This window comes from Oryctolagus cuniculus, chromosome 1 (assembly GCF_051225735.1).
Source record: "Oryctolagus cuniculus isolate XC-2025 breed Fujian yellow rabbit chromosome 1, ASM5122573v1, whole genome shotgun sequence".
Classification (NCBI taxonomy): Eukaryota; Metazoa; Chordata; class Mammalia; order Lagomorpha; family Leporidae; genus Oryctolagus; species Oryctolagus cuniculus.
Genome location: NC_142867.1, coordinates 6,106,317 through 6,239,795, shown reverse-complemented (window position 1 = coordinate 6,239,795; position 133,479 = coordinate 6,106,317). Strand labels below are relative to the sequence as shown.

The 133,479-nt window shown below is 62.2% G+C and overlaps 6 protein-coding genes, 1 long non-coding RNA gene and 2 other non-coding genes across 22 annotated transcripts in view; 7 read left to right on the top strand and 2 right to left on the bottom strand.

Moving 5' to 3' along the window:
- The window catches only part of POLA2 (DNA polymerase alpha 2, accessory subunit), a 25,454-nt gene extending 5,222 nt beyond the window's left edge, over positions 1 to 20,232 (top strand). The window contains exons 5-18 of the mRNA XM_002723403.6: positions 1,518 to 1,624; positions 3,755 to 3,948; positions 4,475 to 4,563; positions 7,013 to 7,168; positions 7,708 to 7,770; positions 8,466 to 8,508; positions 11,823 to 11,947; positions 13,644 to 13,682; positions 14,608 to 14,681; positions 18,055 to 18,163; positions 18,378 to 18,484; positions 19,056 to 19,115; positions 19,244 to 19,370; positions 19,929 to 20,232. Coding sequence (XP_002723449.4) covers positions 1,518 to 1,624; positions 3,755 to 3,948; positions 4,475 to 4,563; positions 7,013 to 7,168; positions 7,708 to 7,770; positions 8,466 to 8,508; positions 11,823 to 11,947; positions 13,644 to 13,682; positions 14,608 to 14,681; positions 18,055 to 18,163; positions 18,378 to 18,484; positions 19,056 to 19,115; positions 19,244 to 19,370; positions 19,929 to 20,078 — 1,443 coding nt within the window. The 3' untranslated portion in view covers positions 20,079 to 20,232. The remainder of the gene's footprint in view (positions 1 to 1,517; positions 1,625 to 3,754; positions 3,949 to 4,474; positions 4,564 to 7,012; positions 7,169 to 7,707; positions 7,771 to 8,465; positions 8,509 to 11,822; positions 11,948 to 13,643; positions 13,683 to 14,607; positions 14,682 to 18,054; positions 18,164 to 18,377; positions 18,485 to 19,055; positions 19,116 to 19,243; positions 19,371 to 19,928) is intronic.
- A 12,392-nt stretch (positions 20,233 to 32,624) lies between these two features.
- CDC42EP2 (CDC42 effector protein 2) lies at positions 32,625 to 39,235 on the top strand. The gene is made up of 2 exons (XM_008251795.5): positions 32,625 to 32,743; positions 37,835 to 39,235. Exon 2 carries the CDS (start codon positions 38,080 to 38,082, stop codon positions 38,725 to 38,727), a length of 648 nt encoding a protein of 215 aa, XP_008250017.2. The 5' UTR covers positions 32,625 to 32,743; positions 37,835 to 38,079; the 3' UTR covers positions 38,728 to 39,235.
- An 8,072-nt stretch (positions 39,236 to 47,307) lies between these two features.
- Positions 47,308 to 65,175, top strand: DPF2 (double PHD fingers 2). Of its 8 annotated transcripts, XM_070068654.2 has the most exons (14): positions 47,308 to 47,374; positions 50,406 to 50,584; positions 50,991 to 51,361; positions 51,458 to 51,618; positions 52,342 to 52,449; positions 52,665 to 52,828; positions 54,022 to 54,114; positions 54,938 to 55,016; positions 55,442 to 55,483; positions 56,434 to 56,571; positions 56,686 to 56,814; positions 56,984 to 57,096; positions 59,008 to 59,089; positions 64,136 to 65,175. In XM_070068654.2, exons 4-14 carry the CDS (start codon positions 51,486 to 51,488, stop codon positions 64,210 to 64,212), a joined length of 1,158 nt encoding a protein of 385 aa, XP_069924755.1. In that variant the 5' UTR covers positions 47,308 to 47,374; positions 50,406 to 50,584; positions 50,991 to 51,361; positions 51,458 to 51,485; the 3' UTR covers positions 64,213 to 65,175. The 8 variants fall into 8 exon arrangements, with proteins under 8 accessions (XP_069924755.1, XP_017194959.1, XP_051687401.3 ...); XM_017339470.4 differs by lacking the exon at positions 50,406 to 50,584; XM_051831441.3 differs by lacking the exon at positions 50,991 to 51,361.
- A 586-nt stretch (positions 65,176 to 65,761) lies between these two features.
- LOC100355673 (uncharacterized) lies at positions 65,762 to 66,381 on the top strand. The gene is made up of 3 exons (XR_016227549.1): positions 65,762 to 65,900; positions 65,982 to 66,037; positions 66,251 to 66,381. It is a non-coding gene; the product is annotated as an uncharacterized LOC100355673 (transcript).
- Positions 66,382 to 66,633: 252 nt separating this feature from the next.
- Positions 66,634 to 69,239, top strand: TIGD3 (tigger transposable element derived 3). Of its 2 annotated transcripts, none has more exons than XR_016227355.1 (2): positions 66,634 to 66,769; positions 67,331 to 67,469. XR_016227355.1 is itself a non-coding variant. In XM_051831439.3 (2 exons), the coding sequence occupies exon 2, from the start codon at positions 67,518 to 67,520 to the stop codon at positions 68,925 to 68,927; it is 1,410 nt and encodes a 469-aa protein (XP_051687399.3). In that variant the 5' UTR covers positions 66,635 to 66,769; positions 67,503 to 67,517; the 3' UTR covers positions 68,928 to 69,239. The 2 variants fall into 2 exon arrangements, 1 of the variants encoding a protein (XP_051687399.3); XM_051831439.3 differs by lacking the exon at positions 67,331 to 67,469 and adding an exon at positions 67,503 to 69,239 and having other exon boundaries at positions 66,635 to 66,769.
- Positions 69,240 to 73,757: 4,518 nt separating this feature from the next.
- SLC25A45 (solute carrier family 25 member 45) lies at positions 73,758 to 78,558 on the bottom strand. The gene is made up of 6 exons (XM_051831432.3): positions 78,393 to 78,558; positions 77,538 to 77,581; positions 77,324 to 77,395; positions 76,877 to 77,062; positions 75,176 to 75,434; positions 73,758 to 75,085 (listed from the first exon to the last, which is right to left on the bottom strand). The coding sequence occupies exons 1-6, from the start codon at positions 78,427 to 78,429 to the stop codon at positions 74,817 to 74,819; spliced, it is 867 nt and encodes a 288-aa protein (XP_051687392.1). The 5' UTR covers positions 78,430 to 78,558; the 3' UTR covers positions 73,758 to 74,816.
- A 3,845-nt stretch (positions 78,559 to 82,403) lies between these two features.
- On the top strand, positions 82,404 to 100,564 carry FRMD8 (FERM domain containing 8). 4 transcript variants are annotated; one of them, XM_089323283.1, is made up of 12 exons: positions 82,430 to 82,561; positions 82,695 to 82,779; positions 82,863 to 82,947; positions 84,107 to 84,274; positions 88,493 to 88,594; positions 88,768 to 88,826; positions 88,931 to 89,097; positions 90,588 to 90,806; positions 92,425 to 92,548; positions 93,121 to 93,264; positions 96,994 to 97,198; positions 99,232 to 100,564. In XM_089323283.1, exons 3-12 carry the CDS (start codon positions 82,863 to 82,865, stop codon positions 99,348 to 99,350), a joined length of 1,392 nt encoding a protein of 463 aa, XP_089179409.1. In that variant the 5' UTR covers positions 82,430 to 82,561; positions 82,695 to 82,779; the 3' UTR covers positions 99,351 to 100,564. The 4 variants fall into 4 exon arrangements, with proteins under 4 accessions (XP_089179356.1, XP_017194963.3, XP_089179409.1 ...); XM_089323243.1 differs by having other exon boundaries at positions 84,104 to 84,274; XM_089323230.1 differs by lacking the exon at positions 82,695 to 82,779 and having other exon boundaries at positions 82,404 to 82,561.
- Positions 100,565 to 108,378: 7,814 nt separating this feature from the next.
- LOC127487009 (uncharacterized) lies at positions 108,379 to 112,047 on the top strand. Of its 3 annotated transcripts, none has more exons than XR_016227109.1 (2): positions 108,379 to 109,244; positions 109,377 to 112,047. It is a non-coding gene; the product is annotated as an uncharacterized LOC127487009 (transcript). The 3 variants fall into 3 exon arrangements; XR_011386383.2 differs by having other exon boundaries at positions 108,379 to 109,252; XR_011386382.2 differs by having other exon boundaries at positions 108,379 to 109,298.
- Positions 111,040 to 132,817, bottom strand: LOC149128259 (uncharacterized). The gene is made up of 2 exons (XR_016227113.1): positions 131,808 to 132,817; positions 111,040 to 131,373 (listed from the first exon to the last, which is right to left on the bottom strand). It is a non-coding gene; the product is annotated as an uncharacterized LOC149128259 (long non-coding RNA).
- Positions 132,818 to 133,479: the final 662 nt, after the last annotated feature.

Sequence of the window (133,479 nt, the reverse complement as noted above, 5' to 3'; positions counted from 1 at the left end):
TCTATCTCTTTCTCTCTCTCTATAAAACTCTTTTTATTGTTTTTATTTATTTATTTGAAAGTCATAGTTAAACTGAGAGAGAAGGAGAGGTAGAAAGAGAGAGGTCTTCCATCTACTGGTTCACTCCCCAATTGGCCACAACGGCCAGAGCTGCGCCGATCAGGAGCCAGGAGCTTCTTCCAGGTCTCCCACGTGGGTGCAGAGACCCAAGGACCTGGGCCCTCTTCCACTGCTTTCCCAGGCCATAGTGGAGAGCTGGATCAGAAGTGGAGCAGCGGGGACTTGAACTGGTGCCCATATGGGATGCTGGCCCTGTAGGCGGTGGCTTTACCCACTACACCATAGCAGCTTTACCCTAAAACTCTGACTTTCAAGTAAATAAATAAATAAATCTAAAATTAATGATGATAATGATTTGAGAAAATATCAGAAGCCTTTCTAGGGGACAGGTATTTGGCCAGGTTGTTGGGATACCCGTTCCCATGTCCTGGTTCCAGGTTCCTGCTAATGATACTCTCCTCGCCCACAAGTGATGGCTCAAGTGGGTGAGTCCCTCTACCCAGAAGGGAGACCTGGATCAGGTCCTAGAAGTAAACTAGTGAATGGGAGACCCCCTCCTCTCTCCCATCCCACTGCTTCTTCATAAATAAAATTTTAATCTTTGTATTTGACCTAATATGTAATAGTCCCTAGTAAAAATCTAAAGAATTGAGATGTAGTTTCCATTGTAGCTGTTTAATGGCAGTTTGAATCCATGCTCTGGCGTTCTAACACTGACCACCAGTCGGCAGCCACGAGCAGCCGGCCGGGAGGAGCTGGAGCGCGCCTTCAGCAGCAGCCGGGAGGAGCTCTCTCGGGCAGGCCGGCTTCCTGGCTGCAGTCCAGACGAGGGTTGTCTTTCCTGTGTTACACTCAGTTGTCCTAGACTTGAGGGGACAGCCCGTCTCTGGGCTGTGGAGTTCAGCCTCCATTCTGGTCTTATCTTTGGATCCTTATTGATGAGCCAACAGCAACAAAAAACCCGAGTGCAGAAGTGACCAGCAGTGAGGTGTTTGCTGACTGCTCTCCAAGTGTGAGCTCAGCCGTATCCTCGTGTCCTCTGCCTGGAGCCTGTCCCTTCTTGATGTTGGAAATGTGTGGTAGACTTTGCCAGAATAAGCTGGGACACGGTCCCATCCCTCTTCAGGAAAATGTGCGCACAGGTCAAAGCTAGGGGTTGCAAAACTCGAATGTTCTAAAGCAAAGAGAAGTGAGGGCGGCAAGTGAGCAGACTGCCCGCCTGGCTGTCCTTTTTGGAAAATATTATTTGTGTTTTTTCGTAATTGCCTTCAGACTGGGGACGGTGCTGATGAATGTCGGGTCATGGTTGTGGGAAGTTTCTTGGGGCTCTGCTTGGACGATGGGGCCCAAACAAGAGAGCCAGCCTTCTCGTTGGGTGCTGTGCCCTTGCGAAGGAACTGTACTTCAGTGAGCACCTTGGATCTCGAGTGACTGGGGTTTTGTTTCCTGGTTTCTAGGGCTCTCAGAAGCGAGCTATCACCACCCCGGAAACCCCCCTGACGAAAAGGACTGTGTCTGCCCGTAGCCCCCACCAGCTGCTTTCTCCGTCGAGTTTCTCTCCAAGGTACGGATCAGACTGGGGTGCCTCCAGGTGCCCCAGAGCAGCCCCCGCTGGCTGGCTGCTGCAGGCTGACCGCAGAGTAACTGATTAACTGGGCGGAGGGCACCTCTGCCGAGAGCCACCGGGAGAGCCAGTGCCCCCGGCCTCCCCGGCGCTGCCTTTGTGGCAGATTTCTGCTTCTCACAGTAATGGGGGAGACTGGCTGCCCACCCACTTCTGCAGGCGCCTTTCCTAGATCGGGAACTGGCGTCTTCTGCAGCCAACAGCCCGTCTGTCCAGGAACCTGCCAGTCTGACAAGTGGGTTTCCACCTGCTTCTCTTAGTTTGTGTTTTGCTGGGCTTGCTTTCTTCTTCTTCTTTCTTTCAACCTAATTATTTTTTCAAAAGAAAAAGCACGTGTCTTTGTTCATAGTGTCGTGTAACCTGTTGATTATTCCTCACTCAGGTCACAGCTAGTCAGTCGTCTTCACTGTGAGTCTGTGCTGAGTTAATTGGTGTTTATCCCTGCCACCACCACTGCACATAAACCCACAGAGGTCGCCAGTGACTGCAGGCTGTAAATGGCACGTCTTATGTGCGAGAACCCCATGGGCAGAGGACGCATCTGTCAGTGCTGGCCCCTCTGGGTGAGGCCCGGGAGCCACCACCTCTTTTAGACTGACGAGAGCTTGAGATTTCTCAGGCTCTATCACTTGATTTTTTTATGTTTGTATTTAGTTAACTTACTTGAAAGGCAGAGCAGCAGAGTGAGACAGCTGTTTCATCTGCTGGTTCACTCCCCAAATGCCCACAACAGCTGGGGCTGGGCCAGGCCGGAGCCGGGAGCCAGGAGCTCCACCCGGAGGGAAGCTGGGACCCAGCTGCTTGGGCCATCACCTGCTGCTTCCCAGGGTGCGCCTTGGCGGCAGTGGGATGGAAGCAGAGTGGCCGAGTCGGGGCGTGGGTGTTTCCGTGGCGGCTTGACCTGCGCCCCACACCGTCCCAGCTCTGCCCCTTCAGAAGAGCGGCCACGGGGACGAGTGCCCCTCAGATTGTGGAGGGTACTCGGGCTCCATAGCGCAGCCCAGTGCTCCGGGAGTTCTCCAGCCTTTTTGGGGAATAAGCTTTCTAGTCGTACAAGGGTGTCCTTGAAGCTGGTGTGCAGGGACGGCTCTCACAGATGAGCCAGCACCATTCTCTAAACACGCAGTGCTTTGAGGCCTGCAGGCCTGGGGACGGCGTCTGATTGCGTCCGGGGCCTGCTGTAATGGGCGCCCCTGGGAGCTTCACAGGGAAGGGCTCCGAGGGGTCGGGGGCGTGCTGCCTCGTCATTTTTCATAGACACTAATAAAGCTGACATCAGAAACGGGTTTTGTAATTCATGCAAGTTACATAAGTTATTCAGGCAGAGGCAGCGCTGGGGGTAGAGGTGATTAACTGAGCTCCTTGGGAGCTTCTCTTTGGCAAGGAGGAGCGAGGGCACCGCTTGTGCCGGGTCCCGTGTGACGCTGGTTCCTGCAGGGGTTTAGTGCCGTAAACAAAGCAGCCCTCCGGGCACAGTGCTCACAGCTGAAGGACTGAGGGGATCTGCTTCGCCTGAGCAGGTGGGCAGCCTCCCTGTGCTTGGAGGTGTCGTTTGCTAGTGGGGAAAGGAGTGAGGAGAGCTGGTCAGCAGAGCCCTGGAGAGGGGGCGCGTGGGCTCCCACCGGCTCCCCCCGCCGTCTCCAGCCCGGGGACGCTGGGGAAAGTCGACGCATCGTATTTAGCTCCGTCTGCCGTCGTTCCTGCCTGTGAGCTCCGTTCTCAGCACAGCTGGCTTGATTGCAGGCTCACGTGATCGGCTAACACGTTAGACAGTCACAGAGCCTGCTTTTTAGCCAATTCCAAGTTTGGGTTTTGGTCAGTTTTAATGCCAGGGGAGCAGCAACCTTTAAAATACATTCCTGTCTGGACTTCTCTAAGCACCTTTGGTTTTCCTCCTCGGCCCCTCATTCCTGAAATTCCTGAAAGGTCTGGCTGTTACATGGATTGGTTTATAGCACACGAGGCTGGCTCGGCTTTCCCCAGTCCCTGTTTCCAAAGGTAACCTCATTTTATTCCTCTCTCCTTTGAGATACACACACAGTGATACTGATCTGTTTTGCTTCTGATTAGTGCTACGCCCTCCCAGAAATACAACTCGAGAAGTAACCGAGGAGAAGTGGTCACCTCCTTCGGCTCGGCGCAGGGGGTGTCTTGGTCTGGGGGCGGAGGCGCCGGAAACGTCAGCCTGAAAGTCTTGGGGTATCCAGAGCCCCTCACCGGGAGCTACAAATCCATGTTTCAGAAGCTCCCAGACGTTCGAGAAGGTGAGCCTTCTTCCCTTAGAGACTCTAAAACCGCCTGGCAGGGTTTAGAAAGAGTGATAAAGCTTAGGGCTGGCTGGTAGAGCAAGTTCCAAGCTGCCTTTGAGTGTGAGTGGTGGGCTCCCTGTGAGTGGAGGGACAGGGCTGACACCATCGTCGTTCTCCCAAGTCATGTCGCTGCTGAAGAAGGGCGCGTCACCAGTCCCAGTGACGAGCGCCTGTGCCAGAAAGAAACTCCGCTGAAAGACGTTTCCGGCCTCTGCGTTGGCAGCCCTCCGGCTCGTCCTGGGCTCCCGGGATCACGGTGGTCACCTGGGGGGGGGGGGGTGTCCTGTGCCAAGTGGAGGCTGCATCCAGCACCCATGGTCAGGAGACGGGCTTGGGGGCGTTAGAGGGTCTGAGCTGCCTGACGTCCCTGGTGCCCTTCCCGCTCTGCAAGTGACGGACGTGGACGTTCTGCGATGTGCTGTGTTTCTTCCTGACAAGTGAAATGTCTTCAAACGCCTCTCTCTCACCTCTGGGGTTGCAGTTCTGACCTGTAAGATAGAAGAACTCGGCAGTGAACTCAGAGAACATTACAAGATTGAGGCTTTCACTCCCCTTCTCGTCCCAGCACAAGTAAGAGACGTTCTCACGGCCCTCAGTGGGTGCTGTCGTGTAAGTGGGTGGCGGAGCCGCCTGCCTGCTCGCCCTGGTCTGTGTTCTGGTTTGAACGCTGCTCTTGGTGGGGTTGGGGAAGTGGGTGCTTCTAAAGAAAGGCTCATGCCTGCCCTTGGCCTTGTGACCAGGATCCTGTCTGGATCGGGTGTTGTGTTTTTGTTTAAGATTTATTTATGTATTGAAAGGCACGGTTACAGAGAGGGAGAGGGAGAGACAGAAATCTTCCATCTGCTGGCCCACTCCCTAAATGGCCACAACAGCCGGAGCTGGGCTGATCTGAAGCCAGGAGCTTCTTCCTGGTCTCTCACACGGGTGCAGGGGCCCAAGGACTTGGGCCATCTGCTGCCGCTTTCCCAGGCTCATTAGCAGGAAGTGGAACAGCCGAGACTTGACCTGGCGCTCATATGAGATGCTGGCGCTGTAGGCTTTACCCACTACACCACAGCACCAGTTTCTGGATCCAGGTCATGTACATGAACAAAGATTGATGGCCTTGTTCCCCATGGTGGTGCCATAGGCCACCTCCTGGAGACCCCATAAATAGAAGCATCCGGGTTCCAGATGGCAGGATGGGGTTTTCTGAGACCCATCATTCGGGCATAGACCCACTGTCTGTCCCCTCGTTTGGTCTCTGTCCTTCCAGATCGGCAGTTGCTGATAGTGTCTTCACTTCATGCTTGTGTTTCTCTAAAATATTCTTAAATTCATTTTTAAAGATTTATTTCTGACAGGCGCCACGGCTCACTAGGCTAATCCTCTGCCTTGCGGCGCCGGCACCCCGGGTTCTAGTTCTGGACGGGGCGCCGGATTCTGTCCCGGTTGCCCCTCTTCCAGGCCAGCTCTCTGCTGTGGCCCGGGAGTGCAGTGGAGGATGGCCCAAGTGCTTGGGCCCTGCACCCCATGGGAGACCAGGAGAAGCACCTGGCTCCTGGCTTCAGATTGGAGTGGCACGCCGGCCATAGGGGCCATTTGGGGGGTGAACCAACAGAAGGAGGACCTTTCTCTCTGTCTCTCTCTCTCACTGCCTAGCTCTGCCTGTCAAAAAAAATATATATATATTTCTTTATTTGGAAATCAGAGTTACAGAGAGGGACAAAGGGAGAGAGAGAGAGATCTTCCATCTGCTGGTTCATTCCCCAGGTGGTCACAACAGCCAGGGCTGGGCCAAGCCAAAGCTAGGAGCCTGGAGCTTCAGCAGGTCTCCCATGTGGGTGACCTTGACACTGGAGCCCCAGCACTTGAACCATCTTCCACTGCTTTCCTAGGCGTGTTAGGAGGAAGCTGGATCAGAAGTGCAGCAGCTGGGACACAAACTGGTGCCCACATGGGATGCTGGTGTTGCAGGTGGTGGCTTTACCCACTGTGCCACCTGCTGGTCCTGGAATAGTCCTCGATCTAAGGGGAGATGTGTTCTAGAAGATTCTTTAAGGCACCTTTGTCACAGTTCACATCTGGAGAAGAATGACCAGATGGGGCATATGAGTAAAACCGGGTCTTCTAAGGAAATTAGGAAGCGGAGGAGGAGGCAGGGCTGCACAGTCATGTGGGAGATGGGACTTCCTCTGCTCCCGGGCTGGGGGATGACAGGAAGCAGCAGAGAAGGTTGCAGCTCAGGCATGAAGGACTTCCTGTCAAGAGGCCGTGTGGGGGCAAATGTAGCTCTGGAACCAGACTTCTGGGCTTCAGAGCCAGGCCTCACTCACGGACCTGAGTCACCGACCTCGCCGTCGCTTGCTACCTGTGAAGTAGGCGCAGTGGTACCCACCCGGTGCTTGTTGTGAGGATTAAGTGAGTAATTACGTGGAAGCTTTTAGAACGCTGTCTGGTGTCTTACAGTCACGACGTTAGCAGTTACTGAGTTGGAGGGCTGCTTGGGAGGGGGCCCGCCCCCTTGCAGGACATATTCCCAGTGGGGGGGGGGGGCTTGCTGCCCTTCAAGAGTCTTTTTTTTTTTTTTTTTTTTTTTTTTTTTTTTTGACAGAGTTATAGACAGTGAGAGACAGACAGAGAGAAAGGTCTTCCTTCCGTTGGTTCATCCCCCAAATGGCCACCACGGCCAGCACTGTGCTGATCCGAAGCCAGGAGCCAGGTGCTTCTCCTGGTCTCCCATGTGGGTGCAGGACCCAAGCACTTGGGCCATCCTCCACTGCCTTCCCGGGCCACAGCAGAGAGCTAGCCTGGAAGAGGAGCAACCGGGACTAGAACCCGGTGCCCACATGGGATGCCGGCGCCGCAGGCAGAGGGTTAGCCGCGTGAGCCACGGCGCCGGCCCCTCGAGAGTCTTGATGACGAGTGAGCTCAGGCTCAAGGGCAGCACGTGGCTGGGGTGGTTTTCTGTTCGCTCTGTTGGCTCCAGGTTGAGCTCCTGTCGCACAGACTCATTCATATGTCGCAAACTTCCTTCGAGGAACCTGTCACGCTGCTGGGACAGATTGGCTGTGACAGCAACGGGAAGCTGAACAACAAGTCGGTGATTCTTGAGGGGGACCGGGAGCATTCCTCCGGCGCTCAAATCCCAGTGGATTTATCTGAGTTAAAAGAATACTCTCTGTTTCCTGGACAGGTGAGGTTGCAGGAGCCTCCCTGAGATGCAAGCCACAGTGTGTGTGTGTGGGTGTGTGTGTGTGGGTGTGTGTGAGAGAGAGAGCGCGCGCGTGTGCCGTGGGCAGCTGCTCCTGGTCGCCGTCCCCGTGCCCTGAGGTGTGGCTGCGTAGGCCCAGGAGCCGACACCCACAGGGTTCCGATTCTCTCGAGCGTGCTCTGGCCATGACTGCCCAGGATCAGTCCTGGCTCCACCCCAGCTGTTGTGGGGCTGCGAGCCAGATTGGATACTTAATCTTCCAAACAACAGTGTCTTCATCCATAAAATGGGGATAAATAATTCTTACGTCATAGGACTGTGGTGAAAATTAGATCATGCGTGTATAGCATAATTAGTATTACTAATACAGCATCTTAATTTGTTTTCTAGAAAAGTACCCTAAGTTTACATGTACAGATGAGAGTAGCTGGACAGTTGTTTTAATTGCATCAAAATAATTTATTCCAGACCTCTCCTTTTGTTGCCTGTTTAGCAGTCCTGTTCTGTTTCCTGTCTTTCAGGTTGTGGTTATGGAAGGAACCAACATCACGGGTAGGAAACTTGTTGCCACCAAGCTCTACGAGGTACGTGGTGGCCCCCGACCCCCCTGGTTCCCTGCAGGCTCGTGTGCAGTCCTGTGTGCCCTAGAAGCTGCTCCTTTAAGAGCCTGCTTGTTTGTCGGTCCGTTCTCTGGAGCGGGACCCTGCCTGAAGGCCGGGGTGACAGCTGCCTCTGGGAAGGACCCGAGAGTAAATCCTGGAGGCTCTGCAGGCCACACGTCTGCCGTGACTGCGCCAAGGCAGCCACACGGCTGGGGGACGAGCGACGGTGGCCAGGTTCCCATAACCCTTCTGTGCAGCTGGCCGTGGCTGCGTTCAGCCCGCAGGCCTCAGTTTCCTGTTCCTGCTCTAGGCCACAGGCCTCCAGGAATGTTCATCAAAGCCAGAGAAAGTAGCAAGACGTCCTCTGCCTTTCTGCCTGGAAGCACTCGTAGCAGACACCTGTTCTCTCCCACGTGTTTCTCGGTGTTTCCTGGAGCTCACCGATGACCACTGACTGGTCGCTTCGCTGTTCTGAGCGGTAGAGAAAAATGGCAGCTCCCCTCAGCTTTGCGGGCTTTAGCTCTAAGGAGCAGGACAGAGGCTCATCCCTCCTTCCTTCTCCCCCGTCCCCACTGCCCTACCTCTGCACCCATGCTCACCAGTCAGGGGCCCACCCCTTTCCTGACCCAGGTGATGGCTGGCACGAGACCCTAGTGGAGTTTTCTCCCTGTTTTTAGGGTGTGCCGCTTCCGTTCTATGAGCCCACAGAAGAGGATGGGGGTAAGTTTTGGTCTAAAACGGGCTTTGCCAACTGTGAGGGTAGTGCGCAGAGGTTCAGGAATGCACTTCCTCCGGCTCGAGAAAGCTGTCAGAGCTCGTGAGGCGCAGCATGCACAGGTGGTCGGGGTGCAGCCGGGCGTGGGGCTCGGAGGCCTTCTGCTACAAGGCCGCAGATCTGAGCCAGGTGCTCCTCAGGGCTGCTCCAGGCTCTCACCACGTGATGCCTGGTGCTTAAAGGCTGGCGCTTAGCAGGTACTTGGAGGTTACCTTTTTTTTTTTTTTTTTTTAAGATTTATTTATTTATTTGAAACTCACAGTTACACAGAGAGAGGAGAGGCAGAGAGAGAGAGGTCTTCCATCTGCTGGTTCACTCCCCAGATGTCTGCAATAGCCAGAGCTGCGCCGATCCAAAGCCAGGAGCCAGGAGCTTCTTCCGGGTCTCCCACACAGGCGCAGGGGCCCAAGGACTTGGGCCATCTTCTACTGCTTTCCCAGGCCACAGCAGAGAGCTGGATCGGAAGAGGGGCAGCTGGGACTGGAACTGGTGCCCATATGGGATGCCGGTGCTTCAGGCCAGGGCATTAACCCCCTGCAGCACAGCGCCAGTCCCCCACAAAAGAACCTCTAAGAAAGCATAGTGTTATTTGTTAAGTAATCTGGGTGAGGAAAGGGCAAAGAGAAATTTTAACAAACTTTGCCACAAAATATTTCAGAGCATTTTAAAATGTATTAATTTATTTAGGAGAGAGTGAGAGCTCTTTCATCTGCTGGTTCACTCCTCAGATGCCTGCAGCAACCAGGTTGGGCCCGGCCAAAACCAGCTGCCCGAGAATCACTCCGTGTCTCCAGTGTGGGTGGCAAGACAAGTACTTGAGCCACCTGCTGCCGCTCAGGGCACAAAGCAGGAAGAACTGAGTTAGAAGCTGAGCTGTCGCTCAGTCCCAGAGGTTCCTGTACGAGATGCGGCTGTCCCCTGTGCCTTAACTGCCACATCCAGTGCCCACGGTCCCTGCATTTCCGTGAACGAGGCACTGGGATGCCCAGCACTGCAGCCTGCCGCCACCCCCTGTGCGCTGACAGCGCAAGGTCTCCCCAGGGACGAGGTGGAACCAGGAGTGACATGTAGCGGTTTAGGACACTGTGTATTCCCAGTAGACTTGTGTTTATGGAGGCGAGGATGGCACGGTGGAATCAGATCAGCTCAGGCAGTGAAGAGAATGAACGTGCCTGAGGGGCTGGGGGCCTTTCAGCGTTTTGTTTCATACAAGCAATTGAACAAGGCACTCGTGGAGACACAGAGTAAGGCGTGGCCATGGGGCAGACTTCACCTCGGCCCCTGCCCCACACAGGAAGCTGACGCCGCCCTGAACTTGCTGGCCTGGCTGCTGTTAGGAGAGGGGCTGGGGACAGGCCCCTGCACCCCGGCACCTGCAGCCTGTCTCTGCGCTCTGGGTGCACACCTCCTCCACGTCCTCCAGCTGCCTGGGCCATCACATAGTCCCTCCCACTGGACACACCCAGGGCCCAGTGCTCTCCTGGACCTGCCTTGCCCTTCTCCTGAAATGTCCTTTCACGGGAAGCACGCCTCATCCAGCACATACTTTCCTCACTACCACTCAGTTCACACCCTCCTGCGCTGGGGAGAATGCTCACCGTGTGCCCGGGTTACCTGGGCTACCTGGGCTTCTGCTTCCCAGCGCTGCAGTCACATCCGACTGGAGCCCAAAAATGGTCAGTGGAAACTCCAGAAGGAAATGTTTTAGTTGTGCACCATCCTGAACCGTGTGCCGTCCCCTCCCCTGCTGTCCTGTGCCCGTGTGTCCATGCTGTGCACAGCGCCCAGTCCCTTCCCCTGCTGTCCTGTGTCCATGCTGTGCACACCGCCCAGTCCCTTCCCCTGCTGTCCTGTGTCCATGCTGTGCACACCGCCCAGTCCCTTCCCCTGCTGTCCTGTGTCCATGCTGTGCACACCGCCCAGTCCCTTCCCCTGCTGTCCTGTGCCCGTGTGTCCATGCTGTGCACAGCGCCCAGTCCCTTCCCCTGCTGTCCTGTGTCTATGCTGTGCACACCGCCCAGTCCCTTCCCCTGCTGTCCTGTGTCCATGCTGTGCACACCGCCCAGTCCCTTCCCCTGCTGTCCTGTGTCCATGCTGTGCACACCCCCCAGTCCCTTCCCCTGCTGTCCTGTGTCCATGCTGTGCACACCGCCCAGTCCCTTCCCCTGCTGTCCTGTGCCCGTGTGTCCATGCTGTGCACACTGCCCAGTCCCTTCCCCTGCTGTCCTGTGTCCATGCTGTGCACACCGCCCAGTCCCTTCCCCTGCTGTCCTGTGCCCGTGTGTCCATGCTGTGCACACCGCCCAGTCCCTTCCCCTGCTGTCCTGTGTCCATGCTGTGCACACCGCCTAGTCCCTTCCCCTGCTGTCCTGTGTCCATGCTGTGCACACCGCCCAGTCCCTTCCCCTGCTGTCCTGTGCCCGTGTGTCCATGCTGTGCACACCGCCCAGTCCCTTCGCTGCTGTCCTGTGTCCATGCTGTGCACACCGCCCACCTGTTAGTTGGCAGCCGTCACGTTCTCAGGTCTCAGTATATGGTGCTCGCTCACAGGACTCACTACTCTCCGAGGCATCAGGTTTCCAGTGAGGTGAGGGCCGTGTCTGCCCGCCTGCCCGTCACTCGAGGGCGGGGTGAGGGCCTCCTCCGTGAAGACTCAGTACGTCGAGTCCTGTGCCGTCCCCCGCTGCTCTTTGTGCTCGCGACGTCCTAATAGCAGTCCTTTGTTTAAAAATTTGCATTTGTTCATTTTTCATTTTATTTGAAAGGCTGAGGACAAGAAAGATCTTCCATCCACTGGTTCACTCCGCAAGTGCCAGTAACAGCCAGGGCTGGGCCAGGCTGAAGCCAGGAACCCAGAGCTCCATGCAGGTCTTCTACCATGAGTGACAGGCACCAAGTACTTGACCGACATCTGCTGCCCCCAGAGCGCCCACTAGCAGGAGTCTGGGTTGGAAGCGGAGTAGCCAGGACTGAAACCAGACACTTGGATGTAGGATTCAGGCAGCCTGAGCAGCGACTCGTCCAGTGTGCCAAGTGCCTGCCCCATCCAGCATCAGCCCCTCCCTTCTTCCTTTCTTCCATCTTTCTGTCAGGGGGCGCCATTCGCTGGTCACTGCCCACTGTGGCTGAGCTGAGCCAGGCAGAAGCCAGGCAGCAGCTGGGAGCTCGATCCAGGTCTCTCACAGGTGGCAGGGACACAGGCACAGCCTCTGCTGTCACCACCGCCTCCCAGGATGTCTGGCAATCCTTTCTGTCGTAGATTGTGAGCAAACCATGGTCCTGGTCGCCTGCGGACCGTACACCACGTCTGACAGCATCACGTATGACCCCCTGCTCGACCTGATCACCGTCATCAACCATGACCGGCCGGACGTCTGCATCCTGGTAAGAGGCCTCTTGGGGCAGCTTTGGACAGGGAGGCCCCACAGGAACTGAGAATCAGCCCTTAGGAAGGGTCTAAGTGAAGGTCTGAATTTCTGGGAAGCACATCGTTCGGTCCTCCTTTTTGCTAAGAAGTGTTTTCTTGTGTGTGAGGCCGACAGACGCATGAACAGAGAGCACTCTCATCCACTGGCTCCCTCCCCAGATGCCTGAGATGGCCAGGGCTGGGCCGAGGCTGAAGCTGGGAGACGGGGACACATCCACGTCTCCACACAGACGGCAGGGACCCAGTTACCTGAGCCTCCACTGCTACTCCCAGGGTCTGCCAGCAGAGACCGGAGTCCAGACCAGCGCTCCAGCCTGCGATGCAGTGACCTCACCCAGCATCCTAACTGCTAGGCTACATGGCCAGCCCATCCTCCTCTTTTTTTTTTTTTTTTTTTAAGATTGATTTATTTATTTGAAAGTCAGAGTTAACACATAGAAGGAGAGGAAGAGAGAGAGGGGGGTCTTCCACCTGCTGGTTCACTCCCCAATTAGGCACAACAGCAGGAGCTGTGCCGATCTGAAGCCAGGAGCCAGGAGCTTCTTCCGGAGCTGCCACGCGGGTGAAGGGGCTCAGGACTTGGGCCATCTTCTGCTGTCCCAGGCCAGAGCAGACAGCAGGATTGGAAGTGGAGCAGCTGAGCAAACCGGCACCCATATGGGATGCCAGCACTGCAGATGGCGGCTTTACCTGCCCTACCACAGCGCCAGCCCCCCATTCTCCTTTTTAAAAATACTTTTTGGGGCCCTGCACTGTGGCGTAGTAGGTTGAGCCTCCACCTGGGGTGCTGGCATCCCATATGAGCACTGGTTTGAATCCCAGCTTCTCCAGTTCCAATCCAGCTCTCTGCTATGCCCTGGGGAAGCAGTGGAAGACAGCCCAAGTCCTTGGGCTCTTGCACCCACATGAGAGACCCAGAGGAAGTTCCTGGCTCCTGGTTTTGGATGGTCCAACTCCGGCCGTTGCGACCATTTAGGGAGTGAACGAATGGGTGGAAGATCTCTCTGTCCTCTCTGTCTGTAACTCTGCCTCTCAAATAAATAAATTAATCTTAATTATGAAAGTACTTTTTGGTTCTTTTTTTATTTTAAGTTTTATTTTTATTTATTTGAAAGAGTTACGGAGAGAGGTGGGGAGGGAGACAGAAATACATCTGCTGGTTCACTCCCCAAATGGTTGCAACGGCCAGGGTTGTGTGCCAGGAGCTTCTTCCGGGTCTCCCATATGGGTGCAGGAGCCCAAGCGCATGGGCCATCCTCCACTGCTTTCTCAGGCCATTAGCAGGGAGCTGGACCGGAAGTGGAGCAGCCAGGACTGGAACCAGCATCCACATGGCGCCTTTCTAAAGCTTAGAGTGCTACTGTCAGCATGGTAGTCAATTTCCCTTGCTGGATTTAGAAAATGAGAACAAAGGTTATGTTGGGAGGGGGTCAGTAGAGCAAGGAACAGTCCCTGGGACCACCCTGCACCCAGGGCTCAGGGGCACCCCAACCCTGCCCCATTTCCTAACTGCCCAGACTCTCCAGGCAGCAGTGGGGAGCAGGGGCCCTGGGCAGAGGAGTGCTGGGACAGGTTCTCTGGAGGTGTTTGCAGACACCTGAGCTCTGATTGGTTCTCTTGGTGCCTTTGTTTCCCCCTCTGGCTCATTCGCAGCTGGGTCCCTTCCTGGATGCCAAGCATGAACAGGTGGAGGTAAGTACCTTGGGTGGGACAAGGGTGAGGGCTGGGTGCTTGTAGCTGTACAAAGCCCAACTTTTCTTCACCTTTTTTTTTTTTTAAGGTTGGTTTATTTATTTGAAAATCAGAGTTATAGAGAGAGAGGGAGAAACAGAGATCTTCCATCCACTGGTTCACTCCCCAGAAGGCCATAATGGCCAGGGCTGGGCCAGGCCAAAGCCAGGAACCAGGAGCTCCCTCTAGGTCTCCCATGTGAGTGGCAGGTGCCCATACACTCGAGCCGTGCTCCCCTGCTTTTCCCAGGCCGGTAACAGGGAGCTGGGTCAGAAGTGGAACAACCAGGACTCAAACCAGCAGCCATGTGGGAGGCCAGCTTCCCAGGTGGCGCTTTATCCTCTGAGCCACAGCGCCGGCCCCTCTTTGCACCTTTCGGAGTTGATCCACATCTGTGATAAACCTGAATTAATCCTGTAGCTAATCAAACACATTGTAGCAGGGCATTTTTTATAAAGATCTTGACCTTGACAGGGCTGTCTGGAAGCTGGGGTGGGAAATACAAAAACACCAGTCCCTGCGTTCCTTGGTCTGTGACACCTGACACAGAGTACCAGCACAGGCGCAGGTGTCCCTGGGTCGTGGAGCTGTCCTCAGATGCGTAAACACAAAAGGCTTTCCTGGGACGTCTGTGTGGCCGGGGCCAGGGCCTCCTGTTCTGAGTTCCGGGACCTCTGACCTCCCTCGACAAGGAATCGAAGCGCCTGTTGTCTCGCTCCCAGCTGTGTTCGGGAGACGGATTCAGGCCCTCCCAGACAGGGACCACAGCTCTTAGATGCTTGCAGGTCCCTCAGTTCCTTGCCCGACAGCTGGCACCTGGCGGCCACCTAACGAAAGCGGATAAACGCCCGGCGTCCACGCCCTGAGTCCTCCTTCCCTCTTGCAGAACTGTCTCCTGACGAGTCCGTTCGAAGACGTGTTCAAGCAGTGTCTGCGTACGATCATCGAGGGGACGAGAAGGTCAGGTTCAAAGCGGTGGCCGGAGCCCTCGGCTTCCTAGGTTTTCCCGGGCGTCCCAGTGAGGACTGAAGCTATGAAAGCGATGGTGGCTCCTTCCCCTTGCGTCCTTCTGAACTGCCCGGGTCAGACAGGACCCTTGAACTGCAAGCGGGCGGCATCTCTGGGAAGCGCGGAGATAAACAGGCTTGGGAGGAGAGGACCGCGGAGGCCTCGCTCTCCTGCTGTGCTCTTCCTCTGCTCGCTCCCTTTTGTGTAGACTGGTATCAAGGGAATCTTCCCGGGAGGTTGTTGAGGTGGTCGGTGACTGACACACGCGACCCTGTTGGGAGGGTTTGGGGTGAGTCAGTGCTTCCCCGTGTTGCCTGGGGCGCTGCCCGAGGCCAGAGCAGGGGTGGCAGGAACTCTGGGTGGGTGGGAGCTCGCATCCCTGCACAGCTCAGACAGCCGGTGCAGTGAGGCATCAGGCAGCGCCCGGAGCTGTGCCGCTCACCGGAGAGGAGTCACTGTTCCAGGAAGCGGCTAAAGCTAAAAGTAGAAAGTTCAGGAAGCTGCCGCCCTCGGTTCCTGTCCCTTCTCCCCCATGTGAGGGTTTGAAAGAAGTTGGTGTAGGTGATGGATCTTCACCAGGATTTGCTTTTCTTGTAGCTGAATTGATTAAAAAAAAAAAATTAGGCTAAGCTTTTGGAAACTGGTCTGTGTGACAAAGGTAGCTTGGTTTGGTTTTGTTCTTTGTTGTTTAAATTTATTTGAAAGGCAGAGTTCAAGAGGGAGGAGATACAGAGAGAGATCTTCCATCCACTAGTTCACTCCCCAAATGACTGCAATAGCTGGGGCTGTGCCAGACCAAAGCCAGGAGCCCAGAGTTTCTTCCCGGTCTCCCATTTGGGTGCAGGCCCCAAACCCTTGGGCCATCTTCTGCAGCTTTCCCAAGAGCATAGGCAGGGAGCTGGATTGAAAGTGGAGCGGCTGGGTCTCAAACCAGCATCCATATGGGATGCCAGCATTGTGGGCAGCGGCTTAATCCACTATGCCACAACACCGGCCCCTAACAAAGGTGGTTTTTAAAACAAGATGTAGGGGCTAGCACTGTGGTGTGGTGGGGAGAGCCGCCGCCTGCAGTGCTGGCATCCTGTATGGATGCTGGTTCAAGTCCCTGCTGCTCCACTTCTGATCCAGCTCTCTGCTGTGGCCTGGGAAAGCAGTGGAGGATGGCCCAAGTGCTTGGGCCCCTGCACCCGCCTAGGAGACCCAGAAGAAGCTCCTGGCTCCTGGCTTCAGATCGGCCCACCTCCGGCCATTGCTGCCATCTGGGAAGTGAACTAATGGATGGAGGACCTCTCTCTCTCCCTCTGCCTCTGCCTCTCTATAACTCTGCCTTTCAAATAAGTAAATAAATCTTAAAAAAAAAAAACTAAGATGTGTCCACCTTCTGGCCGTTGAGCAGCCACAGTAGTTGATTGGACTAGGGACCTGGTAGAGAGCACCCTGAAGCACCCAAAGTCAGGGTGCTCGAGTTGTGCTGGTGGCGGCCAGAGGCTGGCTCTGCCTCTCCGTCCCTCCCTCTGATGAGGGTGACATAAGTGCCTGCCCTCTGCTTCCTCAGATCTGTCATGACCTGGGTCAGGGTCGTTGAATCCGAGCATGCTTACGGCTCCTCAGGAGATAACCGCCCAACAAACAGGAGCAGGCTGTGCCCCCTCTTGTCAGCTTCCGGGGCGGCAGGAACTGTAGCAGTGCCGAGCCGTGGCTGGTGCTTTTGGTTCGAGGATGGTTCTGATTTTGGTTCCTCGCCTCATGTGGTATTGACAGCAAGGACACAAACAAAGAACAGAGCGGGCATTGTTGGGCTGGGTGAGTGCCCAGCACCACCAGGCACTTTCATCCGAGGCCAGCGTGTGGCCCAGGGCAGGGCAGGCTGCCCCACCTTCCAGAAACCACAGATAAACGGCGCTCAGGTGGAGAACTCCTGGTGCAGAGCCCTGACCTGGTCTAGCAGTGGGGCTGGAGCCAGTGCGGAAGCTGGGCGGGCCCCTCCTGTCCGAGGGAGCGGCAGGGGCACCTGCCACGGTGACGGGTGCGGCTGTGCGGTGCTGAGCAGAGCCGCCTGGTGACTGAGCAGGGGCTGTCTCCTCTAACCATTGCTCTTCTGAGCCAGCAACTCTGTCCCTTGACCGCAGCACCTGCTCCCCGGTCCTTTGTGTCCATCATGGACCTTGAACCCTCGGGACCAGGAGCACAGATTGTCCCGTCCAGGCAAGCTGCCACCAGTCTCTGCACCCTGATGCTGGGCTGGGGTTGTTAGTGAGCTGCCCAGGTCAAAGGATTCGGAGCCGATATGCAAAGCACCTTTGACCTCAGGTTTCTGGTTTCCGGTTGCAGCAGCCTGGGCTCACTCCTTGAGCAGAGGTGACGAGTGTTAAGTGGGACAGCCGTCACTGGCGCCTCGTCACACGAGAAGGCGCGTGTGCCTGGGAAGCGAGAGGAGGGCTGGACCCCTCAGGGCTGCTGCTGGCTGCTAAGTGGGCCCAGGTGGCCACGTCAGCCTGTGTGGTATATGGTAGGCCTCTGTGCTGGGGGCAGCCAGGGCAGCCAAGGGAGCAGGGTTTTCCCTTCCTCTTGTGTGGCCGGGGAAGGTGACCAGTCGGCCCGAGTCAGAGCTTTCCTCGCGTGGGTGTTGCAACCCTAGAGGTTCTCCCCGCCGCCGGCAGAGCAAGCGCCTGCGGCACCTGTGCTCTCAGCGTGGCTGTGAAACGGTCCTTGCGCTTTTGCAGCGCAGTCTGGCGAGCGGCGGAGACCGAGGCGTCCGTCCCCTGCGTGCTGTGTGAGCAGAGGCGCCCCGGCTGGGAGGGGAGCCACCGTCTGCTTCCCGTCGCCCTGGAAACGCCTGTGTCATCGGCCCGTCAGGGCCTGTGTTTGCGCAGCCGGCCTCAGGATCTGAGGGGCACGCTGGTTTCTCCCGGGGAAGGGACCCCAGCCTCGCTGGTGACGCGGGTTGTGTGGCAGGGAGACTTGAACGCCTATGCCCTGCCCCTGTGGCCCCTGTGCCGATAGTGGGCGGAGTCAGAACTCCTGTCCCTGCGCCTGCTCTGCGGCTGTGATTCTTGGCCCAGTCCTTGTCTTTCTAGATTTTCTAGAACTCAGACGCTGCCCTGTGCCTGGGGGGTGCCACCTTGCAGGAGGCGGCCTGGGCGGCCAGAATCTTTTCAGCGTGGCTGAGCGGGAGCGGGACGAGCTGCGCTCGCGGGGTCCGGGAGACGCCGCTCTGCAGGGCGGAGTCCGGGCCTGAGTCTTCCCCGGGGTGGGGGGGGGGTCTTGTCTCCGCTCTCACTCAGCCCTGCGGCCTGGCCGCTCACACGCTGCCCTTGTCCTGTAGCTCCGGCTCCCACCTCGTGTTTGTGCCATCGCTCAGAGACGTGCACCATGAGCCCGTGTACCCGCAGCCACCATTCAGCTACCCTGAGCTGGCTCAGGAGGACAGAAAGGTACCTGCCCCGGCTCGGACCCCGGGCCACCAGTCGGGCAGAGGCCCTTCCCAGGTCTTGAGCTCCTTTCTCTAACAGGCCAGGGTGGTTGGAATTTACCAGGGTGGGTTTAGTTCCGTTTGGTGGTCCCGCAGCCTCAGAGACCCCCGCACTGTCCCGGGGAAGAAGTTTCCAGCTGGGCGTACAGAGGTCTGTTTGCACCCTTCTCGCTCAGCGAGTGCGGTTCGTGTCCGAGCCCTGCAGCCTGTCCATCAGCGGGGTGATCTTTGGTTTGACGTCCACGGATCTGCTGTTCCACATGGGCGCCGAGGAGATCAGCAGGTGAGAAGCGTGGCCAGGCCGGCAGGCGGGACAGCTCGCGCCCGGGATCCGGTCCTCTCCCCGGCCCGGACACCAAGGGCTGCCCGACCGTCCTGGCCAGCAAGTCCTGAGCGCCGCACGCGGCCCTCGCCCTGGTGTTCTGAGCGGCCCTCCGCCGGGGGCGCCTCTCTTCTGCTCTGTCCTGCCCTCGACTTGGAGGCACAGAAACCCCTCCACCCCTTCTTCCCTGCCGCCTTCCCTTCGCCGCCCGGTGTGTGAGCTGAGCAAGTGCCGGTGTCCCTGCGGGTTCCCTCAGGCCCCGCTGCGGGCTGCAGGGCGGCGGGGAGGGGTGGGGAGGGGCGTGACCCCCACACAAGCCCCACGAGGAGGTGCTGCAGACCCTGCGTGAGACCAGCTCGCCGGCAGCCTCCCTTGGCCTCGATTACGGGGGCTTCCTCTCTCCTTCCCCGGGGGTGCAGAGCAGCTGCCTGCGGGCAGTCTGTGGACTCCCCGAGGTGTCCCCCTGTCGCTGTGTCACAACCGTGGAGGTCCGTCTAGTGCCTCCCACTTCTCACTCGCCTTCCTCCCCCAGTTCTTCCGGAACTTCAGACAGGTTCAGCCGGATACTCAAGCACATCCTGACCCAGAGGAGGTGAGCGCTCGCTGGAACCCCTTGATCATGCGGGGGGGGGGAGGGCTCGATGGCCAGGCTGCCCGCCAGAGGGGACGGTGCCGCAGGGGTCCGCCTCGCCTGCTCCTGACCCCTCTCCCTCTTTGCAGCTACTACCCGCTGTACCCTCCCCAGGAGGGCACCGCCATCGACTATGAGAACTTCTACGCCTACGCACAGCTGCCCGTCACACCGGACGTCTTCATAGTCCCGTCAGAGCTGAGGTACTTCGTGAAGGTAGGAGTGAACTTGGGCTGTTTCTCCAGAAACACCAGAGCCGCCCAGCACTGGCCGGCCCAGGGCTGCTAATCTGGCCGCTGGCCTCTGCGACCCAGCACTGGGGCCTCGTTGCTTGTAGGGGGGTTGGCTGGACAGCGCATGCATTGGTAAACGCCCAGACAGAGGCCCCGTCCCCGCCCAGGTGGCCGGCAGGAAGGCCCTCAGCATGGTGGAGATGGGGCTGTCAGGTGACCCGGAGGGGTGGTCGTGATCGCTGGCCCTGCCCACCCCGGGAACCCACCCACACTGTCCCCCCTTCCCAAGGCGGAGCCAGGCCAACCTCGCGAGGTCACAGTTTCCCGCGTGGGAAAGCAGTGAACGGCGATGTGGGTTGTCTCGGAGCTGGGGGGCTGACTGGCGTTCCCCGGCTGCCCCCTCCACAGGAAGCCCGTGGCGGGCGGCGGGTTGGGCTGAGGTTGCCCGTGGTGGCCTCGTTCCCAGATCGCAAAGCCCTCTTTGGGGTCCGGGGCCGTCTCCCCCTGGCCCTCGGCCCACGGCCTCCTCTTTCTCTCCCAGGACATCCTCGGCTGCGTCTGCGTGAACCCCGGGCGCCTCACCAAGGGCCAGGTGGGAGGCACCTTCGGCCGCCTCTACCTCAGGAGGCCGCCCGTGGGCGGGGAGGGGCGGCAGAGTCCCTGCGCCGCCGTCCAGGTGGTCAGGATCTGAGGGGGGCTCAGGCACCTGCGCCCTGGCCAGACTCCTCCTCTGAGGGCGTGGCCGGGGCGTGGCCACGCAGGCAGGGAGGCCCGGGTTTCCGGCGAGGATCGACCACACACACAACTTCCGGGTGAATAAAAGTGAGTCCTGGTGTGTCTTCTGACTAAAGTCTCTTTCCTGATAGTGGACAAGAATGTTGCCTGCTTGACCGATGTCCAGAGAAGGCGGAGCGCTGGTCACCCTGGGTTTCTGTCCAGCCCCTCGGCCCCACCCCTCGGCCTTTGAGGCGCCCCAGGCCCACACGGCCTCTGAGCCGCGGAGGGCGCTGGACGCAGGCCATGGGGCGGGGCTGCCGAGTGGGCCGCTGGCTGCATGCCCAGCCCTCCCGCGGGCCCCTCGCATGCGCACTGTGCCAAAGCTGGACTCCCTGGTGGCGGCCACTCTGGCAAGCCCCGCCGTGTAGGCCGGGCCTTGCCTGTCCTCCAAAACGTTCAGGCAAGCTCGCGCCGTCCGGGTCCCCAGCACAGCCCGTGGCCGTGTGTGAAACAGAATGGGCTTCTGCCCTGAGCTGGCCAGGCTGTTGGGACGGGCTTGTGGGCAGTCGGTGAGCGCCGGTGGCTGGGACCTGGCTCAGATGGACAGGTGGCCGCGCAGGGCCCGCCCACCTCCCCTCTCCTCTGACCAGGGCTGGGTAAACGCCTCCCTTTAACCGAGAGCCTTGGCTTTGGTTAGTCCAGGGACAGGAATGAGACAAGGCGCAAGCTGGAGGGCTGGTTCCCCTCCTTCCCCAGCGGGGCTCCGCAGCCTCTCTGTGGTCTCTGGAGCCCAGACCCCTCTCCCACACCCGATACGGTTACCCCAGCTCAGGAATATCGCCTGTTTCTACCAAGCCGTGTATCAGCGGGAAAGCCTCCCCAGCCTTGAGAAGCCTTGCCTAGAAAGGTGGCCCCGGGCCTGGTCTGCAGCTCTGCTGGGGAGCCCTGGTGGTCCCCCCTTGGCAAGGCACAGAGCCTTCCCCCTCCAGACTCGGAGCGGCATGTGCAGGGGGGCTGGGAGGTGGTGGAGAGGAAGCGGGACCGTTGCTGGTTACCAGGGGTGGGACTGGGAGCTGACCTGGGAGGCCAGAGCCGGCAAGCCCCAGGGAGCAGGCAGGTCTGGCACCAGGCGGCTCCGTTCTGTCAGGACAGCGGTGCCGAGCGACTGCTGGCTGCTGACCCTGGGCCTGGCTGTGCTGTCACCAGTTCTGCAGCGTCTGTCTGTGGGGCTCGCTCTGGGGCACGCGGAGGCCCTGACGGCGGGTAGAGGTGGCAGCCGGCCCCATCTGCCTCCCGAGACCCTTGGGTGGCCTCTGCCCTGGAGACGAGCCGAGGGCTTGAGAAGCAGGCCAGCGCCTGGGCGGCCCTCTCCTCACCCCTGGCATGGCTGCCCTGTAGGGTTCAGGCCCTAGTGAGGGGAGGGGACGACCCTCGTGGCTCCTGTGCACGGGAACCCAGCCAGATGCCTAGAGGGATGCCCAAGGTCGGGGGGGACACCCAGGGTCGGGGGGCACCCAGGGCCGGGGGGGCTTCTGGGGTCACGACACTGACCTGACCCTCAGGCCCCCACCTGCCCTGCGCTGGACTTTGAGTCCTCCCCCTTGACCTGGGCCTCCCAGCCGGCGCAGCCCACCCCTGCTGCCCCCGTGTGGGAGTGGCCGTCTGCGCTGATTTCTCTCTGTGCTTGGCACACGTGGCAGGTTTCCTCCCCCGACCGGGCCTCCTGGCCGGGTCACCAGGGAGCCAGTCCAGCTGTGCGGGCACAGCCTCTCGCTGGGGGCGGGTTGGGGAACCTCCAACTCCTCATGAAAGGCTGGGGCTGGCTCGGGGAGGGAGGTCCGATTCTCAAAAAAAAAAAAAAAAAAAAATGCTGTTTTATTTTCATCTACTTGAAAGGCAGAGTGACAGAGACGGACAGGTCCTCCATCCGCTGGTTCCCTCCGGGCGCCTGCCACGGCCGGGCTGCAGCCAGGAGCCAGGAGCTCCACCGGGTCTCCCAGTGGGTGTCAGGGCCTCAGGTACCTGAACCGCCATCTGCTGCCTTCCCCGGTGCGTCGGCAGGGAGCCGGATCAGGCCGAGCAGCCGGGACGCGAACCAGCGCTTGAATATGAGATACAGTCCAGTGGGGTTGTGCAGACATCAACAATCGAATTCCAGAATATTCTCATCACCCCAAAAAATAGACACAAGCCCCCCCGGCATCAGCAGGCCTGTGCCCCACTCCCCAGCCGCAGGCTCCCCAAGAATGGAATCAGAGAATGTGAGGTCCTGGATGGGACCCGCGTGTGCCTCCCCAGGAACACCTGCGCTCTCCTAGTGTCTACTGGGGGCAGGAGCAGATCCCCGGAGGAAGGGGCCGGTGCTGCGCCGCCAGAGGGGGCACCCCGGGGTGGCGCTGGCACCATGGGGTGGGGGGAGGCCCGGGAGCAGTTCCAGGTTCCCGGCTCCACCCAGCCCAGGCCTGGCTGTTGAAGGTGTCTGGGGAGTGAACCAGTCCGTTGATTTGAAAGGCAGAGTTAGAGGCAGGGAGAGGGAGGGAGAGAAGTCTCCCATCTGCTGGTTCACTCCCCAGATGGCCATATGCTCAGGGTTGGACCAAGCTGGAGCCTCATGAGGGTGCAGGGCCCAAGCACTTGGGCCATCTTCCACTGCTTTCCCAGGCCACAGCACTGGCCCCATAAATCTTTTTTTTTAATAGAAAAGAGGGGCAGGTGCTGGTGCGTAGCAGGTAAAGCCGCCGCCTGCAGAGCCAGCATCCCATATGGGCGCCAGTTGGAGACCCAGCTGCTCCACTTCAATCCAGCTCCCTGCTGTGCCCTGGGAAAGCAGAAGATGACCTGAGTCCTTGGGCCCTGCACCCACATGGGAGACCTGGAGGAGGCTCCTGGATCCTGACTTTGAATCGGTCCAGCTCCAGTTGTTGGGACCATTTGGAGAGTGAACCAGCAGTTGGAAGATTGTGTGTGTGTGTGTGTGTGTGTGACTCTGCCTTTCAAATAAATAATATTTAAAAAACAAGAAAAGATTGGCCAGCGGCGCTGCAGCTCACTAGGCTAATCCTCCGCCTTGCGGCGCCGGCACACCGGGTTCTAGTCCCGGTTGGGGCACCGGATTCTGTCCCGGTTGCCCCTCTTCCAGGCCAGCTCTCTGCTGTGGCCCGGGAGTGCAGTGGAGGATGGCCCAAGTGCTTGGGCCCTGCACCCCATGGGAGACCAGGAGAAGTACCTGGCTCCTGCCATCGGATCAGCGCAGTGCGCCGGCTGCGGCGGCCATTGGAGGTGAACCAACGGAAAAGGAAAACCTTTCTCTCCCTCTCACGCTCCACTCTGCCTGTAAAAAAAAAAAAGACAAGAGGGTGGACGTGGTCAGGGAGGGTGCGTTGGGCCGGGAGTGGTGTTTGGAGCCGGATGGTGGACACCAGCACCCACCCTCCTCTCTTGGCTTCCCTCTGCCACACTCGTGCCTCGCTTCAGCCAGACGGCACATGGCATCTCCTGGCTCTGGTGACTGGGCAGGCCTGGGCAGGCCTAGGGCCATCCAAACATGGTGACCAGGGCTTGAACTAGCAGAAGACAGCTGCAAGGGCAGGGCTGCTGCAGTCTTTTTACCACCATGAGAGGAGACCCGTCTTGAGTGTGGACTGAACCCCAAGGACGCAGAGCCTGGAGATGGAGAGACGGGTCAGCACTGGGCCCCCTGTCCGAACCCCAGTGAAGCTGCGTCCTGGAGATGGAGAGACGGGTCAGCACTGGGCCCCCTGTCTGAACCCCAGTGAAGCTGCGTCCTGGAGATGGAGAGACGGGTCAGCACTGGGCCCCCCGTCTGAACCCCAGTGAAGCTGCCCTCAGGTACCCCAAGCATAGACCCTAAGTAGCCCACGCCCTTCTTTTATTAGACTAGCCTGCTTGCGACCACAACAATGAGGGCCTGATCCAGTCCAGCGGGAACCGGACGACCCAGCAGCACTGGGGAGACGCGGGCGCCGGAGAGGCTGGCCTGGGAGTCCCTGGGTTCAAAGGCCGCGGAGCTGGGAGGCCGCCAAGAGGGGCGGGGCCGGGCTCGGCCGCAGAGGGAACCTGGGCCAGCTCGCTCTCCAGGGGCAGCGGGGCGGGGCGGGGTCAGGAGTGGCGGCAGTGAGGGGCTCCTGCGGTGCGGGCCGGGGAGAGCAGAGGTCACCTGCGCTCGGGCGTGCGGGTCCCCGCGCCGCGCCCACCCTCTGTCATCCTGGGGGCCGAGCCCGTGGCTGCCCCCTGGGAAATGCCCAGGGCCTCAGGGCTGGGCCCCAGCCAGGGGCAACCTCCCCCCCAGACCCAGCCTCCTCCCTCCTGAGCACCCTGCAGCCCTGTGACCCCGTGACCGGGGCCCCTGCGCACTCTCCCGAGAGCCGCAGCACCTGCCCGCCCACTCTGCCCCCAGAGCCCCCCACGTCCGGACCCGGGAGCAGGCAAGCGGAGAACCACACGCGGCCTCCCTGGCGGCTCACTGCAGGCGGCGAGGTCTGCGCGGGGCCCTGTCCGCGGGGGCGGGGCCCGGTCCGCGGGGGCGGGGCCATGTCCGCGGGGGCGGGGCCCGGTCCTCGGGGGCGGGGCCCGGTCCTCGGGGGCGGGGCTCTCCACCCTCCCAGCGCCCCGGCGTTGCGCGGCCCCGCGGCCCCGGTTCCTGCTGCCTCTGGGGTGGGGGAGGGGTGCGGGCGGTTGTGGCGCCCTCGCAGGTCCTGCTGGAAATGTTTCGCCGTGAGCAGGGATGGCTTCAGAATAAAGTGAGAAGAGAAAAAATATAGGGGCCGGCGCTGTGGCGCAGGGGTGAAGCCGCCGTACGGGCGCCGGTTCGAGTCTCAGCTGCTCCCCTTCCGACCCAGCTCCCTGCTGACGGCTTGGGAAGCAGCGGAAGACAGATGTACTCATATGCTGTTCAATGGATATAACCTTTTAAATTATGTATTTATTAGTTATTTGAAAGGCAGAGTTAGAGAGAGAGAGAGGTCTTCCATCCGCTGGGTCACTCCCCAGATGGCCACGGCCGGGAGCCAGGGGCTTCTTGTAAGTCTCTCAGGTGGGGGCAGGGGCGCAAGGACTGCAGGCGGCAGCAGGGGCTGACCCAGGCACTCCAATGTGGGCGCCACAAGACAAGCCGCGTCTCAGCCACTGCACCCCCCCCCGCCCCTCCGTGACCACTGCGAGGGGCTTCCCGTGTGCATGCCTGTGCGAGTGGGCGTGCTGCGCGCGCGTGTGTGGCTGTGCACGTGTGTGCACGTGTGCACCGCTGCATCTTTGTGTGCTGCGCATGCGTGTGTGTGCTTGGGCATGTGCACACGTGTTGTGCGTTGTGTAATTGTGCGTGTGTGCTGTGCGTGTGTGTGGCTTTACATGTGTGTGCTGTGTGCGTGTGTGTGGCTGTGCATGCGGGTGCATGTGTGTGTTGTGCAGGTGCACCCCCTGCTCGGGTCCTGAAGGGCTCCCTGCCCTGCCCTTCCCGGGGTGGGGGGTCTCTCAGAACTCTGCTCCCCGATCGATCCCCAGCGAGCGCTCGGCACCTGCTGGGCCCTAAGCTCCGCTCTGCAGCCGACTGGACTGCAGGAAGCGGGCGTACACGGAGGGTCTGTCGGGCGCCTCCCCCGGCCACCTACACAGCAGGGACCTCACTCACAGTAGCGATCCGATCCGGTGGGATTGCCTCCCGGCGCAGGAGGCAATGAGGAGCCCACAGGCAGACTCCCCGCTCCCGCACGGCCGCCACCCCGTGCGTGAACACTGACGGACGGGACCGCACTGGGATGCGGTGGGTTAGGGTCCCGCGCACAGGGGCGGGAAGCGGGGACCCCCAGCAAGCCCTGTGATGAGGCACAGCGGTGTCCTCACTGCCAGGCCAAAGGCCACCCCCACGTCCCCAGCTTCTGTCGCGTTATCTCCAGCTCTGACTTCCACCGCCTGTCTCTCCTGGACGGGGCCCCTCCTCCAGGCTGGCCTCCTCCCAGGCCCACCTCTCTGGAGCTGCCAGCCCCACCTTCCTCAGGGCGTGGGAACGGAGCTACTCCAGCTCTGCTTCCGGAAAGACGACGGCTTCGCCACTCCCAAGAGAAAAGCAAACTGGAACCACCGGAAGGCCCTCCGTTTCCTTCTTCCCTGTCAGAGTGACGATGGTCCAATCGATGGGGAGCCGGGCCCTGGCGCCTGTGCATCCCCGGGGAAGCGCACGCGGCTGGAGCCTCCTTGGATTCACTCTGTTGCGCTCATGGCACGGGCACACCGTGCCACACAGCTGCGCCGCTCGTCCTGGGGTCGGAAGCCCACGGCCTGTGCCCGCGCTGGACAGCCATGCGGCTGTGAAACAATGCAGCTGCAGGTGACGTGCCCTGTGCACGCAGGGAGCCGCAGCCGTGTCCAAGACAGCTGACCACAGCGGGGAGGGGGGGCCCACGGCACCGGCAGCATCACTCCGGCCCCCTCCCCCGGCTGCCCCCAGGGCCTGCAGCACCTGGGGCTCTGTGTGTCTAAATATTTGCCACTTGTGCAAAGAGACGGGGTGGGGGGCTGTTAGTACGCGAGGAGCATCTCTGGAAGTGTTTGTAAGAGCTGATAAGGCTGCTGTCCGCGGGAGGGGAGCTGGGCAGGGAGCCAGGGCGGACGGGCGGGAAGGGAGCCTTCATGAAAGGATGACTTCATCAAACAGTCATTTCAGTGAGAAGAAAGACATTCTGATCCTGCCCCTGATGCCCTTCCCGCTGCACTCAGCGGCTCCCCCGCGCGCGCGCGCCTCTGATTATGGTGGTGGACCTTCAGCTCTCAGGGAAAAGTGTCAGAAACCCAACCCAGACTGGATTCGGCAACAGCTGGGATTCGGTGGCTCACGTAATGGGCACTGTTTCAGGCACGGCTGGATCCAGGAGCACAGGCACCGTCTTAGCTCTGCTTTTCCCTGGGTGGGCTTCATTCTCAGGCGGGCAGGGCCGGCCGCCAGCAGCCCTGGGACAGCGTCTTGGCATTTGTAAAGCAAACAGTTCCAGGAAGCCCCCAGGCTGGTGCCGAGCGGTGTCGGATGCTCATCTCGGAAATATCCCTCCGGCCCGGGTTGGCCAGGCACTCTCGGAGCTTGGGGACGGGGTCAGAAACACTGGAGACTGGGAAAGTGAGGGAAGGGTGCGGGGCCACCGTGGTGGTGCAGCGGGCTAAGCCGCTGGCTGCGCCTTCTGTGTCACATACGGGCGCCTGTCCCGGCTGCTGCACTCCCCAGCCAGCTCCCATGCGCCTGGGAAGGCAGCATGAGTCCCTGGGCCCCCGCCCCCATGTGGGAGATGGGATGGAGCTCCGGGCCCCTGGCTTTGGCCTGGCCCAGCCCGGCTGTTCTGCCGTTTGGGGAGTGAACCTGCAGATGGAAGACCTCCGTCTCCGTCTCTCTGTGACTCTGCCTTTCAAGTCTTTCAAAAACCAGAAGCAAGAAAGCAGAGGGGACGACGCTAGGCAGAGAGCAGCAGCCCTTGGACCAGGCCCCTCCCGTGCGCTCTCCGGAAGTTCCCCGGTCACACCACGCGTGTGCGTGTGCGTGGAGCGAGCAGTGACACACAGCAAGGCACAGCACCGAGGTGCCTGGACGGGCCGAAGGCAGCCTCTGTTGACCCCTCCCCCCGTTTTTCTCCCTGGAGCAGATGAGCAGTCGTGCAGCCGAGTGGCTCCAGAGACTTCTGGGAGGAAGCGTGGGGGCCAGGCCCTGCCAGGACAGGGTGTCACCACTCTGGAAACCCCCCAGGCCTGGGCCAGAGGCCAAAATCCAGACCTAAAGGAAAGTCCCCGCTGCCAGGCCCTGCCACCGACTCCCGAGAGGGGTCCCCGGCAGAGGAGCGGCGGGGGCGACCCCGAAGGGCGGCACTCGTCTCTGGTCCCAGCCTCCGGCCGATGGGATTTCTCTGAGCGGCTGCGCAGCGAGGCGGGCAGGACTGGACTTGGCCGGTGTCCAGAGGCAGAAGGAAGCAGAAACAATCAAGGAAAAAATCTCGGCCAGGCCCTGGAATGGGCTCAGGCCGCCAGCCCTGCGGGCTGAGCTCGGGCCAGGAGGTCGGCCGCTTCCCAGCCCCCAGCACCCCACGGGGCCCACCTCCTGAGACCCCATCTCTTCCCACTGTCCCCCAGGGGGTCACTGCCCTGCCTGGGAGACTGCTCCCGGGCCCCTGTCACCCCACCTGCCTCCCAGGGGGGCTAGGCCCCCGGTGAGGGCAGGGGGTGGCTTTCCTGAGGGGCCCTCCATTCTGGTCAGCCTTGGGGAGGGGGCTTCCGCCTCTGGCCCCCAGGACCCACTGGGGCTGTGGCCGCTGACGAGGGCGATTTCCAGGAAGAAGCGTCCGGGAGGGGAAGGAAGGGCTGAGTCAGTCCCTGTGTGGCCGCCCCCGTGGGGGGAGGCAGCTGTGGGGGCGGGGCGGGGCAGTGGCCACTGGGGACAAGCAAGTGCCCTTGGTGGCCTGCCCTGCCCCTCCAATGCCACCTGGGTGTCTGGGCGCAGGGGCCTGCAGGGGGAGCGCTCGGCCTGAGCCTCTGGGGTCAGAAATGCCGGCGCTTGGGCGCTTGGCCGTCCCGCGGCTCAGGCTGTCCCAGCCTCCCGGCCACGCCCGGCCCTGACACACAGCCTGAGAAACGGCAGAAAGCAGCCAGTTTCAGCAGACAAAATCCTTTTTTTATACGCACTTAATTGCAGGGCTCGCACGGGACATTGGGTGTGTGCACAAAGGCCCGTCCATTCAGCAGGACCTCCCCAGGGACCCCACGCCCAAGGGGCGGCCTCCACTGTGAGTGGGCGTTTGCAAAGGGCAGAACCCGGGCCAGCCACGAGTCACTCCAGAGCCTCGGGCCTGGCGCTGGGGCTCCGGATGACGGCAGGAGGGGACCCGGCAGCAACGCAGCCGGCCCTGGGCACAACTCAGTCACATCCAGGGGACTCAGGGGGCAGCTGCAGTCCTGGCTTGGTGCCCAGGCCGGACAGGGAGGAGAGCAGGGGCTTAGGCCAGGCCCCTGGGGACTCCACACCTCAGCTTTCCCTTAGGACAGTGAAACACAGAGAGAAGCGCCTGGTGGGGAGGGGAGGTTTGCTTGGCTTCGTGTTTTTGCAGGTTCACAGTCCAAGATGGATGGCCACAGTGTTTGGGCATCGGGGGAGAGCGACCCCACCGACAGGTAGGGTAGCACAGAGCAGCCCGCGGCAACAGAGCGTGCACCTACCTGTCTAGGGGGCCTCTTACAAGTCCGCATGGGGCTCAGTCCAATCCAAGGCCCCCACAGGGCTCACCTTCAGACACCATAACAGGACTAAGTTCCACCTCTCAGCACCATTTCACAGAAGACCTTGGGGACGAAGCCTTTAGGAACAAGGTACCACAGGTTTCTTCTCCGCGCGGGACCCCCAGGCCCTGATGCCATTGTCCCGTGTTACAGAGCTGTCTCAGAAAGAGAAAGCCCTTTGCCTGAGGCCACAGAGCCAGCTCCGAACCTGGTCCATGCCGCAGGGCGCTGAAGCCCCTCCTCTCCCGGGACTGTCCGGGGATGCCGTCCGGGGATGCCGGCGCTGGGTGAGAAGCCCGAGGCAGAGGAGGGCTGGGAGGCCGAGGGCTCTGCCCCTTCCGCACCGGGCGAATCAGCCCCAGCTTCCAGCTCTGCACGTTAAATGATTCGGGCCGCGGCCACTTCACCAGCCCCTCGGGGGGGATGTGCAGGAGATGGAGCCACCGTAAGGGCACAGGTGGTCTGAGCTCAGGAGATGGAGCCCTCGAAGGGCACAGGTGGTCTGAGTGCGTGGGAGCCCGGCAAAGCCAAGGTGGCAAGAAGGGGGAGGGGCATCCCGTGCCCCCCTGACTCCACTGTGCACTACTGGCTGGCGAGTTCCAGACGAATGGGGTTCTTGGCTCGTGTTTCTGGAGGAGGCCAAGAGCCCGGCACCGGCATGTGGAGAGGGCCTTGGTGCTGCCTCCACCCACGGCGGAAGGCAGAGGGCAAGCGCTCAAGCCCCAGCCCTCTTGACCCAGCCTGAATCTGATCCTGAGGCTGCAGCCCGCCAGACCCTGGGGTCCAGTGGCCAAGGTTCCTTTTGCTGGACGCGTGCAAACCCTAGCACCCACCTGCATCCCAGCTTGGCCCGGGCCCTCACCCCCTCCCTCTACTGTCCAGGCCTCAGTTTTCCTCCAGGCCACCGGGCCAGTCCTGGCTCCTGGCAGAATCCACCGCAGCCATCAAGGTTAAACCAGAGGGCTGGCGCTGTGGTGTAGCAGGTAAAACCGCTGCCTGCAATGCCGGCATCCCATATGGGTGCCCCTTCTAGTCCTGGCTGCTCCACTTCCCATCCAGCTCTCTGCTGTGGCCTGGGACAGCAGTGGAGGTGGCCCAAGTGCTTGGGCCCCTGCGCCCGTATGGGAGACCTGGAAAAAGCTCCTGGCTCCTGGCTTTGGATCAGCCCAGCTCTGGCTGGAGAGTGAACCAACGGATGGAAGACCTCTCTTTCTCATTCCTCCCCACCCCACCTCTCTCTCTGCCTCTGCCTCTCTATAACTCTGCCTTTCAAATAAATGAGTAAATCTTAAAAAAAAAAAAAAATTAAACCAGAAGCTTCCCCCATGCATTTTCCACTGCTGCTGGAGAGAATTAACCCAGACACGGTGGCTTTGAATGGCAAAACCGTCATCATACGTGCTGTGGGTTAGAAGCCCAGCGCGGCCTCACTGGGTGAGGTCAGGTCAGCAGGGCTATGCTCCTTCCGCAGGGGCACCGGTTCCCCCATCTTTCCCAGCTTCTAGGGCAGGGGCGGGGAGAGGTGAGGGGGAAGCAGTGTCCAGCCCGAGGGTCGTCTAAGGCCCCTGAAGTCATGCGGTCTGGCCCCGCCAAAGCCACCGCAGGTAGGACTCAAACTTCATTGAACACACAGCAGGTTCGTTTGCAAGGTGATGACTCTCCACGGCCTGCAAAGGACAGGACAGGAGTCCACGGGACAGGTGTCCACGGGACAGGTGTCCACAGGCCTGGCGGAAACAGACGCCCCGGCCCCGTGAGGCTGCAGCTCCTCGGCTCGCGGCCTCTTTGTCCACCTGCCCAGCAGCCCCCGGCCCTTCCTCACGTCTCTTCCCCACCCCCTCTGACTTTTAAGGAGCCAGCTCTCCCACCGAGGCCCACCCACATTGTGTAGGACACACTCTCACTCTCTGAGAAGTCAGGTGGTCACAGCCAGGACTGTGTGGGCCACTTTAAGCTTATGATTCCAGTTAGAACGCACCTGGCCAGCACCGCAGCTCACTAGGCTAATCCTCTGCCTGCGGCACTGGCATCCCGGGTTCTAGTCCCAGTGGGGGCTCCGGATTCTGTCCCGGTTGCCCCTCTTCCAGGCCAGCTCTCTGCTGTGGCCAGGGAGTGCAGTGGAGGATGGCCCAAGTGCTTGGGCCCTGCACCCCATGGGAGACCAGGAGAAGCACCTGGCTCCTGGTTTCGGATTGGCGCAGTGCACCGGCCACAACAGCCACTTGGGGGGGTGGGTGAACCAACGGCAAAGGAAGACCTTTCTCTCTGTCTCTCTCTCTCTCTCACTATCTAACTCTGCCTGTCAAAAAAAAAAAAAAAAAAAAGAAAGAAAGAAAAGGAAGAACGGGGACAGGGACATCCTTGGGGGCTCCAGTTCCTCCCTGCACAGACCCCTCCTCCCCTCCCTCCCTTCCCTGCCGGACCCCAGCCTCCTTCTCTCCTCTGGGCCACCCTGTGGGTCCCCCCCGCACCTGCCAGCCCAGCTGTCAGCCTCCAGGAAGCCAGGCCCCCACACCCCGTTGCTTTCCACGCAGCTTCCGGCTCCCTCTTCCGAGCCCTTTCCCGTCTGGAAGGGGGGCACATTGTACCTGGGGAGCTGGAGTTCCCGCCCCTGGATCCCAGTCCATCCACAGGACGCTGCGAGGCCCTAGGCAAACACTGGGGAAATACCCGCTGAGTCACAGAACGGGTGCTGGTTTCCTGCTGTCCACCTCCAGCCCGTGTGAGTGAATGAAGGAGTGGATGAGTCTGCAGGAAGTGGCACAGCCTGACAGCAAGTGCAGGAGTGCACGGGCCACCCCGCCAGCTCCCACGCGCGCACACGCACACGCACACACACGCGGATATACTCCCCTCTCCGCCTAGCTCCCAGGAAGTGACCAACACTCCGAAGCTCCCTCGTGTCTGATATTTTGACGTAGACTCATTCATGCCCTTAGTGATCACCTAACGCACCGTGCTGGCTCCTCCCACGACCCCCCCCCTCCGCAGGGTGGGCTCCGTGAATTCTTTAAAATTATTCTATCTTCCGGCCACGGCTTCCCCGGCCCCCCTAGAAGCTACGGCTTTGGCTCCCACGGGCACAGCCCGAGCCCGCAGAGTCCACCCCGGGCCCCCGACACCACCCTGCCGGCCGCCGCGGGAGCCGGGACAGCGGCCCCGCACTGCGCCCCTCGGAACGGGGAGCCCTGGGCGGTGCCCCGAGTGGGCGGGCCCGTGGGCGGGGCCGGGGCGGGGCGGCCCCGGCATTGGCTCCGCTGGCCAGGGGCGGGACCCCAGGGGCTTCAGGTCCGCGCAGCAAGTTCCCAGCCAGGGTCCAGCCCGCCGCCGCGCCGTCCGGCTCCCGAACCTCGCCGCCCGCCCGCGCGCCTCGCGGTGAGTTACACGGTCCGCGGCTCCGCGCCTGTCCACCCCCCCCCCCCCGAGAAGCTCGCGTCCCGGCCCGGGTCTCACCTCCGCGCAGGTCCTGCCCCTGCGCCTCGGGCTCCGTGGGATTCTCGCCCGCGCCCCGGTCCCCACAGCCCCACCTGCGCCCTTCAGGGTCCCCGGGACGCTGCGCATCCCGAACTGGACTCCCGGTTCCTCCGTCCATTCTGTGCGCGAGCCCCCTCCCCGCCCCCGGGACCCTGGAGCGCGCTCCCAGAGTCCCCGCCAGGACCGGGGGGCGTATTTTTAGCCGATGGTGAGGTGTCCTCCTATCTTTAGCCGCGGCCTTGAGTGCCCTGAAACGCATCCGGGCTGGGTGGGGTGCGCCGGGGCAGGGGGCGAGGAGGGGTGGGTGCCGGAACCTGACCTCCGGGAGGCGCCGGGGCCGGCACGCCAGAGCTCTGGCCCCCTGCCGAGCGGACACTCGGACCTCGCCCAGGCCGGAAAGCGCGGGGGGCGGCTCCTCCCAGAGTTGGGAGACCCGAGCAGCGACCCTGATCGCCCCTCTGCCCCTGCTTGCGTGAAGCGTCGCGAGAAAGGCCCCCGCGGGCATTCCGCCTCTGGCGCTGGGACCCGCAGCTCCTCCGGGGCGCCCAGGAGAGCCGGGTGCACCCTCGGACTCCGCGGCGCGCAGGGCGATAGCGGGAGCGCGCGCGCCACCTAGCGGGTGCGGCTCCGCACGGAGACCCCGCGAGACCCCGCAGCCGCTGAGCCGGACCCGCGCGGGCGTGGTCTCTGCTGGCGGACCTCGGAGGCCAATGCCTGGGACCAGAGACCGTGGGCTTTCAGGCTGCCTCCAGGCCCTGCACCCCGCGAGCCAGAGCGCTTGCCGTCTTCCGAATGGGTGGCAGGGCCAGCAGTGACCCGCGGATCCCGGCCGTTGTACGTGGACGCCTGGGCTCGCTGGTGGAACAGTGGGGTCCCAGCAGCCCTCGGGTTGCTGGCTTCGTTGGCAGCCCACTCTATGGGTAGGGAAGGTGAGACCTGGTCTTGCCCGAGGTCACAGGGCCCTGGCTGAAGCTGGACAGAGTGGGTCTCCTGATTCCGGGGTGGGGGACTGCTCTCTGAGCCTGGGTCCTGGAGGGTGGCCTCCTATTCCTGGCGACAGGAGGGGCTCTGCTTCCAGGAAGTGGTTTTCTCTGAGGGAGGCCAGGGCTCCTGTCCAGGCCCAGCCCAGAGAGCTGGGATGGCTCCCATCTGTTCTTCCCATAGCTGCAGGGACCCCACAGCTTTGTCCTGCTGGGATCTGTGGACACTTGCAAGCTGGGGGGGGGGCACCCAAAGGCTAGGACTCAGAGGGGCCCCTGGGGAACCTGCTTCTTTCCTGCTCCCAAACCTGGCTGTGGAGCTTGGCACGGCCCACCAGGCTGGGTACCAGGCTGCACTCTTCCAGCCTGCTACCCGACCTTGGCAAAGGTAACATCTCGGCTTCGGCCTCTGCTGGGGGAGACTGCAGACGGGAGGTTGCGTGGCAGGCCAGGACCGGGGGTCTTGTGGCTGCCAAATGCGAATACTTGGGGCCTGATGGCTGTAACTCCCAGCCGCACCCTCGCGTCTCCCCACATCTGGAATTGGGCGGTGCATCTGGCTCTGAGCGAGACAGCTGTCAGGGCCGCCCAATTTGTTGTGGAAACATTCAGGCTGTCTTGGCACTCATGCAGAGGGGGCGGGCGTTGTCGGGGGGGAGGGGGGACCTGGCCCAGGCTCAGGGCAGATCCTCCTACCCATCAGCCCCGCTGTCCATGAATGAAAAAAAAAGAGCTACCCCAGCAAGGGGACGGACTGGGTGCAGGTCAGGGTGCCCCCGGGCCTGGCGTGGCAGGCACAGGATGAATGAGGAGTGGGATTTGGGGGCTTCCTGGTGCCCGCTGCCTCCCCTGCCTGCCCCCAGCTCCTTCCTGGCAGAGCTGAGCTCCACTGGGGCAGGAGACGTGTTCCTCTGTTTCCTGCTAACCTGCAGGTGCGCAGTGTCCGGCCTCCGGGCCCCCAGGGGCTGACCTGCGGTGTCCGGTCCTGGGGTGGGGTTTCCCGAGTGAGGGCCCTGCCTCTCCCCCTTCCTCCTTCCTGCCCCCCGGTGCTCACCCTGCCCGGGGGGTGCAGATGGAGCAGAGGACCTGGCCGGAGCCTCCCGTGCACAGTCCCTGCTGGCCTGGGGAGGGGCCGTAGGAGAGGGTGGGCTCATCTGGCCGGAATCTGGGCCCTGCCCTTGCCCGCTGGGTGACCTTGGACGTGTTTCCTCCTCTGCCTTTTGTGCTGGCCACGGCTGGGCTCCCACGTGTCCGGCACAGGCCAGGCGGGCCCTCGGCGCACCCCGCCCCGGGAAGCGGGCGGAATACTCGCTCTGTTCCGGTGTGACCCTCCTTCGGAGTGTTGATTTTTCCACATTAAGAATAGACTTTTTTCCCCCTGACAACATAAATTATATTGCATGCTCATTATTAACAATTTGAGCTCAGGAAAGTCTCACTAAGGAGGGAAAAAGTGAACCTGAAATTGCGCCGTTTTGAAGTAACCACTGTCAACATCTGGGTGCCATCCTTTCGTGTTTCCACCAACCCCATGGCGCTGACTGCCTCTTCCTCTCCCTTCAAATGCCCGACACCTCTAATTTGCTATGTATATATATATATTAATTTGAAAGGCAGAGTTAGAGAGAGATAGCAGAGGAGAGAGAGAGAGAGAGAGAGAGAGAGATCTTCACTGGTTCACTCCACATCTGGGCCTGGTCTTCCAGGTCTCCCTTGGGCCATCTTCCGCTGCTTTGCCAGGCGCACTTGCAGGGAGCTGGATCAGAAGTGGAGCAGCCGGGTGCCCATATGCGATGCCAGCTTCCAGGCAGAGGCTTAACCTGCTACTCCACACTGCCAGCCCTGATAGCTCTAATTTTTTATTTATTTATTATTTATTTGACAAATAGAGTTAGACAGTGAGAGAGAGAAAGGTCTTCCTTCCATTGGTTCACCCCCCAAATGGCCGTTATGGCTGGAGCTATGCCGATCCAAAGCCAGGAGCCAGGAGCTTCCTCCTGGTCTCCCATGCGAGTGCAGGGGCCCACAGCAGAGAGCTGGACTGGAAGAGGAGCAGCCGGGACTAGAACCCGGTGCCCATATGGGATGCCGGCACCACAGGCAGAGGATTAACCAAGTGAGACACAGTGCCGGCCCTCTAATTTTTAATTTATTTGGTGGCCAGTGCTGTGGAATAGTGGGTAAAGCTATCGTGTACGGCACATACATCCCATGTGGGCGCCAGTTCGAGTCCTGGTTGTTACACTCTGATCCAGCTCCTGCTAATGCACCTGGGAAAGCAGTGGCAGATGGCCCAAGTCCTTGGACCCCTGCACCCACGTGGGAGACCCAGAAGAAGCTCCTGGCTCCTGACTTCAGATTGGCCAGCTCTGGCCATTGCAGCCATTTGGGAGTGAACCAGCAGATGGAAGACCTTTCTCCGTGTGTGTGTCTCTTCCTCTCTCTGTCTGTAACTCTGCCTTTCAAATAAATAAATCAGTATTTTAAAAATTAGTTTTTTGAGAGAGACAGACAGACAGAGTCCCCGCCCACTGGTTCACTCCCAAAATGGCTGCAATGGCCCGAGCTGGGCCAAGCCAACGCTGGGAGCCAGGAGCTTCACCTGAGTGTCCTCCCTGGACTGAGCAAAGTTACCTAAGCCCTCGCCAGCTCTTTCCGTGTCTACGTGAGCAGGGAGCCGGGGTCAGAAGCCAGGGCTCACAGCAAAGCAGCTCCCCAACGTGTTCTAGCTGCTAGGCGGGACACCCACTCCGTGATGCTCAAGTTTTTCTTGTTTAATATATATATATTTAAATACGTATTCATGCATTCATTGTTTGAAAGGCAGAGTGACAGAGAGGGAGAGAGAGAATCTTCCATCCTCTTGTTTACTCTCGAATGCCTGCAGCAGCCGGGGCTGGGCCAGCCTGCAGCCAGGACCCAGGAGCTCCACTGGGTTCTCCCACACGGGTGACAGCACCCCGGCTACTTGAGCCCTCGTCTGCTCTTCCGGGGAGGTGGCAGGAAGCTGGATCCCAGCAGAGGTGGGACTCCAACCAGGCACTAACGTGGGATGCAGGCTTCCCCGGCGTGCGCTTAACCAGCTCTGCCACAAGGCCCGCCCATCTGATTGTTCAATGAGGATATTAGGTGGTTGTGACAGTTGATTCAGACGCCAAGAACAGTAGAGCACCCCCCAACATATCTGTGCTCTCCTTCCCCTTCTCTCTAGGTGCTGAGGCAGGGAACAGGGCCGGCTTCACCACCAGCCCATGAGAAATGCTTTTCTTAAAAAACGTTTATTTTTCATTTACTTGAAAGGCAGAGAGACAGAAACAGACATCTCCCGTCTGCTAGCTCACTCCTCAAATGCCTGCTACAGCCAGGGCTGGGCCAGGCCCAAGCCAGGAGCCAAGAGCTCCATCCAGGTCTCCCACGTGGTTGGCAGGGACCCAAGCACTCGGGCCGTCCTCTGCTGCCTCCCAGGCGCACTCGCTGGGAGCTGGATGGGAAGTGGAGCAGCCGGGACTCCAACTGGCACTCTGATGAGAGGGTGACGTCACCTGCAGGAGGGCCGCGATGGGACCAAGCGTGGAGGTGTCTGGCTTCCACAGCGAGGGCTGAAGGCCCCCTGTGTGTGTGGGCCTGGGGGTGCCCGACAGAGGGTCCCAGCAGGGAGTCGCCCCTGCCCCTGCGCTCCCCACATTCGGCCCTTCTCACGCCCCACTTGCTGAGCAGTGGGGGTCAGGCAGGGAGTGAGCACGTGGGCAGTGGCGCCGACCCAGGGCGAGAGACCAGAGCAGGACTTTGTACACGACTTTGGGCCTGAGCCTTGGGTTCCTGGGCCTCAGTTTCTCCATGCGTAAGGGGGACGCTTGGGGCTGTTGGTCTCGTGTCTAAGGCGCGGTGGGTCTGTGCCGACGCTCTTCTTTACAGAGACACCTCTCCCAGGGCTGGTGCAGGGGCCGAGACCTGACGCGTGCTTCTGCCGTGTGTCCCCTCGTCCCTGACTTGTGTCCCCTCTGTGTTTCAGCTCCTCAGCCTGGGAGACGCCGTCGGGTCAGGGCCGGAGCGCATCGCCGCCTGCAGCTGCCTTCGACAGAGACTCCTTCCCTGATCTGTAATCGCTCTGATTCCTGGAGCCCACCGTGGCCGCGCCCCCTACCGTTTCCTCGCAGCCCGTGGCAGGTTTGGTGTCTGCAACAGGTGCTTCCAGGCCCCGGTGAGCTGCGAGAGAGGCCGTGGACTTGGCAGCCCGGCCGGGGCGGCGAGGTCACCATGTCCACCAAGGTGCCCATCTACTTGAAGCGTGGCAGCCGCAAGGGCAAGAAGGAGAAGCTTCGGGACCTGCTGTCGTCCGACATGATCAGCCCGCCGCTGGGGGACTTCCGCCACACCATTCACATCGGCAGCGGCGGCGGCGGCGACATGTTTGGCGACATCTCCTTCCTGCAGGGCAAGCTCCACCTCCTGCCCGGCACGGCCGCCGCAGAGGGGCCTGAGGAGGACGGCGCCTACGACCTCCCCTTCCAGTTCACCCGCACGGCCACCGTGTACGGGCGGGAGCTCCCCGACGGGCTGTCCCCGCTGCTCAAGAACGCCATTTCCCTGCCGGCCATGGGCGGGCCCCAGGCCCTCACTCTGCCCGCCGCCCAGGCCCCACCCAAGCCGCCTCGCCTGCACCTGGAGAGCCCCCCGCGTTCCCCACAGCCCTCCCCACCGGAGGCGGGCAGCGTGGACCTCTGGAGAATGCCGGAGGCTGGCTCGCCCCCCAACGGGCTGACCCCAGAGCCGGGCGCGGAGGAGCCCTTCCTGTCCCACGCCAGCTCCCTGCTGTCCCTGCACGTGGACTTGGGGCCCTCCATCCTGGACGACGTCCTCCAGATCATGGAGCAGGACCTGGACCGCGTGCAGATCCCCACGTAGGCCCCGCGGCACCGCGGCTGGGGCGATGCCCGGAGGTGGCGTGTGGACACCTGGCCCAGGAGTCACGACCCCAGCGCCCACCCACAGGGTCGCAGCCACTGATTCTCATTTTGAGCCTTTGTTTCCCCTCCCCCGCCCCGCCCCGCCCTCTCCCCAAGAGGGGGCCTCACGCTTTCCCCTAACAATCCACAAGGACACGGACAGAAATCAGACTTGAGTGCCAGCTGCCCCCTCCACGCCCCGTGCCTGGGGCGCCTTGGACGGAGGCTCTGGGAACGGATTCAGCCTCTCCTGCCTCGGCCCGCCGGGGCGCCCCGGTTGGCGGTAGCAGGAAGAGGCGGCTGAGAGCTCAGGCGGGGCAGCCGGTTCTGGACCTCGAGCTTTGACCTGTGTCCTGGACGTGGAGCGTGGTTATCAGAGACCAGCAGTGTCCTGCCCCGTCCCTGCCCGTCCCTCCCTCACATGACCAGCGGATTCTGGTCGCAATAAAATTGCTGCTGCTGCTGCTGCTGCTGCTGGCTGAGTAGCTGTGCCCGTGTCCCAGGAGCTCCGGTCTCCGCCGGCCGTGGGCGGACTCTCCCCGGGGCAGCCCCCAGCCCCCAAGGGCTCTGTGGAGGGCTTGCACCTGATTCTGTGCCCTGCTGAGAGGAGGCAGGAACAAACCGGTGTCAATTCTGCGACTTGGGCGTTTGGCAAGGGGTGGGGTGGGCGATGCAGGCCCTGCCCGTGTGCCAGGTCCACCTGGGACATCCAGGAGGAAAACAGTAGCCGCAGGCCCTGTGGAGGGGCCCCGCAGCTCTGGACGCGGAGGCCAGAGGGAGACGCGGCGGGGAGGGATCCGTGGGCTCCCTCGGCGGGTGTTTGCTGAGTGCCCACAATACTGAGGAAAAGGATGTCAACGCGTCAACAAGTGATGGTGTCCAGCGGCGCTAAACGCTGTGGAACCATCCGGAATGCCTGCGGTCGGTGGAAGGCAGGAATGCAGGTGCTGCCAGACACGGGAGGGCAATCAGGAGATTCGGAACTACAGCTGCGCTAACAGACTTGTGCCCAGGCGTGAGCAGGGGCACGGAGGCACCACGGAGCCAAACCTTCATCTCACCTGGCCTGTGTGAGCCTCGGTTTCCCCATGTCTGAAATGGACTCAGAGGATTGTGGGAAAAAAATCATTCACTGCCACATGGATGTTTTAAAGTAGTGACCATGGGCAGCAAAGGGTGCTGGGGCTCCAGACACACAGCACGGAGGCACGGCAGACAGGCTGGTGGCAGCTGAGGGCGGTTTTGCCGGTCGGCGAGAGTGAGGCTGAGCGCCCGGGAGCTGCTGAACCGTGCAAAGCAGGGAGACGCGGTCGGCGGGAGGCCAAGGAGGGGGCGGCCGCTGCAGGTGTGGGAGAAACAACGAGGCAGGGACGGTACAGGCAACAACGATGTTTGCTTATATATTTTTTGTGTGTGGCAGTGATGAATTGTTTTTTCTGGAGGCAGAATACATATAAAATTACCATATTAAAATATTTATTTGAAAGGCAGAGCCCCAGAGGGAGAGAGAGAGGAAGCACCAGAGATCTTCCATCTGCCGCTTTACTCCCCAGGGGCCTGAAACAGCCCAGACCGAGCCAGGATGAAGCCAGGAGCCAGGGACTCCCTCCAGGTCTCCCGGGGGGTGGCAGACGCCCAAGAACTCGGGCCGGACAGTCACCTGCTGCTGCCCAGGCGCATTAGCAGGAAGCTGGATTAGAAGTGGGGAAGGGACTGGATCCCAGGCTCTGATAAGGGATGCAGCCTTCCCAAGTGGTGCGAAACCGCTGTGCCACGCTCCTGCCCGCGATCCTGCCGTTTCTAAGGGCACGGTTCAGTGGCCTTACGTGCTCACACTTTGTGGTGCGACCGTTGCCATCATCCACCTCTGGAGCGTTCTTCATCTTCCCAACCTGCGTTAGACCCTTGGTCCCCTTTCCCCAGCCCCTGGCAACCACCCGTGCCACCTGCTGTCTTTGGAGACCTCATCCAAGCGGAAGCACACACTGCCTGCCTTTGGGCACTGACTTACTCCATATGGCACCTACATCCTCAGGACTCATCTACCTCGTAGCCCACGTCAGAATTTCTCTCCTTTGAGGGCTGGGTAATGTTCCGGGCGTGTAGTGTTAGCCGTTTATCTGTCAGTGGACATGTGGCTGAGTTGCTTCTGTGCCATTGGAGGGTGAACCAGTGGAAAGGAAGACCTTTCTCTCTGTCTCTCTCACTGTTCATTCTGCCTGTCAAAAAAAAAAAAAAAAAAAAGACTGGAGATTGGACATATTCCTGAAGTGGGGCTTGAACCCAGGTCTGCAGGTCCCCAAAGCCTGTCCTTGGTTCAGCCTCTGTCCCTGGGTTCAGCCGCAGGCCCTGGGAAAGCAAAGGCCCCGTCCTGGGGAGCGAGAGCCTTCTCTCCGGCGTCAGGAAGCACCATGTCCCACAAGCTCCACCCTCAAAAGTCTTCCCACAAAGCCGGGAAAGAATGTGCTGGCCAAGAGAATGGCAGGTGCCCCTCCAGTCCGCTCTGAGACGCCCCACAGTCGTGCCTGTCCTCACTCTGCTTACTTTCCAAAGAGCGGCAACGGCAACCACCCGGCCTCCCGGCCTCCTCGCCCTCTGTCAAAAACGCTCGTGTTGGGGCAGGCATGCGGCCCAGCGGTTAGGATGGCTGCGTCCCTCCTCAGGGGACCTGGGTTACTTCCCACTGAGGCTCCGGCTTCCCGCTCGTGTGCGCCCTGGGAGGCACAGGTGACGGGCAGTGGTGGGTCTCCCGGCTTCATCCCAGCCTAACTGTCGCGGGTATCTGGGGAGGGAAGCAGCGGCCGGGAGACGGATCAGCTGCTCGCTCCCTTGCTCACTCAGGTCTGTTGTCCACCTCTTTGCTTCAGGAAGAAACACAGTGATCTACTCGCTCTTCCTTTCCACACCCACCTTCCACGTCCAGGTTGCAGGAGGACACCCGGGCCTCTTGCACTCCTTCCAGCTGCGGTTACCCGATTCCGGGCAGTGCCCTCCGGCGTTTGCTTGCTGTCCTGGTGGACGTGGGGCTGTTGAGAAGTGATTCGTTCGTTAAGCAGGATTGGCTGGGTGATAGGCATGAAGGAGGAGTCCCCTGGGCTGGGCTGATTCCTGGATTACCTGGCGTGAGAACGGGTGGTCTGGGCTGCACAAGCCCACCTGCCCCTCTGCTTTCCGCCAGATGCTGAAGCAGGGCCAGGCCCTCACAGAAGCAGAGGCGATGCCAGCGCCGCACTCTCGGCCCTCTCGGCCTCCAGAACTGCGACCAAAATAGACCGAATAAACCGTTATCCTTCGTAAGCCCCCCGCTCTCGGGTGTTTTGTCGTAGCAACTGATAATAAGGACACCAGCCCAGCTCAATCGTTCGCAACCTAGGATCTGCACTGTAAAGTCCATCACCACCAAATGCACCCTGCATACGAGAGTGGAGGGGAAGAGAGAAGCGTGGCGGATTAAAATACATAAGAAATATCTTTTTTTTTTTTTTTTGACAGGCAGAGTTAGACAGTGAGAGAGAGACAGAGAGAAAGGTCTTCCTTCCGTTGGTTCACCCCCCAAATGGCTGCTATGGCCGGCACTGCGCCAATCTGAAGCCAGGAGCCAGGTGCTTCTCCTGGTCTCCCATGTGGGTGCAGGGGCCAAGCACTTGGGCCATCCTCCACTGCACTCCCGGGCCACAGCAGAGAGCTGGACTGGAAGAGGAGCAACTGGGACAGAACCGGCACATCAACCGGGACTAGAACCCGGAGTGCTGGCGCCGCAGGCGGAGGATTAGCCTAGTGAACCCTGGTGCAGGCCTATAAGAAATATCTTTGACACAGCAGGAAAAGAAAGACATGCAGGCCAACAAAGCCTTAGCTGGTATGAATAACTTCCTCCCTCCGCCCGCGTGCGCCTCGCTGAGCAGGGCTCTTTAGCAGGGGATGTGTCCCAGGTCGCCGTTTCCAGAGAATCTGAGCCCTTAGTGGCGTTCTCTATACAGAGTCTGCATTTTCTCCAATTTTTTAATTTTGAAACATTTCAAACTTAGAAAAAATACCATCCTTATACCTCCATCCGTTTGCCAATTATTTCTATTTTTTAAGTTTTATTTTACCATGAGTTCATTTACATCTTATTTATTTATTTGAAAGTCAGAGCCACAGAGAGAGAGAGAGAGAGGGAGAGAGAGAGGGAGGGAGAGAGAGAGAGGGAGAGAGGTCTTCCATCCTCTGGTTCAGTCCCCAAATGGACACATAAGCTGGGGCTGGGCTAGCTTGAAGCCAGGAGCCAGGAGCTTCTTCTGGGTCTCCCACGTGGGTGCAGGGGCCCAAGCACTGGGCCATCCTCCACTGATTTCCCAGGCCACAGCAGGGAGCTGGATCAGAAGTGGAGCAGATGGGACTCTAAGTAGCACCTATATGGGATTCCAACATCAAAAGTGTTGCCTTGACATGTTATACCACAACGCCGGCCCCAACATAGATAAATCTTTAAAAAAGAAAAGAAAGAAAAAAGGCGAAAAGAATGGGTCCACCTTATGGCAGGCACTGTGGTACTGCAGGTTAAGCCCAAAGCCACCACTTGGGACACCTGCATCCCGCAATACGGTGCCTGGAACATGGAGTCTTGACTTTTTTTTTTTTTTTTTTTTTTTTTTTGACAGGCAGAGTGGACAGAGAGAGAGAGACAGAGAGAAAGGTCTTCCTTTTCCATTGGTTCACCCCTCAATGGCCGCTGTGGCCAGCGCACTGCACTGATCCGAAGCCAGGAGTCAGATGCTTCCTCCTGGTGCAGGGCCCAAGCACTTGGGCCATCCTCCACTGCACTCCCGGGCCACAGCAGAGAGCTGGACTGGAAGAGGAGCAACCGGGACAGAATCCAGCGCCCCGACAGGGAATAGAACCCAGTGTACTGGCACCGCAGGCGGAGGATTAGCCTAGTGAGCCGCAGCGCCGGCCGGAGTCTCGGCTTTACTTCTGATCCAGCTTCCTCCTAATGAGCCTGGGAGGCAGTGGAAGATGGCCCAAGTACTTAGGTTCCTGCCACCCAGGTGGGAGACCCAGATGAAGTTCCTGCCTCCTGACTTCAGCCTGGCCCAGCCCTGCCGGTTGTAGGCATCTGGGGAGTGACCCAGCAGGTGGAAGAATTCTCTGTACATGTCTATGTATTTCTGCCTTTCAAATAAAATGAAAACAGGAAAAGAAAATGACTCTATGTTAATTCAAGTTCAAGGCTTAACAAGTTCAAGGTTTGGACTTTTCAACTTCCCTGGACCACCCAGATGATGGGATTCTGGACCACAACTCCATAGAAGTTGGGGATTCTTTGTTTTTGAGGGGCAGAGTGACATAGAGGTAGAGAAATAGAGAGGTCTTCCATCCACTCCGTCACTCTCCAAATGCTGGCAACAGGGCTGGGCCAGGCTGATCCGGAAGCCAGAGACTCCATCCAAGTCTCCATGTAGGCGACAAGTACTTGAGCCATCACCTGCTGCCTCTCGGGGGGGGGGGGGGGCAATAGCCGGGAGAGCTGAATTGAGAGCAGGAGAGTGGGATTTGATCCCAGCCACTCCAATGTGAGAGCAAGTGTCCCAAGCAGCGTCTTAACCCAGCACCAGACGCCCGCCCCTGGGTCCCAGCGTCAGTGTGGAGGAATCTGACTTCCCACACCGGGGAAGCGCTGGCCTTTGATTTTCCCCCCGGCCCCAAAGACTGTCAAACCACAGCTTAGTTCCATGGTTATATTTTCCAGATCAGTAAATGCTCCTGGGACAAAAATTGCTTTGAATGTTGGACTTGCCTCCCTGGATTTTAGCCTCTTAATATCGACCCAGTAATGCTTCACTGTGTTGTTAGCTCTTCATTGATTTTCAGTGTTTTTTTTTTTTCCTCCACCTCTGTCTTAGTGGGAGGGCTGGAATCAAACACCTAACCAGGAGCCTGTCTCCTCATAACCACATGCACAGACCTGCCAGGGGATTCTCTGGACTTCACTTCTGTTCCTCCCTCCCCCGCTGGGTAGCAGGAGTCCTGTTTCCCCTTGACAGTTGAGATCAATCAGCCCAGCCAATAATGGGCCTCTTTGTACTTTCGTGCCCAGCGGCGTGGTGTGCACCGAGCTCCAGGGACCATCCCAGCTCAGGATTTAGAGAAGTGGTTACTGCGCCCCCTGCTGGAGGTGTGTCTCCTGTGGGTCCCCAAACCCAGGAGGTCGAAAGCAACATCTTGGAGACGGCCAGGGCTGCAGCCCGCGTCCTCTCCTGGTGCGCGTGCGCAGGAGAGACCCCGGCGCCGCGGCGCTCTCGCCCAGAGCGCGCGGAGCAGCTGCCGCTCGGTGTTGCATTTCTGGAAGATCGGAGACTGCTGGTGCTGGGCCTGTGAGCTGCCTTCCCAACTATTTGCAGCTAGCTTACCTAGTGTTACTGTTGTTGCTGATTATTTTTAAAGATTTATTTATGAGCCGGCGCCGCGGCTCACTAGGCTAATCCTCCGCCTTGCGGCGCCGGCACACCGGGTTCTAGTCCCGGTCGAGGCGCCGGATTCTGTCCCGGTTGCCCCTCTTCCAGGCCAGCTCTCTGCTGTGGCCCGGGAGTGCAGTGGAGGATGGCCCAGGTGCTTGGGCCCTGCACCCCATGGGAGACCAGGAAAAGCACCTGGCTCCTGGCTCCTGCCATTGGATCAGCGCAGTGCGCCGGCCGCAGTGCGCCGGCCGCGGCGGCCATTGGAGGGTGAACCAACGGCAAAAAAAAAGGAAGACCTTTCTCTCTGTCTCTCTCTCTCTCACTGTCCACTCTGCCTGTCAAAAAAAAAAAAAAAAAAAAAGATTTATTTATTTATTTGAAAGGCAGAGTTACAGAGAGAGAGAGGTCTTCCATCCGCTGGTTCACTCCCCAACTGGCCAAAATGGCTGGAGCTGCACCGATCCGAAGCCAGAGCCTGGAGCTTCTTCTGGGTCTCCCACGCAGGTGCAGGGGCCCAAGGACTTGGGCCATCTTCCACTGCTTTCCCAGGCCACAGCAGAGGGCTGGATTGGAAGTGGGGCAGCCAAGATGCCAGCACTGTAGGCGGTAGCTTTACCTGCTATGCCACAGCCCCGGCCCCCTGCTGTTTTTAAATTTAAACTTTTCATTGAAACACATACAGAGAAATGCACAGGTCTCGTGTTGCCGGTTACAAAGAGAACAGGGGGGATGTATAACAGTCCTCGCCCCCCAGTGCCAGCTCCTGTCCCCTCTCCTGCCCTCTCGCGATAATGAGTCTGTTGTGTAACTTGACGTAAATGAGCCCGTACAGTGTGTTCTCGTGCATCTGGCCTCTCTGGATCGATATTAAGTGCTGGAGATTCGTTCGTGATGTGGTAATCCCTCGTTCTCATAGAGGGAGGGGCTTGCTGGATCATAGGGCAGGTGCACTCGGATGCTTAGTGCTGGCGAACTTTCGCAAACTATGCATTCAATTTTACTTGAAAGGCGGAGAGGGGGAGGACAGAGAGACAGAGATCTTCCATCGCTGGTTCACGTCCCGGGTGCCGGCCACAGCCCGGGCTGGCAAGCAGCAGCCCAGGACCCAGGCCAGATCTGCCCTGTGGGTGGCAGGGACCCAAGCGAGCTCTTCTAACCTCCTAGGGTGCAGGAGGTTAGCATGGGGAGCTCTGACCCCCGGGGCCCCGCAGTCCTCTGGGTAACAGGATCGTGCCGGCTTCCCTTCCACACTGCGACACCACTCAAACTCAGGTGCGGTGCAGGGTAAGCAACGGCCAGTTCCTCTCGACTCCGACCAGGCAGGCACCGTCCTGAATCGCAGGGACGGAAGACACGGCCTCACTCGGAAATGCTAACACGTGGGGGCAGGCCCCAGGCGCATCTTGGAACTGGCGCTGCGAGGGGCAAGGACGAAGCCTGGGGCGCTGGGCCGGGGGCGCCTGAGCGCGGGAGGCGGCCGGGGCAGGGTCTGGAAAAGCAGGGACCGATCAAGAAGCCCACCAGGACACAGAGCAGGTCTCTCAGTCTGCTGGGGTCGACCCTGGGCGACTCCGTCGGGAGCTGATTCCAGGGCTCCGCTGGGGCCCGAGTCGCCATTCAGCCGGGTGGAGGAGAGACCCGGCCGCCAGCTAGCACCGAGGCTGCCCGCGCTTAGGGGGCCGGAGGTGCGGCGCGCCCCTCTCACCTCCCGCCGCCCGCACCGCACCGCACCGCACCGCACCGCACCGCACCCGTGCGGTAAAAGCGTTAACCGAAGCCACAAAGGTCGGCGAGGAGCCAGGATACGTCCAGCCCGTCTCTGGGCCTCCCGGCTTCCGCCAGCCTCTGCCGTCTCGGTCCTGCACCGGCCCGAGCGCTCCCTCGCTGCGCTAAACCCGAAGGCCGGGCGCCCCCCGCCCAGAGGCCCGGAGCTCCTCGCTCCCCGGCGCGCACAGGCGGCGCGTGCGCAGAGACAGGGCGCGCGCGCGGCGGCGCGGTGGGCGGGGCACCGGCGCTCGCGAGCAGCCACGGCGCGTGCGCACAGGGACGCGGCACCCGGGGCCCCGCCGCGGCGCCGGCGCCTGCGCGCTGCGGGCTCCGGGCCCTCCCGGCCTGAGGGAGAGGAGCAGGGAAGATGGCGGCGGTGGTGGAGAATGTAGTGAAGCTGTGAGTGGTCGTTTCTTTCTCTCCCAGGCGGAGAGGTCTTGTGAGGGGCCTGGGAGTAGGGGGCGGTGCGGGAAGAGAGGAGGCGGCCGGGGGGACGGGCCCGGGAAGGCCGTGGTTGCCGCTCCGGGTGGGGAGTGCGACGCGGGGGGGGGGAGGACTCCGGAGAAGACGTTGCGCCTCTTTGGAAACTTGTGGAGGCCCTGGGCGGGGGGCACGCGGGAGCCCCTGCCCCGCGGCCGCTGTGCGGGGCTGTGTGGGAGCCGCCGCGGGGCCTGCAGGTCGCGGAGTGCGGCGCTCAGGCTGCGGCCCGGAGGAGCCGAGCGCAGGCCCCGGGCGGCCCCGGCGAGTCCCCGCCACGCGCGGCCGTTGGCCCGGAGCAGCAGGCTCGGCGGTCCCTGCGGGGCTGGGGTAGCAGGTGCGCAGGACGCAGGCAGCGCGGAGAAGAAGGGAGAGAAGTTGAGGGGGAGCGGGGCCCGAGCGGGCCAGGCCGGGGGGCGTCCTCCGGGCGACCCGGAGCCGTCGTGCGGGTCAGGGGTCGGGCAGAGCTAAATTGGGTGGTGGTCGGGGACCTGGGGGACGCTGCGGGACTTGGTGACACGAGCCAGCCGCCTGCCCCCCGAGGAAGAGTCCGGTGCGTTGGGAAGCGGGCTGGGGCCGTGGGCGAGCCTGGGGTGGCCTTGCCGCCGCCGCGCGGACGCGTCTGGCCGTCCAGTTAGGGCTTTTTGGATTCTGGCTGGACGCCAAGGTCAGGTGCGGGGCGTGCTCTCTGGACCCCGCGTCTCCTCTTTGTGGTGGCCGAGCTGGTCGCCTCCCCCTGCCCGCGGCGCTTTCCCCGGTTCCATTAAGCTAAGTGCCTTCTCCCTGGCTTGTGGTTTGGTTTTTTTTTTTCCTGACTTGCTTCTTGCTCTGTCCTGCTGCCCCTGGGAGCCAGCCCCCCGCCCGACGCGGTGGTTTCTGCGATCTGCCCACGCCGGTTCCCCAGCTCTGGGCTGGCGTTTCCCTCCCTCTGATGCCTCCCTGACTCGCGGGCTCTTTGTTTGCCCGCCGTGCTCTTTGTTGACCCCCCCCCCCCCAGGGAGGGCCCACCTAGGCTCGGTTCCTGAAGCTTCCACCTGGAAGCCTGTGCTGCGGCCTTGCCGGGTTCTGAGAGGGAGGACGCTCTTGGCCTTGGCAGCTCGGCTTCGCCCGCCGTCTCGGGGGGTCGGCCGCGTAGCTGCAGCCTGGCTTTTCCGGTCTCGGAAGAACCGGAGGGATTGTGAAGGTCATCAGCCGCCGACTCCGGGTGCCGACAGCGAGACCCCAGCTTCTCTGGGGGCCGGGACTGCTGCAGGCTTCCCTAGGAGGCTTCGCGCCCCTGCACCGAGATGCAGTCCCTGAGCCCCCGTCAAGGTCAGGGCCGCCCGCAGCTCGTCGGGGAGAGGGTGTTCTCTTTGTGAGTGCTCTGTCTCAACCGTGGTAGCAGAGTGGACGCCCCTCTCAGGGGTCTCGCTGTGAGAGTACCGTGGTGCAAAACAGTGGTTTGGGAACTCTCTGAGTCAGGTACCAGAGCTGCAGGATAATTTACGTGAGATATCTTGCTACACGGCCTTGTGTTCCTAAGACCGCTCTCTCGCTCTCCTCGTCAGATGCTTCCCACAGTGCCCACTGCGGTGTCCTTCCCAGCCCCGTTACCCCAAGACTGCCGCTTGCCCCGCTTCTGAAGTCCCCTAGGGTCCCCAGAGCTCGACAGAGCGTCTCACGCATCCCCGAGCCCTGCGGCCCGCGGACCCTTCTGTTCCCAGCGTCAGCGTCAGCCGCATCAGCAGAACAGCTGCTGCACTCAGCCTTGTTTGTCCAGTTTCCTCTGCGTGGGGAGGACGTGGCTGCCTCCTCACGGCCAGCGATGGGAGCCAGCCCCGCTCAGGTCTCCAGCGCAGGGTCCTTGCCTGCCTCAGGCTGCTCCCTGGATCCAGCTCACTGTGCTTGGGCGATGCCGTCCCGCGATTGCCTGCTGGGGATGAGGGACGCTCCGCTGTGCCGCTCACCGAAAGCCCCCATCCGATTGCAGAGCAGGGTTTGTTGGTGTAGCGCCAGAGGTGGGCATGAGCCCGGGAGACGTAGCGCGTCCAGCTCCTCACGCCCGGGGTTGCCTGCTCGTGGGTCCCTGGGATGTCAGAGCTCAGCGAGTGCAAGCTCCCGAAAATGCGGAAGAGACACTGAGGTCCATGCAGGGTTCACGCAGGTTGACTAAGTGTCCGTGTTCGCGTGCTGACTTGGAGCCCGGCAAGGCCGTTTTATTCCCAAGTCCGGATTGACGGTGTTGCAGACGTTTTCATGGGTATTAGGGAGACTGGGGAGAGAAGTCACCTGTGCCCTCACTTTAAGAGGGATATATTGGCCGGCGCCGCGGCTCACTAGGCTAATCCTCCGCCTTGCGGTGCCGGCATACTGGGTTCTAGTCCTGGTCGGGGCGCCGGATTTTGTCCCGGTTGCCCCGCTTCCAGGCCAGCTCTCTGCTGTGGCCCGGGAGTGCAGTGGAGGATGGCCCAGGTGCTTGGGCCCTGCACCCCATGGGAGACCAGGAGAAGCACCTGGCTCCTGCCATCGGATCAGCGCGGTGCGCCGGCCGCAGCGGCCATTGGAGGGTGAACCAACGGCAAAGGAAGACCTTTCTCTGTCTCTCTCTCTCACTGTCCACTCTGCCTGTCAAAAAAAAAAAAAAAAGGGGGGGGGTATATTAACTAACTAGGGGTTACTAGTTCCCCCTGCATGACCAAATGGCTGGTTGAACCCTGGTTTCATGTACATACTTTTTAAAACCAGGTAACTCTTGGCACTGTGCAGTTTTCCAGTTCTTCAAAACACTGAAAGATTTGCCCTTAATTCAGATTTCAAATTGAATCTCTTTTTGGGTCAAAGCCGATTCCTGTATAATTTGGGTAGGAACAGGACCTCAGACTAAACAAGTTTCATGTCAGTAATGTTACTCAGTGAAAGCTTCGAGGGGGGGGGTGTTTGGTACAACAGTTGACATGCCGCTTGGGACACACAGGTCCTGTGTCCGAGTGCCAGGGCTCCAGTCCAGTTTTGCTTCTGTCCCAGCATTCTCGCTCTCGCACACCCTGGAAGGCAGCAGATGATGGCTCAAGTGCTTGGGTCCCTGCCTCCCACGTGGGAGGCCGCGCCTGAGTTCTGGGCCCCTGTTCTCAGCCTGCCCCAGCCCCAGCTGTGGTGAGCATTCGGGGAATAAACCAGGAGGTGGGAATGTCTAACTTACAATACAGAAGAGGGACAGGCATGGTGGGGCAGCAGGGCCGCTGCTTGCGATGTCGCGTCCCGTTCCGGAGTCCCGGCGCCAAGGCCTGGCCACTCTGCTGCTGACCCGGCTCCGGTGCTGGAGGCCCTGCAGCCATGGGAGACGGGGTGGAGCTCCTGGCTCCTGGCTCCAGTCTGGCCCAGCTCTGGTGTTGCAGCCATCTGGGGAGTGAACCAGCGGATGGAAGATCCAACTCCCCCTTCGCCCCCATGAGCTCTGCCTTTCAAATAAATAAAATACGGATGGAACGGATGGAAGTCCCCCAGTCACCAGCTTGTCTCCTTGGAGACCGGCTGTGTCTTTTCCACCCCTCTTACCCAGGTGACACATCGGCACGTTCTTGCTTTATCGTCCTAGTCTTGGAATTGTCTACTCCAGTACATGAAGAGCTTCCTTTCTTCTGTGGCTGTAGCGTAGAGTGCTAAGTGTAGGACGTCCACCAGGCCGTCCTGAGCGCCTTCCCCATTTGTAAGGAGGGCCGACACCCAGGCCTCAGGGCCGAGAGGGCTCCGAGAACTGGCAGCTGACCTGAAACAGCGAGCACTGCGGTGGGCTCGGCAGAGTCACCGAGTAAGCGCTAGTGTGAGTGAGGCTGAGGTCTGCTCAGACATGATGAAATCACGCGTTCCCGGTGGTGATGTCCATGTGACAGCGCAGGGAGGAGCCTGCTGTCCCACGAGGTAGAGATGGAGGTACATAGAGGGGAAGTGCGAGCCCTCGTCTCCTGGGCCCTGCGGAGAAGCTAGCGTAGCGCCCTGCGGCTCCCCACACCCCGGCTCTCTCGCCAGGCTCGGGGAGCAGTACTACAAGGACGCCATGGAGCAGTGCCACAGTTACAACGCCCGCCTCTGTGCCGAGCGCAGCGTGCGCCTGCCCTTCCTGGACTCGCAGACCGGAGTCGCCCAGAGCAACTGTTACATCTGGATGGAAAAGCGGCACCGGGGTCCAGGTGAGGGTCCAGGCTCGGCAGGAGGAAGACTGGCTCGTGCTGGGCAAGGGTGCAGTTGAGTCTCCCCCGCGGCTGCCTGTGATCTCCTGTGCTGAGAAACCCACGGAGGGGGCAGGCCGGGTCGTCCAGCGTCTGCTGCCCTGCTGCAGCCATGGTTGGCTTCTGGAGGGCTGCATGGTTGCCAAGGCCTGCGCCTGGATCTGTTTTTCTCTTTCACAAAGTAGCCCCCACCTCACTGTCAGTCTTACTCCCTTGCTCTAGAACTTGAGATGGGAGGGGGCCAGCATTAAACCAGGTTAAACCAGCGTACCAGGTTAAACCTCTGCGTGGGACCCCGGCATCCCATATGGGTGCCAGTTCAAGACCCAGCTGGTCCACTTCCAATCCAGCTCTCTGCTAATGGCCTGGGACAGCAGTGGAGGACGGCCCAAGTGCTTGGGCCCTTGCACCCATGTGGGAGACCTGGATGAAGCTCCAGGCTCCTGGCTTCGGCCCAGCCCAGCCCTGGCCATTGCAGTAATTTGGGGAATGAACCTGTGGATGGAAGATGTCTGTCTCTCCTCTCTTTCTGATGTTGCATTTCAAATAAATGAATCTTTTAAAATATTAAATTTAAAACAATAAAATAAAAAAGGGGGGAAGGGAAGCTGCTCATCTGGAAAGAGTTTGGTATTACTTTCTAGAACTAGGTTAGGGCTTGACTTCTTTCTCTTCATACCACAGGACTGGCCTCTGGTCAGCTGTACTCATACCCTGCCCGGCGCTGGCGGAAAAAGCGGCGAGCCCACCCCCCTGAGGATCCACGACTTTCCTTCCCATCCATTAAGCCAGGTGAGGTCGCCTGCCTCTGTGCGGAGGCCTGCCAGTCACCTGATAGGTACCAGACGCAGTGTTAGGTCTCGAGTGTAGTAAGACGCGATTCTTCCCTGTGGAGAACGCCAGTGGTGGTGCCTGGGCGGCCGGAGCAGAGGCAGCGGCTGACCTCTGCTGTAGACCCAGGTCTGCTCGCAGCCCCTGAGCTCGCCTTGTCCTGACTGTGCCTGCAGACACGGAGCAGACCCTGAAGAAGGAGGGGCTGATCTCCCAGGACGGCAGCAGTTTGGAGGCTCTGCTGCGCACTGACCCTCTGGAGAAGCGAGGCGCCCCGGATCCCCGCGTCGACGACGACAGTCTGGGCGAGTTCCCCGTGACCAACAGTCGTGCCCGGAAGGTAGGAGGCCTTCGCTGCGGCTAAGGGAACTTCTCCGGGCAGTCCCTCATCGGGCACGCCCACCTAGCAGAGCCGAGCTGACCCCAGTCTCTGTTTTTAAGATTTATTGATTTATTTGAAAGGCAGAGTTACATCTGTTCTTTCATTCCCCAAATGGCTACAGTTGCCAGCGTGGGCCAGGCTGAAGCCAAGAGCTTCATTCAGGCTCCTACAGGGGCCCAGGATCTTGGAAGCCGAGCAGTGAGGACTCACACTGGCGCCCACGTGGGATGCAGCTGCACCTGCCACGCCCCTTCCCTCTAAGTGCAGACGCTCACCTGAGATTACGTAGGCGAGACAGACATGATCCCTGCCATCAGGGAGGATAAAGATGTCTCTGCAAATCAGAGCCAGGAGTACGGTGGGCAGTGTGCCAGTTGCTGCTTTATGTTCTTTCTTGTTTATGCTTTTTTTTAAATTTATTTTTGAAGATTTACTTTTATTTATTTGACAGAGTTACAGAGAGAGGTAGAGACAGAGAGAGAGGTCTTCCATTCACTCCCCAAATGGCTGCAATGGCTAAAACTGAGCCAATCTGAAGCCAGGAGCCAGGAGCTTCTTCCGGCTCTCCCACACGGGTGCAGGGGCCCAAGGACTTGGCCGTCTTCTACCGCTTTCCCAAGCGCATTAGCAGGGAGCTGAATTAGAAGTGGAGCAGCCCATATCGGATGCCAGTGCTGCAGGCTGGGGCTTTAACCTGCTGCGCCACCGCACCGGCCCCAGTCCATACTTTATGAGGCCCTAGTTCACAGACAGGGATGCTGAGCAGATCAGTTTTAAAACTTGTCACAGAGTGTTTCAAGTAAGCAGCAAAGCTCTCATTTAAACTAGGAAGTGAGTGTCAGAAAGGAACCACCATTGGTGTCCTCCAGGATGGCCAGATGTGAGCAGAAGAGGCGTGGCTGCCAGAGAATCGGAGGGAGCTTTGTGGATATAGGGTTGGGCCTCTCGAAGGTGGTTCAGCGTGGAGAGAGGCACAGAGGAAGGAAAGCCCATAGCACTGAAGGGAGCAGAAACAGGATTTGTAGGGTGAAGAGTGGAGCCGGCAGGGTGGGGCTGGGCCACAGAGGAGGCTCTGGGCATCTCAGCCAGTCCCACCACGAGAGAGCTTCCGGGTATGCAATACTTCTGCTCATCCTAATCCTGTCACTCAGCGGATCCTAGAACCAGATGACTTCCTGGATGACCTTGATGACGAGGACTATGAAGAAGATACTCCAAAGCGTCGTGGCAAAGGGAAATCCAAGGTGAGAGGCCTGCAGCCTGGGACAGAGTGGCTAAGGAGTCCCACGTCTTATTTTTTTTTAAGATTTATTATTATTATTATTATTGAAAGGCAGAGTGGACAGTGAGAGACAGAGACAGAGAGAAAGGTCTTCCTTTTGCCGTTGGTTCACCCTCCAATGGCCGCCGTGGCCGGCACGCTGCGGCCGGCGCACTGTGCTGATCCGATGGCAGAAGCCAGGTACTTATCCTGGTCTCCCATGGGGTGCAGGGCCCAAGCACTTGGGCCATCCTCCACTGCACTCCCTGGCCACAGCAGAGAGCTGGCCTGGAAGAGGAGCAACCGGGACAGAATCCGGCGCCCCGACTGGGACTAGAACCCGGTGTGCCGGCGCCGCTAGGTGGAGGATTAGCCTAGTGAGCCGCGGTGCCGGCCTTAAGATTTATTTATTTGAAAGGTAGAATTAGAGATTCCATCCTCCGGTTCGCTCCCCAGATGGCTGTGATGGCCTGGGCTGGGCCAAACCAAAGCCAGTAGCTAGAAGCTCCATCCGGGTCTCCCGTGTGGGTGCAGGGCCCAAGCACTTGGCCGTCTTCTGCTGCTTTCCTAAGCACATCAGCAGGGAGCTGGGTCAGAAGTGGAGCAGCCGGGACTTGAAGAGCCACCCAGATGGGATGCCTGCGTCACGTGTGGCAGTTGACCCACTGTGCCACGGTGCTGGCCCCGCGTTATTTCTTGGGGTTGCCTTTTTCCCTTTCAAGTGCGGTTCGCACTCACTCACTTCCCGGAGAATTTAACTCCTTAGGCCCAGACTTCTTAGGCCATCTTTTTCCTCCTCTTGGCAGAGCAAGGGTGTGGGCAGTGCCCGTAAGAAGCTGGATGCATCCATCCTGGAGGATCGGGACAAGCCCTATGCCTGTGACAGTGAGTGCCTCGAGAATGGGTGGGTCCTGCTCGCCTAGGACCCAGCTCCACACAGGAGATAGAGGGGGAGGGAGACAGCCTGGGCGCTTGTCCTGCCCACTTGCCGGTTCCCTCGGAGACCCTCAGGAGGCCCAGGCCTCTGCTACGTGGCGGGGGCCCTGCATTCTCCGGGAGAGGTTCTGCTGGCCTGGGTGGGGGTGGGCGGATGCAGGTCTGCTGGTCGCAGTGGAGCCAGGGCCCCGGGGATGCAACGCCGAGTGTCCCATGTCCTCCTCCCCTTCCCTCTGGCTCCCCCACTTCTGTCCCTCTCCCCTGGGAGCACCAGCGCCACTGGGGTTTCTCGCTGGCGCACCCGCTTTCCTGCTGCTGCTGTACCTGTCTCAGTGTACCAAGGCCTTCTCATGACTTTTCTTTCTGTCTTTCAGATAGTTTCAAACAAAAGCATACCTCGAAAGCGCCCCAGAGAGGTAGCTCTCCTCACTTTTCAGACTTTTGGTTTTCCTGTCCCTTTTCCCCCTCCCTGTTCCTCCTGCCTTTCTCATCTCCTGTGATGCTAGTTTTAAATCTCTGCAATGGCATGGGGGTAGGAGCCATGGAGCTCGGATCCTGCTCCAGTCCTCAAAGCCACTGCTTGTCTCCCGCGAGCTTGCTCTGAGGCCGCTCGGCCTAATGCATGGGGTGGCTGAGAGCATTGTGAGGAGCCCACCACAGACAGGTCTGCCTCCCCTTCCCGACAGCAGGCACTCGGCGCCCAGCGGTGTCCTCACCTGCCCGCCGCCTCCAGCTCCCGTCCTCTCCCTGTTCTTCCTGCCGGCCCCCTTCCCTCTCGGCGGTACTGCTCAGGATCGCGCTGCCTCGCGGGCGGGCGTCTGTTTTCTCTGCTGCTGGCAGGGGCTGGGCAGGGCCCCAGTGTGGGAGTGGCTTGCATTTCTTGAGGTCCCGCTGGCCCGGTTGGTAGGTTGTCCCCACAGGACAAGACCCACCTTACTGCTTTGTCCGCATTCAGCAGTCATGGGCTCCTTGGCCTAGACGGTTGCATGAGCCTCCCACGTGTGCGAGCCGAGGCTGCGGGTTGGCGGGCTCTTCTCCCCTTCCCCTGCCTGCCCTGCTGCTGGGCTGGGGAAACCCTCTGCCCGTTCCTCACTGGCGCCCCCCAGGCTGTCACTGTTCCAGTGCAGCAAGGGCTAAACACCCCCTCCCCAGAGCCCACGTGGAAGAGCAGTGGTGGGCGTGGAGGTGGGTTTAGGAGGGAGAGTGGGTTCCTGGAAGCCGGAGAGCCCTACCGCCTGATGCTCCCAGAACACAGCCGCTGGGGGTGGAGGTGGTCGCCCTCTGCTTCAGCTGGAGCCCCCCAGCTGGCGGGCGGCGATGGGGTGCGCTCGGATCCTAACGCCCTTCTCGGATCCTCTCTCCACAGTTTGTGGGAAACGTTACAAGAACAGACCCGGCCTCAGTTACCACTACGCCCACTCCCACTTGGCTGAGGAGGAGGGCGAGGACAAGGAGGACTCGCAGCCACCCACCCCTGTTTCCCAGAGGTCCGAGGAGCAGAAGTGTAAGCTGGGGTGTGGGGGGGGCTTGGCCCGTGCCGGAGGATGCTCCTCACAGGCATGTCGAGAGACCGGGCCCCGCCGTCTGCTCGTTGAAACTCCTCTCTGTCTGCCTGCAGCAAAGAAGGGTCCGGACGGCCTGGCCCTGCCCAACAACTACTGTGACTTCTGCCTGGGAGACTCCAAGATCAACAAGAAGACGGGGCAGCCCGAAGAGCTGGTGTCCTGTTCCGACTGTGGCCGCTCAGGTGCGTCTGCCCCTGAGGACCGGGTGCTGCAGTGCCCAGTCCCCAGGGGGCTCTTGGCTGTCACAGCCCCCAGCTCCGCCCTCCTCCTGCTCGAGAGAGGATGTTGCCACAGACAGTGGGCTCCTCTCCGGCCATCCCAGGCTGCTTGTTCACTGCCTCCTCCCCGCAGGGCATCCGTCTTGCCTCCAGTTCACCCCCGTGATGATGGCGGCGGTGAAGACCTACCGCTGGCAGTGCATCGAGTGCAAGTGCTGCAACATCTGTGGCACCTCCGAGAACGACGTGCGTGGCTGCCCCTCCTGCGCCTTCGCTGGTCTCCCCTCGGTTCCCTCAAGAGCGAGCTTTCTTGTGAGAGGGAGCGAGACCCCGTGCCAGGCCTCCTGGCGTCGCACAGAACTCGGGCTTGTTGGCAGGTGTTGCTTGTTTATGGCAGACGACGTGCGAGGCACTGGGAATACTGAGCAGGACAGATGAGGGCCCTGCTTTCGTGGAACCCACGTTCTCGGGGGGCCAGTAGTGAGGACGGGGATGAGTGGGGTGTGTGTGACGTGCCGTGAAGAACGGGGAAGCAGCGAGGTGGCAGGGAGCAGCTGGATGGCTGAGAGACTTGCCGGTCGGAGTGGCTTTTCGGAGGAGGTGATGTGAGTGTTGAAAGGAGATCCAGGGAGTCGGTCCCAGAAGGCCTGGGGTAGCGCATCCCTCAGAACAGAGCAGCCGGTGCGGAGGCCTTGGGGCAGACGAGCCAGGTGTGGACAGAGGCCAGGTGTGAAGAGAAGAGCCAGTGTGGCCGGAGATGAGCTAGTAGGAGAGCAGTGGGGCCTCGTGTTCTCCTCAGCGCAGTTGCGTGTTAGAGGGGTCTTGTGTAAAGACTTACAGGAAGGCAGAGTGACAGGGAGAGGCAGTAAGAGATCTTCCATCTGCTGCTTCGTTCCCCAGATGCCAGAAACAGCGGGCTCGGGCCGGGCCAAAGCTGGGAACCTGGACTCCCTGCACCAGGACGTCACATAGCGGGGTGCTGGTGTCTCACCAGCTCCTTCTGATACCCTTCTGCTGAGGCATCGTGGGAGGCCTGAAGTGCTTTGCCCCTGCCCCACGTGGGGCACCTGGAGGAGTGGATAGATCTCTCACTGCCTCTTTATTCCTCTTCCTGTGGCTCACCTCTCATGTAGGTGAAAGTAAACCTTTTTTTTTTTTTATTTTTTTTATTTTTTTTATTTTTTTGACAGGCAGAGTGGACAGTGAGAGAGAGAGACAGAGAGAAAGGTCTTCCTTTGCTGTTGGTTCACCCTCCAATGGCCGCCGCGGCCGGCGCGCTGCGGCCGGCGCACCGCGCTGATCCGATGGCAGGAGCCAGGAGCCAGGTGCTTTTCCTGGTCTCCCATGGGGTGCAGGGCCCAAGCACCTGGGCCATCCTCCACTGCACTCCCTGGCCACAGCAGAGGGCTGGCCTGGAAGAGGGGCAACCGGGACAGAATCCGGCGCCCCAACCGGGACTAGAACCCGGTGTGCCGGCGCCGCTAGGCGGAGGATTAGCCTAGTGAGCCGCGGCGCCGGCCTAAAGTAAACCTTTTTTAAAAACTTCACTTCAGGGTGTAGTGGCTAAGACTCCAGTTGGCACACCCGTGTCCTGTTCTGGAGTGCTTGGGGACAGATCTGGATCTGTTCCTGATTGCAGCTTCCTGCTCATGAGCACCCCGGGGAGCCGCACGTGGTGGCTCAAGCCGTCAGGTCACCCACATGGGGGCTCTGGGTTGAGTTTCCAGTCCCGGCCCGGCCCGGCCCGGCCCTTTGTGGGCATTTGGGTAGTGAACCAGGGGATGGGATCTCACTCGCTCAGCCTCCCTCCTTCCCTCCCTCCCTCTCTTGTGTGTATCTGTCTCTCTGCCTCAGATAAATAAAAAACATTTTTTAAAAAGGTAGCTTTGTCCTCTGGACAGGAGGTTGTAAGGGACAAGAGTAGAGGCCGTTGTGAGTGATGAGTTTGAGCTCTGGGAGGGTCCAGTTGAGGGATGACAGGGACTTGGTCTGGGGTGGAGGTGGACAGCAGTGGCTTCTCGCCCAGGGTTGCACACCCTTGTTCCTCCCTGCCCGTCCTGGAAGTAGCAGTGGCCACCAGAGTCCTCTTCCTCCTCCAGCCCTCGCTGGCCTGAGGACTTGGCTCTTTCAGCCCCTGAGCCGCCTCTTCCTGTCTAGGACCAGCTGCTCTTCTGTGACGACTGTGACCGCGGCTACCACATGTACTGTCTCACCCCCTCCATGTCGGAGCCTCCGGAAGGTGAGTCGCCGCGTCTCAGGACGGCCGTTTCACTCACAGCCTGCCGCGGCAGGGCCTCCTGCGCTGTGATGTCAGTGATCCGGTCCCGATTAGGGAGGGAGGCACCTTGTCTTGGTCAGTTCAGGATGCTTCCCTCGCACTTCAGCTTGAGAGAGTAACGTTTGTACAGCATCATCAGCTGCATTTACAAACCTAGAAACTCGCAGCCCAGGAGGAAGCAGATGCTAAGCAGAGAACAGTCACTCCAGCCCTCCCGGGAAGCTCGGGGGGCAGCGTGTCATGCGCAGCTTCTGTGTCAGCTCTCTGAACTTGGTCAGTGGGAGTGTCTGCTCCTCTCCCTCCCCCAGTGTGCAGGAGTGGGCGTGTCTGCTCCTCTCCCTCCCCCAGTGTGCAGGAGTGGGCGTGTCTGCTCCTCTCCCTCCCCCAGTGTGCAGGAGTGGGCGTGTCTGCTTCCTCTCCCTCCCCCAGTGTACAAGAGTGGGAGTGTCTGCTTCCTCTCCCTCCCCCAGTGTGCAGGAGTGGGAGTGTCTGCTCCTCTCCCTCCCCCAGTGTGCAGGAGTGGGCGTGTCTGCTCCTCTCCCTCCCCCAGTGTGCAGGAGTGGGCGTGTCTGCTCCTCTCCCTCCCCCAGTGTGCAGGAGTGGGCGTGTCTGCTCCTCTCCCTCCCCCAGTGTGCAGGAGTGGGAGTGTCTGCTCCTCTCCCTCCCCCAGTGTGCAGGAGTGGGCGTGTCTGCTTCCTCTCCCTCCCCCAGTGTGCAGGAGTGGGAGTGTCTGCTCCTCTCCCTCCCCCAGTGTGCAGGAGTGGGCGTGTCTGCTCCTCTCCCTCCCCCAGTGTGCAGGAGTGGGCGTGTCTGCTCCTCTCCCTCCCCCAGTGTGCAGGAGTGGGCGTGTCTGCTTCCTCTCCCTCCCCCAGTGTACAAGAGTGGGAGTGTCTGCTTCCTCTCCCTCCCCCAGTGTGCAGGAGTGGGCGTGTCTGCTCCTCTCCCTCCCCCAGTGTGCAGGAGTGGGCGTGTCTGCTCCTCTCCCTCCCCCAGTGTGCAGGAGTGGGCGTGTCTGCTCCTCTCCCTCCCCCAGTGTGCAGGAGTGGGCGTGTCTGCTCCTCTCCCTCCCCCAGTGTGCAGGAGTGGGCGTGTCTGCTCCTCTCCCTCCCCCAGTGTGCAGGAGTGGGCGTGTCTGCTCCTCTCCCTCCCCCAGTGTGCAGGAGTGGGCGTGTCTGCTCCTCTCCCTCCCCCAGTGTGCAGGAGTGGGCGTGTCTGCTCCTCTCCCTCCCCCAGTGTGCAGGAGTGGGCGTGTCTGCTCCTCTCCCTCCCCCAGTGTGCAGGAGTGGGCGTGTCTGCTCCTCTCCCTCCCCCAGTGTGCAGGAGTGGGCGTGTCTGCTCCTCTCCCTCCCCCAGTGTGCAGGAGTGGGCGTGTCTGCTCCTCTCCCTCCCCCAGTGTGCAGGAGTGGGCGTGTCTGCTCCTCTCCCTCCCCCAGTGTGCAGGAGTGGGCGTGTCTGCTCCTCTCCCTCTCCCAGTGTGCAGGAGTGGGCCCCGAGCTGCTCTGTCCCTTCACGGCTCCTGTGCTGTAACAGCACTGGCGTGGATGGATGCCGATCACCGACACCAGTGGTGCCGGCCTGAAGTGACTGCCACCCACGACCCCTGCAGCTGGGCTTCTGCGCCTAAATTTGGGAAGGTGCTCAGGAGGATGCAGATACCCAGTGGCTGTTACTGGGCGGGGAGCGGACGGGCCAGCCTCGCAGGCAGGGAAGTGGTCCCGTGTGTGCTGGAGGCTGACTTGTTACATCGTGAAACTCAGGAGCCAAAGCAGGTCTGAGAGCCCCTTAGTGGCTGCTTAGGTTGCAAATCTACTTTAGAAAATAGACAAGTCAACAGCTGATTCACAGACCAAGTAATCGCAGAAGGTGCTTCCCGTGGAAGTCCTGCTGTTCACTGAGGTGGTGGAGAGCTGGCAGCCCAGGGGCCGTCCCTGGGCAGTTAAGGCAGCTTAGAAATCCAGTTGGGGCCGGCGCCGCGGCTCACTAGGCTAATCCTCCACCTAGCGGCGCCGGCACACCGGGTTCTAGTCCCGGTTGGGGCGCCGGATTCTGTCCTGGTTGCCCCTCTTCCAGGCCAGCTCTCTGCTGTGGCCAGGGAGTGCAGTGGAGGATGGCCCAAGTGCTTGGGCCCTGCACCCCATGGGAGACCAGGAAAAGCACCTGGCTCCTGGCTCCTGCCATCGGATCAGTGCGGTGCGCCAGCCGCAGCGCGCCGGCCGTGGCGGCCATTGGAGGGTGAACCAACGGCAAAGGAAGACCTTTCTCTCTGTCTCTCTCTCTCACTGTCCACTCTGCCTGTTAAAAAAAAAAAAAAAAAAAAATCCAGTTGGTCTCTGCTCTCGGTCAGGGTCAGCCAACCAGGTCCTATGGGCCAAGTCCACTTGCAGCCAGTTTGTACTTAGAAACTCCAAGTGGTTTTTACGTTTTTAAAATGTTTTTTGTTCTTGTTTTTAAGGTGGTTTTTTTTTTTTTTTTTTGGTTTTACAATTATTTATTGGAAAAATCAGAGTAACAGAGAGAGAAAGATCTGATCTTCCATCTGCCGGTTCACTCTCCAAATGGCTGCAACAGCCAGGGCTGGGCTCAGCTGAAGAGGGAACCTGGAACTCCGTTCAAGTCTCCCATGTGGGTGTCAGTGGCCCAAGTGTTTGGGCATCTTCCGTTGCTTTCCCAGGTGTCTCAGGGAGCTGGATCAGAGAGCCAGAACCCAAACTGCAACTCGTGTAGGAGCTCTGCATTGCAATGCCAGCTCCCCTCCTTTTTAATTTTTAACTATTTATTTATTTGAAAGCATTACAGAGAGAGAGGTCTTCGATTTGCTGGTGCATTCCCTAGATGGCTACAATGGCCAAGGCTGGGCCAGGCCGTAGCTGGGAGCTTCATCCAGGTCTCCCATGTGTGTGACAGGGCTCAGGCATTTGGACCACCCTCGCCTGCTTTTCCCCGGCCATTAGTAGAGAGATGGATTAGAAGTGAAACAGCGGGCTGGTGCTGTGGTATAGCGGGTAAAACCGCCGCCTGCGGTGCCAGCATCCCATGTGGGCGCCAGTTTGTGTCCCGGCTGCTTCACTTCGATCCGGCTCTCTGCTGTGGCCTGGGAAAGCAGAAGATGGCCCAAGTGCTTGGGCCCCTGCACCCGCGTGGGAGACCCAGAGGAGGCTCCTGGCTTTGGATCACATAGCTCTGGCCACTGCAGCCAATTGGGGGGTGAACCAGTGGATGGAAGACACCCCCCCCACTTCTCCTTCTCTCTGTGTAACTCTGCCTTTCAAATACATAAATAAATCTTTAAAAAAAAAAAGGAAGTGGAACAAGCAGGATTTGAACTAGTGCCCATATGAGATAGGAGGGAGAGACAGAGAAATTGCTCTTCCATCCACTGATTCACTCCCCATATGGGTGCAGTAGTCAGGTAGTCAGGCCCAGGCCAGGCTGAAGCCAGGAACCAAGAAATGCATCTCCCACGTGGCTGAGTGGGGCCCAGCACTTGGGCCGCCTTCCGCTGCCTTCCCAGGTGCATTGGCCGGGAGCTGGGTTAGAAGTGGAGGAGGGGCCGGCTGTGGCGCAGCGGGTGAAACTGCTGCTGTGACACCAGCATCCCATGCGACTGCTGAGCCCCGGCTGCTCCACTTCCAGTCCAGCTCCTTGCTAACGCTCCTGGGAAGGCAGCGGAGGACGGCCCGTGTCCTTGGGCCCCTGCACCCACATGAAAACCTGGAAGAAGCTGCTGGCTGCCTGCTTCAGTCTGGCCCAACCCTGGGTGTTGCAGCAGCCATCTGGGGAGTGAACCAGCAGATGGAAGATCTCCCTCTGTCTCTCCCTCTCAAATAAATTTTTTTTTTTTTTTGACAGGCAGAGTGGATAGTGAGAAAGAGACAAAGGTCTTCCTTTGCCGTTGGTTCACCCTCCAATGGCTGCCATGGTCGGCGCACTGCACTGATCCGATGGCAGGAGCCAGGTACTTATCCTGGTCTCCCATGGGGTGCAGGGCCCAAGCACTTGGGCCATCCTCCACTGCACTTCCCTGGCCACAGCAGAGAGCTGGCCTGGAAGAAGGGCAACCGGGACAGAATCCAGCACCCCGACCGGGACTAGAACCCGGTGTGCCGGCGCCGCTAGGTGGAGGATTAGCCTAGTGAGCCACGGCGCTGGTCTCTTTGTTTAAGATTTATTTGAAGCCGGCGCTTGGGCCCTGCACTCCATGGAAGACCAGGAGAAGCACCTGGCTCCTGGCTTCAGATCAGCGCGGTGCGCCGGCCATGGCATGCTGGCCGCGGCAGCCATTGGAGGGTGAACCAATGGCAAAGGAAGACCTTTCTCTCTGTCTCTCTCACTGTCCACTCTGCCTGTAAAAAAAAAAAAAGAAAAGAAAAAATCTTAAAGAAGTGGAACAACTGGATGTGATGCTGGCGTCTTGGGCAGCAGCTTGACCCAAGTCTGCTGTTACTGAAGAGCTGATGAAAGGTGTGGTCCTTGCCCCCAGAACAGTGTTCATACGTGTGCTTACTTAAGCTTGTAATTTCCGGACGTGAAGGGTTAATTTTGTTTCTCAGAAAGAGTCCCAGCGTAGTAAGTGTTGGTGAACAAGCTGTGGGCCTGTCACTGTTCTCCTGATGAAGTGAGATAGGCGCAGGGCCGTGCGAGGTCACCTCGTCTGTGAGGAGGGCCTCCCAGCGGGCGTCAGAACCTCGTGCGGAATCAAAAAGAATCAAAGTCGGCTCTGGCGGCACCTGGTCTTCATTCTAACCTTGGGGACCGTGAGAGCGGAGTCTGGTTGGTTCTGTGTAGTCACAGCTCTGGAGCTGGGGGTCTGTTCCCACCCAGAGCTTCTGATTCCACAGGGCCCGGGGGCCGGGCATGTCCTCTCATCTCCATTGAGAACAGTGCTTTCTAAGATTGGGTACCCAGAGCCCCCTCCCAGCTGGGACAGCTGTGGTCCCTGCCCGGCCCTGGCGCTGGAGCAAGCGGGAGTGGGGAGTGGGCCCTCCCTGACTGCGCCCTTCTCTGCAGGGAGCTGGAGCTGCCACCTGTGTCTGGACCTGTTGAAGGAGAAGGCGTCCATCTACCAGAACCAGAACTCCTCCTGATGCAGCCGCCCCCAGGTCCCCACGCGTCTGAGGCTGCTCTGTCCTCCACCTGTGTTCACACCCACCTTTTCCTTCCTCACAAGTCCAGGGAACCTCAGGGCGGTCATGCCAACCTGCCTTTGGCAGCAGCTCTGCCCGCCGTGGGCCCGCAGGCGCACGCGTGGGCCGGCTTCTCTCTGCTCTCATGAAGTGCATTTACTCTGCTCGCCTCGGGCCCGGGCCTGCTCATCACAGGGAGGAGTGGGAGACCTGCTCCCTTGTCTGCTCAGCTCCACGCCGGTCTCCAGGGTTGCCCCTCCCCAGAGGGGCCGGGCCGGGCTGGAGCGGCAGGAGCAGCTGGGGGCTGCAGGCTGAGGCTCCACTGCTCCCGGGAGCCCGGGCCGGGTGGGTGCCGCCTAGCACAGCCTCCCCCTCCCCCCACGGCGCGCAGCTCCCTTAAGGGCGCTCAGCCGCCTGGGCCTGCCCGGCCCCCTCATCCCATCGTCCCCGCGCCCCCACGGGAGGTCTCTGGAGGAATGTCCCGTCTCTGCCTCCCCTTCTTGCCCTTTGGTTTTGTGGGGGAGGGGATGTGCGGCGTAGGGGCCACGGGGAAGCGTTGGATAATGTGCCTGTTTTTTAACTCGAAGAAAAAGCCTACCTCCAGAATCCCTGTGTGTTCTCCCTGGACCTGGGCATTCCGCCTCCTGCCCTTGACCGAGGAGGAAGCTGCCTCCGGCCACGGGCAGCCGCGCAGCGCCCCCTCCCTGCACGCTCGCTCGCAGCTGCTAAGGCCTCACCCCCGGTTCCTCAGTTCTCCGCTTAGTGGCACTGACGTGAAGCAGTGGGGTGGCCTGGCGTGGCCTTCCCCGTGGCCGCGGCCGCGCCCTGACTCCCTGTCGCTTTGGAGTTGAGGTGTCAGCTTTTTTCCTTTCCTTTCAGTTCCTGTACTCTGAATATTAGTAACAATAAACGTTTTTACTCAGAGCCCTCCCTGGGTGATTGTCTGCCGCCCTGTCCCAGTTGAGAGGCCGTGGGATCCTGACTCCTCCCTAGGACGGCTTTTCTGTTCTGAAGCACGGCGTCTTCCTGTTTGTTGTTGAATTCGGTGTGAGAAGCGTCCATGAAGTTGGCTCTTCTGGGTACGACACGTCCTTGCTAGAGAGAACAATCAGCTGTTCCCATCCGTACAAAACCTGGCTAAGGAGAACGCAGCCTTCTGTTGGTCTGGTTGCTTTGGAGGACGCTTCTGCCGGCGCTGCCCGCAGGTGGACGCAGTGGCAGGCTGCCAGCATTGACCTGTGGTCCCGGGTGGATGCGGTGGCAGGCTGCCAGCATTGACCCTGGGGTCCCAGGTGCCCGCAGGTGGACGCGGTGGCAGGCTGCCAGCATTGACCTGCGGTCCCAGGTGGACACGGTGGCAGGCTGCCAGCATTGACCTGGGGTCCTGGGTGCCCGCAGGTGGACGCGGTGGCAGGCTGCCAGCATTGACCTGTGGTCCCGGGTGCCCGCAGGTGGACGCGGTGGCAGGCTGCCAGCATTGACCCTGCGGTCACAGGGGGCCCAGAGCAGTTGCTGACCTCACACGGGGAGCACGGAGGGAGTTGAGGCCAAGTAGGGAGGGCCGGGGAGGAGCAGCCTGGCCGTGGCCGTGGCCAGTCCCGATCGCCTGCACAGCCTGCCGGCCTTTCCCAAGTCACGTGGTGCACAAGGTGGGCTTCCCGGCCCCGACCCCCAAACGTGGGGGGGGGGGCGTGTGTCACAGTTCTTAAGCTTTTGTTTTCCCTCCCCAGGGAAGAGTGGAATGACAGCCACGGGACATGCCGCAGGCGGGGCCCTGGGCCGGGAGGTAGGCGGGATGGCGCAGCTGCCCTGTGGCTAAGGGCTGGGGACCCGGCAGGCTGGGTGTGCGGGCTGGCAAGGGAACGGGTGAGTTTGGGGTCCGGATCTCGTGGCCGCTGGGCAGGTGTCCCTGGCTCAGACCGAGGCCCGTGCTGTCCATGCTGACTGGTTTTTGTGTAGCTTCAGCCTGCGTCCATTTTCTGCCTTCATCATTTTCCAGAAACAACTCCGTGGGGGCCAGTGGCCCTGATTGGTAGATGAGGAAACCGAGCCTGGCCTAGGGTCACGGCCAGCGGCCAGCGAGGTCCTGGGACGCCCAGCAGCCCCCGGCCCGAGGGCTGTGCCCTGGGAACTCCCGCTGGCTCCTGGCTCCGCCCCGCCCCTATGCGTGGAGACCCCGCCCCTCAGGGCCCCGATGGCCCGCCACTTCCGCGGCGTCCAATGAGGCTTGGCTGGGGGCGGGACGGGGCGCTACTGACGGCCAATCTGGCCGGGCCGGGGCGTGGTTGCGGCGGGTGGCAGCACAGCGGTCTTCCCAGCCGGGGGAGAGCCTGGCGCAGGCGGCATGCGCGGGGCCCTGCTGTGCGCGTGCCCGCCGCCCCCAGCCCTCGCAGCCCCTCGGCTCGCTCCGCCCTCCGAGTCGTGGCTCCCGTCCCTCTTCGGCTCCGTTGTTGCCGCACGGACAGGGCTCTAGACCCGGGCTGGGGGCAGGGGCAGGAGCGCGGGACGAGCGCCTGAGGTGGGTGCGGAGCGCGAGGCCGGGCGGGCCGGCGGGCGGGCGCCTGGGTCTGCCCTGCCGTAGGACTCCGGGTGTAGGTGGGAAGAGGCGGCTCAGGGAGCGGAGCCCGCCTCCCGGCCGGCCTGCGTGCTGGGCGCTCGTCCCCGCGCCCTGGGACTCCACCCAGGCCACCAGTGCCTCCGCCAGGGACACCCCGCCCCTGTCGCTGCCCGCAGCCTCCTCGCCCCCCTCGCCCTTTGTGGCCTGGGCACCTGCTGCCGCCCTCTCACTCCCCCTGCAGGCTTGACCCCTGCCCGACCCTGTCCCCCGCAGGACTCGGCACCAAATGAGACTCCCACAGGCCCCAGCAGTCCCCTGTGTGGTCGGCACACCTGTCACCTCAACTCTGTTCACGCACTCCGCACCCCGCCCCTGCTGCCGCTCCCCCAAATCTCCACCTGACCCAGCCCGGGCCATCCCTGTCTCCCTCCTGGACCCTCCCCCCACCCCGATCGTCCCCTCCACCTGCCCCACTAGCCCCAGCGCCCCCTCCCCATAATCCTTTGTTGTCTGTCTCTGCAGCTGTCCCCTGGCGCTATTCACCCCTCTCCTCCTGGCTCTGTGCTGTGTTCCGTGGGGTCAGGGCGCACCTGCTCCTCAGCCGGCCTGACCTGGCCCCGCCCGGTCTCCTGCACACCTGCCCCTCCCTCCTGCCTCCCCCTGCACACCCCTCCCTTCCCCCGCCCCCACGCAGGTGTGGGGAGAATCCATGGAGCTGGGCGGCAGGAAGAAGCTGCACGCGCTGTCCCTGGCCGAGAAGATCCAGGTGCTGGAGCTCCTGCGCGAGTCCAAGCTGTCGCAGTCGGAGGTGGCGCGGCGCTTCCGGGTCTCGCAGCCGCAGATCTCGCGCATCTGCAAGAACAAGGAGAAGCTGCTGGCCGACTGGTGCAGCGGCACCGCCAACCGGCAGCGCAAGCGCAAGCGGGAGTCCAAGTACAGCGGCGTCGACGAGGCCCTGCTCTGCTGGTACCGCCTGGCGCGCGCCGGGGCCTGCGACGTCACGGGGCCCGCGCTGCTGCACAAGGCCAAGCAGCTGGCCGACATCATGGGCCAGGACTTCGTGCCCAGCGTCGGCTGGCTGGTCCGCTGGAGACGCCGCAACAACGTGGGCCCGGGGCCCCGCCCCGCGCTCGCCCCGCCGCCCCCGGGGCTCCCGGCCCAGCCCCAGCCACCTGTGGCCCTTGAAGACTTCTGCCCAGAGGACGTGTTCGGCTGCGCCGCGGTGCCCTTGCTGTACCGGGCGGTGCCCGGCGGAGCCGGCGCCTGCGACCGAGTGCAGGTGGTGCTGTGCGCCAACAGCCGGGGCAGCGAGAAGCGGCGGGTATGGGCGGGGGGGCGCCAGGCTGCCCCGGCCTGCTTCTCCGGGGTCCGCGGCGAGGCGCTGCCTGCCTCCTACCACCCTGGGCTGGGCGTCCCCTGGGCGCAGTGGTTGGCACGGTTCGACCGGGACATGGGGCTGCAGGGGCGGCACGTGGCCCTACTGCTGGCGGCCCCGGTGGCGGACGCGGTGGCGGGCTCTTGTGGGCTGCACCACGTGAGGCTCCTGCCTCTCTCGGCCTCGGGCTCCACGCCCGCCCTGCCCTGCTCGGTGGTCCGGGCCTTTAAGGCCCGGTACCGGTGCCGTCTGCTGGGCAAGCTGGCCGCCATCCGGAGCAGCGAGGCCGGCCTCTCGCTGGGCCAGGCCGCGACGCGCATCACGGTGCTGGACGCGCTGCACATGGCGGCGGCGGCCTGGGCCCGGGTGCCTCCGCAGCTCATCTGGGGCAGCTTCGTCCAGGAAGGGCTGGCTCCCTGCAAAACGGCCCCGGCCCCCAGCAGGGCCTGCGAGATGCCCCCGGTCCCCGGCGGGCTGAGCCCCGAGGAGTTTTCCCGCTTTGTGGACCTGGAAGGTGAGGATCCAGGGCCTGGAGTGTGCAAAGAGGAGGCGCTCGCCGACGAGGAGGAGGGGGAGGGGGCGGGGGCGGGGGAGGAGGCCCGGGAGCCCCCGCCCACCAAGGCCGACGCGCTCGGGGCCCTGCGCACACTGAGGCGGTGGTTGGAGTGCAATGGCACCAGCCCCGAGCTCCTGGACCAGTTCTACGGCTGCGAGGAGGGGGTGGAGCGGCTCTGCTGCCTGTGAGGCGCCCGCAGCCCCCCAACCCCCCCACTCCTGTTTCCCATGGAAACGCCCTCCCCAGACGCTGGGGGGCGCCTCGCCCCTTGTGGAAGGTGCAGCAGAGACCCCCGAAGCTCGTTCGGAACCCTGAGTTGAGGAGCCCAAAGCTGCGGCGTTCGGGGTTGGAGGCCGGGTCATGTGGCTTCTAAACCCCCGTTGGAAAGTTCTAGAGCCTTAGAGGGGCCGGGCCTTGGGAAGGTGGAATTTGGGCTTTACAGACAGGCCGACCCCTTGAAGCCTGCTCTGCGTCTGGGAATAAAGTTTGTATTAAAAGAGGCCAGGGTGTCGTTTCCGTGGGGGAAGGGGGGGACTTCAGATACGCAGAATCGGTGCAGGAGTCGCCGTGGGCAGCAGGGACCCTCTTCCAGGGTTCTGGCAGCGAGGGCTCTCGGGGGAGCGGGCGCTGCTCGGCGGCTGCCCTGGTGAACGTGAACCTGAGGACAGACAGACCCCGGTGCCGTCCCTGGCAGCCGGCACGTCTGCTCATTTCACTCCTGAATGGCGTGTCTGGTTGCGGTGGGGTCAGGCCAGGCACGGGTCAGGGTGCAGGAAGGAGCTGGACCTTACGCCTCCCCTCCTCCGTTCATGTCGCAGCCTCCCAGGTGACACGGTTACGAAGACGGCAGCTGGGCCAGGCAGGACAATGCCAGGGCTGTGACACAGGCTTCCGGGAAGTGCCACGGCCCTTAGAGCCTGCAGAGACTCCTGGCAGGGCTGAACTTGAGCTGACGAGAGGTGGGAAGGACGCTGTGGGTCAAGGGGCGGCAGACCCAGAGGCCCACAGGAGAGAAGGAGCCCGGGGGGTGGGGTGGGGGGAGGTCCCGTCAGGGCAGGGGGACGTGGGGAGCCAGGGGTCTCGGCCTCCAGCTAAACTGGGGCTCCAGGACCAGAGCAGCTGGCGACCCCACCCTCTGGGCGCCTTCCAGGACACGGCTGCTTCGTGGCCCACACCTGACCTGCCAGCCGGGACCAGGGCGCCTGCCGCGGAAAATGTGTTTATCCTGGCAGGTGTCCTGTGCCTCTTTGGCCTGCGTCCAGCCGGTGCGGCCTGACCCTCACTCCCGCACCAGGAGTCCACGCTTGCCTTAGTGCCCCTGGGGAAACCCGGCCTCTGGTTCCTCAGGCTGCAAGTTTAGGTTCAATAACAGGTCCTGGGCAGGGAGGGCACAGGCAGGAGCAGCCAGGCGTGGGTGTGTGCGTGTGCGTGTGCGTGTGCGTGTGGCAGCCGGCAGGGTCTGGAAGGGACGGGGCTCTGGGTCAGCTCCTGAACGGTCTGTTTAAAGGCGCAAGACGCTGTTACCTTCTCACCCTGGCCGCGATGCTCCGGTGGCCAGGCTGCAGCTTCTGTGTCAGTCCTGGAAGGAGGAAGGGTCAGTAGCCCACCAAGCCGGGGGGGGGGGGCGGGGGCGGCTCCGAAGGGGCTCAGGAAAGGCAGGAGCGGGCGCTCCTGGGAGTTCTGGAAAGATCAGGGAGACAGTGAGGGTAAAGGCAGAGCCTGCAGTGGGTGGGTGGGCGCACGCTGGGGATGCCTGGACAGGACCCGGGTGTGGACACAGGCGGACTCTGCTGGGGAGAGCTCCTCACCCCGGTGCCCTTCCAGGCTGCACCACAGGCAATCCGTGGCCGGGCCTGGTGGCCTGGTGTGTGGTGCGTGGCCAGGGGCGTGGTGTTCTGGAGGGGGGTCTAGCGGAGGCAGCTGTGCGCAGAGCTTCCCCAGGGACCTTCTTCCTGGGCGCCTCTGGAGACCTCCTATGGGCCCTGAGACCCTCTCCCTGCCCGGGAGAGGCCTGGCATTCAGGTTCCCCACCCCCACTGCCCTGTGCGCCCCCCACCCCCACCCAGCGCTGGTGCAGACAGCATGACCCGAGAACCACGGACAGCTTGGGCCCAGAACCAACCGCAGACAGCTCGACCCGAGAGCCAAGAGCCGCGGCCTGCCTGGTGCGTGTGTGCAGGGTGTGGCACTCAGCTAAAACCTTTTCCGTCGCTGCTGGTTTGGTTCATTGGCAACACCAGGCAGAGTGGCAATAACAACTCATTTTTCAATGCATGTATTTACTTTCAGTCTGTTGCTGAAGGGATGTTGTGAGATGAACAAATGAGCAAATCATCGTCCATCTGCTGCTTCATTCCCCAAGTGCCCACAGCGGTCAGGGCCGGGCCAGGGGCCTGGAGCTCCATCCGGGTCTCCGCAGTGGGTGGCACAGACCTGCTATCTCGGCAGGAAGCCGGATGGGAAGCGGAGCCGGGACTCGAACCAGCGCTCCAACACGGGATGCAGGCGTCACCGCTGCACCACGCTCCCACCGGGACTCCCTGGGACACACGCCTGCTGCCCGCAGCTTCTGCTCTAGAATCCTGAGCCACCAAACCTTTCCCCCAAGAGTCCCTTTTTCCCACCCTGTTTGCATCTACATTGTTTTCCGAATCACCCCAGTTCCAACGCAGCTCTTTTGAAAATACTGCAGCCAGTATGGGGCAGGGAGGAGAGCAGAGAGGGAGGAGGAAGAGGTGGTGGGGAAGCTGCTTCGGTCGCCAGGCCCAGGACAGGCCACAGAGGCCACGCGGGCAGTCCCGGGCAGTTTCTGAGAGGGTTGGGGAGGGGACAGAGAAGGCGAGCGAGGCTCCCAGGCAGCCAGGATGAAGAGATACAGTCGCTGCGGCAGCGCCGAGGGCAGCTGTGATGTCACATGAGACCCGGTCCCCAGGCTCTTCAAGCAAATCGATATTTATTTATAAAGTATCGCTATCACCAGGCACTGTTTGAAACTACATTTATGGCCAGCGCCGCGGCTCACTAGGCTAATCCTCCACCTAGCGGCGCCAGCACACCGGGTTCTAGTCCCGGTCAGGGCGCCGGATTCTGTCCCGGTTGCCCCTCTTCCAGGCCAGCCCTCTGCTGTGGCCAGGGAGTGCAGTGGAGGATTGCCCAAGTGCTTGGGCCCTGCACCCCATGGGAGACCAGGAGAAGTACCTGGCTTCTGGCTTCGGATCAGCACAGTGCGCTGGCCGCGGCAGCCATTGGAGGGTGAACCAACGGCAAAAGGAAGACCTTTCTCTCTGTCTCTCTCTCTCACTGTCCACTCTGCCTGTCAAAAAAAAAAAAAAAAAAAAAAAAAGAAAGAAAGAAACTACATTTATAAATTCTAAAGATTCATTTATGTTAAAGACAGAGTTAGAGAGAGACAGAGTTTCATCCCCTAAATGACCATAGCCAAGGCTGGGCCAGATTGAAGCCAGGAGCTCCATCGGGGTCTCCCACGTGGGTGCAGGGGCCCAAGCACTTGGCCCATCTTCCACTGCTTTCCCAAGTAAACCAGCAGGGATCTGGATGGGAAGTGGAGCAGCTGGGACTTGAACCAGCGCCCCTATGGGATGCCAGCACCGGAGACGGCGGCCTCACCGAGCCCCACACGCTTGCTGCTAAGCTGTTATCTTCTGTCATTTTGAGCTACTCTTGCATGATGGTTTCGGTTTGCATTTCTCTGATGATCGGTGATGGTGAGCACCTGGTGGCCATTTCTATCTTTGGGAAAATGTTTTAGTCCTTCACTCATTTTTTTTTAAGATGATTTATTTATTTATTTAAAAGGCAGACTGATGGGGGTGGGGGGAGAGAGAGGTCTTCTATCTGCTGGTTCACTCTCCCAAATGCCCACAACCACTGGCCAATGCCAGGAGCCAGGAACTCTGTCCAGGTCCCTCACGTGGGTGCAGGGGCCCAAGCACTTGGGCCGTCATCTGCTGCCTCCCAGGGTGCATCAGCAGGGAGCCGGACGGAAGCTGTGCAGTGGGGACTCGAACCTGCACTCCGACGTGGGATGCAGGCATCACAAACAGCTTAACCAGGTGCTGCACAACACCCCCTTCGCTCGTTTTAAAATCGATTTTGCTTTTTTTGCTCTTAAGTTATCTGAGGTTACTATTCGTTGGACATAATCTGAAAAACTTGAAGATCCTGATTTCTTTAGAAAAAATACTTGTTGGGGTCGGCGCCGTGGCCCGGCAGTAGGTTAATCCTCAGCGTGAAGCGCCGGCATCCCATCTGGGCGCTGGTTCAAGTCCCAGCTGCTCCTCTTCCAATCCAGCTCCCTGCTAATGCACCTGGGAAAGCAGTGGAGGATGGCCCAAGCGCTTGGGCCCTGCACCCGCATGGGAGACCCAGAGGAAGCTCCTGGCTCCTGGCTTCGGATCGCACAGCTCCAGCCGCTGCGGCCATCTGGGGAGTGAACCAACAGAAGGAAGACGTTTCTCTCTGTCTCTCCCTCTCACTGTAACTACCTCTCAAATAAATAAATAAAATCTGGAAAAAAGAAAACTACTTGTAGTTAGCCCAACCAGGCACAAGAGGGCGCTATGAACAACAGGACCCATTATATCTCTCTGAGGCAGGGGTCCCAGACCTGCAAGGCTGCCCGGGGATGGCGTTTGGGGGGAGCAGGTCCAAGGCTCCTGGCACGCGGGGCAGCTGGGTCCGGGCCTGGTTCCCAGCAGGAGGGGCAGAGGACAGTTCCTCTGTGGCTTCCCCTCCTTCCACTGAAGGCGTAGCCCCTCCAGGGTCTGTGTGTCCTTGGCGTTGGGACCCCGCCCCGCTCTCGCGGTCTCTCGGCTCCAGGGTCCTGGAGTGGACAGTCAGCCGGGGAGGCCTCCTTGCAGCCCTCTGCCCCCACCGCCCTCGTCTCCGTTTGCAAGGGGTTCCTTGGGCGTTTCCTGCTTGCTGGGTGGGCAGCGGCCTCCAAACGCCGCCTGGAACCGGCTGCTGTGCGAAGGAGTCAGGAAGACCATGCTGGTTCCTTTTCTCTCTTTTTTTAAAAAAAGGATTTATTTATTTGAAAGGCAGAGCAACCGAGACAGAGAGAGAGAAAGACACGGAGAAAAAACCGGCCACAACAGCCAGGTCGGAGCCAGGCTGCAGCCAGCAACTCCGTCCTGGTCCCTCTCGCGGGTGGCAGAGACCGAGCACCCGGGCCGTCACCTGCTGCTCCCAGACGCCTCGGAGGTGGAGCAGCCGGGGCTCAGAGCAGCACCCACAGGGGGAGGCCGGCGTTGCAGGCTTGGCCCCCTGCCTGCGCCGCGACACCGGCCTCCAGGACGGAGTTCTCCTCCCCCCTTTCTTCGCTCAGTCGTTTGTTGAACGACTATTCCTGCAGCACCGCGCACTCCAGCGGGACTTTGGGCCATGAGCCTCATGGAGCTCACGGTACGAGGCGGGAGGGACAGAACCAAAAACCACACAAAGGAGAGTGCAGCTACAGCCGGGAGAAGGGGGCGTGGGGGCCCATCAGAGCAAAGTCGGGGTTCCCGGAGCGTGGCTGGCCCCAGTAGTGCCTGGGAACCTCCCAAACCCACCGGGTCAGAGACTGCGGGGTGGGGCCCGCGATCTACGTTCTTAAAAGCCTTCCCGGTGATTCTGAGCCACCAGCATGAGCCAGAGGCAGAGCTGAGGGTCGCGAGAGGAGCAGGTGCAAGGGTCCTGTGGCGGAAGGCAGCCGCGGCCCAGAGCAGGTGGCTACCTGAGGGCCTCAGAGCAGTGGGAAGCCATCGCGGGTCATGGCATCATCAGATCCATAGCCACCAAGGGAGGGGGCGGCCAGGGAGCAGGGAGGGCCCCGGGGAGGAGGTGGGGGGTGACAGGTTACTGGAGCAGGATTTGAAGGGGCCCGGGGTGGGGGCAGCCGCGCGTCTGTCACCGGGTGTGGGGGTGACGGCTGCCGGCGGAGTCTGTCCGAGGGCTCCTAACGCGTGGGGCGGCGGGAGTGCCACCGCCGCCGGCCAGGCCCCCGGGAGGACCCGGCCGGGGCGGGCCGAGCGTCCTGCGCCAGCCTGGGAGCGGCCAGCACTGCCCGGCCCGGCTCATCTCCAGGCTTGGAGCAGGTACTCGTAGCTGAGGAAGGTGACGGCGTTGACGGGAAAGGCACGGGCGCTGTTGAGGGTAAGCCCCCGGAAGAAGACCCCCAGGCCCTCCTGCCGGAAGCTGGTCAGCGCGCAGTCCAGCATGCCCCGGTATGCCCGCTGCTGCACCCCGTCCATCTGCATCCGGGCCTTGAGCACGTCGAAGGGCGTGGCCGTGACCCAGGAGGCGATGCCCGCGAAGCCCCCTGCCACCAGCACCGTGGCCGAGCCTGCGGAGGAGCCCAGGGCGGCGTCGGACCCGGGGCCGCGCCCCACCTCCCCACCCCGCCCCGGAGGCCACCTGCGGCCCCGCCACTCACTGGGAGTCTGGCCTTCCGGCGTGTAGTGGCGGCAGATCCACTCGTAGGTGACGAAGTACATCCCGAGCGTGGGCGTGTCTCTCAGCGCCAGCGCCCAGGACCCCCGCAGCAGCCCCCGGGGCCCCTCCTCCCGGAAGATGGTGGCCGCGCAGTGCATGGGCCCCCGGTACCGCGGCGGGGGGCTCCCTGCCTTCGCTCTCGGCTCCGTCTGGTTTTGGAGGCGGACTTTGATGAGGTCAAAAGGGGCCAGGCAGTAGGCCTGTGGGGGAGGCAGGGAGAGGGTCCCGGCTGGGGCTGGGGCCGCCCCCAGCAGAGCCTCAGCCTCCCCGCAGGCGGGCCTGGGGGTGCACAGGCCGCCGCCCCCAGCAGCAGCCCCCGCAGCCAGCCGGCCTGCCCCTCCCTCCCGCCCGCAGTCCCTCCAGGCCCCTGGGGGGCAGCGCTGAGCCCACCTCCGGCCCCTTGCCAACCCCCTCCTCTCCTGATGCCGCTGGCCCTCTGGTCATCGCGCATGGGAGGAGGGTTTGGGGCAGTGCTGGGACCGGACCTCCAGGAGGGAGGGCCCGTGCTGGGGGTTGATGTTTAGGTCAAGGTGAGCTGTGGACGGCAGGTGAGAACCAAGGGCCCCCGCTGAGGTGGGGGGGTGCCTGTGCAGCTCCGGCCATGGTCCTCAGAGGGGGGCAGGCCGAGTCCTCCCCGACTTCCGACTTCCGCCAACACAGGCAGGGCTGGGGTTGGGGCGGCCGCGTGTGAGAGGACCCTGGTGTCAGTGCTGAGTTGAGGGCTTTGGTGGGGAGGGGGTCCACCTGAGCCCTGGCCCCCACGGGCAGCGGAAGGGCTGGCCAAAGCTAGGGGCATCTCTGGCCGTCAGGCCCCGCCTCGTCCCGCTCCCTCCTCCTCGGGACCCATCACATGGGGAGGCCCGGCCACTCCCAGCCCCACCGGGCAGCGTGGCCCTGCGGTTGCCGGTTCTGCCATCCGTGGGGCTCGAGGGCGGCGGCCGAGGGCTGACTCGTTCTTGTTTTCCTGGCTGCGCCCGTGGGCCGGTTAATCATTCACTCGCTTGCATGAGGCCTGGTCTTTTGCCCTCGCCCTCCGCCCTTTGAAGTGGATCAGGGGCATCAGGGCAGGGGCCCGACGAGGGCAACGCGGGCAGCAGCCGGGTGCAGGACCGAGCCGGCACAGCTCTGCGGCGGGGTCAGTGCTCCCTGGGACCCCGAGGCCTCGCCTGCCCACCACTGCTGCCCGCCCAAGCCTGGGCACGGCAGGGCGGAGACCAGCGGGAGCTGGGATTCTCCCAGCAAGCTCTGTGGCCCGGGACCTCCAGGCGCTGCCAGGGGCTGAGCTGGGAGGGGCTGGGGTGTGACAGGTGGGGGGGCAGCTCTGCTTCGGCTGACAGTTCTCCGGGGCCAAAGGTCACCATGGGAGCAGCCTCCCCACAGCGGTGGTGGTGGGCCAGTCCAGCCAGCCCGTGCGAGCATGGCTTCGGCCAATTCTGTGTGACCCCTGACCCCGCTGCCACCCGAGCGCTCTCTCTGCCTCTGCCGCCTCCGTCCTCTGCCACCCTCCCTGTCTGCCACTGCACAGCCAGGCAGGACCACTGTGGGCAGCAGAAAGGCCGGTCCATCCCGAGAGGGCAGGGAGGGGACAGCCGTGTGGCCGTCACTGTGCCGCCTGTGGGCGGCCCGCCTGCTGCCCGCTCACCTGCAGGACGCCCCCCGTGCAGCCGGCGATGAAGACGTGGGTGTAGCTGGGCGGCTGGGCGCGCCGCTGCTCGTGTGACGTGGCCGTGAGGGCCAGCAGCGTGTTGCTGTAGACGCCGAACAGCACGGAGTTGACCAGGGCCACACTCGCAAGGGGGAAGCTCATGCCCTTGAAGAAGCCCAGGACCTGCGGGAGCGACAGGGTCGCTGGCCGCCCAGGCACCGGGGCCACCCGGGGGTCCCTGCCTGGGCGGGGTGGGGGGCAGCGGCTGGGGTGGGGTGCTTGGCTTCCACCCGGGGGCCCCTGCCTGGGGCGGGGTGGGGGGCAGCGGCTGGGGTGGAGAGGACCTCAGTCCCACCCTGGGGGCACTTGGCTTCCACCCGGGGGTCCCTGCCCTGTCGGGCGGGGAAGGAAGCCGGCACAGAGGGCCCACGCGCGGGCACCTACCGACTCGTGGCGGAGGATTTTCACGGAGCAGTCCACGATGCCCCGGTACCTGTTCTGCGTCTGCAGCCGCACCTGCACGAGGAGGAGACAGCAGGTGCGGCGGGCGGGCGGGCGGGCGGGCAGCGCGCTGTGCCCCCGGCCCCTCGAGCTGCAGGCTGTGGGCAGGGGCAGCCTCTAGCAGCCGGGCCTCCCCTCGTGCCTCTCGTCCACTCACCTTTACCGTGTCAAAGGGGTGTCCCAGGACCAGGCCTAGAGCCCCTGTGGCGACAAGAAGGCGCTATGCGTGAGGGCCCGGGAAGAGGAGCTCGGGGGGGGGGGGGGCTGGGCTGCCCGCGTCCTGCAGGGCCCAGCCCCTCCCTCCACGCCAGGCGCTGGGCCAGGATGGCCCTGGGTCAGGGGAGTGAGACCCGGGCCCGCCTAAGGAATCGCATTAAGGCCCGGCTGACCACAGACCTGGGGCGGGGGGACCGCTGCTCCCAGAAGTGGGAGCCTCAGAAGGACTCTACGCTGAGCCGAGTGCCCTCAGGAGAAGCTGTGGCCCCCAGGAGGGGGACCCCTTCCCCGAGCTGGCCACCTCCCCACTCCCAGTCTTCCAGCACAGAGGTCGTGTCCCCTGGAGGCGGGTTGGCTGTGCCCCGCTCCTTCTCCTAGGGGGAACATCACCCCGGAGCGGGCTGGGCCCACAGCAAACAGGAGTGCAACCCACTGCCAGGTAGGGCAGAGGCCCAAGGGCAACTCAGGACGGCAGGTGAGGTCAAAGGTGAACTTCCTGTCCGGGCCCCACAGGTGGGCCTGGACACAGGGCCGGGGTGCAGCTGCTATTTGGCTCTCCAGCCCTTGGCTGGGGTCCGGCAGAGTGGGCTTGGGACACACAAGCGGCCTCTCCACCTGCTCCTCCCTCTCCTCCCCTCCCCTCCCTTCTTCTCTCCCGGGGCACTGCAGGAGGCTGGCTCGGGAGGGGGCACTCTGGGGGAGCCAGGCCGGAGGCCTCAGCTTCTCCTGTGTCCCCCCTTCCCCAGGAAGTGCCCCCGCTGAGGGCGACGTTGACAGGGGAAGAAGACCATCTCACCAGAGATCCAGCCGGCCACAAACTCCTCCACGGGCATGGTCGGGCTGTGCGGGAACTGGCGGCTGCGCAGAGATGGGAACGTTTCATGCCGTCCTCTCCTCCCCTTCCTCCCCGGAGTCTGCACTGATAACTCCCAACTAATATTTAACCGTGGCTGGAGGGCGCGAGATGGCCCGGTGCCCAGCCAACTTCAGTGACCCTGAGACTTGAAGAGAAGGAGGAGAAGGAGGAGGAGGAGGAGGAGGAGGGCAGGGGCAGACGCAGCCTGGCCACCAGGGGGCAGCCACCGTCAGCCTTGGCTTTGGGACAGGGTGGGAAGGGCGGGAGGGGAGCCGGCTCCCAGGCCTGAGTCACCCGGCCCCGCGGCCCGCCTCGCCCCTGCACTGGTTTTGTCTCTGCGGGAGTCAGAGCACAGCGCAGAGGGGGGCGCGGTGACCGTAAAGGACGGCCTGTCTGCCGGGCCTCGTCCTGCTCGCAGTCAGGCCCGACCTGCTCTGCTCCGGCTTCCGCTCGGGAGGACGCAGCAAAGCAAGCAGCTGCTTCTACTTCTTGAATGTCTGTGTTTATCTATTTGAGAGAGAGAGAGAGAGAGAGAGAGAGAGAGAGAGGGAGGGAGGGAGGGAGGGAGGGAGGGAAAGGGAGGTCTTCCACCCGCTGGTCCACGCCACAGATGGCCACAGCGCCGGAGCTGCTCTGATCTGAAGCCAGGAGCTTCTTCCGGGTCTCCCACACGGGTGCAGGGGCCCAAGGACTTGGGCCATCTTCTGCTGCTTTCCCAGGCCATCAGCAGAGAGCTGGGTCGGAAGTGGAGCAGCCGGGACTTGAACCGGCGCCCATATGGGATGCCGGCACTGCAGGCAGCGGCTTAGCCTACACCACGGTGCCAGCCCCTGGCTTGAACTTCCCAGCCTCCCAAACTGTGAGAAATAAATGGCTTTGCTTTAGAAATTAAGAGTAGAGGCTGGCGCCGCGGCTAACTAGGCTAATCCTCTGCCTTGCGGCGCCGGCACACCGGTTCTAGTCCCGGTCGGGGCGCTGGATTCTGTCCCGGTTGCCCTCTTCCAGGCCAGCTCTCTGCTGTGGCCAGGGAGTGCAGTGGAGGATGGCCCAGGTGCTTGGGCCCTGCACCCCATGGGAGACCAGGAGGGGTGCCTGGCTCCTGCCATCGGATCAGCGCGGTGCGCTGGCCGCAGTGCGCCGGCCGCGGCGGCCATTGGAGGGTGAACCAACGGCAAGGGAAGACCTTTCTCTCTGTCTCTCTCTCTTACTATCCACTCTGCCTGTCAAAAAAAAAAAAAAAAAAAAAAAAAAAAAAAAAAAAAAAGAAAGAAGAAAAAAAAAGAAGAAAGAAATTAAGAGTAGAAAACACCCCTGATCCTTTCTCTAGGCACCGTGAGCCCTCAGGGGCCACCCCTTCCCCCTCCCCTGCATGCTCCGCCCCAGCCTCTTCCTCAAGCAGGCCCCGCCCCCGGGCCTTTGCACTGTTCCCTCTTCCCTCGCCCTGGGCCTGGGTCAGCTCACAGCCCTTCGCAGTCGGCCCCTCTGCTCCACGGCTGTCTGGGCATGAGGCCCTCCAGCCACTTTGTTCACTGTGCGTCTCAGAGGCCTAGAACAGCGCACGCAGGGGCCGGCGCCATGGCGCAGTTGGTTAATCCTCCGCCTGCAGTGCCAGCATCCCGTGTGGGTGCCAGTTCGAGTCCCGGCTGCTCCACTTCCAATCCAGCTCTCTGCTGTGGCCTGGGAAAGCAGCAGAAGATGAGCAGCTCTGGCCGTGTGGCCATCCGGGGAGTGAACCGGCGGTTGGAAGACCTCTCTCTCTCTCTCTGCCTCTCCTTCTCTAACTGAATTTCAAATACATAAACACATCTTTTTAAGAAGGTATTTATTTATGTATTTGAAAGGCAGAGTGACACAGAGGGGAGAGAGAGAGAGAGAGAGAAAGAGATTGATTCCATCTACTGGTTCGCTCCACAGATGGCTGCAACAGCCTTGGCTGGACCAGGCTGGAGCCAGGGACCAGGCACTCCATCCAGGTCTCCCACGCGGGCGGCGGAGGCCTAAGGACTGGAGCCATCCTCCGCCGCTGTCCCGGGAGTATTAGCAGGGAGCTGGAACCCCAGCCCGCAGTCCATATGCATGCCGGCGACGCAAACGGTGGCATAACCACAAGGTCCACCGACACTCACCTCCCCTGTGCTCGCAGGGTCAGAACTCAGAGACGTGTCTGACAGCACACGTTCTCCTCTTTCCACTGACAGGGCGCATGAGGGCGGGATGAGGAAACAGGAAATGGCCTGGCCCCGTGTCCAGCGCACAGCAGCCACTCAGGAACTGGCCGCCCTGCGCTTCCTGTCTGCTGTGTTTTGTGCCCTGCACTCTGTCTTTCTTTCTTAAGATTTATTTCTTTATTTGAAAGGCAGAGTTACAGACAGAGAGAGAGAGAGATTCTATCTGCTGGTTCACGGCCCCAAATGGCTGCAGCGGCTGAGGCTGGTCAAGCTGAAGCCAGAGCCTGGAACTCCAACCAGGCCTTGCACACGGGTGCAGGGTCGAAGGACTTGGGCCATCTGCTGTCTTCCCAGGCGCATTAGCAAGCAGCTGGGTCAGAGGTGGTGTGGCGTGGCAGGAAAAGCCGCTGCTGGTGACGCCCTTGTCCCAGGTGGGCATCGGTTCGAGTCCTGGCTGCTCCACTTCCGATCCAGCTTTGTACGAACGCACCCGGGAGAGCAGCGGAGGATGGCCCGAGTGCTTGGGCCCCTGCACCCGCGTGGGAAACCTGGAAGAAACTCCTGGCTCCTGGCTTCAGTCTGACCCAGCCCTGGCCACTGTGGCCATTTGGGGGAGTGAACTAATGAATGGAAGATGTCTCTCTGTCTGTAACTCTTTCGAATAAATAAATCTTTAAAAAAAAAATGTGAAAAAAAAAAAAAAAAACAAAAACAAAAAAAATGTGGAGCAGTTGGGACTCGAACCAGTGCCCACATGGGGATGCCAGCGTCACAGGCGGCAGCTTCACCCCGGCCCCAGCCCTGTGGATTTAGACTTGCTGTTCTCTGGGCGTCCTCCTCTCTCTCCAGGTCGCCCCTGGGCCTGCATTCCCTGAGCTGAGACCCACGTGGGAGCAGTGGGAAGGCAGGAAGGCAGATTATAATGGGCTCGGCTGTGGGGCAGTGTGGGTCCTGGGAGGGCAGCCAAGGAGCTGCCTCAGACCCTGAAGGGCAGCATCAGGCCAGGACTGCAGCAGCTGGGAGTCAGGGCCAGGGGAACCCACCTCCCCCTGTTGCTGGTCCCTGAGCCCCGTGTCGCCTGGAGCTGTCTGGTTCCTCTGGCCCGGGCAGGCTTCCCTGGGACCTGTTTTTCTCCAGGAGCTGCCCGCCTCAGGCACACACACGCTAGCACTGGTGATGTGACCGGGGGACAGGTGGCTTCACACCTGCCTCCGTGGGCCCCAACGCCTCCCCCTTCGCAGCCTGCGCGTATCTCAAGGTCTCCGAGGTTGTGTATCTAAGATAGTGAGGGCTCGCGTGGTTGCACCTGGCCTGGGTTTCCGACACAGACCTGTAATTCGAGAAGGGGCGGGTGCTTGGAGGTCATGGATGGGGAAGGGACCGGACCAGGACCAGGGGCGGACCGGACCAGGGGCGCTGGCGGCGGCTTTCCCAGCGCCCAGGTGTGGGTGCCGGTTCACCCCCGGGGGCATCCCCGTTCACAGGTTAGGGAGAGCGGCCCCAAGTCCCAGGGAGGGCCAGCGTTAAAGCTCGCAGTCTTTGGAACTTCTTGAATCCTCCCCACACCCTGCTACAGGTCAACAGTCAGGGGCTACGCCGGGCACGGGATGCTCGCGCCGGGCCCCTGGGCTGGACGCCGGGCTAGGTCTCCACACCCCCAGCCCAGGGGCGTGGCCGGACACCGGAGACAGGCGTCCGGGGCGTCTGCGCATGCGCGGGCCTGCCGGGGGCGTGGAGGCGCGCGCGCGGCTTTCCGGGCTCCGATTGGCTCCCGGGGACGGGGCGGGGCCTCTGTGCTGCGTTTCCTCCGGCGGCTGCTTCCGCGTCGCTGCCCAGCGGCGGGAGCGGCTGCGAGGTCCCGGGTGTCGGCGGGGGCGGAACGAGGGGCCGGAGTCAGGGCAGGGGCCTGGCCCGAGACGACGGGCCCTGCGTCCTCGTGAGGTGAGAGCGCGGCGACTGCGGGCCGGGGTGCGCCGTAGCCCGTAACTCTGCGCATCTGGGCGAGCCGCCCCCGACCCGCGACCCCCGCTCCTGACCGTCACTCCCTTGACCCGACCCCACCTCGACCCGGCAGAGGGACACGACGTCCACTCCAGCCAGCGCCGCTCATCCTGGTCGACTCAGCCCGGGACGCTTACCTTGCTCCCTGGGAGCTTGAGGTGACGCCCCCGCCCCCGCCCGGCCCCCGCCGCCGCTGCCCCCGGCCCTGGACCCGCTGTGACCATGGGTTCTGTCTTCACAGATGGACGGGACGGAAGGCAGTGGCGGGCAGCCCGGCCCCGCGGAGCGGTCCCACCGCAGCAGCGTGTCGTCTGTGGGCGCCCGAGGTGGGTTCCAGTTCCCGTCTCCTGGGGCAGGCCTGGGGGGTGGCCCTGGCCGGGTTCCTTGTCCACTCGAGATGGTTTTATGCGTTCGTTAGGGAATAAAGGACTTGGGGATGCTGGACACACGTAGAGCACCGCCCGGGCTCCGTCCCCAGCTGGGGCCAGGGCAGCCCTCCCTGCTCTCGGTGTAGAAGGGGCGGGCGCCCAGGTGCAGGGAGATCCCTGAGATGACAGGGGTGGGCTGCGTGGCCTCGCACCCTGGACCCCAGCGCGTGACCGGAGCCTCCGTTTCCCGCGGTCCGGCCGGAGACCAGGCACTTGGGACGCGAGGACGCCGGCCTCCCGTGCCGTGTCGGTCACCGAGTTCGCGGTTCGGGCTGGGGATTCGGATCACGCACCCATGGGCGTCCAGCCTCTGCCCTCCTGGGCTCCCGGCCGACGACTGGCGCCTCGGGCCCGGCTCAGCCGCGTCTGAGAGGGCCCCTTCCTTCCTTATCCATTTTTTATTTTTAAAATATTTTTACATTTTATTTATTTTAAAGATTTATTTATTTATTTGAGAGGCAGAGTCAGAGAGAGAGAGAATCAGTGGTCTTCCATCCACTGGTTCACTCCCCAGATGGCTGCAACGGCCGGAGCTGAGCTGACCTGAAGTCAGGAGGCAGGAGCTTCCTCCAGGTCTCCCATGCAGGTGCAGGGGACCAAGGACCTGGGCCATCTTCCACTGCTCTCCTGGGCCACAGCAGAGAGCTGGATCGGAAATGGAGCAGCCGGGACTGGAACCGGCGCCCCTATGGGATGCCGGCACTGCAGGCGGCGGCCTTACCCGCTACGCCACAGCGCTGGCGCCTGGAATGTCCTTGTTCAGGGCAGAGGGCACCAGAGCCCTTGGGGCTGCTGAGTGTGGGTGTGAGTGAGTGTGTGAGAGAATGAGTGTGTGAGTGAGTGTGCATTGGGAGGGGCTGCCTTGGCCGACCCTGAGAGACTCTTAGGGTCCTCTTCCGGCCCGGGGCTGTAGACACGGGGTTCCAGGTTGCTTGAGGGTCCCAGGTCCCCACAGCATTCTTGGCAGGCTCCCTTGGGGGTGCTGGGGCGTCTCTTCCGAGGCTGCCTGGGCAGCTGGGCAGGGTCGCAGCTGAGCCGCCGGCCCCTCCCGCAGCAGCGGCGGACGTGCTGGTGTACCTGGCGGATGACAGCGTGGTGCCCCTGGCGGTGGAGAACCTGCCCGCGCTCAGCGCCCAGGAGCTGCACCGCGCGGTCCGCGAGGTGCTGCAACTCCCTGACGTCGCCCTGGAGGCCTTTGCACTCTGGCTCGTCTCCCCTCTGCTGGGTAAGGCTCCCCAGGGAGACGCCTGGGCGGGGCGGGAAGGGGGACTCGCGGGGGTCCTGCACGGTGCACCCCCTGGGGGCCCAGAGCCCCGAGGAGTCCTGGGCTCCTCTGCCGGCTTGCTTTATGCTGGCGGCCAAGCCTGCCCTCACCTCCGTGGTAGCGGAGCCTAGGACGCGGGGGAGTGGGGCTGGGCGAGGGAGGGCTGGGGCCACTGTTCGCGAGGACACTGTGCCACTGTGCTGGCAGGCTGGGCGTGAGGTCACCAAGGGAGGGCCGGGGTCGCTGTTCGCGAGGACACTGTGCCACTGTGCTGGCAGGCTGGGCGTGAGGTCACCAAGGGAGGGCCGGGGTCGCTGTTCGCGAGGACACTGTGCCACTGTGCTGGCAGGCTGGGCGTGAGGTCACCGTGGCCTCATGGCCCAGGCGTGTCTTGCGGAGGAGAAACGTGACGTTTGGAGAGGCGAGACCAGTGAGAGGCAGGGCCAGGACAGCGCAGTGTCTCGTGGGCAGGAAAGAGGGTGAGGGCACAGTCACCCCTCAGGTGGCGAGGACAGCATGGGCTCCTTGGGCCCTGTGACCGCCCACGCCCTGTCCCGGCAGGCTTGGATCCCAGGTGGGTGGGCGTGGGCAGGGTCCTGCTGCAGACCCTCAGCCTGGGGGGTCACGGGGTGAGTAGGGTCTCTGAGCCCTGGGGCTGGACAGGAAGGGCCTCCCTTGGCTCTGGGGCGGGGTGGGGCGCCCCCACCAGCTGTGGCGTCCTGGGCGGCTGCCCGGAGGCCCTCGCCCACCCTCTTCCTGTTGCCCTGTCCCCTCTGCCGGCACACTGTCTGCGCAGGACGGCTGCTGGGCCTGCAGAGGGCGCTGTGTCCGCACGGCCCCCTTCCCCTTCCTGCTTCCTCCGCCCCCGCTCCGCCCCCGCACATTCCTGTCCCGTGGAAGTGTGAAAGGGCTGCTTGTGCTGTGTGGCTCCCGCGGCCCAGGGTCAGCACCCACTTTGTTCCCAGGCTGGGCTGCCTGAAGTCCTCTCCCACCGCGTTCTGGGAGTCATGCTGCTGGGCGGGGAGGGGCGCCCTCTGCTGGGCCCGGCCCTCGCCTGCTGTCTGGGTGTGTCGGTGGTGTTCGGCCATTTCGGTGCTGCCATTCTCCGCCCGGAGCAGAGCTCCTGGGGCCACCTGTCTCCGCTAGGTGACGGCCTTGGCAGGAGGGCCCCTTCCAGCCAGCCGTGGGACCGCAGGGTCGGCACCGCACCGTGCCTGCTCTCTCAGAAGCGTTAGAGTTACCTGAAAGGCAGAGAGACGCAGGGGGACAGAGAGACCTCTTCCGTCTGTGCGGCAGAGCCGGGACTGGAGGCAGACACTCCCTGTGGGGGGTGGCGCCCAGCGGGGTCTCCGTGCTGACCTGCTCACATGACGGGCTTCCGCGAGCCCCCACGGCTCGGCGTGAGGGCTGGGCTGCGGGCAGGAGGAAGGCGTCCGTCCCGGGTCCGTCCTCGCCCACGCTGTCCTGTGGCCCGTGCTGGTCTGCTACCTTCTTCAGTACTCAAGGATGTGCAAAGCCCGCCCTGGGCCAAGCCGCATCCTGGACCCTGACGTGCCCGGGAAGGACGGATGGCGTCCCTGCCCTCGGAGAACTCCGACGGGAAGTGTGGGGAAGCTGCCGCTCCGTGAGGCTAGGTGACGCCGGCGCTCCCCGCGGTCTGAGAGCCGTTTCAGTCCAGCCGCCCCACTTCCCAGCCGGCTCCTGCTAATGCGCGTGGCAAGGCCCGGGGTGATTCAAGAGCTTGGGTCTGCTGCTCACGCGGGAGGCCCGATGGGTTTCTGGGCGCTGGCCTCCGCCTGGCCCAACCCCAGCTGCCTTGGAAGCGCTCTCTCTCCTCCTCTCTCTCTCTGTCACTCTGCCTTTCAAATAATTAAATGTGGTTAAAAACAGAAGCGAGGTGAAGGGAGACGGGGAAGCAGAGCTCAGTCCCTGGTGTGGCACTGACTCCGTGTGGCCCTGCCGCCCCTGCCGCCTGCAGGCCCAGGGCCTGAGCTCGGGCCCGCCTTGCGTGTGCAGAGACGTGACGCCAGAGCCTTTAGCAGGAAGCGGCTCTTACTGTTTATGTGGGCAGAGGCCCAGGTGGGGTTTCATACCCAAGATCTGAGCCCAGAGGAAGGCGGGAGTACTTCCTTGTTTCTGGTGTCGGCCTCTTTGCCTCCCTTATACAGCTGCAGGCGTGCATTGGACGGGAGGGTCTCATGCGCAGGACAACCCCAGGAGTGGGTACAGTACTGCATGTGTTTACTCAGCAGGAGTGGGTACAGTACTGCACAGGGGTACCTAGCAGGAGTGGGTACAGTACTGCACAGGTGTACCCAGCAGGAGTGGCTGCAGTACTGCACAGGTGTACCCAGCAGGAGTGGGTACAGTACTGCACAGGGGTACCTAGCAGGAGTGGCTGCAGTACTGCACAGGTGTACCCAGCAGGAGTGGGTACAGTACTGCACAGGGGTACCTAGCAGGAGTGGATACAGTACTGCACAGGTGTACCCAGCAGGAGTGGCTGCAGTACTGCACCTGTGTACCCAGCAGGAGTGGGTACAGTACTGCACAGGGGTACATAGTTTCTGTGATGGGTCTTCCACCGCGTACTGAGCCCCCTCCAGGGTTCTCCCCACTGCGCTGTGCCGCAGGCAGAACCGACGTGGTTACATGGTAGCAGAAAGTAACTATGGTGGAAGCTTTCACAGGCAAGCAGATGACAGCCAGACTCCCGGGACAGTCCTCCCTCTGGCCCTGGGACGGCGTCTCCGCCGCTCTGTCGTGTCAGTCAGAAACAAGTCTAATTAAGACGGAGGCCTCTGCCAGCCTCTCTTGTCCCAGGAGCTCCTGGGTGGAGCTGCTGAGGGCCGAGCGGGTCCCGAGCGGGTCGCTGGGAGAGGGCACGGTGCGCAGAGGGCATAGCAGGCGCTGCTGGGGGGAGCGTGGCAGGAGCTGGGTGGAAAAGAGGGCCTGGAGCTTCTGTAGAACCTGATCAGAAGTGGTGGGACCAGAGAGGCCGGGCAAGCGGAGGAAGGGACTCGGTTCCCCGGCTGCGACTGCGCTGGGGTCGAGGTCAGGGTGCGGGTGGCCATCAGTGGAGCCAGGGAGGGGTGGGGGGCACCTTGGACGTAGATCTCCATCCATGTGTAGAGGCCGGAAATGGCCTCTCACGTCTCAAAGGCAGCACCCCAGCTGGTGCAAGCTCTGGGGCCACCCTGCCATCTCTGGCCAGTAGCCCAGGGGCCGCGTGGCCGTGTGTGGAGCGTGCAGCGAAGGCCCAGTGTGGGCCAGGAATACAGCAGCGAACAAGACAGAGCCTGCCCCTGCCCCTGTGCTGCCCCTGCCCCGCCCCGCCCCCACCCCGCCCCCACCCCTGCCCTGCCCCCGCCCGGCCCCTGCCCTGCCCCCGCCCCCTGCCCCTGCCATCCCAGGTGGGCACTGGTGGTCCACACTGCGAAAGCAAGCAAACGGTGCACCCAGTGTGCCGGGGTTCCGAGGAGGGGCTGCTAGAGTTTGGGCTTGAGCACAGGTGGCCCAAGACCTGGCCAGCTCTTGAGGGCTGGGAAAGGGTGGCCAAGCCCGCAGGAGTGACAGGCGCGAAGGCCTGGGGGCCCAAACCGGCTGGGACCGATCTGGAGCCCAGAAGGCCCCTGTGGGAGCAGCAGGGTGGGGGAGGACGAGGAGACAGGGATGTGGTGGGAGGGCGGTGGCAGGAGCTCCCCGTGGCCGCACTGGGGGTGGGACTGCAGTGCTGGGTCCCGCCATGCCACCACTGCTGACCCCCCGGCCACGCCAGCCTCAGCTGCTGCCAACAGTCAGCGGCTGGCCGCGCCTGGCGCCGGACCGGTCTTGCCTTCGAGAGACGGCTTCGGAGAAGCGCCGTAGCCTCTCCGAGCCTCGCTCTCGCAGTGGTGAAGTGGGGAGAGGGTAGGGGTCCCGCAGGGTGCCTGCTTGGTTCCGATTGTCACTGTGGCCGCTGCCATCGTGAGAGGTGGGTGGGCGGCCACAGGCCGGTCAGAGGCTGCATGGCTCCTCCCCTCTCCCTCGCTCTCGCAGTGGTGAAGTGGGGAGAGGGTAGGGGTCCCGCAGGGTGCCTGCTTAGTTCCGATTGTCACTGTGGCCGCTGCCGTCGTGAGAGGTGGGTGGGCGGCCACAGGCCGGTCAGAGGCTGCATGGCTCCTCCCCTCTTGCCCCCAGAGGTGCAGCTGAAGCCCAAGCACCAGCCCTACAAGTTGGGCCGCCAGTGGCCGGAACTGCTGCTGCGCTTCACCGACGCGCCGGACGACGACGTGGCCATGGGTCAGTGCTGCCCCTGCCGCGCCTGCCCCAGCTCCCAGCCAGCCAGGCCCCCCGTGGGGCAGGTCCCTGGAGGAGCCTGGAGTGGGGTGGGCTGGGAAGGCCGTGGTGGGCAAGGTGAGGAGCAGGTGGGCCGAGAGGCTGGGCCCGGCGGTGACGCCAGCGTCTCTCCCCAGATGAGCCCTCCCTCCAGTTCCGAAGGAACGTGTTTTTCCCAAAGCGGCGGGAGCTCCAGGTGAGGCGGGCAGCCTGGGCGATGCCTCCCAGGCCCGGGGCCCCGTGCCCAGCCAGCCCCGGCCCCAGCCCCGGCTGAGCGGCCCCTGCCACCCTGGCCCACAGATCCAGGATGAGGAGGTCCTGCGGCTGCTCTACGAGGAGGCCAAGGGCAACGTGCTGACCGCGCGGTACCCATGCGACCCGGAGGACTGCGAGGCACTGGGCGCCCTGGTGTGCCGCGTGCAGCTTGGGCCCTACCAGCCCGGCCAGCCTGCGGCCTGCGCCTTGAGGTGAGGCGGGGCCCCTGCCCCAGAACCCCACCCTCAGGGGGTGTTTGGTCTTGCAAGGTGGGGTGCAGTCCTCGGGTCAAAGGGCCAGCGCCCCGTCTCGCTGCAGGTGAAGGGGCATCTGTGAGAGGAGTCCTCAGGCCGAGGGGCCCCGGGTGTGCATGGGGGGCGAGGGCCGAGCCACGGCCAGGGACCCACCAAACACTGGCCCCTCCCCGGCACCCAGCTCAGTTCCGAGCCCAGGGACACGGCCCACGCCCCAGCCCCTCGGCTCTGCCAGCTCTCCCCGCTGTGCCGTCTGCCGTGAGTCGGCAGGGCCCAGGCTGCCGTGGGTGTTGTGAACCCCTAGGGGGTGACTTGGGGCTTGGAGGTAGTTGAGTGGCCATGAGCTTGCAGGCCGGCCTGTTCCTAGCCAGGCCACCCCCCTGCCTACACGGGTGGGGTAGGAGAGTGAGGAGGCGGGGACCCATGTGGGGGATTGAAGGCTGGGGCTGGAAGTGGAGCAGCCGGGACTCGAACCAGCACCCATATGGAATGCTGACCCCACAGGCGGAGCCTTACCTTCTGTGACACAGGGCTGGCCCCGGGTGTTCCCTTTCTTCCTGGGGCTCCCGGGGTCTGCCGGCTTGGAGGTGCTCCTGTGTGTTTCCTGGCCAGGAGGGAGGCCGGCCTCCTGCCGACACCGTGTGCTGCGCAGGGCGCCCTCAGCTGGGGCAGGCGAGGGCCGGGCTTCCTGTGCCGGGAGCACTGGTGCCTGGAGCAGCAGGTGGGGGTGTGGCTGGAGATGGTGACTGCGGGCCTGTGCTAGGGTCACGGCGACTGTCACCCTGGGCTGTGGGGCTGCTGCCGTCCCTGCTCTGGGTGTGGGCGGGGGGCCCGGGAACAGCAGTGCCTCCTGCCGGTCGACAGCTGGGGCGGCAGTGGCAGACGGCCCAGCTCTGAGGCCTGACCTGTGCAGCGCGGGCGGTGACCCTGCCTGTGCCTGAGGCCAGCTCCCCAGCCCCGCCTGTGTCTGTGTCCAGCTCCCCAGCCCCGCCTTTGTGTCCAGCTCCCCCCGCCCCGCCTGTGCCTGCATCCAGCTCCCCAGCCCCGCCTGTGCCTGTGTCCACCTCCCCCAGCCCCGCCTGTGCCTGTGTCCACCTCCCCCAGCCCTGCCTGTGTCCAGCTCCCCCAGCCCCGCCTGTGCCTGCATCCAGCTCCCCCAGCCCCGCCTGTGCCTGCATCCAGCTCCCCAGCCCCGCCTGTGCCTGTGTCCACCTCCCCCAGCCCTGCCTCGGCAGTAGCTCGTGTGTCCCCTCGTCGCCCGTCTTCTCCCCACTCACAGCTCTCCCCCCAGCGGCAGGGTCAGCCCCCTGGGCCAGGCTTCCTGGGCGCCCGCTGGGACAGAGGTGGCGGGGATCTCTCTGGCGGCCATGTCCAGGGCAGGGTGCTGGTGAGGCTCCAAGCCAGGCACCTACACCCCGAGACCTCAGCTCCCTCTGCTTCCTCCACAGGGAGAAGCTGGACTCCTTCCTCCCTGCCCACCTCTGCAAGCGGGGCCACGGTCTCTTTGCTGCTCTCCGGGGCCGTGGGGCCAAGGCTGCGACGGGCGAGCAGGGCCTGCTGGATGCCTACCGCCAGGTGAAGGAAGCCGTGGGCAGTGAGCGCGAGGCCACCCTGGGCACCCACTACCGTGCCTACGTCCTCCGGTGCCACGAGCTACCCTTCTACGGGTGAGCAGCCGCAGCCCTGGGGCCGGCCGGCCCTGCCCAGTAGACCGTCCTCAGGCCTTCCTGTGCTGCCTCCTGGGAAACAGCGTCCGTGCCGTGCCAGCACCTCAGGCCCCACTCATCCCCAGCCGGTCCCCTGGCCTCTTCCCTTCCTTGCCGCAGCCTAGGACGCCTGGCACAGGTCCTCTAACACCGGCCACAGTCACTTGGTCCCTGGTCCAGCTGGCTGTCCCTTCAGCCAGCTCTCAGGCACCACTGCCTGCTGGGCACTTGGTAGGCCCCAGGGGGCCGCAGTGTCCAGTGAAGCGGACGTTGCGTGGAGGGGCGGGAGCAGTCCGGGCAGCGGATCGCCTGCAGGGGGCAGCGGGGAGCCCACGGGAGGCTGTGCCCACGTGAGCCAGGGGAGGGTGACATGCGGCAGCCGGGGCCATCACAGGGTGGGGGCCGGCAGGATTTGCTGACAGGTGCGCAGCACAGGAGGCGGCGAGGACTGCCGGTTGCTGGTTGAGCAGCCGGTGGCCGAGCTGTCTGAGCCGAGACGGGGCAGTGGGGCGCTTGGTTCTGACACTTGTTACGAGGCTGGCCATGTGAGTTTCGGTCTGGAGCTGGGGAGACGGCTGAGCTGGGCGGAGTCATCGGGGACCCCTCAGGGTGTGGAAGGTGTTGAAGTTCATGGCCCCCAGAGACGGCCTGGGGAGGGGCAGCAGGGCCTCGAGGGCGGCTCCGGGGTGGTGGCTGGCTGTGAGGCTGACCTCAGCTCCCGCCCAGTGGAGGTGGCCGTGGCTGGAGGGACGAGGAGGGGGTGAGAGACCCGCGTGGAGCTCTCGCGGGGAGCTCAGCTGTGGCACAGATCAGAAGTGGGGCGGTGGTGCTGAGGGGTCTTTCCGTTGTGATGGGCAGAGTGATAGTATGTGCATGTGTGCACACGTGTGCACTGTGTGTGTGCACTGTGTGTGTGTGTGTGCACTGTGCGCGTGTATACATTGTACGTGCATTCGTGCATGTGCACACACACACGTGCACTGCTAGGAGCGGTCCAGTGGTGAGTGGCCTTGTTCCAGCTGCTTCCATGTCCTCATCTGGGCCTGGAGACGGGGGTATAGGAAGCTTCCAACAGAGGGCCACAGGAGCAGGGCACCCTCCGGGGCACAGTGGCCTGTGCTGGTGTCCCGTCCTGTCCCAGGGCCTAGCCAGAGTGGGATCTGACTCGGCTCTGGCTTGGCTGAGTGGGAGTGTCACCGTGCAGGTGGGAGAAGGCACCACACCTTCCCCTCCATCTCCGTCTCAGGCCAGAAGCCACTGACGTACACAGCCCTGCCTTCCGGTGTGTCCCAGCAAGTCCCAGTGCTGAGAGGTCTCTGCCCTGGACGGTGGGCCGTGGGGTCCTCCCATCCGACGTGGCCTCAGCCCCCGTCCCCAGGGCTCCTCGCAGTGCCTGCACAGAGCCAGCTGTGCCCCGACCCGGGTCACAGCCCCCCGTGTGCCACCACCCAGGCCCTCGTGCTCAGCCAGCTGGAGTTCCTCTCTCCGGGACAGGTTCTGTACCCAGACAGCTGCAGAGGCCAGGGCCAGGGCCGGAGCAGACCTCCCAGAGGGAGCTGCTGACCGAGTCCCTCCCTAGGTGTGCCTTCTTCCACGGCGAGATCGACAAGCCGGCCCAGGGCTTCCTGCACCGGGGCGGGCGCAAGCCGGTGACCGTGGCCATCAGTCTGGAGGGCGTGCACGTCATCGACCACAGGGAGAAGGTACAGCTGCCATCCCTCGGGGCAAGAGTGGGTGGCTGCCCTGGGCTCGGGGTGGACACCGGGAGGGGGCCGCAGTCTTCCGTGTCTCCTGAGGACTTCCCTGATCACCTCCTCCAGGCGGGCGGCCAGGGCGGGTCAGGGAGGGAGTCTGGCTGCTCTGGCCAGGGGTTGGTCGTTTTCCAGATGGGTCAGTGGCTGGTTGCACTCTTGGGCCGTCTGTCCTGCTTTTGTCCCTACGTTGGCCGCTGACCGTTCTCTGGGCGCCTGTGTCGAAGGCGCTGGGGCAGCGTCCCTGCACCTGGGCAGGAGTCCCTGCATCAGCCCACACAAGTCTTGGCTGAGTTGTGGTTGTCCCCAGAGAGGGACCCCGGCTGTGTGCTGGGCCCTGCTCCCCATATGACTTGCAGCTGTCAGGGGCCTGCCCCGCCGGGGCAAGCGTCGTGGGCTGGCGTTCTTTGCTCCCTGGACCTCAGCCCGCTCTGAGGTTCTGGTGAGAGGCCACTGCCCCGTGGGTCGGGGGGGAGCAGGCCTCTGCACGACAGTCCCAGCTCACCGTGTCTCCCGCCGGCCAGCACGTCCTGCTGGGCCTGCGCTTCCAGGAGCTGTCGTGGGACCACACCTCCCCTGAGGAGGAGGAGCCCGTCCTCTGGCTGGAGTTTGACGGCGACAGCGAGGGCACGCCCGTCAACAGGCTGCTCAGGATCTACTCCAAGCAGGTAGAGTCGCCTCGCAGGCTGCTGTCCGGCTGGAAGGCGGCCAGAGCACCACTCGGAGCCTGGGCCGGGGCCTGCCCTCCGCGGGCTGGAGCCGGCCTGCGCGCTCGGGAGGCTGGTCTGCGGGTTCTGTACCGGGGCAGTGGCAGCTGCACTTGGGGTGGCTGTTGGTTGAGGGCTTGCCCTGTGCGCTTCCTGTCTGGAGGCCCCGTGAGCTGGGTGCGCTGGGCTCCTCCCAGAGTGACGCGTCAGGGCCGTGAGCTGCACTGGTTCCCGGTCCCTTCCTCTCCCTCCCTGGCCGCAGGCCCCTTTCAGGGACAGCTGCTTGCTCCTCCCCTCAGGGACGCCCCGTCCTGCCAGTGTCTCAGGTCTCAAGACCCCTGGTGGCCTCACTCGTCTCTGCACCCCTGCACCACACCCAGCCCCTGCCTTGCCACACGCAGGGCACCGGAGTCTCTCCTGTCTCCCCCGCTGTCCTGGAAGCCCCTCTCTGGTCCCCCCGGCTCCCCCTCCTGCCAGCTCCTCTGCTCCTCCTTCCGCGGCCTCTCCAGGGGCGGCCTCCCCACCCAGCGCCAGTGCCTGCGAGCTCTTTGCTGTCGCGGCTTTGCAGTCCCGATGTGCCCGCCTTCAAGCTCACAAATCCCTGATTTTTATATTGACTGGTCTAGGTGTTTCTTTGTAAGTAAACGTCTTACTGAATTACAATAATATGCATAAGAAAATGTGCCCAAACCCTAAAAGCTCAGCAGATTGTCCCACAGGAAACAGCCTGCAGAACACCTTCAAGGTTGAGAAATGAAGCCCCCGCGGGACCCCCAGAACCCTGCGGTCACTGCTGCCACCAGGGAGCCGCTGTCCTGGTGCCCCCCCCCCCCGGTCGTCTTGCCCCTCTTTGAACCCGTGGGCGTGGATTCCTGCAGCGCATGCCCGTTCTGCCTGCCTCTCCCGCTCCGTGGTGTTTGTGGGATTTCTCCTGGTGCGGGGCCCTGCCGTCTCCTTGCCACGCGGTTTCCGGTGCGTGGATCTGCTGGTGTGCACCCGCCTGTCGTGTTGTGGCGGACAGGTGGTCCCCAGGGACTCTTGCGTGCAGTGTTGCTGTGACCGTCAGGCCCATCTGCGCACCCCGGCAGTCGCACAGCCGAGTGGGTTCCGGGGCTGCGAGGTTCGCCCTCCGCAGACGCGGGCAGTTTTCCGCTGTTGGAAGCATTTACATCGTGCGGGGGTGTGGGCGTGCTCTTGCCCCGTGTCTTCATACTGTCAGTTTTCTTCTTAAAGGTACCTGTGTTTATCTGAAAGGTGGAATGACAGGGAGAGACACAGAGAGAGCTTCTGTGTGCTGGCTCACTCCCTCAGTGGTCACGAGAGCCAGGAGGCTGGAGCTCCGTCTGAGGCTCCCTGTGGGACGGGGCCCAAGGGCTTGGGCCGTCCGCTGCTGCCTCCCAGGGGCGTTAGCAGGAGCTGGATTGGGGGTGGAAGGGGCCTTGATCCCAGACTCTCATGTGGGATGGGAGTGTCCCAAGAGAAGGGCTTAACCCTCACTCCAGTTTTTACGGTTTAGCCATTCTGTTGGTTAAATGATGGTATCTCTGGGCCGGCGCCGCGGCTCACTAGGCTAATCCTCCACCTAGCGGCGCCGGCACACCGGGTTCTAGTCCCGGTCAGGGTGCCGGATTCTGTCCCGGTTGCCCCTCTTCCAGGCCAGCTCTCTGCTGTGGCCAGGGAAGTGCAGTGGAGGATGGCCCAAGTGCTTGGGCCCTGCACCCCATGGGAGACCAGGAGAAGTACCCAGCTCCTGTCATCGGATCAGCGCGGTGCGCCGGCCGCAGCGCGCTGGCCGCGGCGGCCATTGGAGGGTGAACCAACGGCAAAGGAAGACCTTTCTCTCTGTCTCTCTCTCTCACTGTCCACTCTGCCTATCTTTAAAAAAAAAAAAAAAAAAAGATGGTATCTCTGTATGGAGTTTTCCCCCTTTAGTTTAAAAGGCAGAATTAGAGAGAGAGCTTGCATGCACTGGTTCACTCCCCAAATGTCCACAGCGGCAGGGGCTGTGCTGGGCTGGAGCCAGGAGGAAGGAGACACTTCCTGGTCTCCCACGTGGATGCAGGGGCCCAGGCACCTGGGCCATCTTTCATGGCTTTCTCAGGCCATTAGCAGGAAGCTGATAGGGAATGCAGCAGCCAGGACTGAACCAGTGTGCATACGGGATGCTGGCGTTGGAGATGTAGCTTAACCCACAATGCCACAGCACTGGTCCCTATTTATTTTTTTAAATAGCTAATTATTTATTTGAAAGACACAATGACAGAGATATCTTCTATCAGCTGGTCTACTTCCCCGGCAATAACCAGGCCTGGGCCAGGCCGAAGCCAGGAACCCAGAGCTCTGCCCAGGTCTCCCACATGGGTGCGAGGGCCCAAGCACTCGGGCCATCGTCCACTGCTTTTCCAGGCCATTAGTGGGGAGTTGAGTCGGAAGTGGAGCAGCTGTGGGGCTGGCACTGTTGTGTAGCTGATAGCTGCGTGCAGTGCTAGCATCCCATATGGGGGCTGTGCCCTGGGGAAGCAGTGGACGATGGCCCAAGTGCTTGGGCCCCTGCACCCGTGTGGGAGACCTGAAGGAAGGAAGCTCCTGGCTCCTGGCTTTGGATCAGCTCAGCTCTGACCATTGGGTCCACTTGGGGAGTGAACCAGCCGATGGAAGGCCTCTCTCTCTGCCTTTTTCTCTCTGTAACTCTGCCTTTCAAGTAAAGAAATAAATCTTAAAAAAAAAAAAATAGAGCAGCTGGGACTTGAGCCGGACCCGTATGGGATGCCGGCCTCGCAGACACCAGCTTTACCTGCTGTGCCGCGGCGCCGGCCCCCAGCACTTTGTTCTGGCCGCTTCGTTTCCTTTGCACTTCCGTGTGAATCTTAGAATCCACCGGAAGGTTTTCACGTCTCCCCTCCCCTCTGCAGAAGAGCTGCCGGCTCCCGAGGTCGCGTTCCTTCCTTCCTTTCCAGTTTTCTGTGTCTGGGTTTTTGCTGCTGCTGCTGTTTCTGAGTAGCAGAGACAGAGTCCCCGCTGACGGCCCCCTCCCCGGATGTCTGCCCGGTGGGCGGGGGGGGGGGGGGGCAGGCGGAAGCTGGGGCCGGGGACTTGGGCCGCTTGAGCTTCCCAGGGTCTGCGTTGCGGGGAGCTGGAGGCGGAGGGAGAGGCCGTTCGTGTCCCTTTCTCCACTGTTTGTCTTGGGTGCTCTCGTGAACACTTCTGGTCCCGCGGGCCAGCGCTGTCCGCGTCCTGTCAGACGGTCCCGTGGGCGCGGCTGACTGTTGCCTGCTGGGCTCACTCCTCCTCCTGCAGAGTTGGGCTTGCTGGTGCCGCACATCCGTGTCCCATGTAGCCGTGTCCCCTTTCCCGCCCTGACGCCTCGGGCAGTGCGAGCTGCGCCCCACGGGGCCTCCCCGCCTCCTCTGAGGCTCCCTCTGGCCGTCTGCAGGCGGCTCGGAAGCCTGGGTTCCTCCGGCCTCCCCTGCGGTGTCGGGGTGGGGGGGGCTCGGTCCTCGCATCTCCTCCCCAGCCTCCTGCGCTCTCGGCTGCTGAGGTCCCCACTGAGCGCGCGTCAGTCCTCTCCGAGGTCACGGCGTGGGGGAGTGGGACACCTTCCCTCCTCCCGCCTCCCTCCTCCCCGGGGAAGCTGCTCCCCACGCCTGGCCTGCGCCCTGTGGCCTCACGCTGGGCCCTGTCCACCCGCAGGCCGAGCTCATGAGCAGCCTCATTGAGTACTGCATCGAGCTGAACCAGGCCGCGGAGCCCACCGCCCCCCAGGAGAGCGCGCCTGGTCCCCGCTCGGCCCCCAGCCCCTCGCAGCCGCCCGCCCAGCGGCCCAAGCTGCGGAGGCAGGGCAGCGTGGTGTGCAGCCGGATCCAGCATCTGTCCACCATCGACTACGTGGAAGACGGTGAGCTGCCCCTTGTGCACGCCTGGGCGCGTGTGCGCACCTAGCTCCGGACGCGGTGGGAGTGAGTCTGCGCGTGCAGGACCTGTTGGGAGGGGGAGGCTGGCCCTGGCCGTCGGGTCCCTTTCCTGTCCCTTCTCCTGCCACGTCCACAGGTGAGCTTCCTGCAGTGTGCGTCAGTGTGGAGCGCAGCGCGTGGGCAGGGCAGAGGCCCGCGGGGTGGGGGGTCCCTGTGGAGAACCTGGTGAAGTCTGACACTGAGCTGGTACCACACCAGTGCTGGCTTTGAGCTTCTGGCGACACAGACGGCCACGTGACGGGCCAGCGCCGTGGTGCAGTGCGCTACCCCACAGCCTGCACCGGCATCCCTTATCAGGGCGCGGGTTCGTATCCCGGCTGCTCCACTTCCAATCCAGCTCCCTGCAGGGGAAGACGGCCCAGGTCCGTGGGCTCCCGCCACCCACGTAGGAGACAAGGATGGAGTCCTGGCTCCTGGCTTTGGCCTGGTCCAGGCCTGGTGGTTGCAGCTATTTGGGGAGTGAACCAGCAGATGGAAGGTCTCCTTCCCCCCCACCCCCGCTCTCTCTCTCCCTCCCTCCCCCCCCCCGTCTCTCCCCGTCTCCCTCTCCCCCTCTCTCTCCCTCTCTCCCTTCTCCTCTCTCTCTCTGTCTCCCTCTCCCCATCTCTCCCTGTCTCTCCCTGTCTCTCCCCCGTCTCTCTCTCTCTCCCTGTCTCCCTCTCTCCCTCCCTCTCCCCATCTCCCTCTCCCTGTCTCCCTCTCCCTCCCCCTGTCTCTCCCTCTCTCTGTCTCCCTCTCCCCGTCTCTCTCTCTCTCCCTCTCTCCCTGTCTCCCCCGTCTCTCTCTCTCTCTCTCTCTCTCTCTCTCTCTCTCTCTCTCTAACTCTGCCTTTCAAACACACAGACTGAAAAAGCCGCAGCAGCTGGGGGTGCCTCCCTGGGAAGCGGGCGGGGGTGTGGGGGCTGCGAGGGCTTTGCCGCCCGCGTGGAGGCTTCAGTGCAGAAGCAGAGCTGCGTTTACACGGCAGGAGGCCCCCCCATACTGCCGGCCCTGGGCAGAAAGGTCGAGGACAGACGGCACAGCCGCGTGGGGGGAGGGGGAGGGGAGACACACACACACACACCCCGCGGCCAGCTGTCACCGCAGCTTTTCCCCCCTGTGGCCCGTAAACTGTTTGCGAGCATGCCGTTAGAGAATTTTAAAAATAAGTTTTGGAATCAGAAAAGCAGCCTTTTCCGTCGCTCACGTTCCGCCATCGTGGCGACGGTGGCTTCCCTCAGGCCCGCCCTGTGTGCACCTGCGGCCCGGGGCTGCCCCTCCTGCCGGCCCCTGTGCCATCGTCCCCGCGGGCTCTTGGCGGCTGGGCCGCTTCTCAGGGTTTCCTGGTTGGTTCATTTTTCATTTTTTTTTTTAAATCTTTTTAAGGTTTGTTTATTTGTTTGAAAAGCAGAGCAAGAGTCCCCATCTGCTGGTTCACTCCCCAGATGTCCCCGGCAGCTAGTGCGGGGCCAGGCAGGAGCCCGGAGCCCCCCTGAGTCTCCCACGTGAGGGCCTGGACCCAGGTACCGGGGCCGCCGTCGCCTTCCCAGGCGCATCAGCCGGCAGCTGGGTCAGAGGGCAGGGCAGCCGAGGCTGGAACCCAGCACTCGACGCGGGATGCCGGTGCCCCAAGGAGCCGGGCCGGAGCCGGCCCAGGCAGTGTGAGGCAGGCACAGGTGTCAGGTGCGTCCACTGCTGTCCCGAGTGCAGTGTGGCCGAGCGCCCCCACCCCTGTCCGTCCCCCGTGTGCCTCGCAGGGGTCTGGTTTCTGTGGTCTGTCCGTGACGAGGTTCTGGCCAGAGCTCCAGATGACCTTGATCCCCCGCCTCAGATGTGTGGGGCTGGCACACACCCCACTTCTCCCTGGGGGCACTGGTGGGGGTGCAGGGGTGCCGGGGAGCTCGGTGCTGACAGCCCAGAGCCACCTGAGCTACCGCAGCCGCCGCCGCCTCAGCCTCTCCCTCCCCCTCCCGCCCAGGCAAGGGGATCAAGCGGGTGAAGCCGAAGCGGACCACGTCCTTCTTCAGCCGCCAGCTGTCCATGGGCCAGGGGAGCTACACCGTGGTGCAGCCCACAGACGGCGTGGAGCAGGACTGAGCCCAAGCATGGGGCGGGGGGAGGCCTCGGCCCCCGCCCCCACCCTCCTCCCTGGGGGCTCCAGGCCACGGAGATGGGACGGCGCCTGGGCCTCCCAGGGTCGCCCTGGACGCAGGGCCCCGCTGCTGTCTCAGGGCCTGCGCTGGCCACAGTGACTTCCCAGAGGTGAGCCCGTCTCCAGGAGGCGGAGGCCCTGCGTGAGGGGCTGCTCCCGCGGCCTGCAGTGCCCTGCACTTGGGTGACCGCAGACTGAGCCGCGGCAGAACACGAGGGGAGGGCCCTGCCTCGCCCGCCGAACTGGGGACTGGATGGGCGGGCAGGGCTGGCCCACACGCAGTGCCTTCTTGTTGGCCACCGGGAGGTGGCTATCCCGTGACCCCACTGCAGCATACACTGAATTGCTCCCCGGGCCCTGGTGGTCCCACCTCAGCAGACCCGCGGCCTGCCCTTTGCTCCCAGTGTCCTGGGTCCCGGGGTCTAGCTGGGGGCCTGTCTCATCTGCGTGGGCTCAGTGAAGCCATGAGCTCAGGCCACCACTGTCCCTCAGTGTCAGTGAGATGGTGACCCCAGGGCCAGCCCCCGACGAGGTGGTCTCTGAGGAACGTCAGAAGGAGGCGTGGGTGTGGCCGCTCCTCCCCCCCCCCCCGCCCGGCCTTCTCGTGCCTTCCCAGACGAGCCCGTGGGGGGCCGCAGCTCTGACCTGTCTGACCCGTGCTTCCTGGGCAGGCCCGGGGGCTCAGGGCTGGGCTCTGCCTTCCCCGCCCAGCGGTGCCCACGGGAGGAAAGGGTGCTGTTGGGAGAACCCGTCCACCCCCGCCCGCCCCCCCACGGCAGGGACTGGGGGGTTCGTCAGAGTGACCGGGTGGACAGGGGAGACCTCCAGGAGCGGCGGGGCTGCAGGGCGGCGTCAGGACACGTCCTGTGTCCCCTCGTGCAGCCCGGCCTGTGCCCGGGACTCCAGTCAGGCACTGTTGATTCCAGGTGACTGTTACCTGATGGGCACGCGGGGTGTGCATATGTGTGTGCGTGTGCGTGTGCGTGCGCAGTTTCCTGTTTGTGTTCTGCAGCTTTTCTCGTGTTTTCTCAGCGTTCACTGTGCCTTAACCTCCTCTGCCTGCCCTTTGGGACAAAGCAGGGGTTCGCCGAGTGCCCCATGAATGTTCTCTTCTTTTGTATCATGTGACTTGTTAATAATAAAACTCGTTCCCAGCGAACCGTGCAATGGTTTATGGGGTGAGCTGACGGTGGGCGGTGTGTTCACCAGAGCCTAGGGTTCCAGGCTGCGTGTGTGGATTTTGCTAAGCCCCGAGGGCTGGCCACAGGCAGCGGGCTCCAGGGACCCGGGGGAAGGCTGCTGCCCCGCCCGGGACCTGGGACCTGGGCCTGTGCGGCGAGCGCAGTCAGGTTGGGGGAGCACAGCAGTTCCACGGCCTCTGAGGCGCGCAGGGCCTCGTCCTGTGGGGTCCTCGCCCGACCGGGCCCCCGGCGAGGCACTCACCTCCTCTGTTCCTTGGGGAGGATCCTGGCAGCACCCAGCTCCGGGCTGTAGGCGTCAGTCAGCTCTGTCAGCTCAGTGCTGTGTCTGGGAGCTGCGCGGGAGAACGGGGGCCTTGTGGGACAGCAGCTTCCGGGTCCAGGCCCCGAGCGGGCGGGCAGCCGCGTCTGGATGGCAGGGCAGAAGCAGGAACGACAGCCACACGTCGCCTGCCCAGGCGCTGCCCCTCTCGGGAGCCCTCCTGTCGCACTGGCGGGGCCTGGCAGTGCCGTGCGCTCGGTGGTTTTGTAAAATTTGCTCACAGAGGACTTTAGAACTTATTTTTAATTAATTTATTTGAAAGGCAGAGTTTACAGAAAGAGGGAGAGACATCTTCCATCCGCTGGTCCTCTCCCCAGATGGCCAGAGCTTCTCCCAGGTCTCCCACGCGGGTGCAGGGGCCCAAGCACTCGGGCCATCTTCATCCGCTTTCCCAGGCCACAGCACGTGGAGCAGCCGGGACCCAAACCAGCGCCCACATGGAATGACGGCGTCACAAGTGGCGGCTGTACCCTCTAGGCCACAGCCCGAGGTCAGCGTGGAGACACAGCAGAGGACGCTGCTGCACCCCGTCCTGGAGTCCCACCCAGCTCCCTGCGCCTGGCTCCTGTCCCACGCGGGCGGCCGGCCAGGCGCTCGCTCCTGGCTTCAGCCCGGCCCAGCCCCAGCTGTCGTGACGAGGAGTGAACCCGCGGAGAGAAGCGCTTGCTCGCTCGCTGTCTCTAGTTCTGCCTTTCAAATAAGTGAATTAATCTCTCTCAAAAACAGAGAAAGTGGGTTTCTTCCCACCCCGGGCAGGGCTCCAGGTTTTGTGCACAGCTGCCAATGACAGGCACCTGGACTTTCCCGGGGGGGAGGGGGGTGGTTGTCTGCCACTCTGGGGCCGGAAGCCAGCTCCCTGAGCCCTGGTTTCTGTGTCCGTCATGGGGCCAGTGGAGACGCTGGGTGTTGGGTGTGCCTGCAGCGGTGTGGGATTCTGTTGCTGTCACCCTGAGGACCCCTGTGACGCAGAGAACATTTCGTTCCCGTCTTAGGCGCCCTGGGGCTCACGTGTGGCCATGAGCCAGCGGCAGTGGTGGTCCCACGGCTCCGGCCTGAGCCCGGCTCCCTCCCTCCCTCGCCCGTTCCAGCCCCTGCTGCTCCTCGGCTCACAGCTGGTCCCCGGAGCCTCTGCCCTCGTGGCCACATGGCCGCGTGTAAGGACGCCAGTCGTCAGGTTAGGGGCCCTGTTCCCGGGCAAGGGCACGTGCTGAGGTTCTGAGGGTTCGGGCTTCATTTTTTTTTTTTTTTGAAAGAAACTGCAGAACCCTAGTGGCACCCTAAGGTGCACCGCATTGGTCTTTGGCCCTTCCAAGGCATCAAAAGCTGTTACTTAAAAACACCAGCTCCCCCGGGGTCGCAGGAGCGTCAGGAGAGTGTGCCCCTGCCGGCTGGGCGCCCGCCTGGCTCCAAAGGTGGCCCGTGGGGTCAGCGCGTGGTGGCGCTCAGAGCTGTCGCCGAGGCTGGGGCATTTCTGGGTCATCCAGCACTGGGGCCACCTGTGGGACACTCCTGCAGGCCTTCCCAGCCCTGGCTGGGCACGCGTGGCTCCCACCACCACCGCAGCCACAGCCCAGCCAGGGGCCAGCGCAGCAGCATGTCCGTCTGTCCAGAGCCCCGGGCGGGGGTGGGGTGGGGTGGACGATGACGCCATGGCCTAGTGGGTAAAGTGCCACCTGTGACGCCAGCATCCCATGTGGGCGCCAGTTCAGGTCCTGGCTGCTCCACTTCCGATCCAGCTCTCTGCTGTGGCCTGGGAAAGCAGTAGAAGACGGCCTGAGTGCTTGGGCCCCTGCACCCATGTGGGAGACCCGGATGAAGCTCCTGGCTCCTGGCTTCAGCCAGGCTCAATCCCTGTCATTGCAGCCATTTGGGGAGTGAACCAGCGGGTGGAAGAGCTCCTCCCCTCCCCCACCCCCACCCCCATAAACTTTCAAAATAAATGTCATATATATATATCATATATAACATATAACATTAATATATAATAATACATATATAATATATGTATCTATTGAAAGAGAGGAAGAGACAGAGAGAAATCTTCCATCCACTGATTCACTCCCCAGATGGCCACAATGACAAGGTTGGGCCAGGCTGAAGCCAGGAGCTTCTTCTGGGTCTCCCATGTGGGTGCAGGGGCCCAAGCACTTGGGCCGTCCTCCACTGCTGTCCCGGGCACATTAGCAGGGAGCTGGATTAGAAGTGGAGCAGCGACGGCCAGTGCCATGGCTCACTAGGCTAATCCTCCACTTGCGGCTCCGGCACACCGGGTTCTAGTCCCGGTCGTGGCGTCGGATTCTGTCCCAGTTGCCCCTCTTCCAGGCCAGCTCTCTGCTGTGGCCCGGGAGTGCAGTGGAGGATGGCCCAGGTGCTTGGGCCCTGCACCCCATGGGAGACCAGGAGAAGCACCTGGCTCCTGCCATCGGATCAGCATGGTGCGCCGGCCATTGGAGGGTGAACCAATGGAAAGGAAGACCTTTCTCTCTGTCTCTCTCTCTCACTGTCCACTCTGCCTGTCAAAAAATTAAAAAAATAAAATAAATAAAAAAGAAGTGGACCAGCGGGGACTTGAACCAGCGCCCCATATGGGATGCTGGCGTCACAAGCAGCAGCTTTACCCACTGTGCCCTCAAAGCAAATACAAAAAAAAAAAAAAAAAAAAAAAAAAGAGAGAGAGACCCATTGGAGACCCAGGGCCTGCTGTGCCCTGAAAGGTGTCACGCTGTCTGAGATGACCGAGGGTGCAGGCATGAAGATGACTGGGCAGGAGAGGGCTGGGGTGGACACAGCCAGAGCCCCCGCCGGGTGTCAGCAGGAGCTACCGCTGCTCCCCGCACAGCTGAGTCCAGTCAGCTTCTCCAGGGACACAGAGTGGGAACGCAGGTGACCAGGACAGTGAGCCACTTTGCACACCGCCATACCCCTGACGGGACCAGGCCACGCGCGCTCGGCAGAGGGGCAGCCGGCAGACGCCAGCTTCCTCCCCGGTGCTGAAGCCGTGGTTAGGGCGCCCGCAGCAGCCGCCGGGGGGCCTGCGTGTGATGCAGCTCCGGCCCCTGACTCCAGCTGCATTTGGGTTCCTGCCACCCACATGGACACCCAGATGGAGTCATTAGGGGCATTTGGGGAATGAACCGGTGGGTGGGAGATCTCTCTCTCAAATAACTTATTTTTTCTATTTTTTAAATTTACTTGAAAAGCAGAATTACAGAGAAAGGTGGAGAGAGAGATCTTTCGTCCTCTGGTTCACTTCTCAAATGACTGCAACGGCTGGTGCTGGGCCAGACTGGAGCCAGGAGCTTCTCCCAGGTCTCTCAGGTGGGCACAGGGGCCCAGACCCCGGGCCAGCCTCTGCTGCTGTCCCAATTGCATTAGCAGGGAGCGGATCTGAAGTAGAGCAGCTGGGTCTCAAACTGGCGTCCACATGGGATGCCCGTGTCACAGGCAGAGGCTTAACCTGCTGTGCCACAGCGCCGGCCCCCTTCATACAGTTTTTTTTTTTTTTTTTTTTTTTTTTTTTTAAGAAAAGCTTTCCTGGGGGAGAGAGCCTGACAGGCTTAGGATCGAGCTACGCAGAACAAGGCGAGAGGGCCCAGCATGGGCCACACCAGGCCAGGCCAGGCCAGACAACCCAAACCTGGCTGTGACCTTGAGCCTGGACACGGGCAGCCCTGACTCCAGGGGAGCACAGGCCTCAGGACAAATTCTCATTTCTCCTCCCTGACCGGGAGGAGCCACCTGGACGTCATCACTGTCCACCACCCCCATTTCAGAAAAAGCAGGCGGTTACCAGTGGCCAGCGGTGCTGTGCTCAGGCTGCGGGGCCAGCCGTGGCCAGCAGGGGGCAGCTGAGCCCACCCTTTCCCCTGCTCAGCCGCAGAGGCCGCCCCGCGGCGCTGCCCTGGGCCTGGTGCCCTGGCTCCTGCCCACTGGGCTTTCCTCCTGCCACTGGGTCCGTGCTGGGGACGCGGGGCCGGGGTGGGGGCGAGCTGCACATGTGGGGTTTCCTTCCAGGACCTGTATTTGCCGAATGCCAGGATCCACGTCTGGAAATGGACTTAGCTCTGTGATGTGAAACAACACCTTAGTCAATACTTTCAAAACTAGGGCTCAGGGTGGGCACACCCTGGGGAGGTCCTCTCCCTCCAGCTCCCCCTGTGCCTACGGGAGCTGGGGCCCCCTCCCCAGCCTCCTCCCCTGCTGTCCTGGGCACCTCCCATCCTCCCCACAGGCTGAGCGCTCTGCTACTTAAAATGTCTGACCTAACTTGGGACAAGGAGGCTAATAATAGTCCCAGCTGTTCCCGAGGGCCACTGGTGACGGACAGTCTGGGGCTGTGAGAGCACAGGCCTCCCAGTCAAGGTCAGCAGCCTGGGGGGGGGGCTCCCACTCCCCCCACAGAAGCCCTGACTTCAGCCAGGGACCCCTCAGATGGCCCTGGAGCCGACCAAGGGGGTGGGGAGAGAGTGGTGGTCACAGCTCTTCAGGGGTCAAGGTGCTCCAGGGGGTGGAGTCGGGAGGGGGCGAGCAAGGCCCAGGGGAGCCCCCAGGGGAGTGGGAGGCCAGGGCCAGGGGCTGCTGGGATTCCTGGTGAGTGGTCCTGGTTAAGGGAGGGGTCTAGGAACGCTGGGCTTTGGTCACCGGCAGCAGGGGTGGAAGCGGTCTGGGGGCTCTGGAGGGCTCCCCAGGCCTCCATCTGCTGGGGTGGGGAGCGAGGCACAGGGACGAGGGGGCGGGGAAAGTGGCTGCAGGAGACGAGGTGACGGCGGGCAGGGAGGGCGTCCCAGGAAGAGGCGGCTCCGGCAAGGCTCAGCCGGGAGGGCCGCCGGCCTGGGGGGAGGTGCAGGAGGCCAGGTGGGGAGGGGCGCGGGCCTGGGGGGAGGTGCAGGAGGCCAGGTGGGGAGGGGCGCCGGCCTGGGGGGAGGTGCAGGAGGCCAGGTGGGGAGGGGCGCGGGGCAGGCATCAGGGAGTCCTGGGAGACCCTCACCATCTGAGCTGCTTCCGGCCGGCCTGGCCTGCACAGGCGCAACAGCAAAGCCCCTCACCCCCACCCCGGTGTCAAATTCCTGAGCGCAGCCCCGCCCCGCCTGAGGCTCCCCTCCCCCTCCTCCCGGCCTGGCCTCAGTGCAGATGGCCGGTGCCCCTGCCTCCCCGCCTCTCCCCGCGGGCCTGCTTCCCCGGGTCCACCCCGAGCGTTCCCAGGGAGGCGGTGGGGTGGGGTGGGCGCTGGCGCAGAGCTGGACCTGCAGGCTTTGTGGGGCGCGGTGCACCGGGAGCCCCTGACTTCTCTCAGTCCATAAATATTTACCAGCAGCCTCACAGCGGTCCGCGACCTGGAGGCACAGCCTGCACAGGCACACACCCTTCCCGGGCTGCTCCACCCGGCACCGAGAGCCACGCAAACAGGCAGAACCCCTCGCCCAGGAGAGCCGGCCTGGGGGAGGGGCGCGCCTGGCGCCTGGCCCTCGTCAGGGGCACCCGAGAGGGGACCCTGGGCAGAGGGTGGGGTTAGCCAGGGGCACCCGAGAGGGGACCCTGGGGGGAGGGTGGGGTTAGCCAGGGGCACCCGAGAGGGGACCCTGGGGGGAGGGTGGGGTTAGCCAGGGGCACCCGAGAGGGGACCCTGGGGGGAGGGTGGGGTTAGCAAGGCGGCCACCGGGTGAAAAGGTTCCAGGCAAAACCATACCGGTCTGAAATGCTAGGGGTAGTGGGGGCCCAGGAGAGCCGGGCTGCCCGGAGTCAGGGGGGAGCCGGGCAGGAGGGGGCCCACGAGGCTGCGGGTGGGCCCGGGCCAGGTGACCTGCAGCTCCAGGGGCTCAGGGCACAGAGGGAAAGCGCCCAGGCCGGGGGTCTCGGGGAGTGGGACCTCGAGGTGCCCCAGGAGGCCCGAGCACTAGACCCTGGGGGCTGCAGGTCGGCACATCGGGGGGGCCCTCTTCGCGCCCTTCCCAGGGGTCCCGTCCAGGGCTGGTCACACCCGCGGAGCTCGGTGGCCTGGGACAGGGCTCTGAACCGTGCCGAGGGCGGCCAGAGCGGGGCGGGGCCGCCATCACCGCGCAGCCCCACCCGGGACCGCGGGCTCCGGGTTCCGGGAACAAGCTGTTTTGATCTGGAGAAATCCCTGACTCACGGCCGCCCGCCCCCATCCTGGAGTATTTTTAGCTGTTTTTGCAGAGCAGAACAGGGCTGGAGTGTGCCCAGCCCCCGGGGCCTCGGGGGGGGGGGGGCGCAGGCAGGACCCCAGCCCCCTCAGCCCTCCCCAGCCCCCCGTCTGTGCTCGGACACGGACACGTTCCGTCCTTGGGAGCTCGGAGGCCCCGGGGCTGCCAGGCGGGGAGCCGCTGACCTCCGCCATTTCGCCTTTGGAAAACCAAGTGCGTGGGGGGCCAGGCCGCACACGAGCACGGAGGCGCCCCGGCTTCTCCGTGTGCTGCCCGTTCTCCCTGCTCCCACTCGCGGGGACACAGAGTCTGTGCCTGGCCCAGCAGGGAAAGCGAGGGGGCAGCCGCCCCTCGTGCAGCCCGGGGGTGGGCGGCCACCTGACAGTGAGTCACCGCAGGCCCAGGTGCGGGCCCGGCCCTGCCCGCCAGGGCACCTGGCAGCAGCAGGGGGGACCCTCGCTGGCCTTGGGGTCGCGGGCGGTTCCGGGCGGGGGTCGGCGGCTAGCCCGGGGGGCTTCCTGGCGGGCGCGTGTGCCAGGTGCCAGCCTCAGGCCGGCGACCTGGTGCGCTCCCTTCTCCCGCATTCCCGCGGGGCCGGGGCGGGACAGGCTCCCTCGGGGGTCCGCGGGCCCGCTCTGCAGACGCGGGGGGCGAGCACGCTTCCCAGAGCCGCCCACCCGGCCGGGGCTGCATTCCGCTCCCCGGCGGCCCCCGCAACGGGCGGCTCCCTCGGCCCGAAGTCCTCGCCCCTCGGCCGCCGGCCATTTTTTAAACGACAAAGCAGGGCCCTGGGCCGGAGCCACCCTCAGCCCGCGCGGGCGTGCGGGTCCGCCGGTTCCGCTCAGGGGGTCGCGGCCGGGCACTGGCCGGGGTGGGGGTCGAGGGCGCGCGAGCGAGGCCGCCCCGCCCCCACGCGCGCCCGGCGCTGACGTCATCGGCCGCAGCCGCCGCCCAAGGAGTCACGCGCTGCCGCGCGGCAGTGATGCGCCCTCTGCAGAGATCCCTCCGCCGCCAGCTGGAATTTTCCAGGCGCCCTGCCGGCCCTTCTTTCAGCTCTCTAGGGGGCGGGGTGACCGGAAGTGGCCCTGGCCGGCCGGCTGCCCACGCGGGAGAGAGGCGCCGGCGTGTCGGCCCCCTCGGCCAGGACCGGGTCGCCGCACCCTCCACACCGCCAAGGACGCTCCGTGCCATGTTGCCCCGAGTGTGACCTTGAGATGGGCCCGCCCTCCTGAGGGCTGAATTGCGGACCCTGGGGGTGGCCCCAGAGAGACCTTGAACCGTGTGTCCTCGGGCGGGGACGGGGCAGGGACTCTTTTTCCGGTGGCAGTAGAGGAATCCCGCCGTGGAGCAATGCCCCACCAGTGACGCGACCCAGGGCTATAAAAGCAAAAGTTGTGGCCGGGCCAGCAGGAGCTAGCGACAGGGGGTGGCCCGCGGCTGGCCGGGGTTGGGGGGCGGAAGTGGCCAGTTCAGGGCCTCAGGAGCCAGAAGCGGGAGATGAGGGCGTCAGATGCGCCTGGGGGTGCGGGGCGCGAGGGTGTGAGGAGAAGGAAGCCGGGAAGGGAGAGTGGGTTTGGGGGGCCCGTGGCGGGGCGGCCACGGCGCAGGCGCAGCAGCGCGCCGGACCCAGCTGTCCCTGCTGCAGGGGGACAGCGTGGCCTCGCCCCGGGCCCTGCTGCTGAGGGGCTGAGCGAGCCCCGGTGACTGGGAAGGAGAGGAAGGAGGAAGGCAGGGAGCGGCGGAGACGGCAGAAATGGGCGCTGGTGCCCGCCTGGGACCGCTCGGGGCGAGGGGCCGGGGGTGCGGGGCTGCAGGTGGGCGGGGGGCGCCGGCCTGGACCTTGGCCGTGCAGGCAGCCTGGGTTCTACCAGACGGCGGGTGGTGACCCCGCCTGCTCTTGGGGAAACGACTCAGCTTCCCGGGCCGGCAGTCTGCCCCGGGTGGTATGTAACTGCGGCTCAGGCCCGGGGCAGGTGCAGGCCAGGCCCCTGGTTGGAGGTCAGGGGAGGTGTGAGGCTGGCGCGTCCCGGGCCAACCTTGACTGACGCTTTATTTTCCAGGTCGCAGTGCCCTCCTTGGGACTTTGGGTTCCATGCTCACCTCTCCCGGGAGCCCGCTGTACCCCACCCCCACCCCCTTTAAAAACCCTTGGCTCTGGTAACCTGGTAAGCCGGGGACCCAGCCGGAGCTGGGTTGGAGTCGGTACTGACGGTAACGGTGCTCCGGGTGGGGCGGGTGGGGGTGACCATGCACCCTCGGGTGCTCAGAGACGGCGGTTTGTTGCTGTAGTGTCCGTCCTGCACCCGGAGAGATGGAGCCCCCGGCCGCTGCGAGTCCTGGCAGTGCAGGAGGGGCCGCCCCAGGGGAAGAGCCCGCTGATCGGTGCCTGCAGATGGACTTTGCGGAGCTTAGGAAGAGGAGCGCTTCAGTGCCTGGTGTCCAGGCCGTGTCCGGGAGGCCGCTGTCTCGGGCTCTCCCATGAGCTTACGCGGGGCAGTCTGAGTTGGGCCTGAGGGACTGCCACCCTTGAAGGCTTGTTCCGGAAGCACCCCCCGCCCCGGCCGTGACCAGCGGGCACCCCTCCTTTTTTGGGGAAGCTGTCAGATGCTGCGTCGTCTCGCTCGAGCCCCCAGCCACGCTAGTTCTGCCCTGTGACCCTTGCTTCGAGAAGAGTCTTAAGCCGTAGAAGTTGGTAACGCTGGTCGGTGCCGTGGCACGGTGATGCCTGGTAGATGGAGCCCGGTGACCGCGCCCGCCGCCCGCCTGCCTGCCTGCTCGCCGGCCTGCCTGTGTGTTAGCCGGGGGAGTTCGCCGTGTGACGATTCAGCCTGTGTTGGGGAAGCTGGTCCATGTCACAGGCCTGAGGCACAGGGGTGTAGTCGAGGGAGCAGTTGTCCAGTGAGGGTCACTTGCGCCAGCATCGGGGCGGGGACAGGTGGGTTAGGTCCACATTCCGCGTGTGGGAGATGCAGGTCGCCTCGGGTTTGGGCATCTGATGGTTTTGCAGATGACTACGAAGGGGATGGTGGCTGATCTTTGTTTTGCCGGGTTTTTTTTCCCCCAAAAATCCGTGTGTTTGAAAGGCAGAGCACTGGGGGGGGGGGGTCTTTGATCTGCTGATTCACTCCTCAAATGGCCACAGTAGCCAGGCTGAAGCCAGGAACTCCATCCTGGCGGCCCACCCTTGGGCCATCCTCTGCTGCCTTGCCATGCACATTAGAAGGGAGCTGGCTCAGAACCCAGTCGCCAGGACTCAAACCAGCACCCTGATAGGAGATGCCGGGGCCCCAGGCAGCAGCTTAACCAGCCTGCCATGGGGCCAACCCTGATCCTTGGTTCTTGATTATTATTATTTTTTTGAGTTGATTTTTCCTGATTGAGGTTGCAAGGAGCTCCGTGCATCCCACTAGGAGGACCTAGGGTTGGGGTAGTGTGGGAGGGAGGGGGTGAGCAAGGGGCCGAGGGGTGGGTCAGGGGCACAGCGCTTGGTGGGGGTGGTAGGGGACGTGGGTCTTGGTGGGGGTGGTAGGGGACGTGGGTCGGAGGGAATGCTGTGGAGGAGAACAGGGGGCGGGGTTGTGGGGATTCAGTAACACTCCCGAACCTGGAAAACCGGTTAGTAACAGTAAACTTAACGCTGGGCAGGGTACTGCTTGGGGAAGCAGAATTGTTTCGCTTTGCTGGGGAAGAGTCCGAAAAGGCGTAACTCAAAACCTGAGTATTAGTGACTTGGAAGGTGGTGTGAAACGTGGCGGGCAGGAGGTTAGCACCCCTCGGCGGGGGCTGAGGAGTGTACGTGGGGAGGGGAGGGGGAATACGGGGAGGTGAGGGGTGTACGTGGGAAGGGGAGGGGGAATACGGGGAGGTGAGGAGTGTACAGGGGTGAGGGGTGTACGTGGGAAGGGGAGGGGTGTACGGGGGGGTGAGGGGTGTATGGGGGGTGAGGGGTGTCGGGGAAGGTGTAGATTTTCAGGAGCGGTGTGGAGAATCCTTCCAAAGGCCTGCGTTGCGGCCTCGCCGGTGTTGAAGGGTGCCTGGGCGATAAGATTAGGCAGACTCCTGGGTTTGTAATTAACGTTTAGTCCCTGCGATATTTTGTGATTGAAAACAACACAATGAAAATGTGCTGATGTCTAAGGGGATTTCACGTGTGAGTCTGGTAAACACTGTCCTCTGTGATCCGATTGAGCTCGTTGCGTCTTCGCGTCCCGTTAACGGACTTCAGTTGAGCGGTCTGTGCCGCCTGGGCGGCTTGGAGAGAAGTATGCTGGTGAAACATCGCAGAACTGAAAACCTGGGACTCCGTGAGTTACCAGCGGAAGCTGCACGTACGCCTGTGTCCGCAGCCGGTCGTGGTGAGACCACAGAGCCCCTCGCGGTCGCTGTGCGGTCACGATTACTGTGGTGTTGCAGCAGGTGTCTGCACCTGTAGGTCGGCGTGCATGGCCCGGTGTGTCTGGGCTGAGTGCTTGTGCTTACTGTGTGAGCCAGCAGTGGAGGGAAACCGCCAGCCAGAACCGTTTTGGAAATGAGAGGTGCCCACTCCAGTGTGCCGGCGGGGCCTGTAAACTGCTGAAGGACGAGCGTGACTTTTTTTTTTTAATCATGTCTCCTCTGTGAGTCTCACTTTAAACAGTTTAACCCCTGGTACTTTATCCTTGGGATGTTTCCGTCTCTGGGTTCCTTTTTTAAAGCACTTTAAAGAACATGGCTGTGATAGTTGAGTGCCTAACAGTGACTTGGGGGTGGTGCAGTGACTGGCGTTGGGATTTGGACTGTGTTCCTCATGCCCGGATTGGGGAATGTCCTGGGAGGCTGCTGTGACAGTGAGACTGCGCCGGGTCGGTGGTTGGGTGACTTGTACGTTGCTCTGTATTCTGAAAAACCAGTCCTGTTGTGTCCTGAACAGAACTACTAACCCTTTCCTTCCCTTCACAAAAATAAAGGTGTGAGCTCCAAACTCGCTCGGGTTGTTGTATGGCTATGTTCCTGTGTTACATTTTCGACCCTGTCCGGCGGCCTTGGCCTTGAAGGCTGCATCTTCACACTGTACATGGAGGTCTCTGTTCACTGGCGCCCACGCAGTGAGTGCTGCCTGCCGGGCGGGAGGGGCCCTCAGTTCACTGCTGGGGAAGGTGTGTTGAGCCACACGGCCAGTTGTGCTGGGTGTCAAGGGAGGAGAGTAATTTCACCGGAATCCAGACTCTTACACGGGGAGACGCCCAAATGGTACCTTTCCTCGTGGTTTGGTGGAAACGAAATAGAACGGGCGTGTGATGTGTTTGTCTTTGGGAGGCTGGACTGTGTCGGGTTCGCGTCCAAGCACAAGGTTTTGATCTTATTAAAGAGTTTGGCTTTGGCTTCATTTTCTCCTGTTGGTAAGTGGCTGAACCGGTCGGACCTCCTGGTGTTACATAAGCAAAGGGTGTGGCTTGGAGTCCGGAGTGTGCGTCACCGTCACCCGAGTGCGTCATCATCGTCAGGAAGCATCCTGTGTCGTGGGTGGGAGGCAGCGTTCCGTCCTGGGAGCTGCCCGTGTGTGTCAGCTCTTTCCGGCTGTGAGGCGTTGACTCACAGGAGACAAACTTGGGCTCAGAATAGAAACCACGGGCAGCCTCCTGCTGACGAGGGAGGCGCTGTTTCCAGGGAGCAGAGGGGAGACTGCGGGCTGGGTGCTCTGGTCTGGGAAGGGGCCGTGGGACCTGAGCTTGAGCAGAGGGGAGCGGGCCTGCCCCCTCCCTGGCCACGCTCCCTTGTACACTACCCAGAAGCTGGCGTGGGGTGCGGGGGGAGGAAGGCCCTGTGCTACCCGCCCGCGAGTCCTCTGAGGCCCGTGGCGCTGCCTCGGTCCAAGGGCCCGGCCCGACCCTGGCCCCCTCCTCTTACCCTTTGCCCGTCCTAAGCCTGTTTCTTGGACTTTACCCAACACCTTCCCCCACGTGTCTTTTCAGAACGCGCTGCTGTTCTGTGTTTATGTGAAGATTGCAAACTCTTGCTGCCGCCCTGGGGAAGGCTGTTCTGCCTGAACAGTGCAGTTCCCGGGCCTTCCCCACGGGCGTAGCTGTCCGGGCTCCTTAGGAGCACACAGGTGGGGCAGGCTGTGCCCACCTCACCTCCCCCACACCCAGGACTCTGCTTCGCCCCCCGTTGTCCTCAGATGGGGAAGGATGGGCTGTAGGTGTGGACAGTGTGACGGTGCGGGGAGGAGGTGTTACCCGTCTGCGTGTGCCGCGTGCGTCCCCTCCTGCGTACGTGAACCCGGCCTTCCTCTAACGTCCAAATGAAAAGCAGTGGGCACAAAGAATGGCAGACGTCGACTTGGGGTTCTCCTAAGAAGGGAAACAGCCCGGGGCGGTCCCGACGCCGCCCCCGCCAGCTGCCTCACCCTTGCTTCGGGTTAGCGACCGTGGCCGTGAAGCGGCTCCGAGGACATCCCGATGCCAGAGCTAAGCTGTGCGTGTGGAGGTCTCTGGAGGACGTGGTCCTGCTCGCCGTGGAGTGAGCTGGTGTTACGTGAGAAGCGCCCAGGCAGGCTCACGGGTGTCTGCAGTTTAGATTTTCATGTTAGCATACAAGATATGGGGATGTGGTCTGGCGAGGAGGAAGGAGCGGAGGTGCAGGGTCGCGGGAGTAGTGTGACCTGGCCACCTGCAGGAGGCCCCACCCGCCTCCCTGTCATCCCCTCACGGGTCCATTGTGAAGTCTGCACTCTTGAAAACACTCAGTCGTCTTCCATGAACAATCGTTTCTCGCATACTTCCCTGTGCACGTGGGGTGTATGGATTTTACACAAAGAGGGGGTGTGCTGCAGACACCCTCGCACAGCTCGGAGCAGGCGCCGGTGCTGTCGCTTGAGGAGATCTTCGGCGGTGGCAGTGCCCGCTGCGCCACGGGTGAGCACCTGCTTCCGTCCCGTGTGTTTCAGGAGACGCGCCGCGCTGACGCCTTGTCGCTCAGGCTCCGTGGCGCCTGGTGTGTCTCTGGGCTACACCAGTGCACTTCTAGCAGGACATGACACACGGGCTCGTGTTGCCAAGCGGCCCCGCCCCACCCCGGGGATGTCCTAAGTTAGACTCCTCAGCCTGCCCTCTCCCTCCCTCGGGGGCTCAGCACGTTAAAGACCCTGCTCCCGGGGCGAGCAGCCTGCGTCACTGCACGTGGGCACTGCTCCACCTGCTGGGGAGACCGAGCAGCCATTGCTTGGGTCGACAGCGGGCGAGTGTGTGTGTGTGTGTGTGTGTGTGTCCACTGTTTCATTGTCTGTAAAAGCTATTTACGTACCAAGGATATCTGCACTTCAGTTTCTAGGCAAATGCTTCTGGGTTTGTAGATGCCTGTTTGCCTTTGTTCACTGAGATCAGACGGGGGAGGTTATGCAGTCTGTCTCTCTGGCTTGTTCACCCTCTCACAGTGGCTTTTGCACTTGGGATTATGCTGTGTCCTTACGGCCCAGGAGTGAAACCGCTAACCCGAACTTGCTCGTGGATGCCGACTCCAGCGGGAGCTTACCGTGGAATCGGTGTCTGCGTGTGGGGCGGTCCCCAGAGCTCGCCCCCTCACGGCGCCCACCTCCCTGTGGCCAGCGGGGACGATGCGGCAGAGAGCCCTGTCCACATGAGGGCTGTCACAGTGGGACGGTTTCCGAGAAGGCTTTGGGGACAGGCCTGTGCGTCTCCCAACTTCCTGCTCCTCTTTGACCCTCACTCCCCCATCGTAACCAGTCTGCACCTGCGGTGGTGGATCTGGGTTCTGATCCTGGCTCCACCACGTGGCAACTTGACGACTAAGCACAAGTCCCCCTCTCCGAGCCTGCTCCCCCTGGGTGTGAAGTGGGGGTGAGCGAATGTGCGTGTCTATGTGGGATGCTGGGGTGTCCCTGCAGCCCCCCCGTCACCAGCCATCTCCCCTGGTTCCCTCTCCTTACCCCCGGCCCTTGCGCCTGGGAGTGTGTGTGTATCTGGTCTGTTTGCTTTTCCTTCACCTCGTCTCCATCTGCATTTCCCTGTATCAGCAGCGCTCGCAAACACACCTGCAAGGACTTTGTCAGCGGCGTGTAGAATCCCGCCACGAGAATCCCACGCTGCGGCTTCCGGAAGTCTCTGGCCACTCCGACTTGGCACACGTGTGTGGTTCGAGCTTGCCAAAGAGGTCTCCGACCCCACAGAGTCATGGACGAAACGTCGCGTTAGTTTGTCTCGTGTGCTTCCTCTGCAGGTCTAGCCAGCAGTGTCGTTAACCAGCGTGGAGCGTTCCAGAGCGTGTACACGCGTGTCCCCCGGTGTGGCGCTGCCTGCACGGGCTGCACGTGTGTATGACTTGTCACGCCTCCTCTCATGCGTTTATCTCCTTCCCCACTAACCTGAGGTTCTTTCAGTTTTACTGATTTATTGCCCTCAGAACGTTTGTGGTGCTGTACACAGAACTCCCCACCTCGGCCGTTCTAGGCGGACACTGCGGTGTTGTCCGGTTTCCCGTGTTGTGGAACCCACCTGCAGACCTCTCTCACCTGCACCTGTCCACCTGCACCACGTGCTGGCCCCTGCGTCCTCGCCGCCGTCCTTGCCGCCCGGCCCTGGAGGCCACCACTCCCAGGGAGGGCTTCCTGCGTCTGTGAGGGGGCCACAGTGGCATCCCGTTGTCACTGGCGGCTTCCACTGGGCAGGACCTGGAGGTTTGCTTGTGGTGTAGCAGGGGTTAGAATTCTCTTCTTTTATAGAAGCACTGGAAAGCACCCCATTTCTGTAGATAGCGTATTTTGTTCGTCCATCCTCCCCGCTGCCCAGGGACACTTGGCTTTTGTGAGTAGCGGTGCTATGGGCGTGGGGGACACGTGGCGTCCTGAGGGCTGTGGCGTGGTCTCTCGCTGTGGCCTTGGTTGCGTTTCCCCAGCACGGATGATGGCACCGAGCACCCTGCCCTGTGCTCGTCGGCCACTGTGCGCCTCTTGGAACCACGTCCATCCGCGTCCTTGGCCCGTTTTGGAAACTGGAGCTTTTACGTTGCGTGGCTGTGACTGCTGACTTGTAGGAGTCATTTTTGTGTTCTGGGTGTTGGGCCCTTACCAGACGTGTGGAGTGCAGGTGCCCTCCCGACTCAGAGTTGCTGTTGCAGTTGCCGTAGCCTTCGCTGCGCGGTGTTCAGCCTCGATGGAGTGTGCCGACCTCTGCTGCCTCTGCCTGTGGTGGCCGCCGGGAACTCGCTGCTGCCCTCCACGCTGTAAAGAAGTCACGGCGTGTGTGGAGTGCTGCGTCGCCTGACCTCACTGTGTGACTGCTCAGTCTGTTCTACCGCTGGACCCACCGTCTGCATCTTCCCTTTGATTCCCGACCGTGGAATTTCTGCATCGACTGTCTATCTAATGATCCTGAATTCTCTGTGTAGTTGGAAAGAGAAGTTGTTGCCAGTTATTTATCAGACTTACTCTCCTTTCTCCTTTATTTTTCTTAGTGCAAGGACTTAAAAACGGTCCAGCAACAGTCACGCTACGTCTGTGTTTCAGCTGAACATGTACCTGCTAGCTAACTAGTCTCCGTGAACACCCAGTACACACGGGTGGGATCGCAGGGCAAGCCACGCGTTTGTAGGGAAGCACCCTCCTCCCTCTGCTGCAGGCCCGCCAGCGGCGGCTTCTGCAAATCGCCTGTCTGGATCTGTCTGGAAATCCTAGACCTGAGACTTTGCGATTGGTCTGGATGACTGCTGCTGTTGATTCGGTTCTGAAACCTGGTGGGGGGGAGGGTGACGCCCTCTCCAGGACAACAGTGGCCTCTGTCCTTGTTGGAACTGAGCTGATCTTAACCTGTGCTTATGACGTAACGTGGCCAGTCTCACTTGCTTTCTTGGCCGTTTTCAGTGATGGGGGGGGGGGGGCCTTCCTGAGTCTTCTCCATGTAAGAGCCAGGGCAGGCGGCTGTGACTTCCACCGCCCGCGCGGCCCCGCCCTCTCCCATCCCTCTGTCTCCCCCTGGGCCGAGGCAGTCGTCATAAATCTTGGATTTATCTTTCGCTTGCTTTCTTTTCATGTAGCTCTTTAAAGAACCTCACCTAGATGTCCTTTTCAGGGCGGCCATGCAGTTCTGGTCGCTTGGCGCGTCTCAGGGGGCTCGCGGCGCTGCGTGCGATTCTCCAGAATGCCCCGTTTGCCGTGACGTCGGGGTTCAGCCCTTGCCCGGTGTATAGCTCGCTTGGTTTGCTTGCAGGAAAGAGTCCCTCGTGTGGCCGTCACACGCGTGAGGCACGGATTCTCCTGCGGATGGTGGCCAGCTCGGTCCCTTCTGGCTAAGTGCCGGTGTAGAGGTGATGAGCGGACGGGACTGAAACACGACCGACGGGCTGGCCCTTCCGATCCCCTCCCTCTCCGGAGCGCACCCGTGGTCCCTGCCGGCAGGGCTTCCTGACCGCCTCCACCCACGTCTGAAAACACAGAAGCTGCGTTGTTCTTCCTCTTCTTTCTGTGTAAGTAGGTGTGCCGTCGCGTGCTGTGTCGTTGACTGCCGCGTGCTTCTAAGCCACCGCCTGGCATTCCTTACCGCGACAGTCCCGTGACTTCTTTGGCCGCTCCGCTGGTGATAGGAACCCGTGCTCTTTCTGACGCTGTGCTGTCACCAGTACTGAGGGTCACACGGCCCCTCTCTGTGAGGGACCCTGGCGTGGAGTCGCTGGGTCACAGGGTCCGAGTCAGGCATTTGACGACTTTCTGCCCCACCTCCCTCTGGAGCGGGTGTGCAAGTCTGTACGCTGGGTGTACAAGGGTTTCTCCGTGCACGTCCTCCACGCTCTACGAAGGAAAACTTTGGGATTCCTGCCGGCCACCTTCTTTGCTCTGTCTTGTGTGTACTGTGACCCCCTGCGACCTTACACCAGATTCCTGTCTCTGTGGAGTCAGCGTCTGTGGGCTCGATGCCACCGGAGCCCCGGGGCGCTAGGCACGTACAGTGCTGTGGTTGTGCGCGGTGCCCTTCACCCCTCTCACATCGTGAGGTGCTGGGGCGCCGGCCGAGGCCCTGCAGGCACACGCGCCCTGGCTTCGCTCTCTGCACATCCCTGCGTTGCTGTGGCTCTTCTGAAGGGGATGGAAACTTGGCAGACTTGGGTAGGCCATGGCTAACGCTCTGTGTCCTGCTGTAACGGCTGGCACCGTGGAGCGTGTATGTGTGCGGCAGAATCTATGAGGCGCTGGTCTTGTATTTAAAAGTCAAACACTCCGGAGAGGCACAGAGGAGGAGTTCCTCTGTGAGCCCCTCGCCCCAGGTGGCTACGGCGACGACTTGGTTCCTGGCCGTCAGTCACTCGCCCTTGAACGCGGTGACATGGTGCTGTTATCATCGTCTGCCCTCAGGTGCAGTCAGACAGTGCAGCTCCATGGCTAACCGCGTGTGTGTCGGTACCGTGCAGTAACCACTCGCGGGAGGTTCTGGGCTTTCCGGCGTGGGCTGCTCTCGGTGCCTGCGCTCAGGCCCCCCAGGACGCCGCCTGCAGAGGCTGTGAGGTCCCCCTCCACAGCCCCAGCCTCTTGCTCCAGTCTGGCTCCGCGGCGCCTCTGGACCTGGGACGTGGTGAGAGCTGCTTCCTAGATAGGCCGATGCTGGCCTCTGACGCCGGGGAACTCGGTTCAGACTGGCCCGTAGCCAGCGCTGCCTGTCTGAACCAGGGTCCAGGTGACGTGGCGTCTGACGGAGCACGGGACCAGTCTCAGCTGCCTTCCCAAGCCGGTTACAAACCAAAACCCAGAATCACAGGAGAGCAGCCGTGACGCGTGCAGGGGGCTTGTTGGTTCTGATCTGCCCAGGCCCCGGCCGCTGCTCTGCCGCTGCCCGGCACAGCCTTGGCCACCCCAGAGCGACCAGACATCCAGGGGTGAACCTGGCTCTGGCTGTTCCCCTCAGGTTACCCACAGGGTCATGGGGCGCCGGCGTGGTGGACAGCAGGTGCAGCCTGGGCCCAGCCTCTGAGCTGTGGCCTGTGACTCCCGGAAGGAAGTGCCGGGGTTCCTCGGGCCCTCCGCCTCGGCAGGTGTCCCGTGCCCCTCACTCTGTGTCCCTGTGACAACTGGGTGACCCGCCGCCCCGTGTCAGCCAGGCCCTGCCTCAGCCACTGCCACTGCGCTGGTTTCCTTCTGATCAACTCCCTGTCCGTGTATGGAAGGGTCGCGGGGCGGCTGCTCGCTCCCTGCAGGCCCTACACTGACATCATCCCCTACCTGTTGGGGAACCATACCCTGCCCTGCACTGTGGGACAGCACCTGTGGGAGCCACCCTGGAACCGCCCGCTCCCGCCCCAGCGATGAGTGTGAACAGTCCCGCTCCCGCCCCAGCGATGAGTGTGAACAGGCCGCTCCCGCCCCAGCGATGAGTGTGAACAGCCCGCTCCCGCCCCAGTGATGAGTGTGGAACAGCCCGCTCCCACCCCAGCGATGAGTGTGGAACAATCTGCTCCCACCCCAGTGATGAGTGTGGAATAGCCCGCACGTGTGGGCCTTTAGGAGGCCGCCTGGGGCACAGGGTGGGTGCTTTTCTTGATGTGTCGCCCTCACCCCAGCTCCGGGTTCCTAAACTCGGTCATTTGTCGACGTGAAAAGTAATCCCTGGTTGTAGTTTTGATTTGTATTTATATTAGGTTATACACCGACTGGTTTATAAGAACCCTTATTTATTAAGGACATTGGCCCTCACTCATTTGTGCTGCAAATATGTTCCTGTTTCTCACGGGTCTATGTTTTGTCCTGGTTCTGTTAAGGTGGTGGCGTTGCTGACTTGGGGGCCCTTTGTTCTGACTTTTATTGGATCCATGTAGGTGTAATTTTGGTTTAATGAGTAATGGTGATTGATACAGCTATTGGCCCCTGATCCACGTATGTCCCAGTTCCAAATGGTGTAGGGGTCATAGTGTGTGGGTTAATATTCTGGTAAGGTCGCCCGGCCTCACTGGTCGGCTCTCCGAGCTTTTCTGACTGTTCTGGCATGTTGTCTTTACCCTCGGCCGTGCCGTCTCGTACCATTGTCTTCCTATGAATAATAAGCTTGTCTCCATTGTTCACATCTGGTTAACTTGGCTTTGCATTAGCTGGAAAGGCATGGCCAGTCACTCGTCGTGGTCGGTGTGTCCCAACCTGCCTGCTGGCAGACCCTGCCCCAGCAAGTGGCCAACCCACCCACAGCACTTCCGGTTCTTTGTGTTAGGTAACGGTTACTGTGCTGTCACACTGAGCACGTCTGGCCCAGTGGGCTGTGCACCGTGTCCTCGCCGGGGGTGCCAGGAGCTGATGCAAACCCAGCCTGCAGAGTGAGCTGTGCCCAAGGTCACATTCGAGGAGAGCCCGGCCTGGGGGGGTTGCTCTGAGACCCTCTGCCCCTGTGTGCAGCTCCTCTCCCCGGGAAGTCCTGTGTGCCCAGAATGTTCTAGGAGCCAGCCCCTGGCCCTGGCCCTGCCCCTGTGCTCAACCCCGGCACCGCCCACCCCCGCCTGCCCGCCCACAGCTGCCCGAGCTCCTTTGCTGCCTCACTGGCCGTTGTCCCCACCGGAACTGACGTTGGTCTTCAAGGCCACCGCCGAGGACAGGTGGCCTTGTCCGGCTCGGCAGTCCCTGGGGGCTCCGCCGTTCTGGGCAGGGGTCACTTCCACCAGGCCGCACCCTCCTCCTCTGCTGGGCTCCTTGTGTGCTGGCATAGAGTTTAATAATTTTTTTTAACAATTTTTTATTTAAATAAGGTTGGAACAAATTTCATCTATATGGATTTAGGAGCACAGTGACTTCCCACCCACACCCCCAGAAGCCAATATTTCACACCTGGTTGGAGGTGGCCTGCGTCTATAGGGGGCTTTTTTTTTTTTTTAATCAAATACTGTTTTGCTGTCTGAGTAGGATTTAGGATTTTTTTTTTCTGACTTACTGAGATGAGGATGAATGTCTCTGTTCCCTAAGACAACCCTGTTCTTGGGAGAATCTCTTAGCAGCGAGATGGCAACAGGCTGTGAACAGGTGGAAGGCTTGGACTCGAGCTTGCTGAGTGCCCTGGCTGGGCGGGCACAGCCAACCCCGGCCGCAGACGCCAGCCCTGCTGCACGGCCTCGCTGGCCCGGTGAGGTGAAGGCAGGGCCGTTCCGTGGCGTGCCGGGCGTCCCCGGCGCAGCCGCGGCTCTGAGCCCGGCCTGGTGTCCGCCTCTGTGAGAACACGTGCCCTTGAGTGTCACAAAGACGATTTTCAGGCCCGTGATTTGCCTTTTAATTTTACGTGGATCTTTCTGGGGGAGGGGTGTTTAATTCTGCAATCGATTGATCGTTTTATTGCTATTTTGGTTTCATACTGTTTATTGGTAGGCCATGTTTTCTCCTGGCTCCTTTCTGGTTGAGTTTTTTACATTAAACTAGCCCGTCCGGAAGCTGGGTGCCCAGTACGGGGCAGGAACCTGATGCGGTTGTTTCAGGATGGCCAGTTGCCCGACGTGAGCTACCGAGCGGCTCTCCTCTCTGCTGATCTGGAATCCGCTCGGCCAGGGCTGAACCCTTCACTGTAGCTAAGTCCGCCCGACCCTGCCAGCCCGGCCCATTAGATTCCTCTCTGCTTGCGCCAGAGCAGTGTTTCAGCTGTCCTAAGTAGTGCTGATTTTAATATATGCTAATGCGGGTCCCTGCCATTCTTTCTTAAAGTATTTAGGTTTGTACTGGAGAATTTCATGACACTGATAAGCCTTTTTCGATACAGAGACTTCCCACTTAGCGGGTGGCCGGGATCGCCGTGTCCCCTGGAATTTGGGACTTGTCCTGGACGAGTTACACGCGCGCCCGAGGTCTGCTCCTTGGCGCGCAGTGCTCTGCATGTGGGTGGTGTCGCTGGACACTTCTGATGGTGGCAGCCGTGGTCAGGTTGTGAATAAATACGCCGAAGGTCACCGTCAGGGTCCACTCGGCCACGAGTGCAGCTTTTGAGTCAGGCAAGGTGGCTGTCCTGGACCTGCTCCGCCTCGGTTTCCCCGCCCGTAGAAGAGGTGACCCGTCCTCCACCGTGGAGGTGGAACGAGGGTTCATGAAGGGCGCAGGCCTGGTTCTGGGCAGCCTGTGCCGCGGAGTGAGCCCTGCACCCTGGGTGTCCGGCACACAGCGGTCATCTTGGACGACTGTCTCACAGTGGGGTGGGGGGGCTGTTCCGCTTGTCAGCTTCTGTCTTCCGGGGTTGTTCGCGTTGGCGGAAGCCAGCGCCGAGCCGAGCCGAGCCTCGTGGCCTTGCTCCCCTGCCCGCTGGTGGATCTGGTGGCAGGTGGGGGAGGCTGGTGTGAGCCCACGGCGCCCCGAGCCCCAGCGCCTGGTCCACATTGCCCACGGGGTGCCTGTCCGGGCTCTGGCCCGCCAGACGTGCTGCGTGACCTGCCGCTGACAGACGTGTGCATTTGAATATTTATGCTCTGCACATATGCTGGTTTTCCATTTATGGCGCTAACGTTTCCTTTGGAAATAAATGTATTTTTCATTCTAAAAATCGAGATATAACTCATGTAGCGTAAACTTCCTGCTTTTGAAATGTGCTATGCGGTGGGTTTTAGTAAGTTCACGGTGTTGTGCGGCGGCGCCATGATCCACTCCAGAAAACGTGGCTCGGAGCCCTCTCCTCCCGGCCCTGTGACCCTTTGCCTGTCCCAGGCCCCCCAGGAGCGTGATCGCACAGCGCTGATCTTTCTACATCCGCCGTGCCGCGCCGTGTGGCTGCTTCCCGCCGTGGCCACGCCGTGGCCTGTGACCACGCCGCACTCCTTTTGACCGATGAAGAGCACTCCTCCTCATTGCCACCACAGCTGTCCACCGGCTCATCGGCTGGACACAGCAATCCGTACCGTGTGGTGTGACATGTTTAAGTTGTCTCTGGGAGCTACCCAGGGGCAGAGGTGCCGGGTCACGTGGTAACGCAGAACTAACGGGGCGGCTTTAGTACGTTCCCCCACAGACAGCTGTCTACTACTGAACATAGACGTCACAGTTTCCTTTTCTGGCAATCGAAGTTTTGAAGATCTCGTTGTCTGCTCTACGATCGTGCTGCAGCCAGTATGTGTTCACACCCCCTCGGGGGGCTGTGCCTCAGTTACGGTGCCAGGCTTCGTCCCGTTGGCTTTTACCTGTGAAACTCGCGTGAACGCTGGAACCTCCTGCCGCTTCTTTCCGGGGCCAAATCAAAAGCAGCCTGAGCCCGAAGTCACTGGAACGCAGCCGAACCGTACGTTCCCGTGAGCTCCTGGTATCACAGGAAGCGAAAGTCAGAAACCACAGAGTTCATAGCCTAGGTTCTCCGCACGACCCTAGCACAGCTCGGCTTCCTGGGGCCACGGCATGAAGGTGCCAGCCTGCGCGGACCATGTCACCCCCGGCCGCCGTCCTCGCACTCGCGGAAGGACCCGTCCGTCCGTGCCAGCCCGCACTCCCTGGGCCCCTGTCTCTGTCTCAGCCTCCTTCCTGCTGGTAACTGTGGCCTTGCTCCTGGTAACTCTTTCCTTGCCGAGGGGTCGCCAGGCTGTTCTCCAGGGTCACGCCTGCAGGTACCCTTGAGGGTCCCCGTTCCTCGCACGCTGGCCGTCCCTGACCACTACCCCACGGCGGCCTCCCGACAGCTGTGTGCCGTGTCCCACTGGCGTGTCTCGGCTGGCTAATGGCGTCACACACCTTCTTCTGTGCTCTTGGCCCTGTCTCCTCTGGGGAAGAATCCAGGGCTTGGGGGTGGGAGGGCGGGGTCGTGGGCAGAATCATTTTGTGCCTAAAGCTGTTTTATGAAATTTGGATTCATTAAACATAACGTTTCTCTGGGCAGAAGGAAAGGAATCCACTGCTGACCTTTGGCCCACTTTCAGTTTAGCTGTTCATCCTTTTATTGCTGAATTTTTAGAGCTCTTTATATGCGTTAGATTCCAGCTCTCATCCACTGTGTGGTCTGCTAACAGTTCCTCCACTCAGGGGCTGAGTTTTCAGTTTCTAGAATGTGCCCTTTTCACGTGATTTAAGATGTAGAAGTGACCTAAGGGGGTGGGGGCCGGGATGCCTGCGTATCCTGATACAGGGGCAAAGCCCCGGGCGGGCGCTGTGTGTGCCTGTGCACGGCCTGGGAGGGGTGGCCCCGCCGGGCCACAGGTGTTTGGAGACGGAGGAAAGCTGCAGTCCCTGGACGTGAAGTGGGCGGAGCGCTGCCCTGGCATCCCCGTGCGTGTGGTGCACGCTTTCTGTGTCCCTGGACGGCTCAGAACGTTTCGGTTTACAGTCATGGCGGACGCTGGATGTGTTCCGATGTCTTTCTCGCGAGTTTGGAAGCGAGCAGCAGGGTTTCTCCCTGCGTCACCTGATGACGATTGACTGCATTCATGGGCTACTAATATCCCGCTGGTAGGAACGGGATGTGGGCCACCTCCGGTCTCTGGCCAGGCTGCCCCTGGGCCTGGTTGCCCTTGTTGAGACAGAAGCGAGGGCGACGTCAGACAGGCTCTGCCGTCCGATGCCAGCGAGGCGGGACGCGCCGACAGCAGTACCTACAGCACGGCCTGCAGCCAGGCAGCGCGGTGTCTGTGCCCAGAGCCTGGATTTCCCGCGGCTCCTCCATCCGCCTCCGTGCCCGCCGGACGCTGAGCTGGTCGCCAGGGCCACAGCAGAGGTGGCTGCTGGCCCGCCTCCGGGAGGCTCCGCGGGCCTCGGAGGGTGGTTCCCCAAAGCCGACAGCGCGGAAGGTGCCGGGAGCAGACGCGGCCCTGGGGGTGGGGTGGGGGGGAGGCGCATTCCCGCAGGGAGGCAGGGAGGCGGGCAGCGCAGGGCAGGGCCTGGCGGGCAGGGGCCGCCCGTCCTGGACACCGCCCCCGGGCCGCGCCCTCGTCTGCCGTTAGAGAAGGCGTTTCCTGGGCGACTCTGATGTGTGGCTTGACTTGTTTAAGAGTCTGCTTACATTTCTAGGTGTTTCGCAAAGAATTTCCCACTGCCGGAGCGCGTGTCTTGCTTAGGGAGTGGCGTCTGTGGCGTCGGCCGTTTGGACGCGGGGCTCCCCGAGTTCCGTGCCTGAGGGCCGAGCGTCCGTAAGGCGCTCCCTGCCCTGGACCAGGTGTCTGCATCCCGGCCCAAGCCGACCAGCCCCCCGCCCACCGCGGGGCCGCAGGTCAACCCCCCCCCCCCAGCCTGGCGCAGCCCCGCCCCGTCCACGTGGGGTCCCGGCCGCACGCGTGACCTTCCCGTGTGCAGTACTTTCTGCTTGCAAGTCCCTGTGTCTGCCACCGGCAGGGCAGAGCCCCCCTCCACATGTGCGCACCCACACTCACACTGTCACAAACACACACTGTCACACACTCTCACACTGTCACACACTCACACTGACACACAGTCACACACACTGTCACACACACTGTCACTCTAACACACTCACACACACTGTCACACACTCTCACGCTGTCACTCTCACAGCCACACACACACTCTAACACAGTCACACACATACACTGTCACACACACATACACTGTCACACACACATACACCGTCACACACTCTCACACTGTGACACTCACACATACACTCTAACACACTGTCACACACATACACTGTCACACAGTCACACACTCACACACACTGTCACACACTCACACTCTAACACACTAGCACACACACTCACATACATACTCACACACTCACACTGACACAATCACACACATACATACTCTTCCTCTCATACACTGACCCTGACACACTCACCCTGACACACACACTCACACCCCTGCGTCTGCCTTGGCCTGCAGCAGCTATGGGAGGCCCCGTCCGCCCGCCCGCCTGGATTTTGAGGCTGTATCTGTTCTCTCTCCTGCTTCCTGCCCACGCACGCGTGTGTTTACTTTGAATGGCTGTGATTGGTGGTTTTTGCCTTTTTGGACTTCAGCCTTCGCTGAGGCACAGTCACTGGGTGGACACAGCCCAGCTGTTCTGGGTGAGGTCTTGGGCCCTCCCTGGGCGTGGCCTTGTCCCTGCCACAGGGCTGTGTGGCCGGGACCTGCCTCCGTGACTCGAAATCACAGGCGCCGGGGCGAGCGCCCTTTGCCACCCACGGCTGCTTTTGGTTTGTCCTCCTGGACCGAGAAGGGGCAGCTCACTGCCCTGTGCCCTCCCGAGGGCCCCCAGGGGCCAGCTGTGTGGCTGCGGCTTGCCCGCGCCACGGTGGTTGGCGGCCATTTCCGGCCAGCGGCTGGCCCGCACAAGAGCCCTGTGGCGCGTCCCCCCCCCAGAGCTGGCTCGTAGGCAGGCTGGGGTCAGCGGGCCCGCTCCTCTGCTGCGTGCCTGGGGTGGCCTGGGCCCGGCTGAGGGAGGCCTCGAGGGAGACGGGGGACAATGGCAGTGGGCTCGCCAGGCGGTCTCCAGACCTGGGGACGTGTGTGTGTGAGTGTGTGTGAGAGAAGTCTGTGTGTGTCAGTGTGTGTCAGTGTGCGTGTGTGTCAGGGTGCGTGAAGTGTGTCAGTGTGAAGTGTGTGTGAGTGTGAGGGAAGTCTGTGTGTGTCAGTGTGCATGTGTCTGTGTGTGAAGTGTGTGTGAATGTGAGTGAAGTCTGTGTGTGAATGTGAGTGAAGTGGGTGTCAGTTTGAGTGACGTGGGTGTCTGTGTGTGTTTGTGAGTGAAGTCTATGTGTGTCAGTGTGTGTGAAGTCTGTGTGTGTGTGTGAAGTGGGTGTGAATGTGAGTGAAGTGTGTGTGTCAGTGTGTGTGTCAGTGTGTGTGTGTGAAGTGGGTTGAGTCTGCGCTGACTCCTTGGGATGGGAGAGAGGCCCCAGCTGACCCAGCCCTCAGCCTCTTGCTGCTCTTGCTGGGAGGGGCTCTGGGCTCCTGGGGGCGGGGAGGGTCCCTGGGCCTCCCCGCAGGGCAGGTGGAGACAGGTGGAGACAGGTGGAGACGCAGGGAGCCGAGTGCTGTGGGTCCGGGGCGGGCTCCATGCACCTCTGGGCTCTGGGGCCCCCGGTGGCTTGGATCCGTGCCCCGGGACGTGGAGTCCAGTGAGAGGCCGGCGGGGACACGGTGCTTCCAGCTTCGTCCTCAAGGAACGGCAGGTCCCAGGAAGGAGCCACACCTGGCCGGGAGCCCAGACGCCAGGCGGCGGGGCGGATGGGGCGACTGTGACCTCGGGTGGCCGGCCAGGCAGCAGGCCTGGGTGGGGGCGTTTGAGCTGGGCCGGAGGCGGGGAGGGGTGGGGGTTCCCGTCGTCCCTAGATTTCCTGTTCTGGTGGCGATTCCTGCCTTTGAGTGAAGCCGCGGAGAAGGCGCGCATGAAAGCAAATCGCCCCCGACTGCCCTGCACCCCCCCTCAGAAGTGCCGTCCGAGTTTCTAGGCTCTTTCTGGAAACTTCCATGCACGCTCACCCCATGCTGTGCTGCTCTGAGCCCACACTCCCCACCCTGCACCCGGACACACATCTGGCGCCTCGGGAAACAGGCGGCCGGGGGACGCGGGGCCCTTGGCTGTGCCTCGGCAGGCAGGAGGAGACCTGGGGGCGGAGCCCCGCGGGGGTCTCTTTTCCTGCGTGAGGCTCAGGGCCGCCCTCAGGTTTTGCTTTTCACCCTGGAGTCCGTGAGAACGCGAGCAGAGGAAAAAGCAAAAGGCGCTGGTGGCGGCACGCCAGCACTGCTGGGCGGGGTTCGAGCCCCCGCGGCGCCCCTGCTTCCTCTCAGCCCAGCTCCAGGCCCTCCTCCCCGCACCCCCGGCGGGAGGCCCGGGCAGTGCCCAGCGACGGCGCCTGCTTTCCACCGAGGAGTTCTCCCGTCTGCGTCGCTCACCTGTCACCTGCAGCCAGGGTCCTTCTGTGCTGTCACCGGCATCTTCCTGCCACGGCGCAGCCATGTGGCGGCCAGGTCGGGCCGTCATCGTCCCGAGTGGAGGTGCCATGCGGCGGTGTCCACGCAGCAGTAGACGGACCGCGGCTCGGCCGGGGCAGAAGCACGCTGGCCACCAGCTGCTTGCTGGAGTCGGGCTATGAGATGCTGAGGGGCTGGTCCAGTCTGGGCAGCCCAGCAACGGCAGGGACCGGCAAAGGTGCCGTTCCCACCCCTGGTTCCACATCTCGGGTCTCCACAGACTCCCCTCCCTGGGGGCCACTTAGCTGCTGGCCCCAATGGGGCCTGACCCCAGGGTCTCCACCCGCTGCCCCTCCCCTCAGCTCAGAGGCCGCGGGGAGCACTGGACGCAGGCTGCCCTTCTCCAGGAGTCAGGGGGAAGCTGCCCTGGTCCAGCACCGTCCCCCTTCCCTCACTGATCCCGGCTTGAGCATCAAACCCCACAGGAAGGCAGACAGGGCCAGGGGGTCTCCTCCCTCCAGAGGTCAGGGACTGAGGCCGGGCTCCTGGGCTCCCACCCCTCAGCCCCCAAAAGGCAGAGGCCAGAAGCTGACCCCCCACTCCCAGATGTCCGCTTTTTAAAAGTGTGCTTATTTATTTATTTGAAAGCCAGAGTAACGAGAGAGAGAGAGAGAGAGAGAGCGAGCGAGCGAGCCAGGAGCCAGGATTCCCTCGTGAGTGGTAGGGACCCAGTACTTAAGCCACCATTGCTGTCCCCTTGGCGATGCACCAGCAGGAGACTGGCCTGCAAGTGGGGGGACTCGACCCCAAGCGGCAGCCTGACCCACCGTACCCCATCTGCCCCGCCCGGCCGCCTGACCCACCGTACCCCATCTGCCCCGCCCGGCCACCTGACCCACCGTACCCCATCTGCCCCGCCCAGCCGCCGCTTAGCCGGAGGTTGCTGAGGGCGTCCTTGTGCCCCTGGAAGCGTTGCGGGCTGCCTGTGCAGACGGGACGCCGAGGCCTTTAACAGGAAGGAGGCTGTTGTCTTTACGCTGGCGTAACCCCCAGGTGGATTTTCACGGAAAAGCCTGAGCCCCTGACACGAGTGTCTCCTCACGTGTGGCGGTAGCTTCCTTGTCTTCCTTATTAGCTGCATGCAGACATCTGATTGCAGCTCGCTCGAATGTTACCTGGCAGCCACGGACTTGATACAATACTGCGCCCGCTACCTAGTTACCAATGCTGCTTTTCTCCCTGCACACGCTGAGGCAGGCTGTCCAGCAGGGGTTAACACCATCCGGCCGCCCCTGCTACCCAGCAGGAACCCAGGCGAACGGCAACCTCACAGGGCGCAGACAACCACCTGGGGAAGGCCTCTACCACACTGTAGCCGTGTCAGACTCAAGTCCAAGGGGCCGACGCTGTGCGCAGCAGGCTAAGCCTCCGCCTGCGCTGCCCGCATCCCGTGTGGGCGCCGGGTCAAGTCCCAGCTGCTCCAGCTCTGCTCCTCTGGTCACTGCGGCCATTTGGGGAGTGAACCAGCAGACGGAAGATCCCTCTCTCTGTAACTCTGCCTCTCACATAAATAAATAAATCTTTAAAAACAGCAAAAAAGAAAGAAACAAAGACAAAGGCCTCCTCCACAGAAGCAGGGCAGGTCGGTGGCATCTGAGGATGCTACGCCAGCGTTCCCCGCGCCGGCCCTGGCCGCGAGCGCTCAGCCAGGGGCAGCTTGCTCTCCGGTGCCCGATGTCCCGCGCCGGCCCTGGCCGCGAGCGCTCTGTATCTGATGTAGAAATGGGGGTGCCAGGCTGCCACTCCGGTGGGCTGTTCCAAGCCCCTCTGAGGCTGCCTCTCCCGTCCATACGCCGGGAAGGATCAGATAACAAAAAAGGAAGAGGGTGCTGAGGGTTCAAGGGCACCTTCTTTTTGCCCGCTCAGCGACCTGCTGGGGTCAGCTGTCCGAGGGTGGTCTCTGTGGCTGACACAGGTTGGGAAAGCCCAGCGACTTCCCTCGGCCACACCAGCAGGACGGCAGACCCGCACCTCGGCCTCTTCCCATCCTGCCGCGAGCCCCAAGTGAAGCGCAGTCCCAGCACCGAGGCCTTCCCTGTGCCCCTGGCCCATCCGGGAAGACCTCACCCCGACAGCGTGCGTGGGCACCGAGGAGACGCGGGGCCTGGCTTCTGGCCCCCACCACGGACCTGAGGCCCACGTCTGCCCCGAGAATCTCACCGCAGGTCCTGTCCACTCAGCAGCCCATGCTGGTGCCCCCACGCTCCCCGGGGAGGCTCCCCCACGTCCTAGGCTTGCACGGGGTGGGGGGCAGCCCCTCCAGACGGGACACTGTGACGCTCCACACGTTAGGACTTGGGCAGGCTGCACCACGACGGGTCTGTGTGAAGCAGAGACACGGCCAGCAGCAGGGGACGGGCAGGGCACTCGGGGGAGGGGACGCCCTGGCTCGCAGAGAGGATTCGGGACGAGACACCCAGGCCTCTTAACAGGAAGAAGTCTTTCTCTATGCCGGCACAAGGCCCAGGTGGAATTTCTTACCCAAAACCCTGAGCCGGAACCACGAAGGTTCCCCTTATGCACGGCTTTGGCCTCTCTGTCGCCATTTCGTGGTTACCCTCATCCACTGGATTGGCTGTTCCACGGCGGCCACAGCACGGACAATACGGTGCCTGCAAATGCAGCTACCGAAGTTTCTGGTTTTTTACACACACGCTGAGCCGTCTGTCAAGGGCTGACACTGCTCCGTACTGGGGCAGAACCCGCGATGGTTACAGGGCAGCCGTAGGGACCACAGCTGAAGCGCTCACGGCCGGCCGGTAACAACCACGTTCCTCCCAGGACAGGGCGCGCTTCACGGTCTGGCCCCGCGAAGCCTCCACCACACCTTTAATCTTGTCAGAAACAGGCCCCTGCCACGGGGCGTCTGGGACATCCGCGGGGTACAAGCCAGGAAGAGGCGCTGCCGACCGGTGGGCTCGGGTGGGGAGGTGCAGGGGCAGAATTCTGGGAAGAGGTGTGGACAGGCGGGAGGCAGCGCTGCTCTGTGTACTCGTGCCACTCCAGGCGGTGCACCCACGGACCCACCACTCCAGATCCCAACACCCGAGTGGGCCCATCACCCCCACTCTCAGGCAGGAAACAGGTGAGGGCCACCAGGTGACTGCCCAGGCCCACGGAGAGCCCAGACGTGGAGGTGGGCTCTACCCTCCGTCCACCTCCAAAACCCAGACCATCACAGAACTCAAGTCTATCTTGGGGCAGCAGGTTAAGCCTCCGCCTGCAGCGCAATGAGCGCCAGTTCGAGTCCCGGCTGCTCCACCTCCGATCCAGCTCCCTGCTGTGGCCTGGGAAAGCAGTGGAAGATGGTCCAAGTGCTTGGGCCCCCGCACCCGCGTGGGGGACCTGGAGGAAGCTCCTGGCTTCAGATCGGCCCAGCTCCGGTCACAGCGACCATTTGGGGAGTGAACCAGCGATGGAAGACCTGTCTCTCTCTCCTGTGTCTGCCTTTCAAATTAAAAAAAGTCTCAGTCAGTCATTATTTTGATGCTGCGCGATAGGAAGCCCAGGTTCTGAGCTGGGCTCCAGTTCTAGATTTTCCCTACAAGCTGTGCCCTAACCTTTCTGCCTTAAAGACCTGCGAGCACCTCTTCCCACGCAACACCCAGGCCTGGGCCGGGCCTCACTGCAGCCCCGGGAGGGGGCGGACGCCCGAGGCTCTGCCCCACGGAGCTCGGGGTGCGATCCTGCGCAGAACCCGGGGTGAGGAGGCAAACGCGAGGCCGGTGCAGCTGCGGCCCCCTGGGCTCCACCCTCGCAGCTTGCGACCCCTACACCGGCCTCCCGTTTAGGGCTACGCATGCTCTGCACCGCTCGCCACCTCGCTCGCTCTGCACTTCAACCACGTGTACTTAATAGGAAACGGTCCCCGGATGAGGAACCTGAGTGCCAGGCTCGCAGCGCGCGAGGGGTTCCCACTTCCCGACACTGGCCGCACAGCCGCAGCCATCTTAGACACCTCCTCGGGGAGCCTGGGCGCGTCCAGCCGTGCTGCGCCTGCGCAGACGGAGAAGGGGCGGGGCCTCGGTGAAAGGCGGCGCGGGGCAGTGACGTGATGCTCTCAAATTGGCGGGTCGCGGGCTGCTTACTCATGAGGTCCGGTTTCCACGGCTACGGCGGCGGCGGCGGACGCAGTTCCGGGTAGGACCCGGGCGGAACCGGAACCGAGCCGTGCTGGCTCTGGGGGCCGTGGCCACCTCTGCGTCGCGGTTCCCTCGGGGTGGTCCCCCGCCCACAGGCGCCCTCCGGCCGGACGCCCTGTCCCGCGCTCCCGCGCCTCTCCGGCCTCTCCCAGTGGCTGACCTCACCCCTCTCAGGTCTCTTTAAAAGTAAACATAAATAAATAAGGATTTAAAAAATAAAAATTGGGAAGCCGGCGTTGTGGAGCCCCAGTCCCGGCTGCTCCTCTTCCAGTCCAGCTCTGCTGTGGCCTGGGAAGGCAGTGGAGGATGCCTGAGTGCTTGGGCCCTGCACCCGCGTGGGAGACCCGGAGGGAGCTCCTGGCTTCCGCCTGGCCCAGCCCTGGCCGCTGCGGCCATTTGAGGAGTGGAAGATGTCTCTCCTTCTCTCACTGCAGCTCTGCCTTTCAAATAAATACATAAACATCGTACATAAAGTCCCGCCGTTGCCCCGTGGTTGGTTCCGCTGCATCCAGCTCCGTCCGGGGACTGCGTGGGGAGCAGCAGCCTCATCAGCACCCGAAGGCTCCTCGCGTGGAGTTCAGGGCGCTGGGAGTCCAGCCGAGGCCGAGAACAGACTGCACTGCAGGCAGTGGTCTGGATTAGCTTTTCTGCTTTTCTCGGGCCAGGGAAAAGCTCGCCTGCCCGAGCTCCACACTTGGGGTCTCAGCACGGCCGTGCCCGTCAGCGAGTCACTGCCTCTGGGCCCTGAATCCCCCATCATCACCGCTCCAGGAGCGGCTCTGGGCCTTGTCCCGCGCGGTCGAATCCCGAGGGAGGAAGGGGGGGAGGGGAAGAGGAAGGTTGGGGGGAAGGCCGAACCATTCAGACCGGGGGAGCAAGCCTAGAGTCTCATAGAACAGACCCGTCAGCGAGAAGAGCTGACGGGGGCTTTTTTTTTTTTTTTTTTAAGATTTTGTATTTATTTTATTTGAGAGGTAGAGTTACAGACAGTGAGAGGGAGACAGAGAGAGGTCTTCCTTCTGTTGGTTCACTCCCCAAATGGCCGCAGTGGCCAGAGCTGCACCGATCCGAAGCCAGGAGCCAGGGGCTTCCTCCAGGTCTCCCACATGGGTGCAGGGGCCCAAGCACCTGGGCCATCTTCTACTGCTTTCTCAGGCCACAGCAGAGAGCTGGATCGGAAGTGGAGCAGCCGGGACTAGAACTGGCACCCACATGGGATGCCGGCACTGCAGGTGGAGGATTAACCTACTGTGCCATGGCGCCGGCCCGATGGGGGCTTCTAAGGGAATGGGGTCCAGGTCTCCCCCGTTCCTCCTCCCCCACCTTCTGGACAAAGGGTTTGCAGGCTGTGAAACAAGAAAAATTCCTGCCAAGGTTTCGTCATCCAGGTTACCAGACAGGGGAGCTCACC

Bases quoted from the DNA above. Each gene is read 5' to 3' on its own strand.
- TIGD3 (XM_051831439.3), top strand. From the start codon at position 67,518: ATGGAGCTGGGCGGCAGGAAGAAGCTGCACGCGCTGTCCCTGGCCGAG.
- SLC25A45 (XM_051831432.3), bottom strand. From the start codon at position 78,429: ATGCCCGTGGAGGAGTTTGTGGCCGGCTGGATCTCTG. The intron at 77,582-78,392 runs GTGAGATGGTCT...TTGTCGCCACAG, and splicing joins TGTGGCCGGCTGGATCTCTG to GGGCTCTAGGCCTGGTCCTG. The intron at 77,396-77,537 runs GTGAGTGGACGA...CTCCTCGTGCAG, and splicing joins ACCCCTTTGACACGGTAAAG to GTGCGGCTGCAGACGCAGAA.
- DPF2 (XM_089323455.1), top strand. From the start codon at position 47,343: ATGGCGGCGGTGGTGGAGAATGTAGTGAAGCT. The intron at 47,375-51,457 runs GTGAGTGGTCGT...CTCTCTCGCCAG, and splicing joins GTGGAGAATGTAGTGAAGCT to GCTCGGGGAGCAGTACTACA. The intron at 59,090-64,135 runs GTGAGTCGCCGC...CCTTCTCTGCAG, and splicing joins CATGTCGGAGCCTCCGGAAG to GGAGCTGGAGCTGCCACCTG.
- FRMD8 (XM_017339474.4), top strand. From the start codon at position 82,863: ATGGACGGGACGGAAGGCAGTGGCGGGCAGCCCGGCCCCGCGGAGCGG. The intron at 88,595-88,767 runs GTCAGTGCTGCC...GTCTCTCCCCAG, and splicing joins GGACGACGACGTGGCCATGG to ATGAGCCCTCCCTCCAGTTC. The intron at 97,199-99,231 runs GTGAGCTGCCCC...CCTCCCGCCCAG, and splicing joins CATCGACTACGTGGAAGACG to GCAAGGGGATCAAGCGGGTG.
- CDC42EP2 (XM_008251795.5), top strand. From the start codon at position 38,080: ATGTCCACCAAGGTGCCCATCTACTTGAAGCGTGGCAGCCGCAAGGGC.